This window comes from Brassica napus, chromosome A1, assembly GCF_020379485.1.
Source record: "Brassica napus cultivar Da-Ae chromosome A1, Da-Ae, whole genome shotgun sequence".
Classification (NCBI taxonomy): domain Eukaryota; kingdom Viridiplantae; phylum Streptophyta; class Magnoliopsida; order Brassicales; family Brassicaceae; genus Brassica; species Brassica napus.
The window spans coordinates 21,476,769-21,619,814 of NC_063434.1; the positions used below are offsets into that span (position 1 = coordinate 21,476,769).

Here is a 143,046-nt window from a genome sequence, read left to right on the forward strand (position 1 = left end):
CTCGAGAACCTCGAAGGTCGCCTCCTCCGAGAACCGGGTAGAGGTAAGTCTTTGGGCCTAAAGCTGAAACCTGTGGCAAGGATAAAGCTTGAACAACCACAATCAGAAGTGAAACCATCAAGGAGCTAGTCGACACGCTCCAATGGTCGGCATCGACTAGACGGGAAGAGGGAGGAAGATTGAAAGGAAGGCCGCTTCATCGCCTTGGAGTCGCCATAGACGACGCCCCCAACATCGCTCCGGAGCAGCACTTCACGCAAGACCACCGCGAGCTTCGACACACACCGACAACTCGAGCTACAAACGCCTTCGAGTAAACGAACCTCCAAAGCTTTCAAATCGTGAGAAAAACAGAGCCTGCCTAACCCAGACGCCTAGGAGAGACCAGAAACCGACCTCGCACGACCATCGCCAACCGAGACCACTACAGAGAGGAGTCCGACGACGAGACTTCCATTCCGCCTCCTCGCGCCACAGACCCTCCAAGGGGTTAAAGGAGCCCCTTGTACAGCCCTAAAAGCCGACTCCTCAGCCTGAGAACACGCTTAACCCGCGCCGCCGCTCCAACCCTAGCAATTTCCACCAGAGGCGGAGCTTCTCACGTGCGAAGACGAGTCCGACGAAACCCTAGGAACAGAGACGGCAACAAAGCGGGGCGAGTGAAGAACACAGGAGAGGAGCAAAGAGAAAAAGAGAGGTTGAGAGAGAAGCGGTTGGCTCCCGGCGTCAGAATGGACGCTCACGCGCCACCACGAGCCGGAGCCGCACAGATCTGTTTTTTCTTTTGTTTTGCGAGAGGATAAGGAGGAGAGAGAGAGGATTCTAAATATTTTGAATTTTATTATCTGTGGCTACTTCATGCCATCACATTGAGAACATTTGAGAACTAGATAGATTTGTGTCTATAAAAGACCTTACTGAAACATAAACTTGAAATAGCTCAAGAGAGATTTATTATGCAAGCAACTTAAAAGGAAAGAAGAAGCTTTTAAGATGTCACCAAGATAAAGATAATGTTTTGACTGATACTCATAAATGGGAAAGAGAGGCTGCTCACTACGCAGCCAAAGTCACAGACATTAACCATATAGAGACATATATATAATCCTTAGAAACCCTAGTTACATGAGCTTAAGGAGATGATTGGCTGTGGTTGTAGATACTCCGGACAGCCAAAATTTAGTCTAGAGCTATATATGTCAACCAATCGAGTTTTTCTTTCCTTAAAAAACTCACAGCAAAAAAAAATCTCTGCAAAATCAAAATATGGTTGTAGAAAGCTTTATTTTCAGAGCATAAAATTAGTGCTTTAGAAAGCTACATCAATGAAAACTACAACAAATAAATCTACAGATTAAATTCCACAGCAAAAATTATAAAGCTACAGTTTTTACCAATCATCTTCTAAGTAACGGGCTTGCGGTCTTTAAATGGGCCTCGCTAATACACATAATAAATTATGTTTTGTTTTTTGTTTTGTTTTTTCTTAAAAAGAAGCAAAAGAGTTATAAACGTGAAGAAAACAACATCAAAATAATATGCACCGAAACTTGACATTTTGTGTTATTATTTATTATGTGGAGCCCACAGTCACTATGCACGCACATTATTTTTTTCTTTTTCACTTCTATATAAGCGATCGTTTCGATCAATTGTAACACACCATCCCTTCTTCTTTTTATAACACATTTTATCTCGTTGTCATCTTGTATCAGTGTTATTTCCTTCTTGAGGGTATAAAATTTTGCTCTTATTTAAATTTCTCGATACTATAAAATTGTAAGTTATTTCATAACAAAAATAGAATTTATTATGTGATGGTATGATAGAGCCAGTAGGAGAATATTATGTGGATGTCATGAAGGATAACTTGGTTTTTTATGCTACACACAGGGCCGACTTAGATAGAAGGCGAACGATGCGACCGTCCCTGGGCCCAATCCGTTGCCCTCTATTTTATTAATAGATAAAGCCTGATTTTTTTAAAAAAATTATATGTATTTTTATTTCAAAATAAGAAAAAGGGCCCAAATTTTTTTATATGAAAGTATTTTTTTTATTTCTATAGATTTATTTTTAAAAATGCTTCTGGTATTTTTAAAAAAAACATATATCTATCAGATTTAAAAAAAAAAATATAATAGGTTGGAAATTAATTTTTTTTTTTACCCTAGGATCTATGACACCATTGAACCGATCCTTGGCTACGCATGGTGAAGTGACCAAATGACCGTGGCACATGTTAAGTGGTTTCTAAAAGTATTTAGACAGACCAAAAAGTTTTATAGCCTTTAGACGTTTTTGTCCCCGTATTAAGAAAAGGATCAGATGTCTATTTAGACATTTAAACATCTCAATCTTTTAGCTGGCTTGCAATTCCTTTTGTCCTAACCACAGCCCTCTCTACCAAATAAGCATATGGCAAAATAGTCGTATAAAATGTTTTGCAACGCACGTCACATAGAACGTTCACTGCCACAAGCTGCAACGAGAAATGCTTATGCAACGTGTGAATAAGGCGCAAGAAATTTTTCAGATATTGGCAGCTCGTTTTATTTTTTACATGAAAATCACTTTTATATATGAATGGAAGAAGTAAAAGTCAATTATGAAGAACTTTTTAACACGTCGTGAACCCTAGAACTTTTATAAATAACATAGAACTCTAGCTTTTTCTAGCATTTTATACCAAAAAAAAAACATAAATCCACCTTTTATGCCTTTTAAAAATATGAAAATAACGGGAACATAGTAACATGCTTCTTTGGTTCTTTACTTTTTTTCTTTCTTTTTTAATTACGTTGGATCTGACTTTTAACATTCTTTAGCATCACCCATATGCATATGCTTGATGCTTCAGCTAAAGTTGTAGACTTGTAGCTGTTGTTTCCATATCAATTTCCAGCCCAGTCTATGCTCTCCTTTCTCCATCTTTATTTTTTTATAATACTTCCCTAACCATAAATATTCCCTAAAAGATCGGACTCGTTTTATACCATCTTTAGTAATTTATAAACTTTATAGTAAGTGCTTATAATATTAACCTTAATTAATGTCATAAATTCTATTTACATTTTGTTGGCGAATTTCTTAACTGTCACTTGAAATAAGACATTCTCCTCATATATTAATTGTTCTAGTATATCAAAACCAAAAGGAAAAAACAAATAGATAAAATTCACAAAACCAAACAAAAATGTATGATTGGAGTTTATCAATAGAATAACCGCCCTATTATTATCCAAAATTTGAGCCATGATAGGTGGCAAATGGCAAATAAGTCTTTGGCTTCTATAGCTTTACAATGAAACACAGCCTGTTAAACTTAACAAATGATTGAGACGTTTACCTTTTTAAAGTCATATCCGTTTAACGCGGCAGAACTTGTTTTCTTTCAAAACAACAAGAATTTTGTCAACATCTATGCCAAAATTCTAAGTCATGGCTTATGTAATATAACACTTCAAAGTAGGTATACTAGTTTCTCTTTTCTTCCAGAAAACCAAGCTACGTAAAATACAATTTCCCTTAAAAAGAATGAACAAACGCAAAAGCTCAAGTGGTCAAACGCAAATACAACATATATGTGCTTACAATATATATAAATAATCATCATTTCATATAAAGACAAAAAAATCCCAAAAGGAAGAGCTTAAGTAACATCGATTTGATACACATACAGAGTTTGGTGTCACCGACCATCAGCAGAATCAAACGTGTTAGGGAAACCAGAAGGCTTTGGAGGAATACTAGACTGTGTCTGAGAGTAAGAGAAGTCTCCATGGAACATTGACGTCGATGTTCCTTCGTTTTGCTGCCATCTCTGTAGAGCTTGAGGTAAACTCATGTTGTTCACATCGATCCCGAAACTCTCTTCTTCTTCTTGGCACGACGGTTTCCACTTCTCTACCAGTGGACCTAGCACGTTAACCGCGTGGCCCATGTCTGGTCTTTGTTGAGGCTCACGGGCTGTGCAGTGTCCTGCTAGCTCAGCAACCCTGTGAATGCTCTCCAATGTTTCCTCGTCTGCCTCTAATGTTTGGTCGATCGCCTTTGGGATGTTTTCTTTGTTGATTAGGATTCTTCTGAACCATGTGACTAAGTGAGATCTCTCGTCCGGTAATGAATCATCTAATGCTTTTCTTCCTGTTATCATTTCCATAAGAACCACTCCAAATGCATACACATCCACTTTCGTCGTTACTCTTCCAGTAGCTGCAACCATATTATAACACACATCTCAGATAAACAGATTAAAAAATCAACAATCCAATGGCAGAATGTATAAGCCCTTTGCATAGATAGTACCATAACAAACTAGGCAGAATCAACTTACCGGCGTATTCAGGTGCTAGATAACCGAATGTGCCGGCTAATCTCGTCTCAACGGAGTATTTCCCATCAGGTGCGTTCTTAACCAATCCAAAATCAGCAACCTTTGCCCTCATATCATCACCAAGAAGGATGTTAGAGGGCTTTAAATCTCTGTGGATGAAGCTCTGCTGAGCCAAGCTATGGAGATATTCAACACCCCGTGCCACGTCTAGAGCGATACTCACTCTTTGTTTCCATGTCAGAGGAGAGTAACCGAGTTCACCGTACTCAAACAAATGCTGTCCAAGATTACCCTGCGGCATGTACTCATAGACAAGCAATCTCTCGTTCCCGTTCACACAGTAACCCAACAGCGCAACCAAATGTCTATGCCTGACCTTAGTGAGCACAGCTATCTCGGCCTGAAACTCGTTCATTCCTTTATTACCCATTGCTGAACATTCCATCCTCTTGACCGCAGTCTTGGTCCCATCGTGTAACTCTCCAGCGTACACAACACCAAAACCGCCTCTTCCCAATATGTTAGCCTCGCTGAAGTTATTAGTAACTTGACGAAGAACCTCCATTGGAATGGTAACGCTTCCCCCTTCAAGAAGGAAACGCTCGCTATTGTCACCACTACTAGGACTGTTCAAAGCATTGAAGTTATTAGCTCCTCCATGTCCATTCCCATTCCCATTACCATTAGACGCGGCATCACTAACCAAAACCTTCCCTGCATTCTCAGGATCCGTCGTCCTTCTGAACTTCCCATACTTCTTCTTCATCACAAACTTGTAAACCACAAATCCTAAAATAGCAAGAAAAACAAGAACCGCCACGATCACACCAATGATCACAGGAGCCTTACTACCACCACCACCACCACCGCCACCACCAGAAGACCCACCACTACCACCACCGCCTTTACCACCAGCCCCCGGACTAGAAGAATCTCCAGCATCAGTTCCCAACAAAACATTACCCGGTTTGTAAGTAAACTTAACCGGATCCGGAAACCTCAAAATCTCACCAGTGAGGTTGTTGTTCGAGACATCAATTAGATTCAAGCTAGGCATAGAGGTCAACACTTTAGGTATATCACCGGTTAAATTGTTGTCGTTAAGGTAAAGGCTCTTGAGGGAAGTGAGATTCGCAATGGCCGGAGATATAAACCCTTGGAATCCATGTTTCGCAAGATTCAAGGTGACAACTTTCCCAGCTGAACATGTCACATAAGCCCAACTGTTACAAGCATCGTTCCCTTGCCACGACTCAGCCAACATCGACGGATACCCCAAACCTCCGGCCACCGCTAAAAGCGTCGTCACCTGAGCATCACACGCCACTCCGGGTTTGGTAGTGCAGAAGTAGTTGTGATCATCAGTTACTTTCTCAACCGCCGGCGGGAACGAAGGAAGAGGACCTTGGAACTTGTTGTTGTCTAACGAAATGTTCTTGAGGCTCCCGAGTGGTAACAGCGTCGTGGATACGACTCCGGTTAACTGATTATCTCTGAGCTGGAGATCGAATAGGTTCTCGCTCTTCGAGAGATCTGGAATCGGACCGGTGAATTGATTCTTCTGAAGCCACGCTTGCGATAACGAAGTCATACCGGAGAGTACTTCGATTGAACCGGATAAACCGGATAACTGGTTATTGATCCAGAGATTCTGAATCGAAGATTTGGCCAGGGAAGGAGGTAACGGCCCCGTGATGTTGTTGTATGATAAGCGGAGGTTTTGGAGAGAAGCGAAGTTCTCGAAGATGTCAGGCAATGCGCCGGAGATGGTGGTGTTGTCGAGGTAGATGGTGGTGAGGGAAGTCGATTCCGCGAGCTCCGAAGGGAAGCTCCAAGGGGAGAGGTTAGGGTTATCGCTCATACTCAAGATCTGGAGGCTGGTGAGTCCGGCGAAAGCTCCGGGCTCAACTCCGTCGAAGAGATTCGAGTCGATGTAGATCTCTTGAAGAGAGGCGAGCTTCGCGAAGGAAGGGATCTTACCGGTGAGCTTGTTGCGCTGCAGAGTGATCGTCTTGAGCTCGGAGAGAGTCGAGATCTCGGGAGCTAAGCCGCCGGAGAGAGACTTATCCTCGAGGTTGATTGAGCTGACGCGGTCGGAGCTGCACCTCACGCCGGACCACTTGCAGTAGCCGGTGGAGGAGGTGGTTGACCAATCTGACGGCGGAGGACTGAGTGATTTCGCTAGAGCAAGCATTGCTGCTCCGTCGTCTGCGGTGGTTGCGGTGAGGAGGGAGACGGCGAAGAGGAGGAGGAGGAGGAGAGGCGTGGGAGCCTCCATGGGTTAGAGAACACGCGCGGCGCGTGGAGTGGAGGAAGGAGGAAGAAGGTAGGGTTTCGTAGAGAGTTTTGGAGAGAGAGAGAGAGATGAGGAATGGAAGCAAGCGCAGAGTGAGGTGTCATAAGCTGTTCAACAGATCATTGCTATTATAAACGTAACCATTTCCATTCTCTTCCGTCCCGTTCCGTTACCCTCTCCTTCTTTTAATACTATTATTGTTTTTATATTATATGGTAGATTGGTAGTTCTCTTTTTTCTTTCAACTGATTGGTAGTTCTCTCCATATGGAAAAAAAAACTGAAAATACGCGTTTGTAGTGTCTATTTCCATAAACAAAAATTGTATGGACTTTATATAGATTATTTAAAGCTCTAATAATTAAATAACGATATTCCGTTTGAATATAAATAAAAACAAAACAAAACTGATTGAGATAATTATTGCGGCGGGTGGTTGTAATAATGGAGATAACATAATTGTGTTGTTGGCCGGTAATTAACAAATTTGGAATACAATGTAAGGCGGCAATGGTTAAGTTTATTTCTGTGTGCAAGGATTCTTAACCAGGTCCAACCTATTAGTGGTGAGGACCGCGAATCCACGAACCTATGGGTTCTATACAAGGTGATTGTCAATTTTGATTCATTCCAAAATATCATATTCCCTCGTTTCCAAAAGTAAGATGTTTTAAATTTTTTACTTGTTTGACAAAGATAGATTTTTTATATATTTAAGGTATTTTTTATACTTTTAAAAAATATTAAATGAAAATATTTGAATTTGATTAAATTTCATTGGTGAAAAATTATTGAAAATGTATAACAAAGTAAAAGAAAAATTAAATTATAAATATTTATTGAATTTTTAATAAGCGTGAACATTTTAGAAAATCTTACTTTCAGGAACAGACGGAGTATATTTATAGTTTTATGCATCAAAGTAAATACTAATATAGAATATTAATTGAAAACGGAAGATTAATTGTATATTTCAGTAAGAGGTTGTCACGTAATCATAAACCTCAGTTTATTTACAATATAATCTGTAGACCGACAAATGCTCTTACCAGTTACCACATCGCAAGGTCGCCGGGAACCCACTAACCTATCCTTAATAATTAAGTGATGACACAAATCAAACAATAAACTATATATATATAAAAACATTATTTTTTTCTTTATAATTAATTTTACAAAAATGAAAACGGTTTACGAGAATTCACGAACATACATGAGAGACAGACAGACCCATACAGATAGAATTTGCTCACAGTGTAATTAATTGTGGTGCGGGGTTATACAACACAATATAAATTAAGTAAAAAAATTATTGTGCATCATGTGGTTACAATAAAGTATATCAAATGTGAACAAATACTAGCAAGGGTGAGCTGTGTGTTTATATGGCTTATTTAAAACATCAGTGAGCTGTGACTAAAATCATTCCTAAGAATCTTAGCGGCGTTGCTGGATTTTGGGAGAAAATTATTGTCCTAAATTCATGTCTATCTATAATCCTGTGGCGTACTGCATTGTCATGTGTATAATGATTTACGCACACAACAGTTTACGCAGTAGCTTTGTATATACATGAATGTATAAAATAATTAAAATGCATTATCAGCTTTTATATGTGGACGTGAGAAAATTAGTAAGTATAGTCAGCATTGCATGTGGCAGCCTATTCATGTGTCTGGCCAGTAAGAACTTTTCTCTTTTCTGAGTGCCCTGACCCAGATTTGTTATTGTTTCGTAGGCAGTGTTAGTGTTTCGTTATTGATGACCATATGGTCTACTTGACACTACATTTTATAAAAATACAACTTTTTAATCTATCCACAAGGGCTGGCTCATGAGCTTCCCTTAATGGGCCGTGCTCTCGATTTCAGACCAGCAACCAGAAATGATCTCTCCGGTTCCTTGGCCATTCAGGATCTGGCTTATCTTATTTGCATGGTTGGTCACACTATCTAAAGTGAATATTAATTTTTTTTTTTTTGGTAAAATGTTAAGATTTATACCATTTTTTAGAGTTTCACAATGTTATGTAAACACAACTTATTCAAGAAGACAGAGGAGATGGAACAAAAGAGAAGAGAGGGAACTAGCAAAAGGAAAGGAAACAGAAAATAGGAAAAAGGAGAGAAGCAAAAAACCTTAACTAAAAGGTGAAAGGAACCAAAAGTACAACTCAAGAAAAGAAGGAACAGAAACAGCAGCTGGAGGTCTCGAAAGGGAAAGCAAACGATCACGCATTGCACAGTCCACCACACGGAAGAAAGCTTCTGGAGTTGCTGATACGCTTGTGAAGATACGAGCATTCCACTCACGCCAGAGAGAGTAAATGATGACTTGATTCAGTAGCTTGAGCACCACCGTCGCCCGGGAAGCATGAGGGCCTTGAAGATGCTGGCACAACTCGATCATAGACGATAAAGAGGATGGGGGAGACGCCATGTACCTGCCACAAGAACGAGACCAAGTAGCAACTGCAAAGGAACATTGAAAGAAAATATGACTTATAGTCTCATCAGCCGTGGAACAGAGAGCACAACCTGGCGGGACAGAGAGACCCCATGAGATCAACCGGTCTCTTGTCGGTAACCTTCCTAGAAAAGCAGTCCAAGCTATAAACGAACAACGAGGGATTTCCTCTTTGAACCATACAATCGAATGCCAATTTACCAAGGGGCTGCGAGTTCGACTCCTTTCCCATGTTACACGGGTCGAAAACGACGAACCAAAACCCCCAGAGTGATTTCTCCATAAGTAAGTATCTCCACCACTATCAGCAGACGGAATCGGCAGTCGAAAGAATGATCTGCAAGGTCACAGCATTTTCAGAGCGCGCTGGTGGGAGATTCCAATTTCCATCTCTAACTGCTTGAGAGACAGTCGCTGCTATAGGAATTCTCAAAGACCCTGGTCCACCGGGACCAAACATTAGATGAAGAGGACCCAAATCTGTCCAATAGTCATACCAAAATGAGGCTGTGTTCCCATCTCCTATATTACATCTAAGGAAGAGCAGAAGATCCTGCTTCAGCTGAAGCATGCTTCTCACAGTCCAAGAAAATCTAGGCGAATCATTTGTTAGCCAAAAGCTTGTTCCTCCAAAACGATTATTGCACAGCCAAGGAACCCATAAGGAACCTGATCCGTAGAAGAACAACCAGACCCGCTTTAACCTGAATACCATCTCAAAATCTTCAAGACGCCTTATTCCAAGCCCACCCTCAGCCTTAGGTTTGCAAATGTTTTCCCAAGAAACCCTAGCCCCTGCTGCAGATGTCGTGCTATTCTTCCAAAGAAAGCCAGAGCACAAAGAGTCTACTTTGGCATAAAACCATTTAGGCAACACAAACACTGAGCTCCAGAAGTTAACCATTCCATAAATCACTGAGGAAACCATAGTTACTTTTCCAGCAAAAGATAAATATTTAACAGTCCAGGAATGGAGCTTCGACGTTATACGATCAATAAAGGGCTGGAGGGATGCTGCGGAAATCCTTTTAGGACTAAGAGGCAATCCAAGATACCTTGTAGGGAACTCACCTCTGCGAAAACCTGATAAATTACTCAGCACCGAAATCTGAGTGTCTGAATATCCTCCATAGAAAATCTCTGATTTTGACTGATTAGTGTCCAAACCTGACCACTCTCTGAAGTAATTCATGACACCTTTGATCCCATCTGTGGAATCCTGAGACCCATCCGAAAAAACTAGAAGATCATCCGCAAAAAGTAAATGGGTGAGCTTCGGAGATAAGCACAGCGGGTGCAAGCCAAAAGAACCATCAGTTTCGGCCTTGTCTAAGAGGCGAGATAAAACTTCCATGAGCATGATGAAAAGATAAGGAGAGATAGAGTCCCCCTGTCTTAAACCCTTCTTCCCCTCAAAAAATCCTGCAAGCTCACCATTAATAGCCACTGAAAATCTTGGAGAGGAGATGCATTCAGTGATCCAAGTGATGAACATAGGCGGGAATTGCTGAGCTTCTAAGACCTTGATTACAAAATCCCAACAAACCGTGTCAAATGCCTTGCGTATATCAATTTTGATCATGGCACTTTTCAGACAAGAAGACTTGTTGTAATCTTTGATGAGCTCCGTTGCCAACAATACATTCTCGCCAAGACTCCTACCCTTCAGAAACGCAGCTTGGTTTGGGCTAACACAAACAGTCAAGATGGGTTTGATTCGGTTGGCAATAATCTTTGAAATGAGTTTATACACAATATTGCAGCAACTGATGGGTCTATAATCCGTAAGGCAGCAAGCTTCAGGTTTCTTAGGTATGAGAGCAATTGCCGTAGCGTTCATATCCTTTAGAAGCTTACCATTCCTGAAGAACTCCTTAACAGCAGAGATGATATCAGCCCCAACAGTGTCCCAAGAAGCTCTTATAAACTCCACTGAATAACCATCTGGCCCCGGACTCTTATTTAACGGCATTGAAAAAAGAGTGGCTTGAATCTCTGCAGCAGTAACTTCCCGCTTTAAATAGTTTTGTTGAAGCTCAGAACAGCGAAAAGGAAGCAAAGACCTGAGTTCTTCGGAAGAAGCCGGCGAGAAGGGAAGATCCGTTGATCCTAAGATACCCTGAAAGTAGTCTGCTGCGTGTGACTTAATCTCATCGATAGAATAGTACAAGCGGTCGTCACTATCTTTAAGGTAGTGTATGTGATTCCTCGAAGCGTGACTTGATACTGTCCTGTGATAGAAGGGGGTGTTTCGGTCTCCAACTCCAGCCCAGCGAACCCTTGACCTTTGTTTATAAAATTTTTCCTCAGCCTTGAGTAGAACATTTAGCTTGTCCCTCTGTATGTGTTCCTCACGAGCAGTCGGTATATCCGGCGTTGTTAGCAAAGACCGCTGAAGTACATCAACTCTCTCCTTCTGTGCCTTTACTCTCTGAGAAATACCACTGAAGTGTCTTTTATTGAGTAAACGCAACGGTCTCTTCAACAGCTTAAGAGAACGAACCAGTTTAAACTGGTCTGTACCCGTAATCTGAGCATAATTCCACGCCTGACGCACTGTATCTGCATACTCCGGGGGATCAATCACGTGATGAAAAAATTTAAACGATTTTACAACCTGACGTCTGATCGATGGCATCCGGAAAAGGCAGGGGGCATGATCTGATTGAGATGGGTCTAAGAAGTCCGCGTAGGAATCAGGAAAAGAGGTAAGCCAGGCTTGGTTAATGAAAGCATGGTCGATCCTGGTTGAGATTGGATTGTTGTCCTGACTATTCCTCCAAGTGAAAGGAAGCCCTTTGGCTTGAGCCTCAAAGAGCTGAGCATCCTGAAGCCCAATATTTGCATCCTCCATACCTGTTTCATCAACGCGAGAAGTAAGGTGGTTCGAATGGTGAGAGATCCGCAGCATCTGATTAAAGTCTCCCACAACCGACCATGGAGAGTAAGAAACCGGAGAAGTAGTCTGCAAGTTTACAAGGTTGTGCCACAAACATCGCCGATCTTCCACTTGATTGAAACCGTAGACAAAAGTAACTGTAAGAGAAATATTCTCCGAGAGAACAGAAACACCACAAGTAACTGATTGAGCTGTCGCTTCATAGATAACCAAAATAACCCTCGGGTCCCTAACAAGAACAATACGGCCGGAGTCATCGTCTTCATAGTTTCCAAAAAAGTTCCAACCCCTTGGAATAGCTCCTAGTACTCTCTCCTTATTATTCTCTAATATATGAGTTTCCAAAAAAGCTCCAAAAAGTGGCCTATGGATATTAATCCAATCTTTGGTAATAGTGTGGCGTCTTTCACTATTCAGTCCACGAACATTCCACGCAAAAAACATATTCATAAAATTAATGACGTTTTGCAGCCTTGCAGCCACTTCTCCTGTTTTTAACCAGGATATAAGGTTCCTCCTGCTCCTGCTCAGGGGCATATTCTGTAACTTCGATGTCGGGAGCTTTCTTGCCACCATTTGCATTTGGAATGTCCTCAGTGTCATTCACAGAAACTTCCAGTGCAGAACCCAAACCGGCAATCACTTCCCCTGTATCATGAACCTCCACAGCCGCATCCTGTGAATGTAGAAGCAGGTTGAGACTGGCAGGTACAGAATTCTCAGTCGATGAATCCAAACTAACAACAGCAGCAGTAGAAGAAACCAAAACAACTCCGACAGCCCCTGAATCCAAACCGACAGCCCCTGTATCCAAACTATCTTCACTAGAACCAGAAGAATTAGTGGTATCTCTGACCAAAACCTTACTAACTTCCGAGCCAACAATCAAGTCATCTGAGGCCGGGTTCTTTTGTTCAGCCAACGTTCCATCAGTAGATTGCTGAGAAACTGTAAAAACCTCTAAAACCTGTTGATAGATTTCGCCTTCCTCCGACTCAGTATCGTACTCCTCAGACGGGGACTTCTCCTGATCGCCGTATGTGGAGTTTACCAAAGCTTCCATAGAATCAGAGTTTTTAGGCACCTCGTGGGAGTTCTTAACAACTGGGACATATTGAAGAGTCCCTTGCTTCACTTTTTTAACAGTAGAGCGGCTTGGTCGAGATCTTGAACGTCTTCTTGACGTCTCAGTAGTCGATTGTCTCACACTTCTTGACGCAAATGCTCCTTCAGCAACCCCCATAGAGCATTTAATCGCTGTATGCCCAAACTTGTTGCAGCGATCACACTTAACCGGAAGCCAGGGATAGGAGACATCAATCATAACTTCTTTACCATTTGAGAACCCTGAGACAATCTTAGTAGGCAGAGGAGACGTTAAATCGACTCGCACATAAAGTTTAGCAACCTCGAAGTTCAGCTTTCGCTCTGTTTCTGGCGCGAGAGAGTCAGGTTTACCAATAGCAGTTGCGAGACGACTTAAACTCTCTTTGTTGAAGAGCAAGTATGGGACATTTCGCATCTCTACAGGTACAATAGCAGAGGTGAGAGGCGGTTCATCTGGAGAGTAGTCCGGAGACCATGGAGCTACGAACATAGGAAGTCCAGCAATGTTCCAGCAGGTACGAGATAACAGGACCTCGCGAGTTCTTTGATTTGTCACTCTGAGGAGATAAATACCCTGGCCAATGTTATGGATGAAGATCTTGGGACCTGTCTTCGCCCAAATCGCATTCACAACCCCAATAATCTTACCCATTGTAGGATAATCACCATGAAATCTTGCGTATATGAAATCTTTGATTTCAAGTTTGGCAGCCTCAATGTTCTCATCCGGAATCAGTACAAACGGAGCACCTGAGACGTGTTCAATAGGAGATCCGAGTTCTTGAAGCTGAGCAGAGCTTTTCAGAAGATCTGCATAGTTCTTTGCTGGAGTGTCGCCATTCCCTGAGTTGGAACCCGGTTGAGCGCTTGCAGCCCCTACACTTTGCGGGCAAACCTCCAGAGGTGGAGGAGAAGAAGAAAACTGAGTAACTGGTGGTTTAGTCTCCACCGGGTTAGGCCCATATCCTAGAGAAGACCCAAGATCAGAGAATTGATCAGAACGGACAGGAAACAGAGACCTCGAAGCAAGGATCTCGGAATTTTCGGCGAGAGAAGCTAGAGAAGCGAGAACAGTCCCCTGGATCGAAGACCCAGATGCAGCTACATCAATCTCAGGGAGATCAGCGAGAGAGATGACCTTGCTCTTCTTCTTAACCATCGCTGATTTCTTTATTGCACGAATCAGACGGAACTTGAAGGCAGAGGCAAATGGCGGTCGATACTTCTTCTTGAAAAGGAGCATCGCGACATGGAGGCGACGATGAAAGAGAGCAGAAGAGGGTCACCGGCGAGACGGAAGCTCACCGACGGCGGAGAAAGGACTGTAACGGTCTTCTTGAGTTTCTATCGCTCACCGACGACAGATCTACTGTTCACGTAATATGTTTCATATATTATTAAATTTTATTCATCCAAAGAATTGATTTACATTTTTTGTTTTACGTTTTATGCATCCTTCGATTTATTTTTTTATCGTCAATTTGTTTTATTTTTTAGATTTTGGTCCTTCCCCCTTTTATTTACTTTTCTCCAAATAAATATAAAATAGATTTATTCTGCTTCATTTGAATCTCTTATTTATGTATTGCAATGACCGTAGAAGATTATGATATATAACTAAGACGCTGTATTTGATCCTCACACAAGTTTGGTGAAGGATTATAGGGGATAGCAACTGTGCTCCAAAATTATGGGGCTCCGATTGCTTAGGAGAGATTTTTTCGAGTATGGAAGCAGAGGTTAAAGATGCTTACATCAATACAACACAATTGGCAAAATACACATAAATGAACAAAAAAAAATCAAAAAATTATTTTAAATATGGAGAAAATGTAAATTTATTAATCTAACAAGGAACCTGTTGTCAAAAAAAAAAAAAAAAAACAAGGAACCTTTTTAGGAGTAGATTTCTCAGGTTTAAAACATGAAGAAATAAAAATTAGTTTAAAACATGAAGAAATAAAAATATTGTTGATCTCATCATCACAAAATATCGTTATAAAATTAATTTAGAAGGACCATGCACGATTGACATACACATAATAAACAGAAAAATAATTAAAAATCATTTTGGATTTAGATAAAATGAAAATCTACTAAAATTAACAGAGAAAGACTTGCAAAGAATTATTCTTGTGGAGACTTCTCAACAAGTATCATTTTTAGGTTATTTTTGCAATTAAAATTAACGAAGGAATACTTCTCAACAAGTTTGCTCAATGAATAGATTTTTTGAGAAATTTTCTTTCATAAATTATCAGGTTAATTTTGTATTTTAAAATTTATTTTTGAGTTTCTTAGAGCACACTTCTATAAAAATATTCTTTGATATTCATGTTTATTTTGTAATTGCCAAAATTATGCAGACTATCTTCTCAGAAAGTCTTTTTACTGGCAAATGTCATAAGAAGTCTATTCAAGTTAGTTTTGATATTAACCATGTTTGATTTTATACGAATAGACATCGGAAAAATCTCAGTGTGAAAATTTATTCAACATTCTACGCTCAATTTTAACGGTTTGTTAAAATCTCAGAATAAACATCGAATAGACTTTTGGAGAAATCTATACTATACTAAAAGGGGGATATAAGCCATGGAGAGGGTGTCCACATAGGATAGAAAAATCAACCAATCAGAGAATCCAAAATTGCCATGTCATCTCATTTATTTTTCGTAAAAAATAAAAAAACAATGCAAAGGTGAGAATCAAACCCGGGTTAGTATGATATATATATAGGACATTTACCACTAAGCCATTGAAACTTTCTTGGACACATATACAAGAACCACTAAGTATATAATCACAAACTCTTATGTACATTTACAATAATATGAATTCAACTTTCAAAACTCCGATACTTTGTTTTGTAAAAAAAAAATAAGTAAGTGACTAAGCTAATATATTCTTAGAAAGTGTGAGAACGTTGACAAATATGAAAAAACATAGATTTTTGTTTTCGTGACAAAGTTAAGAATTTTGTAAAAGTAAGTTTAACATATAAATTTTCGTGACAAATATGAAAAAGCATAGATTTTTGTAAAATTTTGACAAAACAACTCATAACATACTTCTTTAATGTCTTAATAAAATATTATTTAATGGTGCAATAATTAAATATATTAATTCAATAAATTTTGTAATTTATAGACAAAACAATAACACAACAAATTTTGAAACATTTGTTTAACCTATCGATTTTTTTCATGAGAATCCAACTAAACAAGATAAAAAAATAATTAGATTTACAAATATTTAATTACCATTTTATTCAATTTTGATTAATTTCAAATTGTCATAATGTATCTTTTTGAAGTTACAAATATGAAAAAGCATAGATTTTTGTACAATTTGACAAAACAACTCAAAACATATTTTTCTAATGTCTTAATAAAATATTATTTAAGGATGCAATAATTAAATATATTAATTTAATAAATTTTATAATTTATAGACAAAACATTACCACAACAAATTTTCAAACATTTGTTTAACCAATCGATTTTTTTTTCATGAGAATCCAACTAAACAATTAGATTTACAAATATTTAATTACCATTTTATTCAATTTTGATTCATTTTAAATTGTAATAATGTATCTTTTTGAAGTTACAAAAAAATAATGTTCTTTCTTTATTACACTAGCATTATATATAGATTCTATATACACAAAATAAATATAATATAACAACATAAGCTTGCTTTCCCCGATTCATATGAAAACTTTTTAAGTTATCCACCAAAGCAAATTAATTAAATCAATAAAATTGTTAAAATACAGCAAATTAATATATAATTTTATTTTAAATTAAATTATTTAAAAAATGTATTTTCGTTAAAACAAAAAAATAAATAAGTAAAACTGATTTGATGGTAATTTTTATGATATATATATATATATATATATATCAATTCTGTGAAAGAAATAGAAGCTTAATATGAAAAAAAATATTAAATACAAAAACCTCTAAAAATTAACAAAAAAACTAATAAATTAAACTATGATATCACTTAAAAGCTTCTTAGACCATATTAATAAAATATTTAAGCGATAATTAGACAAATTTGATTTTTTTTCCAGCAAAAAGTTTATTATTAATTAGCATCAGTTATTTCAAGATGTTTAAGAAATGGTGGACAAAAAAATAGTATAGACATTAATGCTAACTATGAATAGTACTTTGTGATGCAGACTTAGATAACATATCTGCACATCCATTTTCAGTCATTTTTGATGCCTAAATTCAATTTCTTCAGAGTAGTTATTCCACAAGTAGATCGTATGAGATATTGTTTTGATATGTAGATTTGTTTTTTCAATGTTAAGAAGATTGATAACTGTAAAAATGTCTCCTTCGTTTATGATATGTCTATAACCGAGTCTCCAATATGAGACAAGTTTGTTTAAAAAGTAAATAATTTTATTTTTCTTATTTTATATAATCAATATATATTATTTACTGATAATAAAAATATAGTTATTCATCTATCACAAATATCTATGCAAATATGTGAACCAAGTACAACAATCAAACAACATAATGATTTTCACAAAGAAAATTTAAAAAATATATTTATGTTATGTAGTCATATTTTATATTTTTTAAATAATGTAATACAATATTATACATTATTTTTTTAGAATTGAGAAATACATATATCAGTTAGACAAATTAAGCGATAATTAGACAAATTTGATTTTTATTTTGTGAGCAAAAAGTTTATTATTAATTAGCATTACTTATTTCAAGATATTTAAGAAATGATGGACAAAAAAATAGGATGGACATAAATGATATATGAACTATAAATAGTTTTTTGTAAAGCTGACTTAGATAACACATATGCACATCCATTTCCAGTCTTTTTTGATACATAAATTCAATTTCTTCAGAGCAGTTATTCCACAAAGAGATCGTATGAATTTTGATATTCAGATTTGTTTCTTGATTGTTAAGAAGATTGATAAGTGTAAAAATGTTTCATTCGAATATGATATGTCTATAACCGAGTCCCCAACATGAGACAAGTTTGTTAAAAAGTAAATAATTCTATTTTTCTTATATTATATAATAAATATATATTATTTACTGATAATAAAAATATAGTTATTCATCTATCACAAATATCTATGCAAATATGTGAATTAAGTACAACAATCAAACAACATAATGATTTCCACAAAGAAAATATAAAAAATATATTTATGTTATGTAGTCTTATTTTTTATTCTTTAAATAATATAATACAATATTATACATTATTTTTTAGAATTAAGAAATACATATAATATCTTATCCGCGCGTAGCGCGGTTAAAAAATCTAGTCTTTTCAATTTCACCTAGAGCCTTCTCTCGAAATCTGCAAATTAATTAATTTTTATTAAATATTTTATTTTGTGGTAAAACTGATCTTAAAAAACGTTTTATGATACTTTAGAGATCTTTTTTTGATATGTCAGAAGTTGTCACAATTGACTTTTCCGAAAGGCTCGTCATAACAATCTTCTCTAATCTCTAGAAGTGTTGTCACAATAGGTTTCACTAGAAGTTTGCTATGAAAATTTAAATTCTTATATAATTTCAGTCAAATGCTAAAATAATCTTTATTTTATAGAGACTTTCCGAAATAAACTCCATTTTTTTGCTTATGAAGCAAAATTAGTAGACTTTTAAAAAAGTTCTTTAAGAAAAATTTACATAATGGTCAATTGCAAAACTAACTTATGTATTAACGAATTCTCCAGAAATTTTTTTCGGTGGAGCAGATATATGTAAAAAATTTATACGTTAAACAAATTTGAAAATTTTGAATATTATATCTGATCTAAGTAGAGTTTGTGCTTAATTTCTCTAACCATCCAAAATTTCCTTCAAAAAATCTATTTATTATTAAAAAAAACTTATCTAATTATTGACCAAGAATCATCAAACTTGAATAATTTTAATAAAAATGTAATCTTGAAATAAGAGTGAATATGCAAGATAATGATCTATGTAAGTAAGAATTGAGATAAAAAGATGTAAAATTTGATTTCAATTGCATTTAGAATTTAGTTTTACTTGTTGACGGTGGTTGGTGATACATATGACAATGATAAATTTATAAATAAGTAATGAAAATGAGAATATTTGAGTAAATGTTAAAAGCTATATATTTCGAAAATAATAATGATATTTTGTAATTTATTTAACTTTTTATAGTGAATAGGGAAAAACAAATTTTAACATAAAATTTAGGTCAATTTTGGAAGAGATCCACAAATATATAGGTTAATATGCTTTAAATAGCACTCCTTCCGTTTCTAAAAGATCAATATTCAAGAGAAAACTTTTGTTTCAAAAAGATACATATTTTATATTTCTAATGTAACTTTTGTTAACCAATAATGAGAAATTGTGAAGTTCAAGAACATTAATTACATTTCTTAAAATCTTATTGGTTTAAAAATATAGAAAATATAAAATTACAAAAGACTATGCATTTATAGCTAAGTTTTAATACTATGTTTTATTAAAAAGTGTGAAAATTCGAAAACATGGATCTTTTAGGATCGGAGGGAGTAATAAATATACGTACCCCAATACCCCCATCATATAGTTCTAATTTTTTTTAATGTTGATTTATTATGATACTACAATTAAGAGAAATATTATATAGACGATCCGACAGACAACCGACAATACTACATGTCTTATAAAGATCTACGCCTAATTGTATCACCTGAGCTGTCCTACAAAGATCATACATGATCGAGTTTATTTGTACCATATTGAAGATTCCTTGTAAACTTTTTCTCGGTAGCCTCAGTATAGTTCTAATTTACATAAAAAGAAAACTTATTAGTGACATATTTTTCTCACGCTGAATCAAAATAACTTAATATACTGGAACCCCCTTACCTACTCACAAAATCTTCACCAACCAAAACATTTCAACTCACAGTCGCGATCGAAGAGAACGTTTCACTTCACAAGACGCCGAAACCAAACGATAAGAGAGAGAGAGAGATATGATGTGCGTTAGAGCTCGGCCGCTATTTTCTTCACCGTTATCTCTCGCGTTCTCTCCAACCAAACACTCCCCACCTAACCATCTCCGCCTCCCTCTCTCCTCCTCCTCCTCCTCACGACGCTCCCTCTCCGCCGCCGCAATGTCTTCCTCCTCCACTCCCCAGATCATCGAGCACATCGTCCTCTTCAAAGTCAAACCCGAAACGGACTCCTCCAAGATCGCCTCCATGATGAACGGCCTCAACGGCCTCGTCTCCCTCAGCCAAGTCATCCACATCTCCGCCGCGCCTCTCCACCGCGTCAGATCCTCCCCCTCCGCCTTCACCCACGTCCTCCACAGCCGGTACGGGTCCAAGGAGGATCTCAACGCGTACGCCGCGCATCCCGATCACGTCCGCGTCGTCAAGGAGTCCGTGCTGCCGATCTGCGAAGACGTCATGGCCGTTGATTGGGTCGCGGATCGAGTCCCCGGAACCCTAGCTCCGCCTCCTGGCTCCGCCGCGAAGCTCACTTTCCTCAAGCTGAAGGAGAATCTCGCGGGGGATGCGAAGTCGGAGATTGTGGATGTGATCAAGGGGCTTAGCGAGAAGCTTCCGGGGATTGATCAGATCACGGTGGGAGAGAACTTCTCACCGGCGAGAGCGAAAGGCTTCTCGATTGCGTCGATTGCGTTTTTTAAGGATCTGGGTGAGTTGGAGACGGTGGATGTGCAGACGGAGTTGGTGAATGTGGAGAAAGAGAAGGTTCGTGAGTATGTTGATTCCACCATTGTCGTTGAGTTCGTGGTTCCTTCTGGTTTGGTTTCTGGGTTGTAGAATGTTACAGGGCTTGTGTTTTTGTAACCCTGAACCAATAAGAGCTATGAAGAGTTTCTGATGAATTTGAAGTTCTCACAGTTGAATTGTCGTCTTTTGTCTTAATGTTGTCTGCATTTGTGTGTTGATGCAAAGTTCAATGCTGATCTTAGCAACTGTTCGGATCTTATTAGTTAGATGTTACAATTGCTGTCTATGTAGTTTGCGATCAGTTCTTTGACTGAAGCATAGTAAGTCGGGTTGTTTATAAAAGCTGGACTACATGATTAAAGGAGGCAATAATCTTGTTTCTTTCGTTTTGCAATTTCCAGGGATCCAGTCAGAAAAAAATGCAGTTTTGATTGAATTAGAACTCAATACCATATAAGATCATATTTAGTTTCAAGAAAGATATATTTAATATAATATTGAAAATTTATTTTGATGCAAGTTGCTACTTTTGTTTCCTCGATTACATGAAATTTTTGAGGATGTTTTCAGCACCAACTTAAACAGACTTATTCATTCATCGAGGATGCTATGTATTCTAAAGAAGATAGTGATGAACTTAATAGCAAAATGTCAAAGAAACATTCATTAGAAGTCTAAAAGGTTTCATAGCTCAACCGTCGACATATACAAAATCATAGAACATGCGTACACAAAAGCTGGTTTAGTGGGTTTACGATGCTCCAAGGATATCTATCATTCCACCTAATCCTTGGTTTCCTCAGTTGAAACCTCGAAACCAGGCGGTATAAACACAATGTCGTCCCAGTTTGATGTTGCGTTTTCCTGCAATATCAAATCCCAAGCTAGCTTAGATTCAGCAAAACTAGTTATTCTCAACAGTCTTGTTGTGATGTTTATATATCTATTAGTATTGTTTACCTTCATCCCCTTGACAATCTCTTCAAAAACTGCAACCTTTTTGGAAACATAAAAAGCATGCGTTTTTCAGTATGATGTAAGAATTAATGGATTGACAAAGAATAACAACAACAAAAACCTGAATGTCTCCGGGTTTCAGAGCAGGGTTAAGCCGGTTCTGTTGGCGGGAAGCTCGTGTCAGAGATTTTTCCAAGTCCTCCTGTACCGAAATAGAACACCACCAGCTTTTAAATTTTTTGGATCATGTATGGACAAAAAGTGATGATTAGATTAGACAAGAAAAGGTAGTCCTCGTGTTAAACTAACCTTTCTGAAGAAAACAGGGCGATAACTCTTGTTATCACTACGTAGAATCAAGCTCTTTGACTGAACCAAAACACGAAGAGAGATATTAAGCTACTAGAATACACCAAGTCACAGGTTTAAGAGCAATTAACCCATTACCTGGAAAACTGGAACACCATTAAAGTCGTCATCAGTGAAACCAGCTGTTTTCCTTTCCTGTTTTACGCATATAGAAGAGAGATAGATATCATTTACTTACAAACATTCACATCCATAAGACACCTATATGCTGCAAGTACATCCTACCCACCTCTGTTTAAAATAAACCAAATCAGCTGAGGCGATTAAAGAAAAAAAATGCTCCTTTTCTTAATTGTTTTGTTAAGAACCCTCAGCACAGTATCTAAATCCAAATACATTATGTGTATCAAAATTAGCTGCAACATGGAATTCCAAGAGTCAGCTGACGTCAGAAGTCTAAGGCCTACGCTTAAGGTTTTAGTTTTACCATACAGTATGTGACTTGATAAACGAGATTTAGAGGAAGAGACCCGATAAGAGCCAAATACAATTTTCTCCTTACTTATTCATTCTCTGAACCTATCTACAGAAGACAAATGAGGAAAAAACGGAACCAAAGATAGAACCACAGGGTGAAGTCCAGAGAACCTTAAACTCTCCTAGTCCTAAGCTAAACCCAGACCAAACATAAAACATCCTCTTTTCTACCTCATCTCCCTAGTAATCTTTTAACTCTAGCTAAAAGACTCAACAGCTGTCAACAGAGCTACAATCAACTAAAACCATGTTAAACTAACACAAAGGGCTCCTCAGTGATGAACGATCACAATCATGTTCAGCACAAGGTAACATGTTCTTGAGTATCTAATTGCAAATAAACATTACCTTGAGAGCATTTTGAACTTGAGTAGACTCAGGAATCAACCTAAACGCCACACCATTAACTTTCAACTGGAACACCTGCAGCAACAACAACAAACCAAAAAAAATCAGAAGAGCCAAGAAACCACCACACTACTTTATAAGTAACAAACTCCCTTCACCTTACTAAGAGCAAGAGCTACAACTTTGGAACCTTCTTTCCTCATACGAGGGTCCATAGCCTTCATCTGGTTAAGCAACGCCTCCGCATCTTCCTCCTTACAGAACAACAGCCCCAGAGACTTCCCTGTGGCAGTCCCCGAGACCAACACGAACTCCTCATTCGAATTGCTCAGCGCGTAAACAGGAACCCCCGCCAACCTCTCCTCCATATCGTCAGCGGATAGCCCCGGCCCACTGCTTCTTCGTACCGGAGCCACATGAGTCTTCCCGCCGTCGTCAGAGATTCTCGCCCAGAGGGGTGGTGCGTTGCCGGAAGCGAAGCGAGAGAATCCGGAATCGAGAGCTTGCTTGGCTTGGGCTCGAAAGGAGTCGAGAGCAGAGAAGATGTTGTTCGAGTTGGGGTTGAAGAGAGGGTTTAGGGTTTTGGAAACGTTGTTGAGTAAATCGGAGCATTGGGTTTGGATGTTGGAGAAGGATTGTTGCAAAGTTAGGTGCTTTTGCTGTTTAGATGATGAGGAAACGTTTGAATCCATCTTTTCTTTCTTTCTCGGGGAAATGCTTTGCGACTGTGACAAGAGAAAACAGAGAGTGGTGTTGAGGGAGGGTTTTGCTTAAAAGGATTGATCCTTTTTTTCTTTTGGGACAGAGGATGACGAAGCGATTGTGATCCTCTGTGGCTAGATATATCTTCTGTTAATAACACTAGCCATTTGGACTCGGCCACGTATATCTACTTTGGGGCTCTTTGTTTTTCACCATTTCTCATTTCCATCCATTTATTTATACAATACTAGTGGTTTGTCCGCGTTACGCGCAGATTGTTTGACATCTGGATTATATAAATTCATAAATTTTTTTGTTTGTTTGTTGTATAATTTACTAAATAACTTTTTTTTTGTTTCTGAGAAAATTTTCATGTAGGACATAACAAAATTAAAATTTTGGAAACCGTTAAATAGACGAATTGTTTTCATAAAATAACAATGAAATTTTCTTACTAAAAGGAGATGTAAAAAATTGTCCAAAAAAAAAAAGGAGATGTAAATCATGTATTAAATTTTATTTGTGAAGTACATAATAGATGTTCTGTTGTGAATTATATTCTTAACGTATGAAAGTGAAACTGGCTTAAAATGAAATAGACAAACTTAGTGCTTATAATAATAGCAGTGGTCACATCTCTTGGTAATCTTGTTTGGTGGCATAACATTGTATACTTAGTTGTTTGTAGAGTGGTGAGGTAACAATTGAGTTCTTAAACTCAAACTCCATGTAAAGTTTTTTAATGCGGTTCCATATATTGATCCATTATGAATGTGTGATTATCCAGTGTGTTAAGTGTATCATTAGAGAAAAATTGAAGGGTCATGGTGCCGAAGTGACGACAACCTCAGTCCATGAAGCATCACCTTTAGAGGCTTATAAGTTGTTGTTAGTGTCATGTTCTACGATCACAACCTGACCTTCTGGTCTGGTTTGGTTCTTGAGAAGAGAGGAGAGAGAGAGAGAAAGAGACAAAAAACGTTTATAGATTTTGTAAGTTTATCGTTTTACTATAGTTTTTTTTTTTGCTTAAATTGTTTTACTATCATTTTTTGAAAGCTAATTGTATTACCATCATTGCTATATCAAAGTTTTTTGGTTTTGATTTTCTATCAAACATTCTTATCATACTTTCCATTTTAATTAGTGAAAATGAACTGACCGACCATAATATTTTTACCACCAGTTACAACAGTAGAGGCAAATGAGTTGATAGTTAGAAAACAACGGTTATGGAGAACATTAATTTGTAATAAAGCCCAAAAATATATTTGAACACATTATACTTGTCCATTTGTGCTGAAAGTGAAAAATTAGAAGAAAAAAAAAAGAAAAATGATATGCTGCGCTTAGTACCAAGCTGGCGTGATAAAAAGAAAAGTGAATAGAATTCTCATTTATTACTATAAATTAGTAATTTAATTTTTTTCTGGATATGTTTACACACACACATATATATATATATATATATATATATATATATATATATTCAAATATGGGTTTTTCATCTGTTATTTCTTTGTGTTTTTGAACACTAAAGATTAGTGTTTTTTTTGTTTATATTTATATTATTTTGTATTTTAGTTATTTTTAAAAAACTTTCTTTAATTTTATTTGTTTCAAATTGTAGCTACATATTTTTATTTAAAATGTGATAGTTACAATATATTTTAACTAAGGCTAATAGTTTCAATGTTTTGTTTTGTTTTGTTTTAGAAGGTACATAAATACTTACTATTGTATAAAATGTAATATGTTTAAGAGTTTTGCAGAAAATCAAATATATTAGTATATATGTATTGTTGTCAGTTAATTTTATCTATACTATCATGAAGACATACTATCAGCCATTTCTTCAACTTCCTGAAGAGCTGTAGCGTAAGCTTCATCATCTGAATAAGCTTCAAAGAATACCATTCGCCTCCCATCGTGGATTTGAACACAAACATAGGAAAGTGTTTCGATAGAAGGGGGATTCAAAGTGAAAGGGGCGTTTGGAAGGAGATAAACCATATGATGGAGAGTCATAGAGTTTTATTCTTGGATATATATGCCATATTTAATGGGAGAGAGTGGGATGAGTGGTGGGAGCGGCGTTAATGGCTTGATTAATGTAGAAAACAGACGAAAACTGAAGCAATTACACTTGCATTGATCAGAGTTCATGAAATCCGAAGAGGCACCGTGAATGTTCTCTAGCAGGTTAGTTAAAGATAGAGTGACATGTGTCAAATTTTGGAATAGCAAGTGCTGAGGTGGCTGCTTGTGGAGAGTTTCTCTTCAACTTTATTATTATAGATAGATATCCAAATTTTATGGAACCGTTTGTATGTCAATCCATGTGACTCTTGTCGATGATTCATCTAAATAAACTTATGTTTATTTCTTTTCTATTAAGACTGACCCACCCTACGGACGAGATGAAAATTAACAAATAATTTAAATAGTTAGAGTAAATATTTAATATAAATTATTATTATTTAAAAATATACATATTAGTTAAATTGTGTACATGTTACTATATTTAAAGACTAAATAAACCATGTTATCTGAAAAATTAGTTATGATTTTTTAAAGTAAATATTACTTGTTATTTAAAAAAAATGATTTTATTTTGTTAAGTAATGTATGTATTTTTGTGGCATTACATCATTTTTTGTGATTTTCTCGAGTTGGATGACCATAAAAACCCTCAAGATTCTTCTTTTCTTTTTTTTTTATTCTTGTTAATAGAAAAGAAAAAAACTTGTAAATAAATTCACAGATTTTTTGTTAAATTTTATATACTTTAGTTGATTATCTTATGTTTATACTAAATTTAGTTGTTACAGTAGATCATTGTTGAAATTTTGTTTGATTTAAAATGTATAATTAATTATAAAATTATTTATGTAATATTAACTATTTAATTAATATATTTGACCAAGAAAATAAAAAATATACATGTTTGCTATAACTTTTTATATTTACTATATTTGAAAATCAAGTAAACCATGTTTCTTATATAAACGATTATAATTTTTGAAATAAATGTTACTGATTAGTTGACCAAAAATGTTTCTGGTTAATTTTCATAATATAAATTTTAATTTCTTAAAATTCATTGTTTTGATCATAAATTTACTACATTTTACCATAGATTACTGTTCAAATTTATTTGAATTAAAATGTATAATTAATTATAGTATTATTTATGTAATATTAGATATGGTACTTTGTTAATATTATTTGTGAGGTTGTGAGTTAGTTGTCTGTGCTGACTCCATGTTTGATTGAGACATGATCTTTGTATATATATGCTGCAGTTGTAGGATTTACGATGTAGAGTTCTCGTGTTTGTGGAACTAAATGAAGAATTTCAATGTATTATTTTGGTTCAAAAAAATTTCCTTGACTACTATTTACGTTTTGTTAGTTAGTTTGAAAACCCGACTTCATAATTGCCGTAGAAGAGGAATTAATTGAATTTTATTAATTATGCTACTTGAAATAGAATATGGAGACCATTACAATACACCTTGGATAATCTGAGATTTAATTATTTGATGATAGCCATTGCTTCAAGATTAGTCTTTCCACATCATACAGACTGATCATAGACGAAAATAGACACATAGACATAGTCATTCCATCTCTCATAACATACTACATCTTTCTCCTCCCTTCTCTGGATCCAGGAAGAATCGAAATTTGAAGATCATAGCCCAAATTCAGTGCTCCATGACACTGCATTGGTCTCCTCATTATTATCAGTCACCCATATTTCAGTTTTTGAAGTAGTATACTGATGCAGTAACACTGAAAGCTTCTCTTAACACTGAAAGATCCCCAAGTTGTGTTCCTCCTCTTTCATTTGTAGCAAACATGTGAATTGCACGGATTAGGAAAACCATCAAAGTAATCCAGGGACTAACCTTGACCGATATGACCATCAGAATCTCTTCATGAACCAGAGCTAAACTCGTAGATGTCATCTTTTGGACACCACAATAAAACTGTGCATAATGTAACATATATAGTAGCCAACCAGAAATAAAATAAGAAACAAAGATGTAAGAAAGTTGCAGAGAACTGCATTATTGATTAAAAATAGTTGGAGATTACAATTAGCTCTGGTAACAAAAACTTCACTCGTCTCTTTTACAAAAAACAAAGAGAAGAATATTAAGAAACATAAGTAAAAAAAGCTTCATTCACTAAAATTTGGCATGTTGCTATATTTGTTCTTTCTTTTTACAACTGAAAAGATTCAAAAGTAGAACATAAAATTGATAGAACATGAATTTTGTGGACTCTAAACTGAAGGAACCAAAGAATCACACCTTGATCATGTTTCCGCAGCCTCAGGGACGTCATAACTCATAAGAGCATGTTGTTACTTCCAGCAACCAAGAATGAAAATGCTAAGAAAAAAAAAGCTGAGAACTTACATTCATTCGATTTTGAAGAATTCTTGGTCTCTTCTTTGGTCTTGGGGGAAGTTTTTCTCAACAAAGGCTGTGAAATACTTTTCGATTTCTTCCATCAACAAAGAAACAGAGAATTTCAGTTTCTGAGAATCTCCATCACCACACCCTTCGTTTCTACCTCTGTTAACGCCAATGATACTTGTCTGCTCATCTCCAAGTTCGTTACAAGCAGCTTGCCTCGTCCTCAGATTCCACGGCGGAGTTTCTGCAACGCCATCATCGCCTCCATTTCTTAAAGTTGATAACTTTGGTTTCCCATCACACAATATATCGAGCTGTAGCTTTCCGTTCCAGGACCATCAGTATGGTGGATCTGCATATCGACCGTCATGTATTAGTTTATTTCGTTGTTTGACTAGAATGATAAGATGGTTTTGAGAGGAGGAATGCTAACCTTTTATACTCTCAGTTCTACCGCCTTGCAAGAGTGAAGATCTCATTGAAGGGAGATCGAGGGTGATGGATTAAAGTAAGACATTAAGAGGATGAATCTGTAACTGGTAGCTTTGGATTGTTAGGAAGAAGATGAAACAATGCCATCGAAACCATATGCTGTCTTTAGATCTCATATGTCGGAGATGAATGTCGGGTTCAACCCTAAAATCAAAACGTCGCGTTTCAAGACACTTGATGTTGCTCTTTACCGGGATGGTTCTATTTAGCAAAACATAAAGCCCGTTTACACACAGAAGCTCACATGTATTTCACACAAAATAAATGATAATGACTTCACAGGACACATGTCATCTTCTAGAGAAGCGACTTTCCTACGTGAAATCACATGTGGCTCGATGAGGAATGAAAGAATGTCTTTTTATTATAATATATATAGATAGACTTTGATTTCCATCCAGATAAATTTAGTAAACAAATTACGAAAATTCCATTGTTTTGATTTGATCATATATTATTTTTATTAATTATCTAAAATATAATTAATTTTAAATATGATTTTAGCAGAAAATATAACTTGCGATTTTAGCGGAAAAATATATTTTTATGAGTTTTGTGGAAAAAACGTTTTTGGCAGGAAAATGCGTTTTTTGCGGGAAAATGCGTTTTTGCGGGAAAATACATTTTTTTTATTTTAGCAGAAAAAAGTGTTTTTGCGGTTTTGGCAAAAAAAATGCTATTATGCGGTTTTGGCGGAGAAATGCGTTTTTGCATTTTTGGCCGGAAAATACCTTTTTTTTTTGTGATTTTGGCAGGAACATGCATTTTGCGGTTTTTGCAGGAAGGTGCAGTTTTCGGTTTTGGCGGAATTTTTTTTTTTGCGGGAAAATGCGTTTTCGCGTTTTCGCAAGAAAATGTGTTTTTGTTTTTTTTGTGGGAAAATGGGTTTAGGCGGGAAAATGTGTGTTTCCGGGAAAATGCGTTTTTTTGTTTGCGTTTTTGGCAGGAATGTGCGTTATACGAATTTGACGGGAAAGTGAATTTTTGCGGTTTTGACAGAAAGTGGCGGGGAAATGTGTTTGGAAGGAAAGTGTGTGTTTTTCGGTTTTTGCGGAAATGCATTTTTGTTGGTCTAGCAGAAAATGTGTTTTTGCGATTTTGGCGGAAAAATGCGTTTTGTTGTTTTGACGACAAATGTGTTTTGAGATTTTGGTTGGAAAATGTGGTTTTGTTATTTTTTCGTGAATGACAAAATGATATTTGGTTTTAAATTTGTAATTTATGAATTATACATGGGGTATAATAGATATCATACCATTTTGACAGAACCATCTCCATCCAGATGGTCCAAATTGGTTCAGTTGGATGGATTTTAAAATAGATCTGCTCGTTTATTTCATAGGGTTTTTGGTTTTGTTTGTTATTGGATATCGATCTGCTTATCCATGCCATCTCAAGTCTAAATAATATAATAGTTTTTTTATGTCAAAAAATAATTAGCTTGAAAAATCTGTAAGTGAATATTATTGTTTTTTTAACGTTGGATAATTATGCTATTATAAACTATGAAAAATATTATAGAAGATTTTACTGCCGACAATTCTACTTACCTTATAAGGATTTACGTCTAACTTCATCATCTGAACCGCCTTAAAATATTAATGAAGTCGTTAATCTAACCACTTAAAAGGGCTTCCACAAATATTATATTATTTCTTTAATGAAAAGATTTAGTCAACTAATATTTTAAAATGTATAGTTTTCTAGAAAGGAAGTGTATATTTGTAAATTTTGAAAACATATTGTCTCAAATTAGTGACCATATCTTTTTTAAAAAAAATAATGATTAAATTCAATCTTATTCAAATTTTATACCAATTTCATTGATTTTTTTGTTTGTTAAATTATCGTCAAAAAAGGAAGTGTATTTGTAAAGTTTGAAAACATACTGTCTCAAATAAGTGACCATATTGTTTTTTAAAAAATGATTAAATTCAATCTTATTCAAATTGTATACCAAACATATTGTCAAATTTTATACCAATTTCAGTTTTCCTTCTGTGTCAAAAAAAATTATCAAGAAAAAATTTCTATCCAATTTTGATGAGGAACGAGTTGACCAAAAGTTCATACCTTTTATTCATTTTGTTTAAAAAGAAATACAGATATTAGTTATTTTTAACGGTATTATTGTTTTTTAAATTTATTAATCTATGTTATTTTATTAATCAACCACGACCAAACCTATGTCAAAGATATTATAAATATAAAAAGAATTAAAAGTATTTTTATTATATATCTATTTCATCAAATCATCATAAAAACAAAAATACTGTAATCTTTGATCATGATCATAATATTTTTATGATATAACTAACTTTAGTCTTAAAAAAATCCAAGGATTAAAATGTAGATTATGATTATCAATTAGTTTAAACTTGGCTAAATGAATACCCCTTCAATTTATTTTCGGATTGATTCAAAACAAAATATAGTAAATTACAAATGTTTAAAAAAATATATTTATCAAAACTAAGATAATAAACTGAACTCAATGCAATTAAGAAAAATGATTATCAATTTATCTATTTAAAATCAAAACAACTGTAGCTCAAATCAGAAGGAAAACTGTAATCCAAAATATATTAAAAAGTAAATAAGTGAACTAATATATATATATATATATATATATATATATATATATATATATATAAATTTATGTATAGCTAAGAAACAACATATTATTATTTACTTTCTAATATAATATTTTGGATTACAGTTTTCCTTCTGATTTGAGCTACACTTGTTTTGATTTTTAAATAGATAAATTGATATTCATTTTTCTTAATTGGATTGAGTTCAGTTTATTATCTTAATTTTGTTAAATATATTTACTTATTATAAATATGTACACTAACAAAGTTGCATTTCATCTCAAAACCAAAACTATTATTTGATCACCATGTCTCCTGCAATTAGAATGATGAGCATGGCACTCTTTATTCAAATCTTTACATTTTTTCTCTTTACCGCCACAGTCTCATCATTTCCTCCCGGTGGCTTCACAGTTGATTTATTCCAGCGTCGCTCTAATTCATTTTCTTCTCGAATCTCTAATACCCAGCCCGGATCATCTCCTTACGCCGATACCTTCTTTGATTCCTCCGAGTATTTTATGAAATTACAAATCGGTACTCCTCCTGTCCAGATCGAAGCTATCTTAGACACAGGAAGCAGCCGCATCTGGACAAATTGTTTGCCTTGTGGTAACTGCTTTAAACAAAGTGGTCCAGTATTCGACCCTTCAAAATCCTCGACCTACAAAGACAAAATATGCGATGGCAGTCCTTGTTCGTATGAGACAATCTACGAAGACCAAAGCTATACAAAAGGAACAATTGCAACCGAGACTGTCAGGATCCAATCAACTTCAGGTCAACCCTATGTAATGCCTGAAACCACCATTGGATGTTCCCACAACTCCTCAGTAGTGTTTAGAACAGCCGCTTCGGGCATTGTTGGTCTAAACTGGGGATCTTCATCACTTGTCTCTCAGATGGGTGAAGACATGCTAGGTCTCATGTCTTACTGCTTTTCTGGTGAGGGAACTAGTAAGCTCAACTTTGGAAGTAATGCTATTGTGTCAGGAGACGGGACTGTAGCAGCCAATATGTTTAGAAAGAAGGCGAATCCCAATATGTATTACCTAAACCTAGACGCTGTCAGCGTTGGGGAGACTCGCATTGAGACACTGGGGACACAGTTTCAGGCCTTAGACGGGAACATGATCATTGACTCTGGAACAACTTACACCTACTTGCCCGAGAGCTACTGCGACAAAGTGAGGACGGCAGTGGAAAAAGTTGTGAAAGCGGATCAAGGAGCTTCCACGGACAATATGCTTTGCTACAAAACGAATAACATGAATATCTTTCCAGTGATCACAATGCATTTCCAAGGTGGTGCGGACCTTGTTTTGGATAAATACAATACGTATATGATGTATGGAGAAGTCACTTGTCTGATGATTTTATGTGATCCGGGAACACCAATTTTGGGTAACAGAGCACAAAACAATTTTTTGGTTGGGTATGATCCTTCTTCACTATTGGTTTCTTTTAAACCCACCAATTGTTCTGCATTGTGGAGTTAGACAAGACAAACCAAGACTAGAGAGTCATTTTCATTAATAAGACCACAGAGAATGGATTTCTTTTTGTGAATGAGTTGTTGAGTCACAATCATAATAAATAATAAATAAGCTTTTAGACAGAGCTCTCTGCCATATCTTCAAGAACTCATGCATCACTTTACTCTCTTTCTCCATTGATAATGTAGAAAGATACTCAACCTGTTTTCAAATTCTGTTCGCTTTGAAGTTTGATTAACTATGATTGATTCACTTTTGGATATTCAGTTTGTTTTAGTTTTGGTTCCAGCGATAAAATGAAGGTTGTAGAAAGTATTGTTTCACAAGACTTGATTATCAAATATAGAAACACACACACAAATCAATAAGACGTCTTCTTATTCAATCATTCAAGCTCTCGAAATCACAATATAAAAGTCAATCACAAAACTCATAAGTATAACCACAAGTCGGTATCTACTTATATAGAATCATATATTCCTAATCCTATATGGATAACCACAATCAAATATATCCTAATCACTTTATCAAACCAAATCTCAATGTGATTAGGATAGCTTGCAGCTCAAGCTAGCTTCAAGTTTATCAAACCAACATTCTCCTTCTTAAACTTGAAGTCATCTTCTTCCACCATTTGAACACCAATCAGCTTCCTCATCTCTGCAAATTTTATTCTTCCAAGGGACTTTGACAATACATCAGCTCTCTGTTCACTACCCGGCAACATGCTCAACTTCCACTGGTTCATTCTCAATACATTCACGGATTAAATGAAATCTTCTATGCATGTGCTTACTCTGTCCATAAAATACTGGATCTTTGGACAGAGCAATTGCAGATTTGTTATCAACCTGTATGATCACTTTCCTGCTTGCTTGGCCGATAACTTCTCCTAGAAGATCTTGTAACCATATGGCTTGTTTAGCCGCTTCTGTTGCCGCCATGAACTCGGCTTCACAAGAGGATAATGAAACTATCTCTTGCTTACATGAGCACCATGATATTGGACTTGCATTGAGATAGAAAACATATCATGTAGTACTTCTTCCATCATCAACACCAACATTGTGAGAAGCGTCACTGAAACCTATCAATTTTATCTGTTCAGACCGTGTGTAGATAAGTCCGAGAGAGAGAGAGAGAGTTCCTCGCATGTAGCGCATCACCTGCTTCAATGCTGCTCCATGGGATTGCTTTGGATCATGCATGTATCTTCTTAAGACACCAACACTAAATGCTAGGTCTGGTCGGGTATGAAGTAGGTAACGCAGGCATCCTATGCTCCTCCTATAATCGTTTCATTGATACTCTTCTCTTCAGCTGATCTCGACAACTTCACATTGACATCCATAGGTGTAGAGACTGAATTACAAGCTGCCATCCCACACTCTTCCATTATTTTCCGAGCATACCTATCTTGTTTCAAAGTGATACCTCTATGATCCTGAGATACCTCAATCCCAAGGTCATAAGTTAGCTTGCCTAGATCACTCATCTCAAACTTTGTTGCCATCTCCTTTTTAAAACGAAGAATTTGCGCCAATGATGTTCCCGTTACAAGTAAATCGTCTACATATACCGCGACAATGAGTGTTCCGCCTTTCTCTTCTTTCTTATATACTGATGGCTCCTTAGAACAGCGCTGAAAGCTAAACTCCTTCAGGATTTTGTTTAACTTTTGGTTCCAAGCTCTAGGTGCTTGCTTTAAACCATAAAGAGCCTTTTTCAATTTATAAACTTTGTGCTCTTCGCCTGCAACTTCAAAACCTTCTGGTTCAGTAACAAACACTTCTTCTCTTAGATATCCATGGAGGAATGCGGTTTTAACATCAAGATGGTGTATCTCCCATCCTTTTGAGGCTGTTAGAGCAATGATCAAACGAATGGTCTCGATGCGAGCTACAAGTGGGAAGACTTCATCATAATCAATACCTTGTTTCTGAACATATTCTTTTGCAACTAACTGTGCCTTGTACTTGATTATGCTACCATCTGCATTCCTCTTAACCGTAAACACCCATTTCAAACCTATAGGTTTTACTCCCAAGGGAAAATCGACAAGAAACCATGTATCATTCTTTTCTATACTAAAAATCTCATCCTCACAAGCATCAATCCATACCTTTAACTTCTTAGCTTCAGTATAACCTAAGGTTCATCATTAATTATACACAAAAGTCGTTCACACTCTGCTTCTACCATAAGCACATAATCCTCAAGGTAAGACGGTTTGTTACTTGTTCTCGTCGACCTTCTTAGTTGGGGTTGTTCTTCTTGATCACCACCATCACTTTCATTATCGTCACTGTCAACTTCATGAACAGTCTCAGGGTATGTCTCTGCTTCATTCTCCACCTCGTTCTCATTACTTCTTGCATCCTTTCTCAAAGTGATCGAGAAAGATTCACCTCCATCGCCTTGGACTGGACCACCTTTTGTCCAGTTCCAACCTTTACTTTCATCAAAGACAACGCGCGGCTCACAACTATTTTTTTAGTCAACGGATCATACAAGCGATATGCCTTAGAACCCGGTTCTGTTCCCAAGTGAACTAGCATTCTAGACCTATCGTCCAACTTCTTTATTCCTACTGTATCTGTTTTAGCGAAAAAGATACATCCAAACACTTTCAGGTGCGCAACATTAGGTGTTTTCCCTCGCAAAACCTCATACGGCGTCTTGCCTTAAAGAGCTCTTGTACTAACACGGTTAATCAGATACGTGAAATGCCTAACAGCTTCTCCCCATAACACGTTAGGTACCTTCATATGTTTCAATATACTTCTGGTCATCTCCAAGAGTGTTCGGTTTCGTCTCTCGACTACCCCGTTCTGTTGAGGAGAGTATGGTGCCGTCAAGTGTCTTGTAACACCATTCTTATCACAATATGCCGAGAGGCGTCTTGAGACCTATCGTGGGGCGCAATGAGGACGTTGTGTTTCTTTAAGAGTGGGTGAATTGTAACATTCCGAGTTATGATATATGGAAAGACTTAAGTGAATTTATTTGGCTACCTATGTCACCAAAGTTAACTTACCTTTTCCATCACAGTGTCACACATTTGTTTAGAACTCCAGAGTTAAATGTGCTTGAACTGGAGTAGTGCAAGGATGGGTGACCTATCAGAAAGTGATTCGCGATACCGTGTGAAGTGAGGCCGGAGAAGGTCATGTGGTGATTGCATGGTCAATAAACAAGTCTTTCGGATCTTGGAAAAATAACGCACCGACCGTTGGAATATAATGAGAATCACGGGCCGAGTGAGCAGGCGTGGGTGGCCTATTAGCTGTGGACGGGCAGGGCGTTACACATTGTCTCATCTATAACCATCAAAGATGCAAGAAGGTTCTGGTTTCATTGTGTAAACTTCATCTTGGTCAAATATATAGCCATAATAATTTCTATGTTGCAGAAAGAAACCGCTAAAATCAATCGGCAAGGATTTGAGAAAAGAGTGTTTTCACAAAACCTATAACTTTGTCTCTCAATTGTGAGTTATGTTTTTCTTAGAGATTCCCATAAAGCATAAATATTTTTGCTAGTTGTGACAATTCCCATTCTAGACATCTTTACTTCTTTATATATACACCACCTTCTGAAGAGAAGTCTGTTCTTCTTACATGTGCTGAAAAACGAGTAAAATCTCGAAGCTAATTTTTCATGTATGTGTGACCATAGGCCCATAGACAGATAGTTGCTGATTCGATTTAAGTAAAAGATTGTTCATGTGCAAGAGACACTTGATAACGTCTCTAGATCAACTTAAGAAAGCCTTTCAGCAAGTGCTAGAATAGGTTCTTCGATCTGAGAATGAAAATTTGTTTTTCCGCCTTATATCAGTTTTAAACTCTAATATTCTATGCATTCCACAACATTTGGGCAGGACATGCATATTGTACTTCAAAAAATCTAAAAACGGAAATACAAATTTATTTGTATCTAACACACACAAGCAATGGCAGAGCCTAAAAGTCAAATTAATAGATCCATTCACTATGTATTTTCTTAGAATTCTCATTATTGGTGTCTGTTGGCAAAGGATATGTTTTGTAATTAGTGGTAGAATTTAGTGGTGTAAGAGACAAGATCATTCTAGGTAGTAGGATGTTCTTGTTTTCGTAGTGGTGAAAAATGTAACATCAGATTGATTCGGGTAGCATAAAATCCTTCTAAATGTTTCTTGGTGATACTAGATTCCAGTATTATATGTGGGGTGAAAATTTTGTAAAGTTGTAATCAATCCTGTTATCATTAGATTTGGATAATGAAAAGTTGAACCTGAGATGTTACAAGAAAAAAGAAAAAAAGTTGAACTTGAGCCAAAAAAAAATAAAAAACACACACACAAGCATACTCGTTCACATATACTCGATGCACATTATAAATCAACTCAGAAATATAAAACATCAAATACACATTTAAGATCGTTAACAACAAATGAAAGCCATCATCATACTCAAGATCTGCTAACCTTCAAGTCAATTATTGGAGAGTATATTTAATTTACAATATTCCTGATATTAAAATAGTCGGTTAACCAAGAATAACTAAGCATGATAATTAGAACTTTTGCTATCCTTTTGTTTGTATCTTCTCTTCCACAACTTTCCTTGTCTCTGCCATGCACATGCTATCTTCTCCTCTCACTCCAATGATTACAGAGGACAGCCTCAGCAGCCTAACAACTTTCACCACCATCTAATGTTCCCACATTAACAATTTAAACCCACCTAAGATTCTTCTCTTTTGAACTGTAAAACTCACTCTTTTTATAAATTTTCTTTAATTAAATCTCTCATCATTACTTTCCCTCTTTCTTCTTCTTCCATCTCAGTAACAAAAGTCACCGTCTTCTCTTTCCTCTCTCCCACTTTGATTGATCAATCATTCTTCTTCATTTCTACTTCTCTGCATTCTCATTTCCTTTTCCACGCAAACAGTACCCATAATTCGTTAACCTCTTTGCTTACATTTTCCTGGAAAATTCAAATCCTTTTCCCAAGTATAACTTCATAATCGCCATTTACTTGGATTCTGAAGAATAATCACATAGAAAATAAAAAAATCTCAACTTTCCCGGAAAATCTCTCAGTTTCCCGGAAAATCTATCAATGTCAAAGCAGCTTTCTTTCTGATTCAGAAGCTCATTAGTCATCTGGGTTATCTTCAGAAAATCTGAAACCTCAGTCAATTGCGTGGAGATGGAGAAGCAAACCTTAAAGTACTTACCTTTGGGTCAGAGCGATCCCTTTGGCAATGGCAACGGCAACGAAGGAACCATCGGCGATCTCCTCGGCAGATTCTGCAACCCTCAAGAGTCCTTCTCCCCTGGGATCCGGTTCCCTCCTTATCCGGGTCAATTCGGATCCGATCGCGAGAGCAACAAGAGCTCTCTCTTGGATCCAGATTCAGATCGAGTTCCGACAGCGAAACCGAACTCCAGGAAGAGAAAATCGATCCCTGTCGGAAACGGCAAGGACTCTCCAGCTTCGTCGTCTCTTACCGCTTCCCATTCAAAGGTTTTTTTGAAAATTCACCAATCTCTCTTGCTCTGACTCTAGGAAGTGATGTTCTTGACACGTGGATTTGCGGATTTGTGATCAGGTTTCAGGAGAGAAGGTTGTATCGAAAGATGGGAAGAGAAGCAAGCAGGATGAAGCTGGGAGCAGTAAGAACGTAATAGACAAGTGTGATGATAGTAAACGAGACAATAAGGACGATGCAAAGCCGACCAAAGACTACATTCATGTTAGAGCCAGAAGGGGTCAGGCAACCGATAGCCATAGTCTCGCTGAAAGAGTACTAAACATCTGTTTTTTTTTTTTTTTTTTTGTGTCGATGTTTCAGTTCAAATTTAATAATGTTGATGTTTGATTATTATCAGGCGAGGAGAGAAAAGATCAGCGAGAGGATGACAATGCTTCAGGATCTTGTTCCTGGTTGTAACCGGATCACAGGGAAAGCTGTCATGCTTGATGAGATTATCAACTATGTTCAGTCCTTGCAGAGACAAGTCGAGGTATGAGGAGGATCCGATCATCTATGTCAATGTTTCTTGAGAGTCTGAGTTTTTCTTTTTAAAAAATAATATATATTAATCTTGAGAATCAGGAATTCATCCAAAGTCAAACTATTACAAAAGTAGCTTCGTCCACCCGCACATTTCTCTAGTCCGTTTTTTTGGAATTAGAGTTTTTTTCTTTTTCTTAAAGTGCTGTGATTGGTCAAAATTTATGCAGAAATTAAAATACTTTTGGTCTGTTTTTCTTCAGTTCTTGTCCATGAAGCTGGCTACTGTAAATCCGAGGATGGAGTTTAATGCTAATGCTGCTGTATCCACAGAGGTACGCTGCGATGATACAATGTTGTTGCTTGCTCTTATCGGAATGTTAATGTATCAATAACGTGTTACATCTGTATTGTATAGATGATTCAACAGGGGGAGTCGTTAACGCAGTCTCTTTACGCAATGGCTTGCTCAGAGCAAAGACTTCCATCAGGAGGATACTATTCTCTTACCAAGAACATGCCTAGATTCTCAGACACTCACTTTCCCTCGAGCGACGGATTTGTCCAAGTTGAGGTAGTTGTTAGTAGTTAATGTCATATAGTAAACTCAGACTTGTTGAATCCTTATGTATGTGTTCTGATTAATGTTCAGACACAGGGATTCTGGGAAAATGATCTGCAAAGCATTGTTCAGATGGGTTTTGGAGATATCCAGCAACAACAGAGCAACAACAACTGTAAGAAAAATATTTAGAACGAGAATCTCTAATGAGAAACTTTAGGACCAGTCTTCTCATGCTAATATAATCTCTTTTATGTTATCAGGTTCTGAGCCAACACTACAGATGAAGCTTGAGCCATGATTAAGAAGGTGTTTGTTATTGTATCTCTCTGTACATACAGAAACCAAGTAGTGATGGGTACGGAGTAGAGACAATGTGGGAACTAATGTTTACTATCCTTTCTTTTTTGCTTTTGCATCTGTTGATTTCTTCTCAAACCCCAAAAACAACACAAAAAATTCTTCATATTATGTATAAAAATGACAAGAATCTTTTATGGACAATTTATGTATTATTTACAGTTGTAATGTATTGTTATTACTCAACTTGTAAGAAAAGGGAATAAGTTTTTCACCTATTACATATTTTTCTCACAATAGAGAAACAATATATTTGATGAATATCGGTTTGCGACATGGATGAGAACACACATATGTAACATTGTAAAATGAGTTTATAGGATATATTTGAAATACAATGACAAATTCCCACACTTGAAAATCAGATCAGACCCCAACAATATCTGATTTTTTTTTCCTATACACATTACAAGAAAACAATATGTTGTGGAAACGAAACTTATATGTTGCATCTGTCATACCCTGAGAACCAAGAAGGTTCGGCAAGCTTTGCCAATTCCGCGTCTTTCTTGTAAAATGGCTCGAACTCTTCTCTCCATTGCTCATCTCCTGAACTTGCTGATGGTTCTTCCACTGGCCCATCATATTTAGCCATATCATCGCCATGTAACGATTCTATATGATTGTGTGACTCTGCAATGCCTTGTTGTTGATTAAGAGTTCTGAATCCAGTTTCTTGTTTGCTCTTCAGTTTTTCAATCTGTTTATATGCTTCTGATGCTTGATACTCTGCGTCCGTTGCCCGTTTCTGCGAATACACAAGCCACAGAAACATTAAGTAGTCATATAACAGTGTTTGAGATATTAAATGTTTTAGCATTGTACCTGAGCGATTTTTAATCCTTCTTCAGCTTCTTTAAGTCGAGCAAGTAACTCTCCTGCTGCTTCAACAGCTTCAGCTGTATCTCTTAGCTGTGACTGGAGACTCTTGTTCTCATCTCTGAAGTATTGTGCCTCTTTCTCTCTTTGCACTTTCAACGCTGAGATCTCTGCCGCAAGTGCGTTTATGAACCTGGACTCTGCTCCCTTGACTCCTGCTCTGGCTGCAGCTTTTTTAACATCGTCTATTCCTTCTCGGATCCTCCTGTGCCTTGCAAGCAATTGTATATGTTTCTCTTCCAGGTCTGCGTATTGCTCAATCATCCGTGCATGACCTTTCATCGCCATCTGCATTGCTTCCGTCAACTCTTCTGTACATCTTTTCTCGGTATCCAGTTCACGTTTCTGCTTTTCCATTAGCTTCCTATTGGTATCAAGCTCATTTCTTAATTCCTCAGCTAGAGAGATCCAGTTGCTCTCTGCTTCAGTCCAACGAAGTCTTTCCTGTTCTAATGTCTTCTCAGGACTCTCCTCCACTGACTCAGGAATGGCATTAAGAGGTGGAGCCGGATTAGGGTCACAAGTGTATGTCAGCTTAAGCAGGGAACCTCTTTTCCGAGACGATGTAAGAGAAGTGTCGGTGTAACAGTGTACATGCGCCTTTAAATCTTGAATCTCTTCCAGTAACACTTCCCTTTCTCCCATTTCACCATAGAAGTTCTTGAAACTTTCGAGCTCTTCTTGTGCTCGTTTCAACTCAATCCTTGTCTGCAGTACTTCAGGGTGGTTCTCGTACATGTCCTTCAGAAGCTGCAGCCATTATATGATTTAAGGAAACATGTCTGCATCGAGTCAATAAGCTTCTGAATAATGGAAACTACCTTATGCTCATGCATGAGAGATGCAAATTCTTCATCCAGGAAATCATCTTTAGACAACACGCCATCCATGAGGCTTTCAAGACGAACAATTTTGTCCTCCCTTGTTTGTCCTATGATGGCATTGCACTCTCGCTCATGTTTGTACTGTTGAACCTGTTCAATTTTCCAGAGGCAATTAGAAAAAGGTTCCCTTGATATGTTTCTAAACAAAACACAGAGCATTAAGTTAGAATCATACCAGCCGATTAAGCTGTGATATTTCAGAAGCTTGCTTAGTGCAGTACTCTTCCAGAGCCATTTCCCTTCTGATAGACCCTGCTAGAACTTTTTCCACTGCCTGGCAGAAAACTCCCATCAGACCTTTAGGCTATACATATGCAAAACGACCAAGACTAGTGTAGATGAAATCTTTACCTTCGGAACTTGGAAACTGGACTTTTCTGAGTTGTCAACAGTGACCAACTGAAGATTTGAAATGTCACTTGTTTCTTGGACATCACATTCTGCTATGCTTTTGCATTTACTGCAAACTACTTCTTTTGGGTTCTCTTCTGCTATTATATCAGCTTCGGGATAAGTTTGTACACCTACATCAGCCTTGCTTAAAACCGTTGAAGGCTTGCATTCTAGAGCTTTGTAGGAGAACCCGAATGTAGACCGTCTTTGAGCAGTACTCTGGCGATAGGAGTCGAGTATTTTCATTCCTCTGTGGAGGCTAGCCGCCAATTGGTTAGTTGGCACAGGAAAAGCTCCACTTTTCTCTGTAGACGCAGCACTAGGTAGTTTTAACATCTTTGTAGACACAGCGGAAGAAGGTTCCATAATTTCAGTAGTTACTTGGTTTGCTCTCTCCATATCTTTTTGTGATGCGGTGGACATTGATGATGTCCTCAAGCTTTTCCTGCTCTTCCTAATCCTAGGAGAGACACTCTCAGTGGGAGTTATTAGTACAGGAGAAACACTTGCTGGATCTAAGCTGAGGCAAGGTGACACAGGAATTATTGAGAAGTGTTCTGTATCATCTAAAGCGTCAGCTACTGATACAATCGAGGAAACAAGAGCTCCAGGAACCAAGTCTTGGCATGATGGAATGTTTTCCGCCTTGCCAAGTGAATTGTCGTGGTCTGTGTCACTAATAGGAGAACCAAGAGAATTGGTTATCAAATGAGGCAGCACACTTGAACCATGATCCATAGTTTGCACGGCTGCTGTGATGCCAATTTCTTCCACAGTTGGCTCATTATTAATAGTAACTGCCTCGTGATTCTCAGTTTGGCAACTTGCATCCTCCATGTTAACATCTGTATCCTCAGGAAACTGCTTTCCTGTAGATTGGCCATCAGATGACTGAAGGTGGGAGTTCTCGTAATTTTCATCCTCCAGGGCCAAAGTTTGTAAGGATGGATTTATTTTCTCTACTCTGCTCGTGTCCGGATTGCTCTCCTCGGCAGGTGGAGATGACTGCAAGCCTATTTGAGCACAAAGCCTTTCAACAGCCTCTTCATCTATTTCCATCTCAGTATCTCCATCATCATCTCCATTGGCTAATGACTTTGGATGACTCAGGCCAAAACTTCTTAACAAACTCATACTTCTACGTGCATTCCAGGACGTGGCATAAGCTGCATTTGGATTAGCTGGGTTGTTTCCATTATTCTTCACCCTTTGCAGTTCCTCCTGCGAAGTTGGCATTATAATTTGCATTAACATATGTATTTATGTTTCATAAGATAATCAAAAGAATGCATACCCTCAGCTGGCGTATGACTTCCCGCAAGAAATTTACATCATCCTGCATCACTTCATTGACAATGGCCTTGTTCTGAATCGCCTTTGCACGCTGAGCAAATCTCAAGGTGCTGAAGGTTTCGCTTCTACAACTACAATTTATGATGCAACTTTATTTAAGTGGAGAATGATATAATTTCAAATAGAGCAATTCGAGTTCTGGATTTTACCTTTGCGAGGGAGATACCGCACAAACCATCGCTAACTTTGCATTCCCACCAAGAGACTCCTGCAATAGGAACGTCAGCCTGGAATCTCTGTATGGTATATGCCTTTGCTTCCCTGTTTGTGAAACTTCTGCGAGAATGTTAATCAAATTCCTGCAATTAAAACTCTTATGGTTAGCATTTATCTAAGCTTCTCACTCTCAGTTTAAGACTCAGGCATCACATCTGTAAAATGTAATTAAAACCCAGATTCAAACATGCTACACCATCAAACATAGTCCCTATATAAACATAATGCAATATAAACTGAGACAGAACAATCAACAAGCAGCCAGATCAACAACTGAACTTACCCAAGTTGAGAAAGTGATCGATTGATATTCCCAGCTTCCTTCAACCGTTCTCCTGCTGCACCAGTTGATTTTTGTCTTTCGGAACCAGCCAGATCAACAAGATTTATTCTACTTGTTTTGAAGCTGCTTAGACCATCTGCCGCATTCTGCTATACATTAAAATGCTGTTAGGAATGGTTTCCCATCATAAACAATGAACTAAGTAACTACAATACTAGTAAACATCTCATCCCCATTCTTAAAAAACAGTAAATATGAACAATTTGATAAAAGGAGAACACACCTTGCAATGTGACTCAACAACACAAGTAAATACACAATGCGACCTTGAACTCTCTGCATTTACACTTGTTGCACCTGTCCTTCTGTTTGCCAAACCCTACAGTTAAAAAGCATATTATTAAAATACTCGTTTCAGCGCAACAAAAAAGTTCAGACTACCTACACTGTAAGACTTTGACATGCTTTGCTGTTTGAAGTTATGTTTTATTGTAAATCGATTTACATAGCATCACTGACAAAGCTGAAACATTAAAGTCCAATAAACATTCTTCCAAATTCCTCTAGTGCGGCGCATTTTCTTTTTAACAATGCAAAGTTCCGCGCCCCATATGTTAAAAGTTAAGAATGGTATCACACCAAGTGCATGTATACGTTTTGAGCAATTACTCCAGAAATATTTCAGATTATAAAGGGTCTAGTTTCCCAAGAGGAACATGAAATGAAAGGGTGCAACAAACCTTGATCAGGAGCCGTGACAAATCCTTCAAATTTTTCACGTTTTCCTCAGTCAGATATTCAACATAAACACCGGACTTGACATCTTCTCTAATCTGGTACAAGATAAATTAAGAAAAATGAACACAAGTTCTTTGTTCTTAAAATGTAACTCGAGTTAAGTTGCAAGTTCGTTTTACCATCAGGTTTTTCTGGCTCGGATCCAAAAGATCTGTTATTTGCTCGTTGTATATCTGCAATGAAAGACAGGAAATAGAACCATAAGTATCCTGAAAAGAACAAAATAAATCAACAAACTATCCACTCATTGAACCTCGAGAAAAGAACAACGGCACTGGTAACTGAGCTGCCTTTCAGCGTGCTTCACTTGCTCCTGCAGATAAAAAAAAAAAAAGCAACCCTTGAATGTGCTGCCTCTTTAACTAGATGAAAAAGGACTGAAAGTAAACAACAGCAAGCATCACCTCACTGATACGGGCGAAGAGCAGCTCAAAGACACGTGGAGTCAAACCTCTTTGGTCACCACTCAGGTGCTCTTCCAGCAATCCGTTTGCAGGACCCCACATGGTATACGTTTTCCCACTACCAGTCTGTTCAATTCAGAAGTTAAAATCACAACCATCAGGTTAAGAAACTGCAATCCAAGCCTAAAGAAACACATTGAAAAATGATAATCACCTGTCCATAAGCAAAAACAGAACTGTTAAATCCAGCAAGACAGTTTTCCACAAGAGGGGCTCCCACAAGTTGAAAGATTTCATCCTGCAAAGAATACAAGAAAGATAAGTAGTTAAACCATGGGATAAGAGTAAATAGGACAAGCAAATAGTTACCTGTGTTGAGTCAGGGTCAGCGATTGAGTCGAAAGTGAAAGTATGGTCATTTATAGTGAGGGCATCGGCAGAGATCTTCTTAACAATCATCTCCTCTTCCTCACCTTTGCTTGGAGGCTTCACTCTGACTATAACCTACAAAACGAAGATAATGGCTTATGAGGTTAGCTTGTACAGTCCATAGTTCTATCTATCAGCAGCAGCAAAGACTAAATGAAACTTTAAACCTTCTAAAAGTAGAAGCTTAGGTTTCTCCAATTAGAAATTTGATCGATTCGTCTAAGATTAAGGATCTCACTACGCGATTCAAATTACCTTAACGCCAGAATCTGAAACCCCAGCTACACCGTTATCCGACGCAGCTTCCGCGATGAGCTTCCGTTTAAGAGGATTGGCAGACGGCGGACGCGGAGGCAGCGGACTCTTCAGTTTCGCCGGAGAAGACTTGTAATCAGGGGGCAGCGAGTTCGGATCGGGAGGCGGGGCGTTCTCTTTGGCGGATCTTGACTTCCTTTGGGACTTGGATTTAGTCAAGCTAGGGTTCGGCGATTGCGGCTCTCCGGTGTCTCGCACGACGGCGTTTCTTGGCATCATGAAGTGCTTCATTCTCTAATTAGAATGAAGAAGAAGAGGAGGAAGAAGAAGAAGAAGAGGTTGTTAAGCCACTGTGAGCAAGCAAAGAATCAAGGAATAAGGGAAAGAGAGAGAGAGCCGTTAATGGTGAGAATTTGAATTTCTAGATTTGTTTCACATCTCTCTCTCTCTCTGTATTCATCAATCTCTGTGATCACGAGATGTAATCCAACGGTTGAGACTTACTTAGGGTCCATGTTTTTGTTTAAATTATTTTCTAGGATCTTTCAGTTCCGTGCCACGTATTGGGTTTAGGGTTTACTAAAAACCAACTAAATGACTGTAACACCAAAGCCCAATAAACATTATCATGTATACAAAAACTTTGCTCTTTTCCACAAAAAAATACGTTTTAATATATTCTACTATGAACACACCATAAAATTAACATTTACTTTACATTTGATCTACACATATACCATACCACTATGTTTCAATCTATCCTTAAGATTTTCATTAAGAGTTTTTTTCCTTCTTACACTAACCTAACCAACTAATAGAATGGCTTATATAATTAAATTCTAATTTTACAACAAATTTGCTATTTTTCAAATTTACTTTCATGGGATTACCATTTTCATAAATGCTTTAAGTTTGTGATGAAAAAAAAACTAAACTAACTTTCAGTAATTATTTAAAATTATTTATAGAAATTTATAAATGTTAATTTAAGAGTTATTTATAGAAATTTCTAAATCCAGCTTCACTCCCTAAAATATTAAACCCTAAACAATAATCAATATTTTTATATGAATGTATTTTCAAAAGTGATATTTAAGTTATGATAATTCAAACAAATGTTGGTTTACCTGAAATTGGCTGAAATATTGTAAAAGATAGAAACATCAGTTTAGCACTCCTTGTTCAAGTAAGTTATGTTTCAATCATTTAAGTTTTATCTAGCCAACCACTTAGATAATAAGATGAGACAGTAAAAAACATATTTCATACTTATTATATTGCAAATCAAATATAAATTCTATATACTTACTTTCAAGTCTTCAAAATAAAAATGTGACATTGCAGATAAAAAATATATCCACTCATCATGAATTCATGTTTGATTTTTATGTATATACAATTTTATATATATCCAGTAAATTGTTACAAGTTTTCAGTAAATTAGTTTATAAAAGAATTATAAAAATAATAAATTATTGTAATTTAATATACATGAATAAGTAATTTTAAAAGTAGTCAAAAATATTTACTATATTAATTTGAAATTCATGCAACACAAGGACACTATCTAGTATTCATGAGGACAGTTTCACTGTGGAGGAACTCATGCGACAGTCTCACTTCAAGTATAAATCTCTACAAACAAAACTCTCAAACAACAATGACTCTGTTCCACATTTCAACCAAACGAGTTTCCCAAACATCAGTAGAGTTTGTGGGATAGTAAGGTTTATATGGACTAATCCATTGGGTTTTGATGAGATGATGGATAGTCCTGGTGGTGATGAACAAGATGATGTTGATAAGGATTATATATAAGACTAAGAAGTTGATACATAATCATTCTGGACAGGACCAAAAATCCGGAGAAGCAAAAAAAACAACATAACTGGCTATAGATAGAGTCATCACCTTGGGCACCATAATGTGATGTTTGACAATGGGTGCTGTGGACCAATCATGCTGTAAGCTATACAAATGGGTGTGATGAGCAGAAAGATGAATCAGGTCTAAGAGAGTAGCAGCGCTTCAGTAAATAGACTTTGTTTCTCGATAAAAAAAGTTTTCATAACTAATATCACAACTGCCTTTGAGACATCGAGCCAAGACCACACCATATGACAAGACAGTCTTTGAGCTCTCTCTCTCTTTGCTTACTATTGCCATCCTCCATATCGTTGGTTTCTAGCACCACCCATTGGATTCTGTCCTCTTCCAGAGCCACCATACTGACCACCACTTTGTGAGTAGTTAGGCGGTCTAACACCATAGCCACCGCTAGGACCGGCGCCATATGGTGCACCTCGACCTTGTGAAGGAAATGAACCGCTGCTGTAACCTCCACGGCTCCGGTTATTATACCCTCCAGTCTGGTTTCCGCTAGTATGGTACCCGTTTGAACCAGGTGCAGGACCACGGGGATTTTGATAGTAGTGATGACCACTAGGTCCACCAGCAGGTATCTGAGGTGGTGGTCCGTTGTTAATAGGGTGGTTAGGTCCGGCAGGCCAGTGTGGAGCGGCATGAGTCTGACCAACACCATGTTGCTGTGCAGGCCAACGAGAGTGCTGCTGTGGATGCTGCATTTTCTGCTTTTTGGCTGCTTCCTCGTTATGACGCATCTCTTGCCGCCTTTTCTTTGTCTGGAACTCATGTGATGATTCATATTTGGGTAGACTGTATGAAGGACAGGGAACATTGTGTCTGATCATATACACCAAATGAATTTTCATAAACAATAACAAAAATTCGATACCTCTTTGGATCACACGGCAACGGATCAGTCCAAAAGTAGTCTGCATCAAGAGCATCCTTTGCAGATATTCTCTGCATCAAGAAAATGAACTAAATCTCAAAAAAGAAGGCTCTTAATTTCTGCAATTTGCTAATATATTTCAGATTTAGTTTTGGTACCTGAGACGGGTCAAGCACCAACATTCTTTCCAGTAGTTCAAGGGCATGGCGATCAAAACTATAGTAGAAGAGAAAAAGCCAAAATGAAATCTCTCCTGTATCAGAAGTGATACTGTCGCAACTGACATAATGGCACAAACTTACTTTCGGTAGATCTCCCTTAAACGTCTTCTCAAGGGCCTAGGTGATTTCAGCTGCTCAAACCAAGGCATCTTCGAAACACCAGGCCAGTTGTTTTCATCAGGTGATCCACAAAGTTCATAAATCTTAGTCAATTGTTCAGTCTGGAGAAAGATAACATTTGAGTGAATAATCATCTAACGCATTGCCCGAGATGTTAAAAGAAAGATGAAAAAACCGACCTCGGTTTTGCCAGGCAAGATCGGTTTCCCATTCAAAAGCTCAGCAAATATGCAACCAACTGACCACATGTCAATAGCTGGTCCATATTTTGTAGCACCGAGTAGCAATTCAGGGGGCCTACAGCAATAACCGATACATTAAAGATGCAAATCAAAGCTAAGGAAAGACTTATTATCTCTCTTTAATGTGTATAGCTTTCAAGTATGCATACCTATACCACAAAGTGATGACACGGTTTGTAAGATTTCCATCATGATCATGAGAATAGGAGCGTGCAAGCCCAAAATCCGCAAGCTTTAAGTTTCCCTCGTTGTCAATAAGGAGGTTGGAACCTGCATCAAAATATCATCTAGGTCAAGTAGAGCAAGTAAAGGCGAGAGAACAAATGTATATAGGGATAGTTAAAATCACCTTTAATATCACGATGAAGAACTTTTTTAATATGACAGTAGTGAAGCCCGGTGAGCAGTTGCTTCATGTAACACTATACATGTCGAAATGTCAGACGCAGTTAAAACAAAAAGGTTTTGCAAAAGCTACAGCAAGGTATCTAGCCATGGGATACCTTGATTTGAGGAACAGTAAATCCCTGTGTAGAACGATCAGAGAGTCCAGTCAAGTCATGATCCATGTACTCAAAGACCATGTAGATTCCGCCCTTGTATTTGTTATTATCTAAAAATGAGATCAAAGAAAGAAGCTTTAACTAGGTGACGGTAATGTACAAAAAAATAATAAGATATTGGATAAGTTTCACTAACCTGGCTTTCCTTGATCGTCTCTATCTCGACCTTTAGTAAAGCAAACAAAAAGAAGACATAAGAATCAAATATCAAACTTAATTTGAGGATGAGAGAGGTTGGGTTGCTTGTTACCAGGCGAAGTAACAATCTCTTTCAAATGAATGACGTTGGGATGATCAAGCTTATTCAGAATTTTGATCTCCCGGATGGCTGTGATGGGAAACTTGAAGCAAAAAAAAAAAGGTGATTGATATAAGTCATTAGCATTCACAAAAGGTTGCAACTTTTATAAGCTAGTAGTGAGGTTGTAGAGCTTACCCCTTCTCTTTCATTGTCCATACGGATCTTCTTAAGAGCCACGATCTCGCCAGTTTTAATTTCTCTAGCCATGTAAACTTGACTGCCAAATCAAAAAGCCAATAGCTTGAGATTGATGGTTACTCACAAGATCAAAAAGCTTTTAACTTTAGTGTAAGCGAGTGAAGATAAAACAACAGAGAAATCAATCTAACGATGCAAAGCTATTAGCAGCCCCAATAATACGATTTCTACAATATAAACCCTAAAGAATCAAATCAATTAGCAATTCACAATCGGTTCAGACGGAATCAAAGAAGAAAACCCAGAAGGAGGAGAAGAATACCCGTAAGTGCCTTCGCCGACCTGTTCAAGCTTCTCGAAGCAATCGACGCCACGAGATCCCCAGAACGGAGGTGGCTCCTCCATATTCAACTGCCCAAAATCCGCAATCGCCATTCTTTCTCCTCCACCGATGAATCGTATTTGGCTCCGCCCTCGTCGCCGCTCCCCCTTCGCTGAGAAACCCTAAGCTTCTTAGCGTTTTTCGGTTTATGGATCGGTTTAGCTTTTATTTATTTTACGTGTTACTTTCCTTGCAAGTAACCCACGTTGACTGATACTCATAAAAAAGGAAACTTAACTATAGTATTATATAGGTAAATGAGTAATTACTAGTTGACCAAAAGAGTGATTCATATTTGTCTTAATTCTTTTTCTTTTTCTTTTTACTTGTTTTTATTGATTTCTACTTTTCATTTTCTTCACATTTGACCAGTTTTTAAGATGGTAAATGAGTAACTAATAGTTATTACCCTTGTATTATTCAAAGGGACTACTATGTTTCTTTTGTATTTTGGTATGGCTTTGTATCCCTTTTTCTTTCATAATTGCAATATTTGACTTCCATAAAATTGTATATATATGAAAGCACTTTTGTAAGAGTCTTAAGACATAGAAGAAATAAAGAAATCAACAAGAGAAACGATGGTGAAAACCTATACTCTAAAAATCATTTATTTGTTCATGTTTGCATTACTGATTGTGAGATTAATTCCATCAAAAGCTCAACCTCCATATTGTACTATGGAAAGACGTGATACTGAGTATTTTAATTGCGTTGATTCTCTCAAGTTGGGTACACCATGGGTTCCTCCTTCCAAAGATTGCTGCGAATATATACAAATCGATAATATGGCTTGCTTCTGCAAAGGCGCCAATAGGTTATTTTCAGCACTTTTTGACCAAAATAAGCTTTTCAAAATCTCTCATGCATGCGGAGATCTCTTAGTTCCGGGATCATATTGCGGAAGTAAGTATCACTAAAACTGCACTTTCAAATCTAATCATCTTCGTACTTAATGATTTTTTTTTTTTTTGGTTTTGTATATCAGTTTTCAAGGTTCCAGGTGGTGTGTGAGAAAAGATGGATGTGCATGTCATATTTTGTTTCTTTTCTTTATATATCTCAAATTTTATATTATATATATGACTATATCATATGGTTAAAACTTAAAACTTAAATAAGATGGCTTTATGTCGATAATTGATACACCAATCCCCTATACATTATTTACCAAGTGATTTTGACACATGCTATCACCACATTAATTTTATATTTTATAAGCAAAATGATGACATACTAATAAAGATGACATGGCTTGGATTAATTGTGACATGGACATTTACATTTACTTTTGTTTTATAATTTTGTTAAGTTTTTAGAATAAGGTAATAACTTATAATTCATCATTAATATAACAATAAATAGTAAAGTTAGAAATATAGTAATATATAATAATTTTCGAAAATATTATTTAATATTATTTTATAATTTTATTACTAAAACAAATTTTAAAAATTTATGCATTTCAAAAAATAATAATTTCTAGTCATATTATTATTATTTCTTTTTAATACTTACAAATTTTAGAAATATTATTTAATTTTATGTTTTGTTAATTATACATAACTAAACTTTCCCTTAATTTTATAGAATTTTATTTAATATATATTAACCAAAATAAATAAATAATAATATTTCAAATATATATATATATATATTATTAAATATAAATGTAAATAAAATATTAATTTTATATTAATTTTTATATAGAATTAAATTATTGTATGCAAATAATAAAACTAAAAAATTAACAGAAATTTATTAATAAATATAATTTTAAAATTTTATTTCTGCACATGTTGCAGGAAAATCACCTAGTGAAACTTTATATGCTCAAGCGAAATGATTGCAATATGGTTAAAAACTTAAATGAATGAAAGCTTTTTTTGGTTTAAAAAATGAATGAAAGTTTTGTATGTGATATATACTATTTATATTACAGGAAATGTTTGCAATATGGTAAAAGCGAGAAAAACACTCCACAGAAGTTGAGAAATGCACACCCTTATTTCTCAATGATTTAACATGAAACACCGAATGTATTTTGGCATGCTTTCCGGGTCCACGCAATAAGAGTTTAAACTGTCCGTTCGTGAAATTAACATCCTGCCAAGAACATTTCAGAAAAAACAGCTTGCAAAGAAAATGGTATATAAATATTACTCCCTCTGTTTCAAAATACATAAAGTTTTAAGATTATGCACAACTATTAAAAAACTTGTTTTTTATTTTAAAAATATCATTAAATTATAAATTAAAAGTTATTCAACCAATCACAAAACAGACTACAAAATATTATTGGCTACACAGTTTTTGATAAAGTGAAAAAGTGCATTGATATATAAAAACATTATCTATTTTGAAACATCAAAAACTTCCTAAAACATCATCTATTTTGAAACGAAGGGAGTAATACTTTGAATCAAAACATTAGAATGACTTTTTTGTTAAATTTTAGATATAATAAGAAACTTTTCATTTTTTTTTGTTTTTAATATTAGAAAAAGCTCATATAAGAAAATAAAATAAAATATTAATAATAACTAGCGAAAGTAATTTTAATAAATTCAGAAAAATCTATAATTAAATATAGTAGTATTAAATATTTAAATTTCTCAGTTTTTGTTGAAAATCAATATTAAACGCCAGCAATCACTCGATAAAAACAGAAAACTAGGAGGTTGATTGTTTGTGGTTTTTGCTTTAGTTTTTGGTTTTTGTTTTTGCAAAAACCATTTTTCATCCAATCAAGTTTTAGTTTTTAGTTTTTGTTTTTGTAGAAACCATTTGATTTGCCAATCAAGATTTCTAATAAATAGATTCCCTAAAATTTAGGGAAACTAGTTTTTGAAAAGTTTAACCAATTTGTGAAGAAAAACTAAAAACCAACTTTTGTGAGCTTTTAAAAGGAAAAACGAATTTTGATTTTTTTTGGATAGAAACTACAACATTTAATTAATTAATAATTAATAAATAACATTTTCATAAAGATAAATAATCATACAATTTTTGGTACATTAGCTATAATTTAAACAATAATGTGATATAACTTATTTGTGTTTAATATCTGTAAAATAAATTTATATAGTTTATAAATAATTTTAATTAATTTTAAAACTTAGTTATTAATTTCTCTATATAAAATAATAGAATAATTTTAATAATTACTAGTCACATAATATGTTTTAGTAATACAATATATTGTATTAGTCATGAAAAATAAAAATAGCCATTCAATTTTAAGAAAATATAAATAATTTATATGAGAAATTTTATAATTAGTTTCAAAATTTTAAGTATTTTTATTTTTATATAATTTATAATATTTAAAAAATATTGCTATATAATTTTATAAAATTAAAAATAATTTATATAAGAAAAATTTCTAAGTAGTTTCAAACTTTTAAATATTTTTATTTTTTTGCAATATATAAATTTTATGATAAATATTTTATTATAATATAATTTTTAATAAAACTATAATAATTAAAATATGTTATTATATTTTAATTTAAAATAATTATCACAATATTTTGATAATTTTAATTGTAAATATAAATATTTATTTCTATTTTGTTGTATTATTTCAAAGTAACTCATTAATTAATTTTTGCAAAAATAAAAAAAATACTGCAAAACCAAAAACCAAAATCTAAATCTAAAAACCATAAACTAAAAACCAAAAGCTGAAAACCAAAAACCAAAATCTAAAAACCAAAAAATAAAATCTAAAAACTAAAAACTAAAACTAAAAACTACTGAAACAATCATCACCTAGTACACATCAAATAAGCTCAACCGAGATTGACCAAAACCGGACTAAACCACTAATCCTTTAAAAGATCGTCTTAAGTTTTTTTCCCTAGGGTCCACATATACTTAGACCGGCCCTGGTACCAAGCTCACATATAAATTGTATTGGGTTATTTGGGTAGCAAAGTAATCCAATACAACACAGTGACAGTATAAATCTAAACGTAGGAGCACTGCTCAATCACTTATTTATACACAATGAACAACCCCAAGTAGTCAAGTAGAACATGGGAATGAGTTGATATCGTAAGATAGATAGATCCAACACAGTTATGGGAAACTTGCGACTTCATATTCATGCTCTATTTTCAGAGGTGACTCCTTGGAGACAGGTCTGTCTTCAGACCATAACTCCAAGTTAACGGTTCCACAGTCCCAGTGAACAACACATTTGAATACCTGACTAACGTCGAACCTGTTTACCAGCCCTAGATTGAGGCTCTTATCCACCAGCATCCATTCACCTGCAAAATAAATAAAAAAAAGAAAACAGAAGACGATGTTTATTTATTAAAACATGAGAAAACAAGATGGAGAGCGTTGATGTACTTACCATGTGGGAGGTTGTTCCCTTCATATAATTGCTCTCCAGAGTCTGGCCAAACTTCATGCTTTGTACCATCAATCGATGTGAAGGAGACAAACGATTCCGTCGGATGCATAAGACAGAAAGTTGGATGGACTCTTAAGCATACCAGCCTGCACCATCATTTTGCAGACCACATGAACATATAAAGACACAGAATCTGAATCATACTCTCGACTTGAGCTATTCATAATTAGAATAAAACCTTCTAGTGACACCCAGCAACCTTTACTTATATTACACAACAAGATTACTATAGATTGTTTTTTTTTTCTTTTGCCCTCTGTTCTTCTACGGTTATATATTCTTGCAAGAGTGGTCTGAGAGTCATATCTTAGATCCTAGAGAGATGTAGATAAATTTTACAAAAACATTAAACATAGGCATGTTGGTAAAACAAAAAAAAATGTAAAGAAAGCAGACAGACCTTGAAAATCCACCAGAACCAGCACCAACACTACGGGCTTCAATGCTAGAGGCAATCTGAACAACTCGGGGATTGTCTTTAGGTATTGCAATTTTACGCCGAAGAACCAGTCCACCACCTACATCACCTTCTAGGATAAGAGATTCGTCTTCTCCTGCCTGTTCCAAATCCCTCCTATACAAGATGAAACAATCAGTTCAGTAACAGAAGTAAACATAATGTAGTGAGTGCTACCTGCCAAAGTATAAGCCTTTGTCACACTGTATGTTTCATATCAAAAACCATCGCATACATGTGTGAGATAGATTGTGAAAGTAAACTCACTCAATAACATTATATTCCTCAGTACATCCAGCTGACCGGTACTCAGTACCACTGTACTCTTCGTAACCATTCATCTCTATCCTGCTGTGAAGCCATTGAACTCCTGTAAAGTGCAATCAACCAAAACTGTTATTTTTCAACCTTCAAAGAAGTCAAAAAAGGACATAACCCGGTTGGCAATTAAACGAATCAGCTTAATATCAATCCTAAACAATTCAGCAAGTTTGCATTTACTACTGTAACAAAAATTCTAAGTGCTTGTCACCAAGGCTGGTATTATTTATTCAAAAACAGAATTTATGTATGATATTGAGCCTCCTCCACAAAAATGTTGAAAGTATCTCATTCACAAGTGATCTAAAACTTTTTCAAGGTCAGTAATAGACAAGCAAAAATGCTTATCGACGATATATCTTACCTGATGGAACATGTGTCATAGATAGTATCCTTCCACCAATCCAAGGAACTATGTTCAGTTTCCAATCGCCACTGTTTAGCTCAACTGGTTCCCTTGAAAGTTCCATTCCCTTTTGTCCATGTAGCACTTCCTTCTCAGGTATCAGTTTTGTATTTTCTACATTCAGTGATACACATGAAAGACACTAAGAAAGTAAATAACTATGAAAATTAGAATTTGGGTGTAGCTACGAACATATTAAAAATATGAGATTTACCCATATGAAGTGCAAAGCGCTCACTGCTTGTAGATATTAACGCTGAAACTTCACTTTCTGAAGGCATCTTTATCTGGATGGTCTCTCCATCCATTCCCCAAGCATCAAGCTGTTCAACATTACTAATATTTAAATCTTTTGAACTTATACACTCCCCTAGATATTTTTTTAACCGGTGAAAGAACAATACCATTGCACCACCACCAAGCAATAACTGGACATGAATACGACGCTTTGGCCTCTCCCACTCTCCTTCCGTTTTTAAAATCTTCACGGTAACAACGGAAGACTGTCGCTCAGCAATATAGTGTGTAATTAGATATCTGCCTTCTGTGTAGCCATATCCATCTCCATCATCTTCAAATAGGAGTCCTACAGCTTTCCCTGACAAATGAATACTTATTGTCATGAAACTCATAATTCGAAAACAAAAGCTCAAAAGATAAGTGTATTTTTCCTATGCATGATCCTGACCTTGGGAATACACAAAATTAATAATTGCTGAGAAAGACCATAACAAACACTACAATGCACAACAATCAGAAGCAATCCTCTGCTAACTAAGTTACAACAAGACCAATAGACGCAGAATGGAAAGTTACAATATTATCACATCTTAAACTAAAAAGCATGTTCCCCTGTACAGAATCAGAAGCTCAACTTACCATTTTCATCTAATGAAACAAGTAGGGTTAAGTCATCTGACAGACTAGATTCCCCAACATGGAGATGTGGAGGACCAAGTGCTATGATGGATCCCCCTTGTAAATATAATGTCGGCAAATCCTGACATCATGAGCGGAATAAATAAAAAGTGGAAAACTTAAAACTTAATTGATTTTTTTACCAACAGAAAAAGGAAGACGAAACTGAAAGTGTAAGTAACCATATATACCGGATGTGAATCTTCAAAATCAAACCTCAACCAAGTTCCTCTGGGCATTATAGGCTGCAACTCGTGAGATCCCTGATTAGACAAAGTGCTAGCCAATGATAGAAACAAACCAAAGAAAACTTGATTAGCTGGATGTTTGGCGGTTTATGAACTACAGACAAACTCACATGGATGAATAAAAAACATTTCTCCTGAAAGCTTCTACAATAACTGACTCAACAAGAGGCAAAACTGCGAGAGAGACAGATTACTAGGTTGAGATTTATGATAGCAGCAATGCTATTCAGTTGTAATAATAAAAAGAAAGTGTTATATTTTAGACAACTTGAAACAGCTTAATAAATAATCCTCGTTACTTGTCAATCAGTAATGCCCAACTACTGGTTCTAGTTCAACATTCCTAAACTCTCAAGTCTGATCACTTATACCGAAATCAAGTGAAGACAAATCACATAAAAAGGGAAGTAATGATTCTGTAAATCAACATGAAAAAAGTAAGGTCCATCGTTCCATGTCAAAATAAGAAGAAGAAAACCTTGCTTGGATTAGAAGTGAGCCCAATAGAAAGGCATTTTCAATGGTCCTTAGGCGGGAATCTTTAGGATCTGCATATACGAAGCCAAGAAAGAAAAAGAGAGCATAAGATATCATTGCATAAGTTCAAAAAATGGAGTACAGTATTTTAATCAAGCCTACCAGCGAAAAATATTGGAGTTGCAACTGGAGCACCAGTTGTATGGGCAATGTAAAATAGGGTGTAAAAATGTGGTAACAGTTGGTAGCGCCTCTTCAATGCAGCACGACAGACTTCCTCACACTAATCGAAAGACCATAGTTCATAAGTGACATAATTAAAAAAATCCTTACAACAAGAATGGTTGATATTTTTCTAGAGATTGCAAATTTACAAGAAGTTGCAAGTCCTTTAGGGGAAGCAAAACTATTTTTCCATGTATATCATAAAAGATTGATGCTGAAATATCTCTTATAAGATTTGCTAGAAAAACACTACCTCTTCTCCAAAAGACCAAGGCTCATGATCATCCGTGCCAGCCTCAGAATGACCACGGCAGAACGGAAACATAGCTCCAACGCCCATCCAACGCCCAAATAGCCGCGGAGTTGCGTTGCCAGCAAAGCCACCAATATCTGGTCCTGATAAAGGCTGACCACTAAGCCCCTGATCAAAGGTATTGCAGAATGTTAATTTATGGCTTGAACAAGAGATGCTATATTATATCGCATAGTTCTTTGCTAAAATCAAGATATACAGAAAAAACAAACGAAAAAATATTCATTTATGCTGTTAGCTCTACTAAAGTGGAAAACACCTATAGGTTATAAGCACACTAGAATTCAAAAGATGTAAAGAAATCAACCAATTAAGCAAATGCTCATGAGTAGAAATTCTTGGGTTCATAAAGCATGACAAGATAAATTAGAAGTATGGGAAAAAGAAATAGATTAACAACAGTCATCATAAATGATAATCACATACTAATTGTTTTAGTTTTGCGATAAGGAGGCAGTGGGCTTGAAATTCTTACCAGCTGAAGTACCATGGATATAGACATATGTAGATGCTCCCAGGTTGAAAGGTTATCTCCTGTCCAGGTTGCAGCATATCTCTGGCTACCTATGAATCCAGCCCTTGTCAATACAAAAGGTCGCTTATTCTTATCAGCTAGCTCCATCCCTTCATAAGTTGATCTTGCCATCAGCATCCCGTAGACCTAGACAACGGTAAATCTTGACAAAATTAACTTGAAGTTCTTACCATCTTATCTTAATATGGTACAAAAGGTATATTATTTAGGCAAAACATATCTATATTCAGCAACCAACTACTTTCACTCTAGATGCACTGCAAAAATTTCTTCTTTGTCTCAGCAATAGCAACCAACTACTTTCCCTCTAGACCCACTGCATTTTTATATAACTTGGATAACTTCAAACATGAGATAATTTGAAACTCGATAGAAGAAGAGAAATACATTGTGGTAGTGCGAGTGGTATTGAACACCTCCAAGCTCATCATCTCCTCTGTGAATATTGTTCTCAGGCATCGTCTTTGTCACGACCTGGAAATTGACAAATAAGACCACATGGAAAATCATAAAGTATTCTATCTAGAAAATTCAAGTATGACGGCAGAGTAAACGAGAATTACTTTGAAAACTGCTGGCTCATTCATATCATTCCATATACCATCAACACCATTTGAAATAAAATCCTTAACCAAATTAGCCCACCAAGAGCGAGCTTTGGAATTCGTATAGTCAGGAAAAACGCAAGGCCCAGGCCACACTTCACCTAATGACACCAAACGTAAACTTCAGAAATGTTTGAATAAATATTAGATTAACATGACAAGAGAGCATCAAAATCATAACAAGAGAGTGAATACCAATAAAGGGCTCCCCATCTGCTCCTTTAACCCAAACATTATTCTTACTTCCACTATCGTAGACATCAAAACCTTCCTCCTGTTTTATTCCAGGGTCAAGCATCCAGATCGCTTTGAAACCATTATTATGAAGATGTTTTGCCAAAGCACTAGGATCCGGGAAACGTTCCTGAAATAGTGTTCTATATAATGTCATTATGTCAATACCTAGAACTTATAAATTTAGCCTATGTAAACCAATGAGAAGCACTAATAAAAATCTACTTGTGGCTTAATAAAATACACACCTTGTCGAATGTGAAACAACGAAATCCATCCATGTAATCAATGTCCATCCATATCACATCAGATGGAATTTTCTTGTCCCGAAACGTTTGAGCTATCTGCAATCATCACCACAATGATGAAAAGCATGACAGGGAGGCCCAAAAATTATATACAATAAATAAGAACTGACCATATTCTATAATTCAAAAATACATAGAATATGAACAAATACTGACCTCGGCTACTCGCTTGCCAGACATATAACTCCAACGGCATTGATGGTAGCCTAATGCCCACTTTGGAGGCATAAAAACAGTTCCTGATAAGTAGAAAGCATAACTTATTTAGAGCAGAATGATATGTACTAAGGAAAGAAAAAAAAGAGCAAAGGTAAAGACGAAAGAAAATTAAGAAGTAGTTTGTCTCATCCCAAACAATAACAATTTGCATAAACAACAATATTTTCTGCAATTCCTAAGAGTAACAAAGTCAGTTATAGTACATCAGTTAACAGTTGAAATATGAAATGTCTCAATGCATAAAAAAGCACAACTAATAAGACGTTAAAGAAAGAAGAAGAACATAATCAATAAATTACCAACGGCATGGGAGAGGGACTGCAAGACAGCAGTGGGTGTGGAGAAAGGACCAAATGTGATTATCGGATATGATGGTGGGGAGATTATTCTTATGACTCCTTCTTTCCTTAGATCAATCTTAGGGACAAGAAAAAATATGTCAACACAATAAAAAAAGAAAGATTACATTGCAAAGTGAGTCCACAAAAGAGGGGCGTATGTCCATATACCTCACACTTTCGAGTGGTATCAGCAAGAACACCAAGTGTTTCTCCAGTTGGAAGGATAACTAGTACCCAAGGATGTGACTGGTAAAGTGAAGTGGTTCCAGGGCCATAACCCCATGCATCAGTGTTCCATGTAAACACCTGAACATTTTATATTCCCCCAATTAGTTAGGTACTAAGGTTAACAAAAGAACATATGATGTATGTAAAAGAGAATGACTGACCCGTTTCCCTGTCCTCTCCAACTGGCCACCAACTTCTCCCGTCCCATAAAACGACGTGCCAGGAGAAAACTGCAGCATAATTGAGCATGTCAAGATTGAAATTTTCAGATGCGTTTCAGAAAAAAAGAAAAGAAACGGTAACCTGAAAAGTGACAACTTGTTGCTCCTCAAGAAGGGAATAAGTAGGAGTAAATGCTGGAACAATATGACTTTGAATGGGTACTTCCCGTTCTTTGCTGTTCTTAAACGAAACACTTGGAAACGCAGCTTTCCTATGCTCCACAGAACAGTCAAACCGCAAAACTCCATCCTCCAAAATAGGCCCAAAAATCATATCAGATGGAGCAGTTTCCGAGCTATCTCCTCCACTTACACTCATCCTCCTGATTAAACACCGTCTTCCTTTGCTTCTGCATGCAAGGTGGTTGTTCTAGTAAGTACTCCTTGTATAACCCTTTATTTAGTTCTGTTTGACATTTCTTCAAGAAAATACACTATTAGTCTTCATCTATAACACTCAAAAGCTACAATACACAGCAAGGTTCTACATTCTCTAACTTGCTTCCTCTGCATAATTATGGGTAAAGATTAAAACTTTTCAACAGCAGCAATCGAAAGTTATCAACTTTTTTATCAAAGTCACCAAGAAAGACCCACAAGTGAAGCTCTTTATTGAATAATCAAGGATGAATATCAAAGGCAAGAAGCGAAAGAATGATCGGGAAAATATAATGGAGAAAGAGACGACCTGCTGGTGACGGCGAGAGCAGAGGATCTGATAGCGGGAAGGGCGAGCGATGGAGCGATCGGATTCAGCGAGGGAAGAGAGCGATCGTTAGAGAAGAAGGAAGGTGAAGAAGCTATAGTGAGTGATGACGATGACGATACCATTGGTGTCTACTTCGGTGGTTATGAATGGGCTACATTTATTTCACTGCAGTTTTCGATTCTTTATTGCAAAAATCGTCACCAATCGCATTCTTGCTTATTTCTTCCGGCAATTTTCTCACGTAACTCCTTTTGTCAAACAAATAGATTTCAAGAAAGAAAATAGGGCAATTGTCAATAATAGCACCTTTTGAAGTTTATGTCTCAAAAATAGCACTAGAAGGAGAAAGTCACAAAAATGACATTCATTAAAGGGTAAAATATCCCTAATCCCCTTGGTTTAAAATTAAATAAACAAACAAAAATAAATAAAAATAAATAAAATTAAAATTAAAAAAATGAAAAAAAGATTTTTTTTTTTTTATAGTTTCAGATTATATGTTTTCAGATTCGAAATTTTTATAATTTTTTTTTTTCGAATTTTTTTTTTTATTTTTTTTTCAAATTTTCTTTTTATAATTTAAAAATACTTTTTAAAACTGTTTTTAAAATTTTTATTTTTTATTTTATATTTTTTTTATAAAATTTTAAACCCTAATTCCAAAACCCCACCCCTTAACTCTAAACCCTAAGGTTTGGATTAATTAACCCAAGGGGTATAAGTGTATATTTACCTCTTTAATGAAACATATTTTTGTGACTTTGAATCTTGAGTGCTACTTTGGGAACATAAACTTGGTTTGGTGCTATCCTAGTCTTTTTCTCAAGAAAATATTCAAAATAGTCTTTTTTTAATTTTTAATTTTTTTAATTAAAAACTATATCTTCAAAACTACACCACTTAACTATAAACTTTAATTCTAAATTAGTTAACCATATAGTATAAACATATTTTTATTTTTTAATAAAATTTATTTTAATTATTTTCTTTTTTAATAGCTATTTTTGTGACAAAAATTTAAAAAACATTATCCTAAAGAATTTCTCTATTTTTTTCTGTGGTTTTTCCAAAAACAAAATCACAAAACCTACACAGCTTTCGATGTATATCACAAATAAAAGGTGATAATATGAAATCCGTGAAAGCAATTAAAAAAACTGTGTTTTCTCAAAAATATTTTAAGGCGATTTGCCAAATATGACTCAAAACTTGATTTTAAATATAAAAATATATTCATATTTGAATCAAATGCAAAACTAACCTAAAAAACTTGTGAAACTATAATCAGCCCCTTGTGACCAAACAAAAAAATCTAATTTAGTTTTACGAATATAGCTCTTGAAAGTCGTCTGAGTCTTCTGAGATATTGTAAGTCGTCGTGACCAAACAAAAAAATAGAATTCTTTTTTACGAATATAGCCCCGGAAAGTTGTCTGAGTCTTCTAGGGTAGTTGATCTTAAAAATAATTTATAAAAAATTTAAAAAATATTTTAACAAGTGAAAAATTAAAATCATGTAATTATAAACAGTTTTAAGTAATATAAATTAAGATATAATAAAATTGAATAGTTTTCAACATAGATGAGTGAAAGTAGTTAATCATGATATTCTTTGCCTTAGGGTTTGACAATATATGTTGTAGTATTGTATGTATTCTTAGGGTTAGATTTTGGAAAGCTTAAATATTTTTCTGAAAAATTAAAATTTTACGTATATGTATTTATTTCTGTGTATAGTAAAAACTTTTTAAGTTTAATTTGATTTTATGAAGTGTTTCGTTAGTTAATTTAGTTTAGGGTTATGTTTAGAGTCTAGACGATTAGAATACTTCTTTGAAAGTCTTCTAACTCCCACTAAAATTATTTTAGTTTCTCGCTAAAAATATTTTAGTTTCCTGCTAAAAATATTAAAGTCTTCCAGGTGACTTACAAGTAAATCGTCTAGTAAGTCTTCTGAATCGAAAATATTTAACCTTATTGGAATTTTTGTCTCTATATATGAAGAAAAATTTACACATTCTTTATCCTCCTCTTAAATGGCTGCAACAAAAATAGTATGTTCCTCATTCTAAGACTCTCCAACCTCTCTTTAATCTCTTTGAACTTATAAACACCAAACTTTATATCAATTTATTGTTTTTGTATTATGTCTTTCTCACTAATTTATCTTGTTTTGCATGTTTTTCATCACATGGTTCTCATCTTCCATTCATGTAAAGGTAGATCTATTAGTTTTAGTTATGTATTTTTTTTTGTTCTATAAAGGTAAATATATCTAATCTTCCACTCATTTTCTCTGTTTTTAAGCCATTTGAACGTTTTTGGATATGCAGGTTTTTCAGATTTGGATTTGGATATGCAGGTTTTTCAGATCTGGAAGACTTCTGGGTAAGTCGTCTAAAATATAATGCGTTAGGAGACTTCCAGGACGACTTACCTGGAAGTCTTCTGACGGAGTCTTCTCACATGTCTCCCTTTCATAACAGATTTGAACGTTTCGGTAAGTTTTTATGTCTGATTTTTCTTCATTTGGTAACTTCATGTTGCATAAAGTTCTTACCTTTTTTCCAAACTAAAACTCTCCATACCCATTCTAATCTCTTTTACTTGAAAACACCAAACTTTATATGAATTTTTCATTTTTGTCTCATATCTTTCTCATTAATCTATCTTTTAGTTGCATGTTTTAACCAGATGGTTCTCATCTTCCCCTTAGATATGTACTTTGTGTGTTCTATAAACGTAGATCTATATAATCTTCCACTCATTTTCTCTGTTTTTAAGTCATTTAAACATTTTTTTGATATGCAGGTTTTGAGATTTGGAGCAGATATTGGAAGATTTATGGGAAGTCTTCTCAGAAGTCTTCTAAAATATAATGCGCTAGAAGACTTCTCGAAAATATTCTGGAAGACTTCTCGGAAGTCTTATGGAAGACTTCTTGGAAGTCTTATGGAAGACTTTTCAGAAGTCTTCTAGCGCATTATATTTTAGAAGACTTCCGAGAAGAATTTCCATAAGTCTTCCAAAGTCTTCTAAAATATAATGTGCAAAAAGACTTCTAGGAAGTCTTCTGACGGAGTCTTCTTTCATATCAAGTGGAGTCCAAGCTTGTTTTTGTAGAGGAACGATCTATAATAGTTTTGTTTCTGGTCTGGTTTGTGATTTGCATGTGTACTCCTTTAGTTGTGATATTTTTTGTAAATTTGAAGAGATATTAATAAAAAAATTGGTAAGTCTTCCAAAGTCTTCTAAAATATAATGTGCAAAAAGACTTTTAGGAAGTCTTCTAACGGAGTTTTCTTTCATATCAAGTGGAGTCCAAGCTTGTCTTTGTAGATGAACGATCTATAATAGTTTTGTTTCTGGTCTGGTTTGTGATTTGCATGTGTACTCCCTTAGTTGTGATATTTTTTTGTAAATTTGAAGAGATATTAATAAAACAAATTGGTAAGTATGTTCATATTCCACAATATTATCTTTCCAAAATTATTTGACATAATTGAAGTTATTGATACAACTTCAATAGCAAACACACAATAACAGAAAAAAATTGATCAAATTTATTACAACTAAAAGAGAAGAATTCTCAAAAAAACTTAGTCAAATTCACAAAAGATAAACCATTACATAAGTTCAAAGATATAACACTTTCATTAGAAGTCTTCTAGCAAAAACATCATTGATGCATATAACAATAATGATACTTAAGTCATTGATACAATATATTAAGAATCATTTTAACCATTCTACTCACTCATAGCAAAAAAAATCATTGATGCATATAACAATAATGGTACTTAAGTCATTGATATAAAATTTTACCCACTCATAGCAATAATCATCATTGGTGCATACTTAAGATGGAAACAAGCAATAGTAACTAGTCAAAACATATCACAACTTTTACAATTTTGTGTTGAAAAACTTAGTCAAATTTAGTAAAACTAAGGCATAATACATATTTTGAAAATATGAGTTTTACATATTTTGAAGTTACTTAATACTCTTAAAAATACAAGTTATTCAAAAACTAGCGTAGAAGAGTTCCACAGAAATCTTCTCGGATCAGCTAAAAACTTTAATAAACATGAATGTTGGTAACCTCATAAATATCACAAATTAAGTTATAAATTTAATTCAGTAGCTAAAATATTGATTAGTAGACATGAATTAACAAGAAAATGTTAAAAAATTCTTTATAATTTTAGAAAAAATGAAAGTATTAAACATTGACGCAGACGACTTCCACGGAGGTCGTCTGGCAAACTTCTAGGAAGACGTCCATTTATGTTAGTTTTGCAATTGATTTTCAACCTAGACGACTTACATGGAAGTCGTCCATCTTTGCTTGTTAAAAAAAAAACTCGAGAGAAAACGGGTTAGTTTTGCATTTGACCGGATTGTGTCAGAAATTTGACATTTTCTGGACGACTTACACGTAAGTCGTTCAATAAAAAACTAAAAGATCAATATTTTGTTAAACCTAGACGACTTTCATGTAAGTCGTCTCAGGTTAGTTTTGCAATTGAAAAATAAAACAAAAAAATATTATTTTTTTCTAGACGACTTACATGGAAGTCGTCCGTCCGACGACTTACATGGAAGTCGTCCAAGATAAGCAAGGTTTGACCAGAATCTCGGAGTAAAATCATGGACGACTTCAATGTAAGTCGTCGGACGGACGACTTTCGTGTAAGTCATCCACAAAAAATAATTTTTTTTGTTTTATTTTTCAATTGCAAAACTAACCTGAGACGACTTCCATGTAAGTCGTCTAGGTAAAACAAAATATTGATTCATTAATTTTCTACTGGACGACTTACAGGTAATTCGTCTCAAATTTTTTTTTAACAAACAAAGATGGACAACTTCCATGTAAGTCGTCTATAAAAACACATTTAAAAGTCAATTGCAAAACTAACCTCTGCATTGACCAGCCAGACGACGACGAACAGATCTGGGAAAACAACTGATTTCATAGTTTCAACCAGTGAGATAAATTGTTTAGCACACGTAAGTCTTCTCCAAGCACCCAGAATCTCAAACAAAAGTGACCCACCAAGAATCGTAAGCTTCAATGGCTCTATGAACCATAAAAATTTTAAAATCAAAATCTTGTGTTTTTTGGATGAATATGGAGAGAAAGTAAAAGAGATGGTGTTTTTAGTTCATAATAATTGAGAAATAGTGTAAATCGATTTTTAGGTGCATTAAGAGCTTCAAATTGGTTGTTCATGGTGGTTGGTGTATTGATGGCAATGACAATATTGTGAATACTAGAGGATGATAGAGTAAAATATGCATTTTCAAAAAAAAAAGAAAAAAAAAGTGATGGTATTTTCGTGAATAATCTGAACTTTGGAGGTGAAAGAGGCAATCAAAGTTCCAAAAAATTATAGGTTAGTTTTGTGTTTGATTTCAAGTTTTGACTCATATTTGCAAAACCCCCAATATTTTAACAGAAAATATAATATATTGTATACTGTATAATTATATATATATATATATATATATTAGAATTTTATTTCAATTTTATTTATATATTTAAAATTATAAAAATAAAAATAATAATATTATGACATTATCACTAAGAGAACAATTTAATTTCTGATTGTATTAATTAATTTATTTTACATTATTTTTCCAATCAAAACCACACTTTTTTTTTAGCAAATTCGCATTTATTCTCTAAACTGCATAAACCTCAATTACACTGTACCATACTTAAATTTCTTATCGTTTATATTTTCAAAACTGTAGTTACCATTTGACCCTTCATCTCACTTCCGTTTTTATTAGGGAAAATTGGAAAAATGGGACACTTTGAACTTTTATTTGTCACAATAGGATTTCTGATATTTTGGACAATTCTGGACATATTTTACCCTTTTTTAATAGAAAAAATAGTAAACTGAATTTTAAAAATGTTAAAAAATATCAAAACTATTGGAAACATAAGTATGACAATATATATGTTTAAATTGTTTTTTTTTTTAAAATGAATCATATTTTATTTCATCTTCTAGCTACAGTTATAATACTCATTCTGGTCATCTACTTAGTCTAGAATTCGGCTACTAATGTTTATACATAGATATATCTTTGGTATACAACGTAACCTATCTTTTCTTATATATTCTAACCAAAGCTAGGTTACGTTACGTTATAATCAAGAAAGATGTCTTTCTTATACCTTTAGCTTGGTTACGACATGTAGCCACAATGCGTTGATATACCCTATCTATATTTGGAGCCATGATGTGGTCTGCCTTTTACCTTATGTGGCGCCTAGGGAAGAATATGTTTCACATCTACTCTACTGTGTTCTGACTTACATAGGTTATACATTCTACAGGAAATCCGAAAAATATGGAAACTTCCATAATCGGTTAAAGATGTTTCCTAAATCTAAACTAAATCTTCCCTAAATATCTCCAAGAATATTTTCTCCCACGTTTTTCTCCTTCTCCCACGATCTTTTGTCGTCGTTCTTTGTGTTTCTCTCTTCTTCATCGACATAATCATCTCTCTTTTCTCTATCAATACAACATGGTTCTAATCTATGTCAAATCGGGTGAATGGATGTGTAGTCGCGGTGATGACTGGAGTTTCGTGGTAGACAAAGAAAGGCGTGGTCGAATGGTAACATTAGCAACTACTACTACGTTGAAGCAGCTCAAGATAATGGTGTGTGAGGATTATGGGGTGGACCATAATGCCATTAATGCCGAGTTCAGTTATTCGTTGTTGAATCAAAAAGGGAATCCTCCTATTATTATCACCAATGATCGGCAAGCATCTAATTTTGTGGGCTATGCAAAGAGGGAATCGTCTACTACCTTGTGTGTGATGTTCTCTGTTTCCGGTGTAAATCAAAAGGAACGAGTCAATATCGATTTGAATAAGGAGCCTTGCGATTCAAGTAATGTTGAGGATGAAGAAGTTCCTGAGATAAATCGAGCAGAGTTTGTCAAGCCGTCAAAGGAGTCTTTTGTTAAAAGAACGAATCATGTCGCTGCAGATGGTTGCGGTCCTTTAAGGAGTGAAAACATTGAACTTTTTCAAAACAATGGAGACAGTGATAAGGATGGTCGAGCTTGGAGAGGAGACTTCGTGAAGAAGGATCAAATTTTCACAAGTAAAGGGGTTCTGAAGGCAACAATGGAAATTTTAGCGATGAAGAATAATTTCGATTACACTGTTATCAAATCCACGAGAAAATGGTGGTATATTCGATGTAAAGATGCATTGTGCAACTGGACTGTGCGTGCAGAAGGAATAGATGGGTCTACATATTTCATGATCAACCAATGTGATGGAAGACATTCATGTGCTCCTTCAAAGAAAAGGAAATTCGGAAAAACAGCATCAGCAAGAACAATTGGGACTCTGATACAACATCGATTTGATGATGCAAACGATGGCCCAAAACCGAATGACATCATTCAATTTATGAGAATGGAGCATAGTTGTGAGATTACTTATTGGCACGCTTGGGAAGCTCGTGAGTTTGCTATTGCAGCTGCTAGAGGTATACCAGATCGCAGTTACTCTAAAATACCAGCATATCTGCATATGATTAAAGAAGCAAATCCTGGTACGCATACTCACTATGAAACTAATGAGAAGGGAAGATTCATGTATCTATTTATGTCATTTGGGCAATCAGTTAGAGGATTCTACAATGCAATGCGAAGGGTGATTGTTGTTGACGGAACTTTTCTGAAAAATAAATACAAAGGGACACTTCTTGTTGCTACTGCTGTAGATGGTAACTCTAATTTGTATCCGATTGCATTTGGGGTTGTTGATTCAGAGAATGACGATTCTTGGGGGTGGTTCTTCAGACAGTTGAAAGTGGTTATTGCTGATTGTCAAGACCTAGCTTTTGTCTCAGATAGAAATGCGTCTATTTCTAAAGCTATTGGGACTGTCTACCCTCGATCAGCACATGGAATTTGCATTCATCACTTATTGACCAATGTGGTCTCATTTTTCAAGACAAAAGGATTGACTGCGTTGGTAGAAAAGGCTTCACGGGCATATAGATACACTGAATTTCAAGAACGTATCACCGAAATTTTTGATATGAGTCCTGAGCTTGGAAGATATCTACGGGAGGCTGATGTGCGCAAATGGGCTCGTTCTCTCTTCCCTGGTTCCAGGTATGACATTAGGACCACGAACCCTGCAGAGTCTATAAATTCAGTTCTTAGAATACCTAGAGAATATCCGGTTATTCCTTTGCTTGATAGTATAAGAGAACTGTTGACTCGATGGTTCTATGAGCGTCGCTTGTTAAGCTCAAAGCATCTAGATCCTTTAACCGCTAAGGTGGAGAGAAAGATTGATAGGAGAATTGTGAAGGCAAAAGGATTCCAGGTTTACAAGGTTGACAACTTCAGATCGGTTGTAAAAGGAGACATATATGATTGTCATGTTGATTTGGAAAGAAGAACATGCACATGTGGTAAGTATGATATAGGAAAAATTCCTTGCCGACACGCCATTCCTGCAATTTATTCACGAGGTATGGAAGTATAAACACATGAATACTTGAGAATTATTTATTTTCGGGATTTTCATCATATAGACTTCATATTGATCAAGTTTTTTTTGAGATTGACAGGTATGGAAGTGCACAGATTCACTGACGCCTTATACAGCACTGCAGCGTGGAGAACCGCCTATGCAGATTCCATTAATCCAATAGCAGTTGTAGAGTCAGAATGGAATGTCCCTGCTGAGGTTAAACTTGCAAAGGTTTTACCACCAAAGACAAGAAAGAGTGCTGGTCGACCAGTAAAGAGAAGGTATGAATCAGTAGAAGACAAGATCGCATCTTCTCAAGGATCAAAGAAGAATAAAAAGCATAAGTGTAGCCGTTGTGGAACTGAAGGACACAAGAGAGGAACATGCGATTTACCCATCTAGTTTGTTATGTGTCTGCATCTGTCTCTGTTTTTTTCTTTATTGCTTTTGAAACAATTTGATCTTCTGTTTAAGAACCTATTTGACAATTTGGTATTTGCTAAACTATAGAGACAAATCGATTTATTCTAGTAACAATCAAAGTAATTGCAAAATAATTCGTTTCAGTAGATGATGATCACCTCGAAATAACAAGAAACATGGTCTTAACTTCTTTGAAAATAAGAAACAACAAGTTGAGGAAGCACATAAAAGTAGTTGAACATCATGCATAGATATGGTACAAGAAGACCATCACCAAACAACACACAAACAAAGCTTTTATGCCCCTAAGTTCCCTAATGCATTCCAAGGTCTTCTCTTCGCAATGGCACATTGCATCTTCCATCTCTTGAATTCTACTCTCATGGCGTGTCATCATGGCCTCACCAGCTCTCACTGATTTCTGAAACTCGGAATTGTCAACGAGTAACACGTCAAACAGGTCTTGGAAGTCTTCAATCTCCTCAACAACTGACTTGTCAGTCCATTTGAACAAGTGGGTTTTGTCCTTCATCAGTAACATCCAATACACAATTAGATTGACTAATTCTACTCTCATCGGACAACAACGAGACAGTTATATGATAACATGACTAACCTTTTGAGATCCCAAAGGACAACAATGAAATAATCTTCCCGGATTTTGAATTGTTTTTGAAGTGAAACGATTCACTGCCTCACCGCAATTGCATCTTGTGGGAATTCCCCGTTGTTTCGCGAGGCGATCTCTTGTAGTGGATGAAGAATTTACTGAAGACATGAGGGAGTCGATCTCCAAATTTTCGCCGCTGCAATCTCTCTGTCGAGGAAGAATGAGGAAGAAAAGAGATTAGGTCAAAAAAATAACCAAAACTACGTCGTTTCATACTCCCAGAACGCGTATTCTAGCTAAGGCAGAGCAGAAAAAAATCATTTTGAATTTATCGATAACACCACAAGAACTTTGTCTTTGAACCCTCTAAATTAGTGTTTAAACATCTATCAAACATAGTGGACGGACGTACTTAGATAGTGACCAATGTACAAAAATAATCAATAAATAGGTGTGTGTTTGAGGCGTTGGATTAATTTGTATTTGGTTTTAGTTAAGGGTTTGGTTAGAGTATGTCTACGGTTATGGTTTTAGAGTTTATTTAGGGTTAAGGGTTTGACTATGAATTACAGATTTAGGGTTTGTTTAGGGTATGATTAAGAATCATGATTGTATTATGGTTTTAGGGTTTGGTTAGGGTATGTCTATGGTTATGGTTTAAGTTAAGGGTTTGGTTAGGGTATGTCTATGGTTATGGTTTTAGTTAAGGGTTTGTTTAGGGTTTGGGTCCTCAGTTTTTATGATTTTGTTCTTTATAGGGTTGTTTCATAATTTATACAAAATCAAAGCTAGAGTTGTTTCTTAATTCAAATCAAATACCAAAGCCAAAGTTGTTTTCTAATTCTAACAAACCAAACTACTAAAATCACAGTTAATCAATCATCCTCCAGGTCAAAGACCTCAGACCTCTCCCATGGTGAAGGCACATATCGTGTCATAACCTCAGCAAAGATGGGGTCGTGTGCAGCCTCCCATAAGTCCACTCCAATCTTCTGTCTACAACCCATAATGATTTCATCATCCACTAAACTGACGTCAAGACCAAGCAGCGAGCATTCCAAGTGCTTCAAAGCGTATGCACCGCAATCACAACAACTTTTATTCAATCTCAACTTCATAGGCACATCCACGATAGAATATGATGAGAGGAGTAGCTGCTTCTGTCTTTCTTGTGGTGCAACGGACTTCACAATCCTAGGAATGATAGCAGCAAACTTCTCAACGTACTGTCTGTTCTTTCCCCGACCGCAATCAAAGACTTCTACTTTTCTTTCAATGATGTTTACACAGACACCAACCCAGTGATTACCTGCGTTCGTGTCCACAAAAATTTGTAAACGAAGAAATGTATACTAGGATGTAAAAAGAACTGAATGGTTACCATTTACAAACAGAGGAAAGTAGAGTCGATCAACATCAACACCCCAAACTAGATCAGTCCGCCCATGAGATGGAAGCTCTCCTCTGCCGTACCCAAGAAGGAAATCAGGCAATTGATAGGCTTTTTTGTTTGGTAAAAACTTCTTGTATGCAGCGTCTACTTGGAGGCAAAACATAGCACTCATGAAAGCAACACGCCGAGGGGCCCAACGATTCAATGTAGTGTTCACACGCCATATAAACATAACCGCATCCATCTCCTAAAAATTTACAATGAAAGTTAAGTAATATAGCATATAAGAAGTGTTAGGAAGATAAATTCACTAAAGGTTAGTACAAGATTCATTACCTCGTTTCCAAGCCATTTTCCAGCACTTACTACTCTTGTAGCTACAGACAAATTAAAGCATGTAGGACCAATTGTTAAAGGTATAGGCTTTAATGCCCATTCCGTGAATCCTTTCCATGACTCTTCGGAGATATAATAAAGTGACGCCTGCGGAGAAGCATCTTCTGGCAATGGTGAATCGCTAAGCTGAAGTCCATGACCTTTTCTTTTGCACCATTTCTCCCACTGTGACGGCGGTGGAGCTGTATTCATCTCTGTCTTTTCTTTCTTTACTGGATTATCCACTGAACCTCGGACCGAAGTCATTGGAGTCCACCAGTCTTCTTCTTTTTTGTCCTGAGATGGATCAAAGCCTGGCACATACGACGTCTGAGAAAGCCCTTCAACCCCTTGTGTACCTATCCCGCGACCCAAATCATCTGCTTCACTATAATTCACATCGAATGTAGTCTCGGAACCATCCTGTTATTTCATGACAAATAAGCAATAATTGAGATACCAAAATACATTATCATTAATAATTATTTTACATAAAAGTTCCAGACCATTACATAAGTTCAAACAAGACACTTACAAACCAAGAACACTTACACACCAAGCACACATACAAACCGAGACCTTATAAAGTACAACAAAATTCAGGCCGATAACTTAGATGCCAATAAAACAAACAGACACGCAAACCACGAACTTAAACAAGACAAAATAACATTGAAGAGGATGGTGAAGACTAGTGTTTGTTTACCCCGCGTGTGGACCTCCTCAACGGTGCCTGGCTCGTCGATGGCTTTGTCGGTGAAGGCTCTCCAAGCTCAACTTCAACGCTGGCTTCCTTACGTGATTGTTTAAGCTCTGTCCGCATCTGCTCAAATGTCTCGGCCATCTGTTTCTGTATCCTTTGTTCCATTCCAGAGAAGTTGTGCTCAAACAACTGTGTCATAAAAGCCTTCATGTCTTCATTAAAAGGAGCTTGCTTTGCGCCACTTGCGAGAACCTTATGCTTTCTCTTCTCCATACCACGATCGGGAAGCCTCTTTTTACCCCTCTTTGATCTAGAACCAACGTTTTTTGATCCTTTCGGAGTCTGAAAGTCGTCATCACTCTCGGCTGCTTCAACATTCACGCTTGCTTCATCATTCACAGCTGATTCGTCATCGAGAGATAAAGAAATCACTTCATTTTCTTCAGTTTCCCAAACATGCTCACTAAAATCATGCCCCTTCTTTATCATCTCCATCAGAACCTTGATTCTGTCATCCTCCACATCATCATCTCTGCGAAACGCCTGAGCTTTGACAACATCATAATTTCCTGTCCATGAGATGTATGGGTAGATGTCATCCTACACAAGACAGGGAAATACAGTTAGATACTAACTACTCATTTCAAACCGGAAAGAGTCGTCATAAATAGATAAAATTACCTTGGGTGTAATAATCTCCTCCAAGCGAATGATCTCCTCATATGACACCTTCGCAGCTCCCATCCAGTTTATGCATCTAGGACCGTCCTTGAAACCCTTATCCAGCTTTTTTCCACAAAGCTTCCCGATTTTTGGCACCGCTTCCATTGCCCAAATCTGCAAGGCGTATGAGAAGCCATCCAAGACATAGCTAGTGGTCTTTTCCTTCAGTTGGGAACGATTTTTGGCTATGGATTTGCAGAGAAGGTCATAAGCAGCAACTCCCCAAGGATACCTTCGAACTCTGTCAAGATCCATGACCACCGCGATGTACTTCAGGGGGATATTAGCCTTCTCATCTCTCGCCAATACCACACAAAGAATGATCGCCAAGTAGATAAGACGTATGCGATCTGCATTCTTCCATTTCTTTACAGCTTCCTTGTCCTTAGTCCACAGGTTGAAGAGTGTAATTGTTCCATCTTTTCTCCTCAAAACCTTGCTCCAGAAACCACCATCATATTTCCACTCTTCAAACTCCTCAATCGAAATGTGAGTATCGCATTCAAACCCGGTTACGGCGTGGAACTCTTGCAATGAGAATCGAAGCGGTCTCCTCGCAAAGACAAACCATAGCTCGTGCTGTAAGAAAGTCACCAGCTCCCTACACAAGAAGCTGTGTATCACCCTCGCAGAGTATCCAAGACCATTCTCATGGAGCTTAAAAATCTGATGAAAAACTGGGTCTTTCTTCACGACATCCAACTCCTTTGGCAGCCACGCTTGGAACTTTCGGATTATGTAGTCGATCCTGCAGTTGTTGTTGATCTGAGTAACTCGGGGCTCCTCGCCCTCCTTAAAAAGCCTCTTCGGTAGCTCCTCAGACATAGCTACAAACCGTGACAAAATTATTAGTTCAACATGTAAAGGTTTCAATATCATCACACATGTAAAGGTTTCAATAATATCAACCAATCCGTGAAACAAAATTATTTTAAGAAACACGGCAAATCATTTTAAAAAAAAATCAAGCTTTAATGGAAGAACACTTCGATTTCGTTTAATATGAGAATCTATAGATGAAATCCAATACCTTCTGTGAAGAATTGTGAGATTGAGAGGCGAAATTGATGGAAGAACACTTCGAAAATCGATTTGACCCGACGAAGAGGAAGAACGATTCGCAGCCGTTGTGTCTTCAGTGAGATCGAAAAGGATGGTGACGGAGACGAGAGTAGAGACCACGGGCTGATGAAACACCGACGAAGAACAGAGCTTCTCACCGTTGAACCCTAAATCGCCGTGGGAGAGCGACGAGTCTACGACGGAGAAGACAAAGAGAAAGGGGAATTAGGTTTGCGGCATCCCGCGTCTCCTTTTTTCCCATTTAGTGTTTTTTTTATTTTTTAATTTTTATAGATTTTAATTTTAACATTAAAATCTATTACGAAAATTATTATAATTTATAATTTAAATTCAACATAATTGGTAAATTAAGGGTACTTTGGTATTTTACAAGATCTAAAATCCTATTTTCCTAAAATATCTTCTAGAAATCCTAATGTGACAAATCCAAGTTCAAAGTGTCCTATTTATCCAATTTTTCCTTTTTATTACTCACGATTATTTCCACTATCATTTTCTTTTTCATATTATTATCATCTTAAATATCTCTTTTATATTATTTGAGGAACATTATAGATAACTAACCTTAAGTTGATGTGTTATTATCAAAATTGCCATTTCCTATGTGGCATCACCACAAGCTCTCTCATACCCTATATTTAAAAATCCTTTGTTAACTAGACTAATTACAATAATTGCCATTACTTGCCATTGATCATTAGATTATAACTTTACTAATATAATATATGTTTTTTTTTTCATTACAATGACGAACAAAACATTGACGTTCATGTTTAATGCGTTGTTATTATTATTATTATTATTATTATTTCCTATACTTACAAAGTTACTTATATATGAGATAACAATTTTTTGGTAATATACGTGTTATAAATTATACTTCTTAAAGTTAAATAGTTAAATAAAAGAGATATATATATATATATATATGCACATGACCAATTTATAATCATGATGTTTCGGATTATACCATTATGTGTATATATATCGGATTTCATGTAACAAAATATTACCGTTAAAATTATAATATCTATGATCAAGTTAAATAGATTGAGACAAAAATATTGTATACCATTTTATATATAGTTATACAATTATATATATTGTATAGCATTTTATAGATAGTTAGACACAATCTAAGTATAATGTCTACATATAGTCTAATTCAAGAAAAATGGCTAATTATAGTGTCTACAAATTAATTAAATGTCTAACTATAACAAAATCACGATGACCTGTATAATTCTGTTTAAGGACTTATCACATTTAATGATTGTTACGAAATCACGTTGTCTAATAGCATGAATTAAAAAAAATACAAATTCAAATCTGGGTGATATTAAAGAAACATGATTTACGAGCACAACCGTGATTAATGATTGTTAAAAGGAAACTTCTAATAACTTTGATATATTTTTAAATTACAAATGGTAACAAGGCGTGGACCATTATTTTTGATCATTTTTTGTAATAATATAACGTCGATTATGGTTACAAAATTGGAAACAACAACTTAACTTTTGTATATAAGGAAGTTAGATTATGCATTCAAATTATTGTAATTAATTAATAATCATGAGTTTTATTATTATTATTAATTGTGTCATATAAAGGAAGTTTGATTTAACTATTTACAAAATTAAGGTAAGTTGCGATTACGATTGGAGCGCAAGTTACGTGAAATCAAATATGTAATATTTTCTTTAATTACGGTGATTATTTTATGTTTCATTAACCACATGGGCAATGATTTCTTAATATAAATATACTCCTTCTACAATTCATTGACTCACTATACCCCTTTTTATTTGTTTCTTTAAAGTTTGTTTCTATCATATTTTATTTTTCTATTATATATGTTTCTTTGAATGTTATATCATATTTTTTTTATTATGAAATCAATAATTCTATTTCCTATGTTTTGTTTTGTCTTAAATTCATAATAAATTAATAAAAGTTATTGCATACTATTAAACCTATTTTTTAAATAACATCAATCTAATTTACACATAACCAATTACACACAATTTTTTTTTCAAAAAAACACTTAAGCTTACATTATATATACATTCACACTTTTGTTCCATATATAAATTTTTTAATATATATAAATTAAAAAAAAAAATTCTTTTGGTCACTCGTTCTGCGCAGAGCGCGGTTTATCACCTAGTAATAAAAAGATTTCTCATATTTATTCATGCCAGCAAAGTACGGTTCAAAGTATCCCACTACTTCTAATCCCCTATATATTAAAAGAGAAGCATTACAACATATTTTTGTAGCCACATGTCATCACCACAATCATTCTAAGAATCCTTAGGAAAATATGTTGGTCCATATAAATATATAATAAGCTTTTTATTAAACTAACCATAAATTAATCATAAATGTTATTCATTGTTTTCTTAAATAAAAATCATGGAATTACCTAATGTGGCTAAAGTATATATGACAATTAATGATTTTGAATAATAAATATTTGATAAAAATTAGCCTATTCTCTATCATTTTTTTTACAATTTTAACTTATTAAAATAAATTAAACAACCACATTAACTATATAATAAAAATTTAGATTTTTTTCATATATGTTATATTTTGAATTTTTAAAAATGAATATAAATGAATAAAGTTGTTAAAAATTTCACATTGAAATTTTTGTGATCCATGGTTTAAAATTTATGTTATAACAAGATACAATGATTGCAAAATTACATAAGTATGAAATCTTATTTAATAAATATTTTATATATGCATATTAATATTTTTTATAATAAATTATATACCATATAAAATACATATGTATTTTAATTTCGAATTTGCTTTGAATATTTTTGATAGAAAATTTGAACAATTATTGACAAATTAATATTTAGATTTTAAACTTTGCATTGAATGTTTTTAAAATTAGAAATTACTAAAACTATTAAACATCCCACAAATTTTTTATTGTTATCATTGATTTAAAATTTTTGTTATACGGAAATAAAACAATCAAAAATAATATGAGTATAAAATATTTTTTAACAGATGTAAATATTAAAAATGTACTATATATCTATGTTAATATCATTTAAACTTAATTTTATAACATATAAAATAGAAAAAGTGTTTGTCTGGATTAATAAAATTTATTTAAGTATTTGTACCAATTTAATTATATATGTAATAGTTACTAAAATTTTTAATTATTCAATATATATTTATTATTTCATAATATGTAAAAAATATATATTATACTTAAAAATAATTTATATATAATATTCATTCCGTGCAAGGCGCGGGTCTTAACCTAGTAGTACTTATATATGTTAATATGTTTTATATGCTTAAACAAACACTGCTGATTCGCTTATTAGTGCATAGAAAACTGAACGACCCAAGTACAACTAGCGAAGTAGATTCTTGCGAATTGAGGAAATGAGTTAAACACATTTGCAGTACAATTATGGGAAACTTGTGACTTCATATTCATGCTCTATTTCCAGAGGAGATTCCTTGGAAACTGGTCGGTCCTCAGACCATAGCTCCAAGTTAACCGTTCCACTGTCCCAGTTGACAATACATTTGACAACCTGACTAACGTCGAACATGTTTACCAGCTGTAGATTGAGGCTCTTGTCCACCAGCATCCATTTACCTAGAAAACAGAAACATAGGAGTATGAGTTTAAACATATGTTACATGCTCGATATGTTTGGAAAGTTATTCATTTGCCAAACAACTACTGTTGATCAATAAAGAAAGGTTTTCCACCAGTTTTAAACCAACCCTTTTGCTAGTGTTTTTTTTTTTTATGTTATTCATCAAAGCGCAAGTGTTTCTACTGCAGCTATTGACTAAAACATGAGAACAATATGAAGAGCGTACAGGTACTACTTACCATGTGGGATGTTGTTTCCTTCATATATTTGCTCTCCAGAATCTGGCCAAACCTCATGCTTTAATCCATCAATCGATGTGAAGGACACAAATGATTCGGTTGGATGAAAAAGAGTGAAAGTTGGATGGACTCTTAAGCATGCCAGCCTGCAGCGTTTAGTAACCATCATCAAATGAACCTTCCAATGAATTGCAAGCAACCTATTGTCTGAAAACTCTACTTAAATTACACAACAAAGATTACTAAACGGTTTCACTGCTACGGTTATGTAACCTTGCAATAATGTTAGGAAAGCTTGAAGCAAGTAGACAAACCTTGAATATCCACCAGAACCAGCACCGACACTTCGAGCTTCAATGGTAGAGGCAATACGAAGAATGTTGGGGTTGTCACTAGGTATGTTAATTTTACGCTGAAGAACCAGTCCACCGCCTACATCACCTTCTAAGATAAGAGATTCTTCTTCACTTGCATGTTCTAAATCCGTCCTACATGAGATGAAACAATCAGTTCAGATTAACATAAATAAAATTAATGCAGAGAGCGTTGCCTTCCATAACATGAGAAACTGATGCAGAAGGGAACTCTTTGCACTATTGTATTTCATATCAAGATTCAGCCTCGTAAAAGAATAAGTATGTGTGAAAGAGATTGTCAAAGTAAACTTACTCAATGATATTATATTCCTCAGTGCATCCAGATGACCGGTACTCAGTACTGCTGTACTCTTCATAGCCATTGATATCTATCCTGCTATGAAGCCATTGAACTCCTGAAAATTGTAATCAACAAAAATTGTAAGTAATCATGGACACAACCTTTCTCATAAGCTTTACTTGTAAAAAGAAAACTAATTATTACCTGATGGAACATGTGACATGGATAATATCCTTCCACCAATCCAAGGAATTATATTTAGTTTCCAATTGCCATTGTTCAGCTCAATTGGGATTCTTGAAAGTTCCATTCCCTTTTGTCCAGGTAGCATTTCCTTCTCAGGTATCAATTTTGTATTTTCTACATTTTAATAATACAAATTGAAGACATTATTTATAAGTTCACAAATAACTATGTAAATTTGAATTTGGGTCTAGCTATTTCTTATGAATATGTTCGCAAATTCATGCAGATGGCTAAATATCAAAAGGCTACAATGATGAGCCACACATACTAAGATAGAGGCTAGCAGCTATATTTTCTGAAAGAAGTGTACATCAGTATGTAACAAGGTACCAAAAAGCAATACATCTCACTAGTTACAAAACTGATTACACACGCAGCTGCATGCATATTTAGAAGATGAGATTTAAACTTACCCATATGAAGTTTGAAGCTCTCATTGCTCTTGGTTATTAATTCTGAAACTTCATGTTCTGAAGGCACATTAATCTTGATAGTCTCTCCATCCATTCCCCAAGCATCAAGCTGTTCAACATTATTTTATATTCACTTTTTTTGAACTTATAGTTTTACACACAAGATTTTCTTAACAAGAGAAAGAGCGGTACCATTGCACCGCCTCCTAGTAATAGCCGGACATGAACACGGCGCTTTGGCCTCTGCCAATCTCCTTCAGTTTTTGAAACCTTAACAGTAACAATGGACGAATGCTTCTCAGCAATGTAGTTTGTGATTAGAAATTTTCCTTTAGTGTAGCCATATCCATCTCCATCATCCTCAAACAAGAGGCCTTCAGCTTTGCCTGACATAGAAGAGATTGACAACAGTAATAAGTTGCAAGATGAACAAATCTATACTATTATTTACAATTGAGTTTTCGGAATATAGTTCTCTCATTTACTTATCAGATTTGAAAAATATAAATTACCATTAACGAAATAGCTTATTTACTAATAAATTCAAAGCAAAATTAAAACAAAAATTCAAATGGTGTTCTTTTATTTCCTATAACTCAACCTATATAATTTGATACCAAGAAGTCAAAAACAAAACTAAATTGTAATCCCAAATATTTATCTCTAAAAAACTATTTTATCAATTTCTTTAAAAAACTAATTTATTTCCGCTCAAGGCGTGAGAGAATCAGCAGTTTAATATACTATTTTTGCATAGCCTAGGCCAAAAGCAGATCTCCTCTATCTGGATCATAAGCTAAACTTACCATTTTCATCTAATGACACAAGTAGGGTCAAGTCATCTGACAGAGTAAACTCCCCAACATGTAGATGTGGAGGAGCCACTGATATAATGGATCCACCTCGTAAATATAATGTCGGTAAATCCTGACACAAAAAACGAGTAAACAACATTTGGAAATCATAAAACAAAAATCTAAGTTATTTACCAATGAAAGAAGAGGAGAGAGAGTCAGAACTATCAGCAATCATACCGGATGTGAATCTTCAAAATCAAACCTTAGCCAAGTTCCTTTGGGAATTATGTGATGCAATTCATGGGATCCCTGATTATTTAAAGTGCTAGACAATGATAGAACAAACCAAAGACAACTTGATGAGTATATGCTTTGCAGATTAAACTACTGAACAACTCAAAATAATGAATAAACATTTTTCCGGAAAGCTTCTACAGTTACAATGACTAAAAGAAAAACAAATAAGGTGAAAATTTCTGATGACAGTGTTGTTATTCAATTGTGCAACACCTCATAAGTTGTTATTCATTATGCTCAACATATCTGATCACTTGTTTCAATAATTCACTCTAATAGCATTAAACACTTCAATCGAGTGGCCAAAATCAGAACATATATCACATAACATAGTGAAGTCATGACAAGCTTTTGGAAAGGAAAGCAATGACTCTGAATAGGGAGAAGAAAACCTTGCATATATGAGAAGTGGACCCAAGAGAAAGGCGTTTTCAACAGTCCTTAGTCTAAAATCTTTCGGATCTGCATATAGAGAAGAGTAATATATAACTGCGAAAGTTCAGGAGATGGAACACAATATTTTACAAAAAAAAAAAGCTACCAGCGAAAAAGATTGGAGCTGCAACTGGAGCACCAGTTGTATGGGCAATGTAAAATAGGGTGTAAAAATGTGGTAACAGTTGGTAGCGCCTCTTCAATGCGGCACGACAGACTTCCTCACACTAATCAAAAGACAGTAGCTCATAAGTGACAATAAAAATCTCAAAACAAGAAGTTGACTTTCTTTATAAGATGGCATGCATATCTTGTAAAAGTTATACTTTCAGGTGTATATCTTTCTTATAGTAGGAGCAATACCTCTCCTCCGAAAGACCATGGCTCATGGTCATCAGTGGCAACCTCAGAATGGCCACGACAGAATGGAAACATAGCTCCAACGCCCATCCAACGTCCAAATAGCCGCGGAGTTGCATTGCCACCAAAGCCACCTATATCTGGCCCTGATAAGGGCTGACCGCTAAGCCCCTGAATGCAATTTAACATATCATAGTTAAAAATAATGTAGCAATCGTATATGAGAAACCTTCCAGCAAAATCATATTTTACTCATTTATGCGGCTAGCTCTACTAAAGTGAGAAAAAGGTATGATGTTATAAGCAGCATTGGAGCTTAAGGAACACAAGACGGTTATCTAATCTATTAAAAGGGAAATACAAAATTATATTACTTTATCATGCCATTAAGATATTTATTGAATCTATTTAAGTATGTTTGTTTTTTCCTAATTTAAATTATAGATTTCTCTAATCGAATCTTAACCAAAATAGATTTACAAACGTTTGAAAATACGGTTAATGTTAAGAATATTTACCATACGATGTAGAAAAACTTTTTTACGTATATAAAAATGAAACCGAACACCCGCGCAAAGTTATAGTTAATGTTTATGTTTATAAATTTTTAAGTTGTCAAGATTATTTAGGCGTAATAGTCACACAAAATAGATCAATACTAATTATTGTGAATGATAATTCCAGTCAATGGTTTTATGTTGTGATAAAGATGAAGCAAACTCTTGAAATTCTTACCAGCTGAAGCACCATGGATATAGACATATGTAGATGCTCCCAGGTTGAAAGGTTATCTCCTGTCCAAGTAGCAGCATATCTCTGGCTCCCTATGAATCCAGCCCTTGTCAATACAAAAGGTCGCTTATTCTTATCAGCTAGCTCAATCCCTTCATAAGTTGACCTTGCCATCAAAGTCCCATAGACCTAGACAGTGACACAATCTTCAATGTGTTAACTTCAAATGCCTAGAATTGTACCTAAAACATGCAAAAAGACAGCTACCGCAAGAAGAAAATGTTTATATTTTGGCTAAAATATACATTAAGAGACCAACACAGACATTCATAATTGTCGTAGCAATAATAGATATTTGTACTAGCTGTATGTCTGTCTATCACTCTATATATTACACACACAAAACCACTATGTAATGTGATAATCTAGAACGGCAAGGACTCATTGCAAATGTGATAATGTGATACATGCAGTAATGCATAGGAAAATTTAAAATTGAGTAGAACAAGAAAAATACGTTGTGGTAGTGTGAGTGGTTTTGAACACCTCCAAGCTCATCTTCTCCACAGTGAATATTGTTCTCAGGCATTGTCTTTGTCACTGTCTGCGCATAGACAAAATAAGGACACATGAAAAATGGAAAAAGATTCAGACTATAAAATAACAAAAGATGAAAGTAAGTTAGACAAAGTTTACGTTGAAAACTGCAGGCTCATTCATATCGTTCCAGATACCATCAACACCATTTGATATAAAGTCTTTAACTAAACTAGCCCACCAAGACCGAGTTTTGGAATTTGTATAGTCAGGGAAAACGCAAGGTCCAGGCCATACTTCACCTAATGAAACCAAACATAAAATTTCCGGAATTTGCTGCATATACATCAAGATAACAAGACAAGATAGCATGAAAATCATAACACCAAAGTGAAATACCAATGAAGGGCTTCCCATCTGCTTGTTTAACCCAAACATCGTCTTTGCTTCCACTATCGTAGACAGAATATCCTTCCTCTTTCTTTATTCCAGGGTCAAGCATCCATACCGCTTTGAAACCATTATTATGAAGATAGTTTGCCAAAGCACTAGGATCCGGGAAACGTTCCTGAACGTTATATTCCATAAATTATTAATTTTATTTCATACCATGGTAACTACTGGTAAAAATATACTTGAAATATCCAGAACAAAAAAAAATGCCTTGTCGAATGTGAAACAACGAAAACCGTCCATGTAGTCAATATCCATCCATATCACGTCTGCAGGAATCTTCTTGTCACGAAATGTTTGAGCTATCTGCAATCACTTATAACCTTTCATCATTTCATCAGATTCACCAAACAACCAGAATATAAACAAAAACACTGACCTCAGCCACTCGCTTCTCTGACATATAACTAAAACGGCATTGGTGGTAGCCTAAGGCCCACTTTGGAGGCATGAAAACAGTTCCTGATAAATAGAAAGTATATAACTTTGATCCAAAAAGAAGAAAGTACATAACTTTTCTTTTGCAAGAAGTATAAAGTATTATAGCAGAATAATACTTGTTAAGGAACAAAAGTCAAGACGAAAAAATAGTCTCAAACCATATAAATTGCTTAAACATTTATCATAACTAGTGATCTTTTCTATAGTCATTGAACCAAGTTAACAGATGATATACGATTAAGAGTTCGAAAAATGATTAAGGAGAACCATTAAAAAACTTACCTATGGCGTGCGACAGGGACTCCAAGACAGCAGTGGGTGAAGAGAATGGACCAAATGTGATAATTGGATATGATGTTGGAGCGATTATTCTTATGATACCCTCTTTCCTCAGATCAATCTAGACAACAACAAAAATATGTTCTAATTGAAGAAGACATATTACATAGCAACGAGGGGCCCGGTCAGTAGTAAAAGAGGTGGCACCAACAAATTAAGCTATTCATATACCTCACACTTTTGTGTTGTATCAGCAAGAACACCTAGAGTTTCTCCAGTTGGAAGAACAACTAGCACCCATGGATGTGACTGGTACAGTGGGGTGGTTCCAGGGCCATATCCCCATGCATCAGTGTTCCATGTAAACACCTGAACATTTATATTTTCCAAATTAGTTAGGTGAAATAAATAGATGATGTATGCAAAAGAGAATGACTGACCCGTTTTCCTGTTCTCTCCAACTCGCCACCAACTTCTCCCGTTCCATAAAACGACGTGCCAGGAGGAAACTGCATCACAAGTTACAATTAAGTACCGAAATACTGGTATGTTCTTGGATCATGTCAAAATTAACATTGTAAAATAAGTTTTAGAAGACGCTTATAACCTCAAAAGTAACAACTTGCTTCTCCTCAAGAGAAACACAAGTAGGAGTATATGCTGGAACATTGTGACTTATAACCGGAACTTCCCTGTCTTTGATGTTTTTAAATGAAACACTTGGAAATGCAGCTTTCCTATGCTCCACGGAACAGTCAAACCGGAAAACTCCATCCTCCAAAATCGGCTCAAAAATCATTTCGGTTGGAGCAATACCTATAGTTTCCGAGTTATCTCCACTAACTGTCATCTTGACTATGTTTTTTCCCTCTTCCTTCTGCATGCAAAGTGGTTGTACAAGTAAGTTCGCATATAACCTTTTTAGTTATAAGTTCTTCAAGCAAACAAGAGAAAGAAAAAACAAATTAGCCTCTATCTGAAATATGAATGCTATTACACAAGTTATTGATAATCAATCAAACCAAAGCTCTGTATCCAGAAGTCAACTCAACGTCGACTAATCCTTTTAATAACTATACGGTTGATAGTCACCAAAACTCGTTAACGTCAAACTAAAAATCAAGTTAATCCTCCAAATGAGAGATATCAAAGGATGAACGTAAGTTAAAGGCGAAATAAATTATCAGAAATGTCAAAGAGGACCATGTAATCTAGCAAGAAACAACCTGACTGTGATCTAACTGCATGAAAGAACAGCAACGGAGCGATCTGATTCAGCAAAGGAAGACAACGATCGTTAATGAAGAAGGAAGAAGATCGATTTCCTCTAGTCAATGCTGACGATGATTGTGCTGCTTATGTCAGTATATGAGCTCTCCATTGGTGGACACTGGACACTAAGTTTAGTTTTATATTCGCCTCGAGTTCCACCATCTTAATATAATAAGAAGATTTATCGTTAAGAAAAGTTTTATAATAATGAAAAGATTTACTGCAAACTACTAATTATAAAACGTACGAGTTCTTTTTGTGGTTTAAATTAATATTTTTCATCAAGTACTAAATGACTAACTAATTTTGCTTTTGTGTGAGATTATATAAGTTGCCAAAAATAATGTATTTCCTAACATTCCCAAAAATAATTAATTTTTTTTTGTGTGAATTTTTTTATGGTATTTCTTTCTTTTCTTGGGTTTATACTTCAATGTAAAATTTAAAATGATTTTAATCTTTTCATTATGGAAAATGAGTTATTACTATTGCCTAGTTTGGCAACTTATTCCTTTATTTTTATTAGTTGTGAAATTTAATATTAGGATCTATCTTATATATTAAAACAGAAGTCATGACTTCTTTTCATGTGTGATTTTTTTAGTTTGGACCATTCCTAGAAAATATCATATTTAACATAAGTTCATTATTATATTTTTTAATATCTTTATCTTTTTATTTGAAATACAAATGAATATATTTAAAATATTCTAACAAAATCTTTTTAAAATCTTCTTAGAATCTTTTTAAATTTACTTTCAAAATTAGTTAGTTTTAATTTAAATTATCATAAAATATAATTAGAAATTAAAATTGAATATAGTTTTCGTTTATAAACGAAAATTTAAATAAAATGAAATTAATTAATTTCACAAATACATTTACTAATAATTTTTAAAGATTTTGTTAGAAATAAATATTTATTTTAATTTTACTTTTTTCAAATTTGTTTTCTAATAAAATAAAAATCATGATTTTTTTATGAATGATATTTTTATTTGGACCATCATTTAAATTTTATATTAAATGTATATCACTAATGCTAATATACATAATATTTTTAACTACTTTAATCATAATATCTTTTATATCTTTTAATTTTTTTAAAAAAAAAATTCTAACAAATCTCTTGAAATAGATTATAATAAGATCTTAATTGTCATAAATTGAATATAAATATTTTCAACTAATTTTGCAATTAGTAATGAAATGTTACTAAAAGAATAAGATTATATCCTATTTTATCAATTTTATAATAATATCTATCATTTTAAAATAAAAATGTTATATTGAACAAAATATGATAAAATTATTTTAAATTGATAAGTTAACATATTTTATTTTCATTAATATAAAATGTTTATGCTAAAAATATAATATGCTGGTAGAACAGGTTAATATTAGTAAACAATATAATACATGTATAAAAATTTAACTTATCTTAAACTTTTTAATATACAGTAATTTATTATATAAAATTAATAAACATTACTTAAAATATTACGATTTGAATTATGGATCATGATTATAATAAATTAAATACAAAATTATTTTCATATATGTTGTTTCGTGTATTAAAAAATTTAGTTTAGTAATCAAACGCAAATTCAATAAGACAAATATATAATAAGCAACATATATATGTGATGATTTTAATTTACAGCATGAAACTATAAAATTATTATATTTGGCATAATTATACAAACATTTAAATATGTGAGTAACATTAAAAATATATAATAATTATGTAAAATAAATATCTATATATATAAATGTGAAAATATATACTCGCACGGTTGTGCGGGTGGAAATTTAGTTAGTATGCTTAAATACAAGCATAGTCAGAGCATCATTAGTGAAGGTGTATTATATTAGTGAAGGTGTATATAGAAACGTTTCTTATGATTATTATATTGACACTCTTAAAATAATTTATTATATGTTTTAATTTTATTGTCAAAAAACAAACTGAACTAATAAAAAAGAGACAAATGGCATGTTGATCTCTCAACACTGAGAAAACGTTTCTTTATCAGTAATAGATTCTCTTCTTTTGTGTCTTCTCTTTCATACTTTTTCTGTTTTTTAATATTATTTTGAGGCAAGAAATTTACATTCTTTCATCACTGGCGGGTGCCCTCAGAAGTTTTTTCTCTTTTTTTTTTGGTATCCGTGGGGATCCGGCGATCGAAATCAACCGACTAATCCCACGAAGCCCGCAGCAGCCACATAATTCCACCCAGGAATTAGCAGGGAGGGCCCGGGTGGCCACAGCGAGTTTCGAAGCCGGGTCCGTATTGACGGAAAAACTGCCTCAAGACCACTAGTCCACCACCCTGTAGCTTACCCTCAGAATTTTAAATAGATAAACATCTATGAGATAACAAAACCCGGAGATAATGATGAGTATATGTATATGTTAGCATTGTTGGTGACACTCGTATATATGTTCATGTTAGCAATTTTTTTTGTCTAAAACCATGGTTAAACCCAGACATTGTGAATAGTTTATTCCAACAGAATTGATTGTTAACATTGTTGGTGACACTATCATCTATGCGCTGCGTAGCCAGTCAGAAATTTACGAGGATTTAGCTACTTATTGTGGTCGTTCTCACCTTAATATTCCATGGGCTTCTCCATTAAAAAATTGTTACGAAGTATACAAAAAAAAAATGGAATGGATCAAAGTGTCACAAACAAATTCTTGCAAGACTATAACGTAAATAAACTTCTCAAAGTATTATTATCTCAAGCATGCGGCAACTTTTTACTTGTCTCATGTTATAAATTAGGGGCATTGCCCTCGCGCAAACGCATAATTGTGGACAAAGTTCTTGTTTCAAATCAATGAGTTTGTCTTATACATTTCAGTAAAATGGAGATAGAGAAGGTAGAAGACTCAGCAGCATTGGGTGACTCCGGAGGAGACTTCGACTGCAACATATGTTTGGATCAAGTACGTGACCCGGTCGTGACATTATGTGGCCACTTGTTTTTTTGTTATTCTGTAAAACGTATGTTGTTTTTCAAGTTTTTTTTATTGTTATAGGGTTAGAATTGTGATGATGAACTGTGTATGCATTGTTCTCCACTTATGAAGGACTAAATTGTGTTAATAATGTGATTGATATAGTTCGTGTTGTTGTTTGTTGTGTCACTCAGACTTATTGTTTGTTTGTCTTTTTAATTTGTTTCTTGTACTTTTGAGAGTATATAAATTACATTAAAGTAGTTGAGAGTACCTTTTGTTTCTGGATATTTTTCTCCAGTTTAGTTGTGTAAGTTGTGTGTATTAAGTAATAATTTTTATTATCATTATTATGTTTGTTATATATTTTTATTTTATTTTTAAACTTGTTGCTCTTACCGGACCTTTAAAACAAATACATGAAGACTTGTAGAAATACAGTCCTGAGTATTTGGGTTTTAATGTGTTTTTAACGAATTTATGTATTTTTCATAAGAAAACAATAGCATTGGCCTGTTAACATTGGACATGTAAGCTATTTTTATAAGACAAGAGGAGTGAGCAGGTGGAGCTGTTGTTGATGCCTTTGTGTCTGTCGGGATTGTCTCTTGTATCTCCTGTTGTGGCTGTGTTTGTTTATTTTTTATTTGATGGGTAATATGTAAACAAAAATCATTGTTAGTTGTATTTATCAGAGTTCATAACTTACTATGTTTTTTTTGTTTAGGTAATTTCATTGATTTTGGTTGTCGTCTTCGTCTTATTCGCTGCGAAACTAAGTTTGTAAATTGTTAAATAGCTGGCTGTGTAGTTTGTATTTGTTTAGCTGACTTGATGTATGTGTCGTTGAGCTTTAGTAGAGGTGGTTGGTTTGGTATATTTGTTTTGAAGTTTATTTCTAAGATTTAACAAAAAAGAGAGGTGATCATTAATGATTCGTCTTTTTTTTTTAATTCTAGTTTTTGGTGTTTTGATTGTTTGGGTTGTTGTGGTTTCTTTAAGCTGTAAAATAAAAGTTTGTGTAAAATTAGTTTGATAAGTAAGGGAGATAAATAGACGACCACAAAATTTGGATAGGAAATATTTTTGATTATTGATGTTAGCACAATATGGATAATAATATAAAGGGAATTGTGTGTTGATAGTTTCTTACGGATCAATGAGGAGACGGATAACGACTCGAGTTGTTTCTTTGCTAAGGTCAGAGTCTTGGACATAACAGATTTGCCCAACCACATCTGCGAGTTTAAATATCAGTTATGATAACGAAACATATTATAAACCCAAATGCAATATGATAATATACGAGAGAGTTCTAGGTTTGTGTTCGCAATCATTTGGAAATTGTCAAACAGTCTAATTATGATTGGAGATTGATCTCAGCAGCATCCGTGATGACTTCATCAATAATAGTTGGTGAGATGAAACGAATGAAGAATGAATGATCAATTATCTTGTACATGCTTGAGCACCTAGCAACCTCAAAACGATCGACTTTCATAATGGAACCGACTTTCAAAGATGGCATGTAATGATTAGTACGTCCGGTGGGAATAAATCCATGAATCACGGAATCTGCAAATAATATTATTTAACAAAGAATCAGGAAATCAATTAAAAAGAATTATATTAAATAAGTGTGATAAATCAAAAATAAACTTACCTTTTCATCAATGAAGAAAACCGTGATTCCCATAAACTCATTGTCTTTCTTGAAGTTCAGGAAATCCCATAAGCGAGGAGGTTAGAGTCTATGCTCTGACTACTACGACCAACACAGAGAGACTCGAAGGTTGAGTGACGGATGCCGGGAATGCCGGTTTGAGGAATTGGAGAGGCAGAGAGACATTTTCTAGAAGATCGTTAAAGCTAAGAGGAATCAATGAGTTTTGTGGAGATGCAGATTGGGTTCATCAAAGATGAGAATCATATATATATGGTTTACAGAAAGGCTACAAATCAGGAACATTTAAGATCAATCGATTTAATATGGAGAGATGAAGAGTTCACAGGTGAAAAAATAGATTACAAACAGACACACAGCGCAACTCTGTAACTCAGACTTGTATAAGACAATGATGAAAAGAATCCTAACTCATGTTAAACGAAGACAGTTTGCAATATGGAAAAACTATAATTTTTTTTATATAACGTGATGAACCTCATTTAAAAATGAAACTCATAATACACTTGTAGGCCCAACCCACAGAAAAAACTGAAGAAGCAAAGGTTTCCAATCTTCATAAATATATATTAGTTTCGGCCATCAATATACAAATTAGTCTTTAGTTTGGTGGTATAAATGTTGGTGTTCATATCTCAATAACCTGGGTTCGAGCCATAGGCTTGGAACTTTTTTCACATTTTTTAAAAGTGGAACCCACCAAAATGTTGAGGTGTCGCTTCAGGAAAGACTCAACTGTACTATTATATTACAGATTAAGTTCATAGTGTCATATGGGATCAGAAGGGTGCATTAATATACTTCATTTCTCTTTTCCATATCTATCTATTAATTATACTCCTTCCATTCTTAAAAGATCTATATTCTAGTGAAAATTTTTGTTTCAAAAAGATATTTATTTTATATTTTCAGTGCAATTTTTGTCAACTAATAATGAAAAGTTGTAAAGTTTAAGAATATTAATTGCATTTTTAAAATCTTACTAGTTTACAAATATAAGAAATATAAAATTACAAAATAACTATTCACTTATAGCTAAATTTTAATATATTTTATTAAAAAGTCTGAACATTCTAGAACATCGATCTTTTAGGTGATCTTTTAGGTACGGAGGGAGTAACTTATAGGGAAATTAGGTGAGATGACGCTACAAAAAAGCATAATTGATTGAGTAGCCAATTACCCTAACTTTTTACTGTTTCACATGTCTTTTATATAATATTGCTGTATTACCCCTGCTTGAAACCGGAGAAACCTGCTAGAAAAAAATAAAATTAAAAATTACTATTTTGCAAAAATATGTCGTGTCTCTTCCAGATTCACACCCCTTTGAATAGTTTCACTCCAGATTCTCTCCACCGCGTATTCTCTGATTACAATCCCTTCCTGATTCGCATTCCAATTTGTGTTGATCCTTGCCGAAAAGACCTGTGTAGTGGCGATCACCTCCATCTATGCAAATGGCACCATTTTCCGTCACCACCGTATGTTCTTCTCTTCTATTTACTGTATCAACAACAAAATCTGTCTCTCTGATACGGTTATATGTATTATCTCCACTGATGTTGCGAGATACAGTTACATTTTTTCGCCGTGGATGAAGTTGATCGGAGAAGATAAACAGTGTTTGTTTTGTTCTATTATATTCGCATATAGAATAGAAATGTAAAACAATATGTGTTATGTTTGTTCTATTCTATTCGCATATGGAATAGAAATGTAAAACAATATGTGTTATGTTTGTTCTATTCCTGTTATGAAATGCGATATATTCTGCTACTCTTCTATTTTATCATGTTCCATTCCATTTGATGATTACTAAAGAGTGTTTTATTTTGTTAAGAAATATAGTTTTTGAACAAGTAAATATCGTGCTATGATCTAGATTGTGTAGTTTAATATTACATAATATAATTTAATTTTACATAATATATGTAATTTTTTAGACTTTGATATTTGGGTTTAGGATTTATATTTGGGTTTAGGGTTTATATTTTGGTTTAGGGTTTAGTGAATATAATTTAGGGTTTAGTATTTAGAAGGTGAGGGGATATGGTTGGGGTTTCAGCATTAACTTCTTCCATGAAATCATAGATATTTCATCATTTTGTTCTATTCGGGTTTAGTTTATGAAAGATTGGGGTTGACATTGGATTAGGCTTTATATTTCCGTGTAGGGTTTATATTTAGGGTTTAGGGATTAAAGTTTAGGGTATAGTTGGGTACAGTTGGGTCACATTAACCTTTTCCATGAAATCATAGATATTTCATAATTTCACCAATATATACCATACTATTTATTTTGTTACATTCTATTTGGGTTTATGGTTTATATTTGAGTTTAGGGATTAGTGAATATAGTTTAGGGTTTAGTATTTAGAAGATGAGGAGGTATAGTTGGGATCAACATCAACTTCTTCTACGAAATTATAGACATATCATAATTTTACCAATATATACCATATTATTTATTTTGTTTCATTCTATTTGGGTTTAGAATTTATATTTGGGTTTAGAATTTATATTTGGGTTTAGAGTTATGTATTTGAGTTTAGGGTTTATTGATTAAGGTTTAGGGTTTAGTATTAAGGGGTTGGGGTGGGATTTGGATAATGTTTAGTATATATGGGTTAGATTTGGGATAATGTTTAGTATTAGAGTATGTGAGTGAGGTTAGAAATCTGTTTTATTTCGGTGATGTGGAATAGAACACTGAAACATATGTTTGTGGTCATAAATATGTGACGTGGTTCCTTATATTCACTCAGATGTGATTTAAATATTAGCCATACCTCAATTTGTTTACGTCATCTAACTTTCTATCTTTCACCGGTTACTTGCACCAACCAAGGGTATTACCGGATCAAATGGGCCTTAAATGTTAGTTACCCAATTACGTCAAAATCAATGCCATTCTCTTAATTTCACTTCAAATTTTGGCTATTTGGCTAATTGACCCTAACTTATATGTTCATTTCTGGAAAAGCGATCATTATAAATATGTTCTTCGTTGCCTGGCTTAACATCACTGAAGTGACATCATCAGGGCCGGACCTAACAAATGTTATGACATGTGGCACACTATATTAGATAACAGAGTTCTTAACCAAATGTGCATTAAGAGATTTAAATCAGTTGCGCTCCTCAAATCGTCAATAAAACTAATGATTTTTTTTTTTGTATGTGGCACTTGCCCCACCTATTTTTAAACTGGGTCAGCCCCTAGATATGTCTTTGAATTAGGTCCGCCCCTGGACATGTCATTATATAATTTGGATTGAAAATGCTAGTTTTAGGGTCGGAACGAAAAAATTAGATTAAGCATTGTGGATCTAGTTTATAACGGTTTGAGTGAAACAAAAGTGGATCAAATTAAACAAAAACTGATCGAGCAGTCTAGATACCATTTTATTATATTTAATATTAATATATATTATTATCATAATTAAAAATTTTATTTTTGTGTAGTAAAATTTAGAGAATTTTTCTAAGAAAATTTAAAGAAAATTTTCTAAATATTTTTTGTCTCCTTATATAAAGAAAATTTTACACATTATGTCTCTTTCTCTCAAACGGCTCTAACAAAAATATAATGTTTCTCACTCTAAAATTCTTTAAACTTGAAAACATCAAATTTTATATCAATTTATCATTTTTGCTCATGTCTTTCTCACTAATTTATCTTTTTTTTGCATGTTTTTCGTTACATGGTTCTCATCTTCCAGTCTTTTAAAGGTAGACCTATAAATTTTGGATATATATTTTGTGTGTTTTAATATGTTAGATTCTAAAAAGTTATAGATTGAACCTAATGTGACTGTTTTATTTATTATTTAAGCATAAAAAATTATTTTTAAAGCTTTTCTTTGTTTTGAAGTCATTTAAAAGTTTTTTGATATGCATGTTTTTCAGATCTGAGTCACACTTTGCAAGAATTTTGGGAAGTCATCTAACATATAATGCACCAGAAGACTTTCCATATCTCCTCTTTCATAACAAATCTGAGCATTTTGGTAAGTTTTCATGTCTGATTTTCTTCATCTAGTAACCTTTTGTTGTTCAAAGCTCTTATTTTTTTTCGAAACTATGTTGCTGCCGGAGGTTGTCAAAGTGGAAGAGCTGTTCGAGTTGGAGGATGAGGCCTCTGAGGTTGCTGCCGGAGGTGTCAAAGTGGAGGAGGAAGTTTTGTAGATTGAAGATGAGGGTGGAGTCAAAACATAATTTGAGCGTTTTTGGTAAGTTTGCATGTCTGAATTTATTTCATCTGGTAAACATATCTGAGTGGGTTGAATCTGATGGAAGTTTCAGGTTTTTGAAGACTTCTGGGAAGACTTCCTGGAGGTCTTCATGCATGCGAAGTCCGAAGTATTCCAGAAAGTCTTCAAAAACATGAAACCTTAACATGGAGGACTATCAAAGGGATGATGTCAAGTGGAGTCCAAGCTTATATATGTAGATGAAGGACTTCTAACTTCATGTGTAATAGTTTTGTTTATGGTATGTTTTGTGATTTGTAAGTGTACTCTTTTAGTTGTGGATTCTTTTGTAAATTTGAAGAGATGTTAATGAAAAGAATTTGGTAAATATGTTCATGTCTACAGTATTATCTTGCCAAAAATACTTGACATTATTAAAGTTATTGATACAACTTCAATAGCAAAACACAACAACACAAAAATTTAGTCAAATATACTAAAACTAAGGGAGAAGACTTCTCAATAAAACTTAGTCAAATTCACAAGATCAAAAATTACATAAGTTCAAACATATAACACTTTCACTAGAAGTATTTTGGGAAGACTTCTCGGAAGACTTAAATTTAAGCGGAACATTTTAATCGAGAAATTAAATATAAACAGAAAATTAAATATAAGCAAGAAATTTAAATGGGAAATTAATATTTAAGCGAGAAGCTTAAATTTTATGTGAAAATTAAAAAATTTAAACTCATGAAAGCTAAAAAAATATATCTTATGATCTAAGAAGACAAATTAAACAATATGACTTGATAGTCTTGAAGTTACTTAAACATTTTGAAAGTTAAAAAGCATATCTTAAAGTTACATATTACTCTTAAATTACTAGTTTTACAAAAATTAACGTAGAAGACATCTTAATAAATCTTCTCAGATTAGCTAGAAACATTAATAAACATGAATATTTGTAACCTAAAAATTATAACCAGTTAAGTTATGAATTTCTTTCATAAGCTTCAATATTGACTAATATACATGAATTAACAAGAAAATATTAATAATTCCTTTTAATTTTAGAGAAAATAAAAGTTTATTAAGTATTCTTGAAGTAGACTTATGTGGAAGTCTTCCATTTAAGTCGTTTTTGCAATTGTAAATTTACAAAGGAAGTCTTCTAGAGAAGTCTACTCAACATTAGACTTCTACGGAAGTCTTTCTTTGTAAATATTCATTTACTTTTGTATTTCACAAAATCTCAAAAATAACAGAGAAAAGTTTCTTGAAAGTCTTCTCGGATAAACATGTTAGTTTTGAAAATTGTATTAGAATTTTGATTTTTTTACAGAAGAAAGAAGTCTTCTCAATTGTTACATGATGTCTGCTCACTGTCAGTGAGAGTCTGCGTAGGTTACTTTTGCAATTGACGATAATTGACATTTTCGAAGAATACTTATGTGGAAGTCTTTTGGCAGAAGACTTCCGTAAAAGTCTTCTTCAACAACCAAAGGTTTGACTAGAATCCAATAAAAAAATCGAGAAGTCTTCTATAGAAGTCAAAATTTTGACAAAATTCGGTCAATTGCAAAACTAACTTGTTTATCCGAGAATATTTCCTAGGAAGTCTTCTCTTTTTTTTTTGTTAACAAAGAAAAGTTAGAAGACTTCCAGAAAAGTCTTCTCTAAGAGCACACAAAAGTCTTCTCTAAGACCACACAAAAACTCAATTGTAAAACTAACTCAATTGTATGCATTGACCAAAGGACTTCTGTAGAAGTCTTAGAAGTCTTCCCTGACGAGAAGACTTATGTGAATAAATCTGAAAAAATGTAAAGATCATTTTTAGATTCAGTGAGATTCATGTTTATCTTCTTCAAGCGCACATAACTTTTTAATGAAAGTTACTCACTCGCTCTTGACCAATAATCATGAACTTGAGTAACTCTAATAAGTTATAAATTTTGAAATTAAAAAAAGTTAGAATTTCTGGATGAAATAAGAGAGGAAGTGAAAGGGAAATGGTTTGTGTGTAAGAAATAAGAATATGAAGATGTAGATGTTGATTTTATGTGCATTTAGAGCTTTAAATTGTTTGTTCCTTGTGGTTAGCGTATTGATGACAATAGCAATGTCAATGTTGTAAATAAAAGATGAATATGAGGATGATTGAATAAAATAAACTTTTATGAGAAAAATAAATAATGACATTTTCATAATAATCCAAACCTTTGGGATGAATATGACAAATTAAATTCCAAAACAAAATTATGGGTTAGCTTTACATTTGACTTTTTGTTTTGATTCATTTTTGCAAAACTTTCAAATTTATTAGATATATTCTTAATAGTACTATTTAGTGTTTTTTGTTTAAATATTAACATATATAATATATATATGTATATATATATAATATTACATTTATTTTTATTTCAAGTATATGTAAATTAATAAGATTTTAAACTAATAAAGAGATAAGTGAATGAAAAGGAAATATGTTCAATAACTAAAACTAGAAATCAAATTAAATGTATAATATTACTTCAATTCAAAGTAAAACAAAAACAATACAAAAAGAACACACTTGCGGACGAATCAAACACGAGTGTTTGAGCAGTCCACAAATTTTGTTAAGAAAATTGAACCACATGTGCAGCATTGTATTTTTTATTCATTATTATTTAATTTTTTATTATTCTATATAACTGTTGTTGAAGTCTTCTCCCTTAGTTCAGTGGTTTGACTAAGAGTTCATCAATGCTTATACACCAGAAAGTTTGGGTTTCTATCCTCGGAGAAGGCTTACAAGAGATATGCAGCATGGCGCAACGGATAATTATGCGAATTAATGGAGAAAAGGCTTACAAGAGATCTGCAGCATGGCGCAATGAGTACCGTCAAGCGTGGATCCCATAGAGCGCATCAGGTGATGCAGTCAGACGTGAATCATCATAAGACATATAGAATTGTCGACTGTAGAATCGTCTATAATATTTCTCATAATTTGTTATAGCATAATTATCCAGCATTAAAATTTTTTTCTGTTGAATGGAGAATATAGGATGTATTAGTGGGAGCTAGATTTAGATAGAGTTTATTGATTTTAAAAGTTGACAGTTTTGTTAAATTTTGAAAGAGTTGAAGTTTTGCGTACTGTGAAAATAATTTGATCTAATGATTCTTAGAATCTAAAGTATATATATGTAGTATTCTTAAAATCTTGTGTTATGAGTTATATAGTGAAGAATACAATTCCCATTAACACAAATGTTAAAATCTACGGTATATATGTAGTATTCTCAAAATCATGAGTTATAAGTTGTTATTATTTATATTTTGTAAAATAATATATACATATATGTATGATGGGTAAAATATTTATTAAAAATAAAATTTTTACAATGTAAAGAAAAATATTTTGTCTATACATATTATTTTAAATTAAATTTTTTCTAAAATCTAATCATAAATAAATATTTATTAATTAAATCTTGTATGAACAATTATTTTTTTTGAATTTTTTTGAACCGTCTTTGATCTGCTACCACCATTCATACATATATTTTCGACCACACTAGATCTGATTGATCCACTCTTCTACCGCTATAAAACTCTAGATATGCACTTGTTTCACTTAGTCCACTTGATCCGCAATGCTCAAATCGCTATTTTCATTCGAGACCTTAATCGAGACACCAAATTAAAAGCAAGAAAAGACTCATGACTTCACACAATATAAATATATATGTGAATGCATCTATATTATTAAAACTGAAGTACATTTTGTTATTGTTTATAAACATAGATTGAAATATAAATGAGAATAGTATGGAAACATGGATAGCAGTATAAAAAAAGAAATATAGTGTCCTTTAGTAATTTCATTAATATAAGTACATTAATTGTCGTTCCATATTTCACTCAGTTTAACAATTTCATTAACCATATTTACTTTAACAATACATCACATCGTTAATTATATTACCATAAAAATAATAGTGCAAATTTTTATTTATTAGCTAATCAACATTAACTTTATACCAATTATAAAATAAAAATATCAAATAACTGGGTTTTACATGTGGTTAAACGTTTAGTTTAGTGTGTTTTACTAAAACAAATTATAGTTTCAATCGGTGAAAAGTTACGTAGCCAAAAACATAATTTAAAGACATGTTTTTGTGAATAAAATAATAACCTAAATCAAAATAAGAAAAATGTATTATATTAATTGTCACTTAATTTTTCTCTCCATATAATTATTTTACTAAATAAAAAACTCTTTATATTTTAGTTAATTTAGCCAAACACATAGAATGAGTCATCCTTATTAGTTTATAAAATTAGTTAGACTTGAAAATTGGCTATCCATTTAGGTACGGGTTGTTCTTTCCGAGTATCGTTTTTTTATAAATTAGACCCTGCTTGAATATTATAAATTTATGTGTGGGTTTTGATTTGGGTCCTCATGGGTCTGGATAAGTTCGATTATGATGTATATGAACCTAAAAATATCAAAATAACAAATGTATCTGAAACAGATTCAGATATTTGTACAAAAAATAACCATATACCTGATTCGGTCCATGTCGTTTGAACACAGTTAGTTATATTACGACACATCAAAAATATATAACACTAATTCTGAAATACAAATATCAATGTATAAAACTGTAAGAACAATACATGCGGAGATGCACGGATCATTCTCTAGTTTCCATTAAACCATAAGAATCGTGCGAAGCAATATGAAGGATTAATAACTCTTGATGTCACATAAATCATGGTGCCTAATGTGGAGCATTGCGTGTGCTCTTGGATTCTGAAACTCAATCACCAAGGGAGATTTTTAGACCATGGTTAACCTCAGTCTCTTAGCTGGGGTTCTTAGCTTCGGTTAAGAGACAGTTCTTAGTTTTTCTTAGATTTTAACTAAGAAAAGTTAAGAACCGTCTCTTAAATAAGATATTTAAGAGCCGTTTCTTAGCTGAAAACTGTAAAAAAAAATGTCAAATCATGAGTTAAGAACCCCGGATAAGAGACCGGATTAATCATGCTCTTAGTTGACATGTATAAAATACTTAGATTGTATATACATATGTTGGTGTAGAAGAGTGATACTTGTATATGTAGCTGAAATTGTACTCATTTACAATTAATAAAGAATATTTTCTCTTATCCTAATATGATATGCTCTTAGAGCTGCTGTTGAGCTCATCGCAATGGTATTTTTTTTTTCATTCGATCTTCATCTTTTCCATCAATCATCGCAGATCTCAACTTTATCATTAATCATCAATGTTCTCATATTTATCTGGTGTTGATACTTATCTCAATCCTCCGGAACTTCTTCATGCTCCGCTCTTAAAACTGATAAATATCATGAAGTGGGGGGAAAACTTCAAATTTACTCTTTATACGGGGGAAACGAAAGTGTAATTCAAAATACTGAACTATAAATTTAGATAATCAAACTCCGACGCATCACAATAAGCCTCCTAGCTCAAAATATCTTCACGATGCTTCAGGATCTTCAGACTAAATCATTTCGCATCAGAATCTGCCTTAATCAGGTCCGATTCGAGCTCCAAATCCTTTGAGGTATCAATTTTTCTGGAAAATGTTCATAGTCCATGTCATCTTCATATTTTGGATCATCCTGGTTTTGTTTTTACTTATGAACTCTTAGATGGAACGAACTATGGTCTTTGGATTATTTCGATGACAGCTAGCTTAGAGGCGAAGAATAAGCTTTGATCGGTTGTTATGCCTGCTGAAATTGATCTGTATTATCGCTTCTGAATCATTATAACAATATGGTCAAATCTTGGTTTCTTAATCGCATTTCAAAGAAGATCTTTACCAGTGCTCTCTATTTCAAAGCTGCTTATGATATCTGGAATGATAAACACACAAGATTTTACAAATCAAGTTTGCCAAGACTATACAAACTTTGTCACCAGCTTTACTCTCTTCGTCAAGGCAATTTTGATTTCTCCTCTTATCATACTCAGACTCAGTCGCCTTGGGAAAATTGAACAGATCTACATGCGCCAGCTCAAACTATTGAAGATTTATTGGCTAAAAATAAAATTAACAGTCACTTATTTTCTCATGGAGCTCAAAGACAGCTATGATCACATTTGCAGTCAGATACTCATGAAGAAAATTTTGCTTTCTCTATTAAAAGTGTACAACATTCTTGATCAAGAGGATAGTCACCGTACAACAAGGACAAGTGGTGATAGTGGAATGGATCCATCCACCTTTCAAGTTTCTCATGGAAATATGATATGTTATGATTTTAATGGTATTCAGTATCTCATTTAGTTCATTTTAATCATTTAAATTTAATATTGCATTTGCATACAAACCTCGTCCTGTTTGCACTCACTGTGGTGTGGTGGTAACTGTCACACTATTAATCATTGCTACAAGGTTCACGGATAACCTCTTGGACTGAAGAATAAAGAAAAAATTTACCCTCCTAAGAAGCCTTTTTCTTCTGCCTCAGAAAACTTGGCTTGTACTGAAGAGACTTTAGCAAGTTTAGATGTAACTTTTGATGACAAGTCTGTTATTCCATCAGTTTCTTACGTCTCTAGTTCTCTCACTCCGGAAAAATGCAATAGTTCATTTGTTACTTCAGTTCTCATCTACACAACCAGAGCAATACATGGAATTTTTCCTTCACCTTCAGTTGTACCATTGGCGTCTGGTATTTTCTTGCCTTTTATATTTTTTCCATGCTCGACATGCCTATCACTTTCTTCTGGAAATGCTGTGCTTTCTACTGATTAATTATTGGGTTATTGATGATCCAGAAGCCACACACCATGTCTGTCATAATGATATTTTTTACCACTCTCAACTTCTTCTTACACCTTTATTACTTTACCAACTGGTAACTCAGTGAGCATTTCTGGCACAGGTTCAATCATTCTTAGTGATAAACTACACTGGAAAATGCTTTTTTTTTATTAATTAATATATAAACCGCCCATCAAACGGGAATTTAAAGTCTCGAATACAAATTTGATTTTGAACAAAATTTTCTAAATCATTAATCACAACACTAGCTTCGTTCGCCCACCATACCAACATGTTCCGCTAGAGCGCTCCACAATCTTTAGAATATCATTGACCGTTCTCGACCGACGATGATGACCACAAAAGGGTGAGGTTTACCTCGTTGCCTCGGATGCCGGTTCTTTTCGTGTCATCGCCGATGTAGCTTGTCTCTGAAGATCTCCTCAAACCCATATTCTTGACTGACTTTAAGCTCTAGAGTCGAATGGATCAAAAATGCAGGCTGCAATGTCAACATAACCAAACAATCAAGGCTTCAGTTCCTGCATAGAAGAAAAAGATTAGTCTACTCTAGAGGCCAAGGAGCTTCCAAAGCACTGGGATGACGACACTTCCACCAAGTCCCCTCGCCAATCGACGCCGAACTGACTCATATGAGCTTAAAACTGACGCCCTGGCCCGAGTTGGAGAACCCAACACCAGTCTCCTACACGCTTATAAACTCCAATCGTTGGGGAACAATAAAGAGAAATAACCAGTGAAACCGAAACAACACAGAGCCACACGTGAATGACTCGAGCAATTTGACAATGATTCGAGATAGGGTGAGACAGACAAAGAGAAGCCTCGGAAGACAGACTGCCATAGACGACAGCTTCTCCCGGACCACACGAGCTTCACACGCATAAACCCTAGGGAAACCACGACCACACAGCCGAAAGAAACACTAGGCACGTGCCTCCAAACCATTGGAGCCTTTGCCTAGACGACAGCGAACCAGAATCCGAGACGAGACACCAAGCCTAGGAAACAAAGAACGCCGTCCAAAACCACTCCACACACGACCTGCGCCGCTTAGCCTGTACTCTGGAAAGGCTATCATACCAGATGAAGCAGAAGGAGATAGTCTCAACCGAACCATCACGCGCCGACATCACCACGAACACAATCGAGATCTACAAATTGAAAATGAGATTCGACGATGCTCGAACCTTAAAAGCCGACTCCTTTCACACCACGGACCACACCGCTTCGTTGGTTCTCCAAAAGACCACACGACCAACGAACCTAGGATTCCGAAGCCTAGAAACGCCCACAGGACCAGACATGTCCATGGCAAGGACGGTGAGGATGAAAGAAGCAAAAGGAAAAAAGGAGACGAAGGGGAAGGAGGTGCCTCCGGCGTCGGAGCTAACGCACACCGGCTCGGCCGCCGATGTCTCCGGATGCCGGAGCAGAAACCAGATCTGAGAAAGTTTGTCTTCAGAGAGAGGCGAGAGAGAATACTGAAGGAGAGAGAAACCAGATCTTTTTTTTAATCACCACTGGAAAATGTTTTGTATATGCCTAAATATAGATTTAACTTGTTAAGTGTAAGTTATCTGCTTAAGAACACATACTCAATGGTTGGTTTTACATCTACTGCTCTATTATACATGTAAGTTTAATTATGCTGATGTATATTTGACTTTTATATAGCACAAAAATGTATATGATACCATGCATTTATATAGCACAGGCCTCTCATTATATTTCTAACAAAATATCAGAACTAAAAGTAAAGCTAGGTGGCGATTAATTACTTAGAGAGATGTACTTCTGTTATGAAACTGATTTTGGAGGACAAGAACATTATATGTTTTATATTGTGTACAAGATATGAAACGGACAGCTTGTAGGGCTAATACAACCAACTGGAACTGATTATTAAAGATAAAAGTTGTAAACAGAGAAGGTTGTCATTGCTATCACTATGTGATTTAGTCCTCGTTTTTCTTTTGTATGTTTGTTATCATTGTCATGGTTTTTTATTTCTTAGTATTTATTAATTTTCTTGACATATTTACATATACTTGGTTCAATCTATATAATTGCTCGTGTTTGCAAACACAATCGATAAATATGAGTGTAAATACATACACAAATTGAAGTAGTCTTTTAACACACTGATTTGGAAGGTGTTATAAGAATCAACTAGATTTTGACCCGCACTTTCAAAGCGCGGAATCGATTCTTTTTAAAATTTCATTTAAATTAATAAATATTTGTCTAATCTATATTTTAATAGATTTTTTATTTGTTTATAGTCAAATTTTATAATATTATCTTCTTTATTTTTTTAATTATTATTAAAATAAAAATGTTTGTTTGTGTAATAATTAATTAGTTAAAAGATTTTAAAATGGTAAACTCCTACTCAATATATTTAATCATATTGTGATGATATATTTGGTAAGGCTATTTATTTATAATTTTAACTTATTAAATAAATATTATATGAAAAATGTAATAGACATTCTATTTTTCATTCTACATATTTTTAATTAATGCATAAATTTTAAATTATAATAACATAAATATTTAATAATAGGAAACCGGTGCTGCCTATTTATAATATTGATCGGATTCAAAGTGAGGTGTTAGGTTTTAGGAGAAACTTGGGGAGAAAGTTGGAAGATCTTTTCTTTAAAATCGAATCTCTCTATATTTTAAGATTAGTTTTGGAAAATTATGTTACCATGTCAAACAGTTAAAATATTTTTCTGCGTGTTCCTCAAGTTGAGGGATTTTTTTTTTATTTGATTTGATTCCGTAAATCTCAGAGTAAATGGGATTTAAAATGACTTAATGGGCTTAAAAACGAAAATGTAAGTAGCAAATTTGTTGGGCTTTTCATTTTCAAAAAACATTTAAAACAGTTGAAAAAACAATTGAAAAAATAAATGGAATGTTTTGTAATTAATAGGAAAATTCATGGGCAGATTCATAAGAAGTATTTTGCTTTAATAGTATAGATAATTAATAAGCAGTATCATGGGTTGGTCCGGGACTGGTGTTCATGAAAATGGTTTTAGGCATATAATTTTTACATATGTTTTAGAGTAATTCTCCTAAGAATCCTAAAAAAAATTTAATCACGAAAATAGTTCATAAAAATGACCATAATAGTTTTCACTAAATAGCAAAAAGACTAATCTACATTTAGTGAATAACACACCTAATATAAATATATAGTTTTAAAATATTATTTTAATTTTTATGTTTTAAATCTCAAATTCTAAACCCGAAATCCTAAGCCACAAACCCTAAAATTCACTCCCAATTAATTCTAGAGATATATATGTGTCTTTAAATATAATAAAAGCTATTTTAGTTATTTTTCATTTTTACTATTTTGTGATTAAAACAGTTAACTATATATAAATATGTTCGCTTCTCTCATGTGATGGCACGTCATCAAGTCGTGCGTTATGGAGTGACACGTGTCCCATTTTATATTTGGGGCCAAAATAAAACAAAATGTTAAAAATAAATGAATGCAGTCAGAGGTAATTGAACCCAACACCTCTAGCACTGGTAATTTCTCTTAGAACCACTAGGTTAAAGTCACTTCTTATAAATATGTGGCCGCGAAAATATTTATTATCGTGTCGGCTGGAAGCCCATGCTTCTTCTGCTTGTGGCTAGGGCCGGCACTGAACTGACGTCAAGATGAAGATCGTGAAGTTAAAAACTTTGCTCCAGACAGTTTTGCAATGTTTCAACATTTATAACTCGATGCATATAATATATATCAAAATATATTTGTTGTACACGCTTTTATTAGTTTTGCTTTTAAAAAAAGGTATTTGCAGTTATAAATGTTTTGTACCAGTGAAGTAATGGTTGAAAAACCTCTATACATATGTCATTTTAAAATAACACCCAACTTCTATATATAGTCAATACATATGTCAATGTTACTTCTAGACTAAATATTTTCTCTTTTAAAAATATTGAAAACAGTTTTTTTAGTCTACAATCAAATGTTGTAGAGCAAGTATGCATTATACAAAATAATATATATTTAAAATCCATACGTAAAACAAAAAAATTGTTATATGCCTCTTTCTGACACATGCACACTCTACTATGAATAAGAATTAAAAAAAACAGTATTGTCATCAAATTTTATCACAAATCCACATTTGTATATTTATAATTATGAGTTGGACAATTAGTTAATTTGATACAATACCAAAGTAAGAATAATCGAAAAACAACTATACCACCGCATACTAATAAGTAACACATAACAGATAACCAAATTCTTGAATCTTAAAACAAATTTTAACTCGAACATTTAGTGAATATCAAATTAACTAATATCCCGCCCGTAGGGCGGGCCAACCCTAGTTTATCCAAAACAATATTGTTTACTGCTATTCTAGAGTATTTCACTACATTTTATATCAATTTTAGTTAAGTTTCATAGGTTTAATCAATACTATTAAAAGAGAAAGAGTTTTAATAAATCTATTTAAAAACGTTGTTTGGACCTTTTCATTAACTAATAATATTTGTCTTACTTTGATTTGGACAAATAATATGTTACCTTAAATTTTTCTAACAATCATTTAGTCAAAACTTTTATTTATTAGACCCATATCTTTGTGTAAACGAAAATATTATACCATATATATACTACCACATAAATTTGGTTTACGAAAATACCATATATATACTACCACATAAATTTGGTTTACGAAAATACAATATCACATACACTTTATTATACTCTTCTCTAAATATGTCTCATTAACTTCATAATTAAGATAAGTTTAAAAATTATATATTATGTTAATTTTATTTTATTGATAAATAACAATTTAGTATTTAAGATAAGTTTAAAATTATCAAAAACCAAACAAATCTTTTTCTTACAGCTCAACAAAAAACCTACAAATCTATACTATTAAATTAGCCTAAAACATCTCAAATAAATCTTAAGTTTCACTAACTGAACAAATATAACTTTTATAAAATGCAAAAAAATATAATGAAATGTTAGATTTGGGCATTCGGGTCTTCGGGTCAAATATAAATCGGTTTCTTTCAGATCCAAGTTCTTTGGGTCTTGGGCATTTATATCCAACTAGGTATTTGAATGTTTTTTTTGTTCAGATCGGTTCCTTTTCGTTCCAGGTCAGTTTGAGTCAATAATTCAAGTATCTGTAAAATTTACTATGTAATTTGGCTACGTAATGAGTCTAGTTCGGTTTGATTATTTCAGACAAAAATATCTAAAGAATCCGAAAAGCCAAAAAATCAAAACACGAAAAATACCCAAAATAAAAAAAAATACCATAAATAACTAAATATCTAAAATACCAAAATCTTACCCACGAACCAAAAATATCCAATATTTTAAATATATTTTTAAATTTTGAAATTTTACCTAAAACCTGAAATTATAACAGAAAATGTGAATCCAAATTTTATAATAATAATTTTATACTGAGTACATATATGAATTACTCAAATATACATAATATAAACAAAATATTATGGGTACTTTGGTTATCCGTATCCAACAGAGATCCGCAGATCCAAAAAAATCTAATAGGTAATTTTTTCCCAATCCCGAACCTCAACATGTATTTTGTATTGGTTTGGTTCGTTTATCAAATTTGGGTAAAATGTTCATACTTAAGAAAGAGTTACATAAGAGTGTATATAAGAAATCCCAAATAAACTTATACATAAGTTATATAATTTTAAACAAATTTATGTATTCGATATAATACGACTTTATAACATAATAATACACAATATACTCAAAATACTATCTTATATCCAACTTCGTAAATAACCCATAAAACTCGTGCTTTCGAAGCGCGGGCAGGGGCAAAGCCAGAAGATTTATGGTATGGGTGCATTATTAATAAGAAAAACATAGGAGAAAATCGAACTTGAGTAAGTGTGGGTGCACAACTTGACTTTAACCATTTTATCTAACAAATTCTAATGGTTTTAAGCCTAAAAGTTAGAATTTTATTATTTTTATGGTTGCACATGCACACACAACCCATAACCTGTCTTCGTCCTTGAGCGCGGATCAAAATCTAGTTACCGTTAAGAATCAATGTTTTTAAGTGCTTTAAGCATTATATGACTTCAGACAAGCATTGAACCATATGTATGCGTAAACATGACGTCATGCGTTATTGTTATGATGCATGTGTGGCTCTTTAGTCCTTGAAAGAACAAGAAAATCGAATATATTTTTTTTTGATAAAAGAAAATCGAATATTTGAATTACAGTAAATAATTTATCGTCTTGCATTCACATATCTTAATCGATACAAAAATATATATATCACAAATTTTAGTTAGATTATAAATATGTGGTCTGAAGTTGACCTGGTTATCACAATCTTAAAGTTTAACAAGCAAAGATAATCTATCAGTCCAAAAAACGACATTTGTCTAATAAAAATGAAATAATAACTTAAATAGATAATGTTGAGTAATTGAGACAACTGAACGACATTGGAAAGTTAATAAACTGACCAAGTTAGTGGAGGAGGACAAAAGACGAGTCAGAATTAAATGAGGGATGAGCTTAAGAACGTGTATTTATGCAAATATTCAAAGAGTTGCATGAGGCTCGGCACGTGAACATGCTCCACTCTTTAACGTACAAGTGGACCCTCTCCATCCATGCGCCAATCCATTAACACTAAGTCACTAACAATACAAAAAATCTTAGTATCGGTTTTTGTATGTCTAATTGTACATATATACGCCCACAAACAAAATACTGTATGGTGTAAACCATTTATAAACCGTATTCCTTTATATTATACTAGTAATAAGTATCTTCTGCACGTAGGTTTCCGACAGAGATTGATGGTGTTAGGGCACTTTGTATATTTGTTGGAGGTTGGTCTTAAATGTATAGGTGTGGGATTGTCGTTTCTTATGTTCTTACGTGCATGTCAGCATGTGTTTGCATGTATATAAATGTATGCGCGTGTATGTATATATATGTGGGGTTTCCAACATATCTGGAACTGATGAGGCAGTTAATGGAAAAGATGAAGGAGAGGTTGGAGAAGATGAAGAGGACAATGAGACAACAGAGAGCAAAGCTTCATATAATCAGAATTTGCATCACTTTGCTTCTCTCTTCTGATGACAACTCTTGATCTTTCTTTTCTTGTTAATTTTGATCTTTAACTTCTTTTCTCAGCCTTTTACCAGCCATCAGCATTTTTTTGCGCTTACATAGTGTTGTAATATGTAATCGTTGGGCTTGTACAAATATTTTAATTAAGCTTGATGAATAATTACAGAAGAAATGTATTTATTTGTTTTCAGTTTTCAGCGACATAATATCATCCTTCTCATAGACAAAACCTCCCTGCCAAAATATATAGTACCCGCTAAAGTCTAAACATACTATTATATGTAGTACTTGTATATATATGCATGTAGCACTTGTGTGATTGATATCCCCTATATATTATTTGAGAAACATTGCAACATATTTTTGTAGCCACATGTCATCACTAGAATGATTCTTAAAATCATTAGAAAAATAGGTTGGTCCATCTAAATATATAATAAACTTTTTATTAAACCACAATAAATACATTATTAATGTGCTTAATTATTTCCTTAAATAAGATTACGGAATTGCCTAATGTGGCTAAAGTATATATATGACAATTAATGATTTTGAATAATAAAGATTTGATAAAAATAAGTGTGTATTATAATTATATTTGTTTAATTTTAAGCTATTAAAATAAATTAAACAATCATAGTAAACATATAATAAAAATTAAAAAAATTATTTATATATTATATTTTGAATTTTTAAAAACGAGTATAAATTACTAAAATTGTTAAAAGTTTCACATTCAAATTTTGTGATCTATGATTTAAAACGTTTGTTATGACATGATACAAATAATAAAAAATAATATAAGTTGAAAGTCTCATTTAATAAGTATCAAAAATAAAAGATATATAAATATATGTATCATTTTAAATTAAACTATATGACATATAAAAATACATAAATATCTTAATTTTGAAATTTACTTTGAACATTTTTTTGATAAAAAATTTGAAAAAATATTGACAACTTAATTTTTAAATTTTATAAATTACTTAAAACATTAATCCACAGTGAAAATTTTGTTATCACTAATTTAAATTTTTTTTTATAACAGATACAAATACAAATGATAAAAATATGAGCAAAAAGCATCATCTAATAAATATTGATATTAAAATATACCGTATATATGTTACTCTCATTTAAATTTAATTATATTGCATATCAAATAGAAAAAATATTTGTTTGATTTAAAAAATGTATTTATATGTTTGCACCAATTTAAATATATAAATAGTAGATAATGACTTTTTAATTATTGAATATATATTTATTATTTCATAATATGTTATAAACATATAATATATAAAATAATTTATATATATAATGTTCATCCCGCGCAAGGCGCGGGTCTTAACCTAGTTATATATTATAAGTGCGTTATAATTATTGGATACACGTATATATCTTTGTTTTGAATGAGTAAACATCATCAAATGAGTAGTGCATTTATTTTTCACCAATATAGTTCAGTTAAAAGACACTTAAATTACATACATGTTATGATAACACCAAATAATAATAATGGCACTCGATAACCCGACCAGTACCAGCACCAATGGGTAACAGCTGCCTGAGGCATCACCACCCGACCAGTATATTATTATACTATTAGCTTATGCGTCGTATTATGAAACATATACGTGTACAGCCAAATGAAAATATAAGGACGAAACACACAACTGCTTAATGTAAGTTCTTTTATGTCCCACACATCTACACCTAGTGAAATGGATTATATAAATCCATGATCCAAGACCCGACAATTACTTGAGGTGTGTTCATTCTTGATTTATATCTAGGGGTGTTAATCAAGACAATCTAACCCGATTCAGTCCCGGTTTTGAAATATTATTTAAATTATCTTGTGAGTCTGATCCAGATAAAGATTCATTTCCAATGCATCCACTGAAAAGAGCTAAACTTTCGCTGTGAATGCACTTTTCCAATGACCATAAATTCATCGGAATTTTCACTGGAATTTACTCCTAAATCATAAACCAACAACAATTACAGAATAAAAAAACAAAAAAAAAAAAACAACAACTACAGAATGTTTAAAAAGAACTCTAACGTGATAGCTTTGGTCCAAACAAAGCTTATCCAACTTTATTTATTATCAGAACTTTAAAGCTTTGGAGCTAGGGCTTCGTTTTTATTTGACATCCCTATTAACATCGTCACGTGGAGTAGTTACATTGAAAAAACGGCTAGTTTCTCTCTCCTAAAAAGGCGATTGTTTTGCGACTCTCGCAGCCACCGTGACTTGTCTGTCCGCCTCTCACCGGCGTCTGATTAGGCGTCGGCTCCTCTCACAACTCGCCTCTCCGTCTCCGTCAAAGGAGATGAAGAAGAAAAAACCCAAAGTACCTTCGCTGTTGGAGATTTCGAGGTCGTCGGGGCCTCCTCCGTCGACCAATTCCTCTCCTCCGACCAGCCCCCCTCCGTCTCTGGTCGATTTCAATGCGATTGATGTCCCCTCTCCGGTCATCGAGAAAGTTTCAGATGCCCACCTTCGCTCCCCAGCCGAAGTGGATGCTCAACCTACTCGTGATTCCGCAGATCTGACCCCCCAATTTACTGATTCCCTCTCTGAGAAGACTGTGATCGTTGAGCAATCGACAGATCCATCTTCTGTGAGAACCGAAGTCTTGAACCCCCAGAAGGAGTCGAGCTTTGTAGCGCCGCCTATGAGCTCCTCTGCGTCCGTACCAGCTGTAACAGAGGTCAATAAGATCACAGTTGTAGCTGGTCCATCTGAGCAACTAGCGAATGCTGATGCCAAAGCTATGCTTTTGAGCTCGCAGCTTGCTGAAGATATGAGTGACCCATCCGACACAACTGGTGTGAAGGAGATTAGGAACATCTCAGTAGCAAGTCCTACACAATCTAGCCCGCCAGCAGAGGTTCAAACCGCAGCCAAGGACACTTGGTGTGATCGGGCTAAAGGTGTTAAGCAACTATCCAAGAAAGGCGATTCTTTCACACTTCCTTCGGGTGAAGCGTGCATCAAGATCCCAAACTCGGTAATAGAGAAGAATCGCAAAGCTTGGGAACCGTTTGTTCTCGGTCAGTTCTATTCGGACCCTCCATCGCAAGGAACTCTTCATAACATTGTCAATGGAATCTGGAGCAAACAATACAGAGATATTGCGGTGTCAAAAATGGAGGGCTTCTCCTTTCTGTTTAGGATTCCGAATGCAGCTACTAGAAGTAGAGTGATAAAGCAGAAGCTCTGGCAGATTGAAGGGCAAACTATGTTTGTAGACAACTGGGAACCGGGTATCGTTCCAACCAAACCAGAGCTTACTTCCGCTCCCATCTGGCTAGAACTGCGAAATGTTCCGTTCCAGTTCTTCAATGAAGACGGCCTTGAGCGCATAGCGGGTCTGGTAGGTCATCCCAAATTCCTGCACCCAGCGACAGCTAATAAAACAAATCTGGAGGTTGCTAAGGTGTTCACTGTCATTGACCCGAGGAAGCCACTTCCTGAGGCTGTTAATGTTCAGTTCGATTCAGGAGTTATAAGTAGAGTGCTTGTGTCTAGTCCATGGATGCCTCCGGTGTGTGGTTTCTGCAAAGAAATTGGCCATTCTACTAGACGTTGCCCAAAAGCCCCCAAGCCTTGCTCTGTCTGCAGCTCCACTGATCATCTGGCAGCGAACTGTCCTCAAGCTCCTAAAAAGGATGCTCGTGGTAGGAAAACCAGGAGAAGCAGATCGAGGTCTAAGAAAAAATGGGTTCCAGTGGATAACTCAATTCCGTCTGAGCAGACTCCAAATCCCCAGCATAGCATCTTACCTGCAGCGAACCCCCCTCCCTCGGCAGGTCTTTTTGAGTTGTGCTTGGTGGTTAGTAATCATCAGTCAAAATTGGGCACTGATAAAGACAAGACTATAGGTGAATCCAGCGCTACTCCTTCCTACCTCCAGTCAGCGATTCGTAGAAGCGTTTCAGGTACTTCCCGTTCTTCTCATTCAACAATGCAGCCGGACTCTTCTGATATTGAGTCCTCTGATCCGGAGCTAGAAGAGGGGGAGTTTAGTAAACATGAGCTTGATTTTGAAGTGGTTCGCAACAGGAAAAGGTTCTCAGGTCAAAAAGGAAAACGGGGCAAGGGCCCCAAAACCAACTAAATTTTATGTTGACGGACATTTTTTGCTGGAACATACGCGGTTTAAATAAGCTAAGCCACCGCAGCGGATTACGTAAATGGTATAGGAAGCACTCCCCTCTTTTTGGAGCACTACTTGAGACTCATGTCAAAGAGCTCAAGATGAATAAATTTACCTCGTATCTCTTCCCGGGGTGGTCTTCCGAGGCCAACTATGGATACTCTCCCCTGGGTAAAATATGGATCGTTTGGCATCCTTCTCTGTTAGTTACTATCATCTCCAAGTCCCTGCAAATGATTACTCTTGAAGTGGCTTGGCCAACTGTTCAGTCTGTAATCACGATTTCCGTCATCTATGCCTCGAATGATGTTGACGAGCGTGTGAGCCTTTGGTCGGAGATTGATGCGCTTGCAACAACTCACGGTCTGGTGAACAAGCCTTGGTTGATCCTAGGTGACTTCAATCAGATAAGAGATCCAAAGGAACACTCTAAGCCATCCTCTCTCAACATGGACAAAAGGATCCGGGACTTTAACCAGTGCTTACTCTCTGCTCAGATTGACGATCTCAACTATAGAGGAAACACGTTCACCTGGTGGAACAAACGCAAAAGCGACCCCATCGCAAAGATGCTGGATCGGGCATTGGTGAATGATAATTGGTATTATGAGTTCCCTGCTTCTGTTGTGAACTTTGGTAGCCCCGAATTTTCTGATCACGCTGTTATCTCCATCGCTCTTGACCCGCTCACCCTGAAGACCAAAAAGCCTTTCAGATTCTACAACTTCATCTTACAGAACCCGGACTTTCTTGGCATGATTTGCTGCTCTTGGTTCTCCATAAATGTGATTGGTTCGGCTATGTTCAGGGTCTCTCGCAAGTTGAAGTTACTAAAGAAGTGTATCAAGGAATTTAGCAAGATGAACTACTATGGCATTGAAAAAAGAACAGCACTTGCTCTTGATAACTTGGTTAATGCTCAGAATCTTGTGCTTGCCAGCCCCACATCCTCCCATGCTGCGTTAGAAATCCAAGCGAGGCAAGAATGGGAAGAGTTATCAAACGCTGAGACGGCCTTTTTCTTCCAACGTTCGAGGATCAACTGGCTGGCCTATGGAGATGGTAACTCCAGGCTGTTTCATAGATATGCGGCGTCTAGACAAGCAATCAATCACATTCATTTCCTTGTTAATGACAATGGCGACCGTATTGATGCGCTACCTGACATTCAAGCGGAATGCATTCATTACTTCTCTGAAATCTTGGGAAGTCCTACTTCGCCTCCGTTATTTGAGCAGAGCGACCTGGACCTTCTCTTTGACTTCAAGTGCTCCGAGGAACAATCAGCCAAGTTTGAGAAGGCTTTCTCACAGGAAGACATCAGAGAAGCTTTCTTCTCCCTGCCCAAGAACAAAACAGGGGGTCCGGATGGCTACTCTTCTGAGTTTTTCACAGCGACATGGTCTATTATTGGTCCGGAAGTAACTGAGGCAATTCTAGAATTTTTCGATCCGGCTCTCTTCTCAAGCAATGGAACGCGGCAAACCTGGTGTTAATTCCTAAAATCCCGAACACGTCGCATCCCTCCCAGTTCAGACCGATCTCTTGTCTTAATACTGTCTATAAAGTGATTGCTAAGCTCTTAGCATCTAGACTCAAAGACATCCTTCCGTTGGTAATCTCCAAGGCACAATCTGCCTTTCTCCCTGGTCGTCTTCTGGCTGAGAACGTTCTACTTGCAACTGATCTTGTGAATGGCTACAACACTCAGTCTGTTACTCCCAGAGGTATGCTTAAAGTGGACTTACGGAAAGCATTTGACACTGTGAGATGGGACTTTATTTTGGCTTCGTTGAGGGCTCTGGCTGTCCCTGAGAGGTTTGTTAATCTTATTTATCAATGCCTCTCTACAGCATCCTTCTCTGTTTCAATCAATGGAGCAACTGGTGGGTTCTTTCAGAGCACTAGAGGTATTAGACAAGGTGATCCCTTGTCCCCCTATCTATTTGTTATGGCCATGGAGTGTTTGTCCAGACTGCTGCTCTCTAGATACGAGGACGGAACCATTGGCTACCATCCAAGAACGGAGAACCTTAAAATTTCTCACTTAATGTTTGCTGATGATGTAATGATCTTCTTCGATGGAAGCAGCAACAGTTTGCATGGAATATCAGAATGCTTGGATGATTTTGCCTCCTGGTCTGGCCTCCAAATGAACGCAGCAAAAACAGAGATATTCTCGGCGGGACTTAACCAGAATGAAACCATTGCTATTGCTAGATATGGTTTCTCTTCTGGTAATCTCCCCATCAGATATCTAGGACTGCCTCTCATGAGTCGGAAGTTGAAAATTTCAGAATATGCCCTTCTTGTGACCAAAATCACCGGGTGTTTCCAAGCTTGGTCTGTTAAGCTACTCTCCTTCGCGGGCCGACTCCAGCTTCTCAAGACAGTAATCTTTGGCTTAATTAACTTCTGGGTCTCGGCCTTTATGTTACCAAACGGTTGTATATCGAGCATTGAAGCTCTGTGTACTCGCTTCCTGTGGTCTGGCAATACTGAGAAGAAGGGCATTGCAAAAATTGCTTGGTCGACTGTGTGCTTACCTAAGGAAGAAGGTGGGCTGGGAGTCAGAAGCATCCGCGTCTGGAATCAGGTCCTCGGTCTCAAGCTTATCTGGCGTCTACTGTCTAACTCCCCTTCACTCTGGGCTGACTGGCACATGAGCATCCACTTAACTGAAAACTCTTTCTGGACTATAGAACCGTCTCAGTCTGACTCTTGGACCTGGAAAAGAATCTTAAAGCTCAGGCCTCTGGCTCTGCGTTTCTGCAAGGGGGTTCTGGGGAACGGCTTAACCTTGCGTTTTTGGTATGATTGTTGGACTCCTTTCGGCCAACTGATCAAGCACATTGGTGAAAATGGTCCTCGAGCGCTGAGAGTAAGGAAAAACGCATTGGTGGCAGATGCAATCTCCAATTCAAACTGGTCTTTACCCAACCCAAGATCCCAACAGGAAGTGGATTTACATATTTACTTAACCACCATCTCTCTCCCCCTAGCTCATCATGTCTCTGATCTATATGAATGGAGGGTTGCTGATTGCACTTTGAATGTGTTTAATTCTCAGGTTACTTGGGAGGCTTTGAGACCGCGACAAGAGACGCAACCTTGGCATGATATTGTTTGGTTTAAAGGGGCCATTCCGAAGCATGCCTTCACTATGTGGGTTGCCAATTACGATAGGTTGCCGACAAGAGCGAGACTGGCTTCCTGGGGGCTTGCGATACCAGTTACATGCCCCTTCTGTTCCTCTTATCCTGAATCGAGAGACCATCTGTTTCTCTCCTGCCAGTTCACCAATGACATATGGTCGCTAGTCTTCCCTAGATGCAGCTCTCCCGCAAGGAGTTTTGCTAACTGGGCGGAGCTCTTAGCTTGGATCCGAGAACCGCGCTCTAGGAGAAAGCTACTCCTCAGGAAGTTGGCCTCTCAAGCGCTCATTTTTCACCTTTGGAAGCAGAGGAACAACCTGGTTCATAACAATATCTCTCAGCCTTACTCTGTTGTCTTCAGGGCCTTAGACAGGGAGATGAGGAATATCATTTCCTCTAGGAGGTCGAACAAGCACTTCAGATCACTTATGGTGTTGTGGATACGATAAGTGTTAAAGTTATCCATAGGTTGGATGTTGTTGTTTCATCTTGTTTTTTCTTTCTTTTTGCCAAGATGTTTCAAAACTAAGATCTTGCTTCTGTAAAATCTTTTTTCATTTATATGATATTTACAATTTAGCAAAAAAAAAAACATCGTCACGTGTATTCATAATTTTTTATACACTAAACGTTATATATAATATATATATATATATCAGACCAAAGAAAACAGAAAATTTCTTGTGATATCACTACAAGAAAACATCGGCATACTGAGGGAAAAAATCGTCGATATGTCGTCGGAATAACGCTATTCCGAGGACATACCGACGAAAAAAGTCCTTGGAAATATCTCCTCGGAAATTCATATTTCCTCGGAATTCCGTCGGAAATTTCCAACGGAATTCCGAGGAAACAAAATTCCGAGGAAACTCCGAGGACACAAAGTTCGTCGGAATGTTCCTCGGAATATACCGAGGGACGCCTTCCTCGGAATATTTCGATGGAATTCCGATGGTCCAATCCTCGGAAGTTTCGACGAAATATTCCTCGGAATGTTTATCGGGAAATTCTGAGGAACTTCTGTCCCTCGGAAAATTCCGAGGAACTTTCTTCCCTCGGAAAATTCCGAGGAATTTCAGTCCCTCGGAAAATTCCGAGGAACCTTCTTCCCTCGGAAAATTCCGAGGGAAATAAGTTCCTCGGAAATTTCCGAGGAAATGCTTTCCCTCGGAATTTCGAAAAAATTAATTTTTAAAAAAAATTAATTTTTTTTTAAAAAAATTAAAATTTTTAAAATTTAAATTCGAAAATTTAAAATTAAAATTAAAATTGAATAAAACATAAAACATTAAAACATAGTAGATAATATTCAAAGTTAAATAAAAGATTCCGAGTTTTTGGTAAAAAAAAAACTACGGGTCTGGAATGTTCGGGAACACCTCGTTCGGGTACATCCTCTTCATCATCTCCATCATCTGCTCGTTCAGCCTCTTATGGGTCTCATAGCCCGCCTATTGAGCTGCCATCTGGGTCTCCAACGCAGATATCCGATCATCCTTGTCCTTCAGCTGAGCCGTAAGAACTTCTGGATCAACATATGCCGGTGGTGCAGAAGAAGGAGCAGCCGACCGGGAGCGACGACCCAAACCGACCAAACGTCCCTTTTTCTTTGGAACCGACTGAAATATAAATAACCAAATTTAGATAATATAAATTGATGATAAAATAAAAATCAAGAAATAATTAAATTGAACTTTAAAAAAAAAAAACTTACCAATTCAACGATTTCGTTGATTCGAACCCGGGACAAGTTGGTCGAAGCCGTCGAATCGTCATCATCGGTTTGAAGCTGAGACACTTCGTCATACACCTGAGTTTGGACCAGGTCGACCACGTCCCTCACAAGACCATCATCAATCTGGCCGGTCTTCTTGTTGGTATACGCCCTTTTCATTAGGGCGAGATCATCAACCGGGTCGCCCTCATTTTCTTCCGCCTTGAAAAAAAATAAATTAAACAAACATTAGAAATTTGAAAAAAATGCACAAAAAATAAAATTCTGAAACTTAAATAATTGAAGAAAAAGCGGTTGAACTTACCATGCGATCCGCGAGAGTGGCAATAGATTGAGCACCCAAGTTATGCTTGTAGATGCCCTTCCCTTTACGGTCGCTCCTGCGGTTGTTGGAGTTGGTGGAAGAAGTTTCTTTCGTCTCTTCCTTATCCCAATGCGCACACAACTCCTTCCAGACCGTGTCGTTCATCGACTTTGGGACCTTTTAATTCAAAAAAAAAAAAGTTTAATAATTTAAAAAATAGTTTAATAAATTAAAAATTGTTAATAAATTAAAAACTACCTTGTTTACTTCCCACTTCTTCTTCCACTCGTACATCTGCTTCCCATAGTTGTCCATAACTTTATGGACAAAATGGTGATAGATAGAGAGCGTATCATCGGAATTCCAGTTGAATTCTTGCTGAAATAGTTTAAAAATAGTTTTTAAGCACAAAAATATAAATAGTTTAATAATTACAAAAAAAGTTTTAATAAATAAAAAATAGTTTAATAAATATAGAAAATAGTTTAATAATTACAAAAAAAAGTTTTAATAAATAAAAAATAGTTTAATAATTAAAAATAGTTTTAATAATATTTAAAATGTTTAATTAATATGGAAAATAGTTTAATAATTACAAAAAATAGTTTTAATAAATAAAAAATATAAGTAAAAAATTTGAATACTTACCGCAAACTGACGAAACCACAGATGCTGCTTCTCGGGAGGGAAGTCAGTGAAAGTCGGATGTCCCTTGTCGAGGGCCGAGTACATCATACGGTTGATCCATGCGCTGATCCCGTTCCCGGATCGGTTGAACCTAATAAAAAGAACAAATTATTAATAAAAAAAACAGTTTAAATAAAAAATAGTTAAAAAAATAAAAGTTTAATTACCATGTTTGACCATGTCCATGTGGATACTCAGTGAGATAGGGAAGATGGTCACGACCGGGCTGTCGAACCAACTCCGCAACACTCATCACTCCCAGAGGACCCGGAGGAGCAGGAGCGGGTGCAGCAGCGGGAGCGGGAGCAGCAGGAACGGGTAATGGAGAGGGAGATGTATGGTACGAGCTATGGGGCGAAACGGAATCCTGAACATGGCTGGACGAACCCCGAGACTGGCTCCACATACCACCCCGGCTACGACGCTGGCGAGGCCGGATCTGATCATCATTAGACCTGTAAATTAAAAAAAACATATTTAAAAATTAGTTCTAATAATTTTAATAACAAAACAGTTTAAATAAAAAATAGTTAAAAAAAATAGTTTTTAATCACAAAAATATAAATAGTTTAATAATTAACAAAAAAAGTTTTAATAAATTAAAAATAGTTTAAAAATTAAAAAAATAGTTTTAATAAATCCCAAAAACAGTTTAATAATTACAAAAAATAGTTTTAATAATATTAAAAATGTTTAATAAATATAGAAATTTATATTTTATATATAAAATACATAAAACGTTTTATTACCACAAAAAAATGATTTTAAATATTATATATATGATTTTTAATCACAAAAAAAGTTTTATAGATTTTAAAAATCATTAATAAATATATAAATGATTTTAAAATGCAAAAAATAGATTTTATATACAAAAAACGTATTGAATATATATATATAATTACAAATTCGATTTTTATAACCACAAAATCAATAAAAACCAAAAAAAAAAATCCAAATCAAGTGAAATACATAATCAAACTCGATTTTACAGAATCCTACCATTCAACCTAACAAAAATCTATAAATCTCATTCCAAAATCATCAAATCTACTTAAAAACCATACAAATCTACCCTAAGAGAGTGGGATAGGGTTCATACATGATTATGGGGGAGGATTAGGGCAGATTCGCCGGAAATCGCGAGAGAGAACGGTGGAGTCGCCGGAAATCGCGAGAGGAAGAGCCTGTGCGGCGCGGAGAGGAAGAGAGAAATGGGGAAGAAGATCGGGCTCGCCCTAATATTATGAGGCGTCCGACGGAAACTATCCGTCGTAATTTCCTCGGAAATATTTTATATTTCCGTCGGAATTTCCTCGGAAATCTTTAATTCAATTTTCGCAAAATATTTGGCGGCTTGGTTTGCCCGGTTAAATGAAAATATTCCGAGGAACCAGGATTCCTCGGAATACCCTCGGTAATTACCGAGGAAATTCTGAGGAACCAGGGTTTGGGGTTTTAAAACATCGATTATTTTCGCCGTATTTCATTTCTTATACAATTATAATGCATACCATTGAGGATTCTTTGTATAGATGATCATAAACCATGAAATAACAAAATTTCAAAAATAATTGTAAGTATTCCCTTTACCGTTTATTAAAGTGTATAAGTGTTTCTCTTATGTTGTGTAGTTTTCGTTCATGCAATCGTAAAAGTGTTTGTTATTGGGTAAAACACCAAAGTTCCTAGTTCCAAACATCATAATCTCGTTAAGACACTTAATGAAGGTTATATACGTGTTATTCAATCCGTAAAAAGTTATTTTCGGTTTAAAACCCCAAGTTCCTCGGAATTTCCTCGGAATTTTCCGAGGAAATTCCGAGGAAAACCTTATCTTCGTCGGAATTTCCTCGGAAAATTCCGAGGAGATTCCGAGGAAAGGGAATGTATAATCAAATCCCTAAATCGACAAGATCTATTCCGAGGAAATTCCGAGGAAAACCTATCTGCCCTCGGAATTTCCTCGGTATTTATATTTAAAAAAAAAAAAAGGTCGACGCTAGTCTGTTTCCGAGTCGTCATCACCAGATGAATCTGAATCAGGATCTTGGTGAAACTCTCCAATCACTGGTTCATCCTCTACGTGAACGGCGGCTTCCTCTCCGAAGTCGGTTAAATCGACTACAAGGCCAACTCCACTTAAATCTTCTGCTGCACTTAAGTTGCCGGATGTGCTTGGTTGTAGTGGGTCTTCCAGCTCAGAACTTCCCTGAACTCGGCCTCTCGGGTTGAGTCTTGTAACAGTAACCCATGGATCATCTCTGTTCCTTACCCGGGGGTACTTGATATAACAAACCTGATCGGCCTGAGAAGCAAGAATGAAAGGATCATAATATTGCAGCTTCCGTCTCGAATTTACTGATGTAACACCAAATGCATCTGTTCTCACACCTCGATCTGGAGTGTTGTCGTGCCAATCACAATAGAAAACAGTACAGCGCAATCCAACCATGCCCAAATACTTGATTTCCAAAATCTCATTTATGTGTCCGTAGTATACATCATCTCCTGATGCAGAACAAACACCAGCATCATAAGTCGTACTCGAACGTCTCCTCTTCTGAGTTGTGAATGCATATCCTCGAGTACAAAATCTCGGATATGACTTCACAACAAAGTTTGGTCCAACGACCATCTCGCGTATCCAATCGTCAAATGTTTCACCTCTGGCCAAACCATCACTCACATAAGTAAACATCCATCCACCAAATTCTCTCTGCTTCATTTCTTCTAGTTCGTCCTCTGTGGCGTATCTATATTCGAACCGCTTTTCTGCCATGAAAATCCTCTCATATTGAAGAACATCTTCGCAGTTGGTGAGTAAATATGTTTGCAAATGACTGCGCTCCTGATCAGTAAGTCGACGGTCCTTTGGTTTTCTGCTAAGTCGTCCAACGTCTGTGAAAATGTCTGGAACCTTCCAATGATATGTTGCCCGTTCGCCTCTATCATCATGCCGAGCAGGTCTTCTGTTTTTGGTCTGAACTTCTGCTGGAAAGTAGTACTCGGCAAAGTTTGAAGTTTCTTCATTGATCATCTGTGCGACTATAGAACCTTCCACCCTACTTAAATTTTTCACCATCTTCTTCAAATGGAACATATACCGCTCATACAGATACATCCATCTATACTGCACAGGACCACCAAGTTCCAATTCTCTTACCAGGTGAATAACAAGATGCTCCATAACATCAAAAAATGATGGAGGAAATATCTTCTCAAGGTTGCACTGAATCACGGCTATGTTAGTCTTCAAATTTTCAATACCTTCAAGAGTCACTGATCTCGTGCATAAATCGCGGAAGAAACCACTTATCCCTGCAATTGCTTCATGAACATTTCGTGGTAATAGTTCCTTGAAGGCAAACGGAAAGAGGCGCTGCATCATTACATGGCAATCGTGGCTTTTCAAGCCAGTAAACTTTCCTTCCTTTCTGTCGATACAGTTACGCAAATTAGATGCGTAACCGTCTGGAAATTCCACATCGTTTGAAATCCAATCAAAGAACGCATCCGTTCCCGCTGCATCAAGTCGGTATATGGGAAAAGGAGCCCTACCATTCTCATCAACATGAAGTTCTGAACGAGCACATATATCGACTAAATCCAGTCTTGACTTCAAATTATCCTTTGTTTTACCTTGAACATTAAGGATCGTGTTCATGAGATTGTCAAAAAAGTTCTTCTCAATATGCATGACATCTAAATTATGCCTTAGTAGATGATCCTCCCAGTATGGCAGATCCCAGAAAATATTTTTTTTGTGCCAGTTATGTAGGTCTCCAACACCATCTACCGGAAAACGCTCATGTCCACCGACGTCTGGCGTCCTTTCTGCACCAAAATCTCTAAGTTGTGTCTTCAAATTTTTCCCACAAATTTCCGGAGGTGGACTGTCAAACACCCTCTTGTTCTTCGTAAACAAATTCCTACTTCTACGATATGGATGATCTGGTGGTAGAAATCTCCTGTGACAGTCAAACCAACATGTTTTCCTTCCGTGTTTTAGTTGGAAAGCATCAGTGTTATCTTGACAATATGGACATGATAGCCTTCCATGCGTTGTCCATCCAGATAACATACCATATGCTGGAAAATCACTTATTGTCCACATTAGTACTGCCCGCATTTGAAAGTTTTCTTTATACGAAACATCGTATGTTTCAGCACCTTGAGCCCATAGTTGTTGCAACTCATATATTAGTGGCTGAAGAAACACATCAAGTGATCTCTTAGGATGCTCTGGTCCGGGAACAAGAATCGAGAGAAACAAAAACTCTCGTCGCAAGCACAAGTTTGGGGGTAGGTTGTATGGTGTAAGAATGACTGGCCATAGAGAATACTGTCTTCCACTCTTGCCAAACGGGCTGAAACCATCAGTACATAATCCAAGGTAGACATTTCTTCTCTCATACGCAAAGTCGGGATACTTTGATTGGAAATGCTTCCACGCTTTTGCATCTGAAGGATGTCTGATCTCACCATCTGTTGAGTGCTCCGCATGCCATCTCATTGGTTGCGCTGTGCGTTCAGACATATACAACCTCTGCAACCTTTTCGTCAAAGGCAAATACCACATTCTTTTATATGGCACTGGAACTCTTCCACTCGTATCTTTATAACGAGGCTTCCCACAAAATTTGCATGAAACCCGCTGTTCATCCGCCCTCCAATAAAGCATGCAGTTGTCTCTGCATACATCTATTACCTGATACGATAAACCAAGACCAGCTACGAGTTTCTGAACCTCGTAGTATGAGCCAGGAGCTACATTATCTTCGGGTAGAATACCTTTTACATAATCAGCAATCGCATATACACAGTCTTCCGCCAAATTATAATCCGTCTTAATGCCCATCAATCTTGTAGCAGATGATAAAGCTGAATGACCATCTCTGCAACCTTCGTACAATGGTTGCTTTCCAGCATCCAACATATCATAAAATCTCCTAGCTTCGGCATTGGATAAATCTCCCCCTCTAAAATGATCATTTACCATCTGCTCAGTACCTACACCATAATCTACATCTGTTCTAATTGGTTCTTCTAATCTAACCGCTGGCTGAGGTTTGCTAGTACTACCATGTTCATAATCAGTTTTCCCATGATGATACCAAATTTTGTAACTTCGTGCAAACCCACTCAAATATAGATGAGTCCAAACATCCCACTCTTTAATAACCTTTTTATTTTTACAATTAGAGCAAGGACATCTTAACATACCTGTTTTTGCTTCCGGTTGTCGGTGAACTAACCCCATGAATTCGGTTATACCTCGTTGGTATTCTTCCGTAAGCAATCTCGTGTTCGGATCCAAATGAGGTCGATCGATCCAAGAACGAAAATAATTTGAAGAAGACATGTTTTTTATGAATCAAATTCGTGTGTAAAGAGAGTGAGAGGGAGGATGAAGATATGGAGCGAATGAAGAGGAAGAGGGGTGCTTGTATTTATAGTTGAAATCCTTCCGACAGACCGAGGAAATTCCGACGGAATTCCGATGCCAACGGCTAGTTCGTCGGAATTTCCTCGGAATTTTTAAAATCCCCCAACGGCTCTCTAACGTCTATAATATTTCCTCGGAATTCATCGGTTTTTTCCGAGGAATACAATTTTCCTCGGTATTCCATAAGAATATTCCGACGAAATGATATTTCCTCGGAATTCCATCGGTATATTCCGAGGAAATTCCGAGGAAACCAAATTTTGTGTTTCCTCGGAATTTCCTCGGAATTTTCCGAGGATTTCATTTTCCGTCGGAACGTCCGTCAGAATTTTGCTGTTTTCTTGTAGTGTATACAAGCTAAGATTGATCATGTCTAATATTTGGAGTATTGTTTGAGTTTATAAGTGATTTTTGTTTCATAATCTACTAAATTTAAATTTTATGCCCACAAACTTATTATCTCCAATTTGTCGTTTTGACAGGGACGAAAAAGGGAAAATACAGAAAAAGTCACAAACTTAGAAATGTCAGATCGGGAAAAATCGTACAAAAATATACATGACATGCTCTCTATATTTGAGCACTACGAATAGCTAGGAATTATGTATTACAAACACGTAACTGTTCAACTCTTTTTATCATAATTTTCTTTTGTTTTTCCCGCTTTTTGGATATAAAATACGATAAGTGAGTGATGGGTGAAGGCAAAGCGAGTGAAATAAGAACAGAAGTAAACTAGCCACCTCTCTCTCTCTCTCTCTCTCTCTCTCTCTCTCTCTCTCTCTCTCTCTCTCTCTCTCTCTCTCTCTCTCTCTCTCTCTCTCTCTCTCTCTCTCTCTCTCTCTCTCTCTCTCTAAACTTAATTACTACATTTAGCCTCTCTATATATTCCATAGCTCTCCTTACTTCTCATTACTCCAAAACTACCTCAAAAACACATGGTCTTACCACTAAAACAAAACAGAAAACTACCACGTAGAGGTTGTGAAAGAAAATGAAGATTTCGAAGCTCCGTTGCTGGGACTGGTGTAAGGAGCAAAGAACGCGTGCTTATATCATCTGGAGGTGTTTGCTCTTCTTGTTAAAGTGGGAAGACTAAAGATCGAACAAGAATAGTGATTAATCTAAACGGTTTATTAACACGCTCTGTAGTCTGTACAAAGAAAATCCAATGGAGATATGTTTTCTTTTTAGAGTCTTTAGATATGTTTTCTTTTTAGGCCATGCAGTGGTCGATTTTTGTAAGAATTTCTGATGGTAAAAAATAATATAAAAATCAAAAGTAGGAGAAAGACGATAGAAAAGTGGAGAATGTAAGTAAATCTGGAAAATGTAAATAAATCTGTCAATAAGCTAATGTTTTAAATAGAGTTCAAAAAAAAAAGAAGCTAATGTTTTAAATTAAAGTAAACACCAGTTGTACCAGTGTTTTTTTCGTAAATACGTAGCAGTGTTTTACCCAGTTTATAGGATTTCTTGTAATATATTTACATCGGAATTGCTCGTTTAATTTTGATTAGGGACAAAGTTTCTCTAGGGATATAGTACTATTTATGCAAAGACTAGGGCCTGGCCGAGACAGATTATTCGATACATTATTAAATGGCGTTGAATTTTCAACCTCTATTGACATGGAAAGATTGATTAGACGTCTGAGGATACAAAATTTTTCGAAAATTATTTGAGCACCGCCAAGTCTCCAACCTCGAAGATCTTAATGTGAGTCTCTTAGACCAGCTCCATCGCTGGCTTTTAAGAAGTTCATAGCCCAGCCTCTTACGCGGTTTTGATTAGAATATTAATATAATGTTGTGTTTTCAGTAGAAGCACCTCTTAATTAAAGATTTTTAGAGGTTAATCCTAAACGACGTGGCAATCTGTAACTGGTTCTCTCTTTGCTCTAGTTTCGTTTGGGGAAAAAAATCCTATCATTTTACGCGAGAGAAAGAAAAAAAAACTTCAAAGGGAGATTTTCTGCGATTCGGCGATCGTCATTGCTCTAAGGTAAATCGATTTCCGCATGCTTAATCCGAGTTGTTTAGGGTTCGATTTATGGATTTCTACTTGTTCCATGCTGTTTTTCTCTCACTTTTGTGGTCGATTTTGGGTTTAAAATCGATTTGGGGATCGATTTGAAATTAGGGTTTTCGTTAGGGTTCGAAGACGAATTGGGATACGATTTTTGTTTCCGATTTGGGGGTTTTAGAGATCGATTTCGGGTTTAAAATCAAGTTAGGGATCGATTGTTGTTTCTGATTGTCGTTGTGTTCTTGTTTGCTTATGTCAACTTGTTTGCTTATGTTATTCATTCAAGCAACTAAAAATGAGTTTCCTCCTAGTTGTTCGCTTATGAGACTAATTTAATTACATTTTGAAGATCATGGATCCTAATGAAGAGAGGAGATCTATGAAGGCGCAAAAGGCCATCTTCGATAGCCTACATTTTGTAACTGATTCGATGCAAGGAATTCAAGAACGGTGTGTATGTGGGAGACGCTTAGTGCGCGAGAGAGCTCCAGCAGAAGTCTTTGACTACCTACCCGGAAAGAGGTTCTTCACATGCAAGGAGTACAAAGTAAGTGAACTACCTGTTCTATTTCTGTCTCTCTAGGTTTCTTACAAAATTTAATCATACTTGTTATATTTCTGTAGGATGATGGCATGCATTACAGGCAGCCCTGGGTCTGTGCAGTGGAGGAAGATCTACAGATCATGAAAACGAGGCTGGAAAAATGTGAAGAGCATAAATCCCTGGTGGTAAAGCTGGAAGTCGAGAATCAGGAGCTAAAGGTGAGTTGCCTTGTATCTTTGGTTTAAGATTTAGGTTATGTGTCTGGCATACTTCAAAATGTTGACAAATGTTTTATAATTTTTCAGGCAGAGGTGGAGAAGCTCATAGCCCGAGTGTCCGAGCTTGAGTATGCCGCATAAGGTGAGTTCATAAATCTTTTTAGAGTTTTTGAACGTTCTCTATTTCTAAAGTTCTTGCATCAGTAACTTCAAAGTTTCAGAACTCTCTCTATTTCGACTTCATTTCAAACATTCAAGTTTCTAAACATTAACTTTTTATTTCATTTCAAACTTTCTAGCTTGAACTAGTTTAAATCCAGTGGTAGAGGAAGACGAACGAGATGGATACAGTCAATTTGATACATCTATATTCGTAGAAGGAGAAACAAGCAGAAGTTCAGAGGTGGATTTCTCGTTCTCTACAAACATGCCTACGAATCTCGGTAATATGCTTGCCATTCGGAGTGAACTTCGCGACCAAAGGATACATGAATGATTGAAGACCGATTTAATTGAGAATATATTTGCAAAATTTGGTCATCAACAATCATAATTATTGTATGTTTAATATTTATTTTTCAATAAATAAAATTTTATTTTCCATAAATTTAACAATATTATTTTATTTCTAAGAACCTCACTTTGGAGTTCACCAATGGACACCCAAAAAAGTGAAAGTCCTTAACTTTTCAAAATTAATTAAAATAATTAAAACAAAATGCTAAGAACCGTACTTAGAGGTTTACCAATGGAGTTGCTCTTAGGCTTCGATTGTTACGAACCACCCCGCCCCGCCCCACACCGCAGTTAACAGTAACAAAAATCTCTACATATACCATATATATATATATCTTTTTTTTTAATTATACAAAAGTATCCTGGCCCCACAGAAGTGATTCAGACTAGTCACGTGTTGCCACGTGTCGGTCTTCTGTCCCTGGCGATGCCGAAATGTTAATTCACCAGTGGCCGGGATTCGAACCCAGGTGGCGGTAGTCACAGTTGTAAGCCCTTTACCACTAGAGCTAGAAGCCCCGGTTCATATACCATATATCTATTCGTATTTATAACTGTTATATATACTATTCGTATTTATAACTGTTAAAACCGCACAGCAATTAAACCGCTTGTCCCGCACCGCTCAAACCGCAGTTACAATTCGGAGCCTTAGTAACAAAATATTAACATTTGTAATTTAGTTTAGTTTAGTTATATATTTAATTTTAAATTTTAAAAGAGCAATGGGGCATCTATCTATCTATACTATTATTTGCGAAGTAAATTTTCGGAATCGAGCTCTCACGTTAAAAGTTAGACTGGTTAATGTCGTTGTTACCCTTAATAAATTTTTATATATAATAATTTAATTAAAAAAAATTTATATTAATAATATTAAATTTTTTAAAAGATAATTCTCATATATTTTGTTGTTATCTTGAAATAATATTTTATATTTCTAAAAATAAGATAATACTTATATATTGTGTTGTTATCTTTAAATAATATTTTTATTATAAAAATTAAGATATAAAACAATATATAATTAAATATTAATGAAGAAAAAACATTTGTATAAAAATATAGTCTAAAACATTTCTAATATATGAGTGTTTTGAAAACTTCAACACAATAATTAGTATATATATTTTAATAAAATTTTCTGTCATATATAAATTATTTTATGTATGGTATAAACTTGTTAAGAATATAAATAATAACTTAACATATTGTTTTTGAAGTAACAAAATATAAAATAATAAATATCTATAAGAAGATTATGCCCGCATGTGCGGGCAAGACACCTAGTTGATTGAAAACATAAAAAATCAATAATAAATAATTAAATTTTAATGTATACTAATTATTTCAAAATAAGATAAACTTAATGTAACAAAAATGGAAAACATGTCTCAACGAATGCAATCGTTTCAAGGGGGATTTGCCAAATATAACCTAAACATTGATTTGAAATGCAAAACTAGATCCAATATCCAATGAAATGTAAACTAACTTAAAGAGATAGTAAAATTACTATTTACCCTTTCCGACCAAACAAAAAAAACATGAAATTATTTTATGATTCTATCTTTTGGAAATCTACATTTCATAGAAAGAAGTCTACAATGTGTAGATTTCCTAAGAAGTCTACATACTCTGAAGTCTATGTTGTAATTTTATCAAGTAATTTTAGTTTAAACATGTATAAAAAGTAATGTGTGAAATTTATTATAAATCATCAATTTAAAATTAATATGAGCTATATAAATTAAAATTGGGGAATTTTCATGTTTACCACTTTCATGTACCATTATTCATTTTTACCACCAGTAAATAGACATTTTCAAAAATACATTTTTCATTAAGTGGTAAAAGACTCTTATACACTTGTTCTCTACATATATATAATAAATTTTTTTTTTTTTTTTTTGAGTTATACTTTTTCAAATACGAACTTCTTTATAAAAAAAAATTTCGAATTTTTTTTTGGAAAATTTCTTTTGGAAAATAAATAATTATGTTTGAAACTATTTTAAAATGTTTTTTAAACGTTGACAACTCTTTCTTAGGTTAGTAATCGGTGACTTGCTTCGCTTAAATTTTTTTAAGTATTTATTTATATATTTATAAAAATCCTAAAATTTCATATTCCAAAAACCCTATACCACCCCTCAACTCTAAATCATAAGTCTAGATTAATTAACCCTAGGGTTATAAAAGTCTTTTACCCTTCATGAAAAATGAAAGTAAAAATGGTTAGTGTAAACATGAAAAGTGGTACTATGAATGTGGTATTTTTGACAATTTCCATTAAAATTGAATACAATTGAACAATCTAAAAACTATATACAACCATGTGTTGGACAATGCTTATGGTTTGGCAACAAAAGGTTTAAAGATGTAACTACTTTTGGTGTTAGATTTTTGCTTTATTAACTTATATTTACGTATAAATGTTTACTAATTTATATTAAAATATTTTCATATTTGATACATGATTAATTAAGATTTTTGGTTATCAAATGGATATTTAGGGTTTGGGTTTGGGATTTAAGGTTTAGTAGATTTCAAATGAGTATACTTAATTTTAGGGTATAGTAGACCTCTTTTTAAATAAGTAAAATAATTTGAAATTATATTATTTTTTGCTTGAATAAAAATTCTGAAATAATATATTAAAACTATCAAAATAATAATAATAAAAATTGCTAAGTCATATATCAAAATTATAAACAAATAAAAAATAACATATTGAAATTATCTTCGTAGACTTCCAAAAAAATCTACTAGGTAAATTTTCAAAAAAGTCTACTAGGTAGAGTTCCAAGGAATTCTAGTCCATAATTTTAAGTTTAGTAGATTAAAAAAAGTCTAGTATGCCGTTAATTTTAATCTAATTATAGTTTTTGTCTCTTTATATAATAAATAAATTTTACACATCTTCTCTCTAAAATGGCTCAATAAATTTTTATAATTCTTTCACTTCTTTCTAAAACTCTCTCGTCTCTCTAAAACTTTCTAATTTGTGAGATAACAAACCAAGTCCCACATTGGAGAATTAGACAAAGAGTGTATAATATATAAAGAGATGTCCAACTCTAATAGTACGGGGCCTTTTGGGAAGAAAACCAAAAGTAAATCCATGCGGGCTTGCCAATTAGGCCCAAAGTGGACAATATCGTACTAATCGGATGATATAGAGTTGGACAAGGACTTTAACAACCCAACAATTGATATCAGAACGGTTGACGAAAAATCTGCAAAAGACCAATATACCTTTCGAGAGATGAATGGTATCCTATGAGTTAGGATAGGAATGAGAGGTGTGTGGCAGAGATCAAATCAAAAGATTCTGGAAGTCAGTTGTGGAATACGAGATGAATGTGATCCTTAGGTTGAGGGTGAGAATGTGAGATAACAAACTAAGTTTTACATTGGAGAATTAGACAAAGAGTGACTAATATATAAAGAGATATCCAACTCTAATAGCACGAGACCTTTTGGAAAGAAAACCAAAAATAAATTCATGCGGACTTGCCAATTAGGCCCAAAGTGGACAGTATCGTACTAATCGGATAATATAGAGTTGGACATGGACTTTAACAATCCCAACATAATTTATGTCTAACCTCTCAATGCTTTTGGTCGACCGGAATCGTATTTACACATCAATTTTGTGGGTGGTGTGAAGAGCAGGACGTGCTTCTTAAAAGTTACATGAATTACCCCGGCCTGGACCGCATGGGAGTCGGAATAAAATTTTAAGGATTGGCAAGTGAAAATTTGTTACAACTTACAAGAGAAAATTTGCATTAGTGAGGAAAGCCCATAATTATGCCCAGTCGTAGGAAGTGGAAATGCCGTAGTTTAGTCGACAATGAATAGAATCGGATTGCTTAGAGCTAGAAAGTTGCACAATCTTTTATTAAAGTTTTAGATTTGCGACCTGAAAACAAAGATCATGTTTTTGACAATCATTCCAACTTGACGAGAATACGAACCCGGAGGCTTTTGCCTTTGGCGGTGAAATCTCTCGTTGCTTGTCCTACAAGTCTTGAACCTCTTTCTTTTTAATTCTTCATTTCTTATTTTAATAGAAAACAATATTTGAAAGTTACACAAAAGAGCTTCTTGTGATTGGCCAAGAAGGCAAGAAGTAATACAAAAAAAAAAATTAACAAAAGCTTAACTAAAAGAACTAGATTTTAACCCGCACACCCGTGCGGATAACATTTCATTTATAAATATAAAATTTTATATTATTTTGTATATAATAATTTATGATAATATATTGCTGTCATTTTAAAAATAACTAAATAGTATACAGTTCTAAATATTAAAATTTAACATATGTTAACAATTTTATTTTCTGTAAACATTATTACATAATTTATAAATATTAATTATTTTAAAATGTGAATGATATTTTAGTCACTTTAAACGGTGAATGATATTTTATTTATTTATCTTAATAAAAGTATTTTTTCAAAATATATTGGTTTACCAATTCAGCATAATTTTAATATGTTTGCACAAAAAACATAATTTTAATATGTAACTCATTAATTACTTCTATTTTAATAAAATGTAGAATATACTTATAAAATTTATAAAATTAGCAAATAATTTCATTATAAAATTTATAAAATTAGCAAATAACTTCATTATTTTATTTATAATAAAAATGTAATCAAAATTAATTTATAATAACATGATACTACTAATTGCGAAATTACAATGCATTAATTAAAAGAATATTTAAAATTTTAAAAAAAAATTGTTAGATTTTTTCTCAACAGATTTTGTTATTCATAAGACTAAAATTTAAATTTATAGTTGTTATTAATATCCTTATAATTATTTAGAAATGTTATACATTAAATAAACCAACGTAAACAATAAAAATATTATTTAAATATATGGATCTAGAGTATTTAAATATATGACTATTTTGTAATAGATAAAAGGGGTTTTTGCCAAAACTAACCCACAACTTGATTTTAATCCCAAACCTATACCCAAACTTGAATCAAATGCAAAACTAACCTAAAAGCCTAGTGAAATTACAGCTCAGCCCCTTGTGACCAAACAAAAAAATAGAAGCCATTTTTACGAATATAGCCCCAGTAAATCGTCTGAGTCGTCTGAGATGTTGGAAGTCGTCTGGACGACTGAAGTGTAAGTCGTCTGGTACGAGTTTATTTTAAAAATAATTTATAAATCTTGTAAAAAAATATTTTGTTGCGTGAAAAATAAAAATCAAGTAATTATAAACAGTTTTAAGTGATATAATTAAGAGATGTTAAAATTGATTTGTTTTGAAGATAGATGAGTGGAAGTAGTGAATCATGAAATACTTTGGTTTAGGAGTTTGGCAAACATATGTTGTAGTATTGTATGTATTGTTAGGGTTAGATTTTGGAAAACTAAAATGTTTTTTTCAAAAATTAGTTTTCACCTATATGTGTTTATTTCTGTGTATAGTAAACACTTTTCAAGTTTGATTTGGCTTTATGAAGTGTTTAATTAGATAATTAAGTTTAGGGGTTATGTTTAGGGTGTGGACGACTTATATTTCAGTCGTCTGTTGAATAATTTACTCGGACGACGTATATTTCAGTCGTCCACATCGTACCGAACCTTTAATTTTACCAATGTATGTTTTAACCTAACCAGATCATTTTACTCGGACGACTTACATTTCAGTCGTCTGGTGAAGAAATTAAAACAGGCGACTTACATGTAAGTCTTCCAAATATTCCCGCCTAAAATTTTTTTAAAAAATTATTTTCCCGCTTAAATAATTTAAACCAGACGACTTACTTGTAAGTCGTCTGGAAAGTCTTCTATTTTAGTTTCCCGCTAACAATATTTAGTTTCCCGCTAAAAATATTTAGTTTCCCGCTAAAAATATTAAACTCTTCTGGACGACTTACATGTAAGTCGTCTGTTTTAATTTCTTCACCAGACGACTGAAATGTAAGTCGTCCAGGAAATCGTCTGAGTCAAAAATATTTAGCTTATTGGATTTTTTGTCTCCCTATATAAAGAAAAATTTACACATTCTCTCTCCTCCTCTCAAATGGCTGCAACAAAAATGTAATGTTCATCATTCTAAAACTCTCCAACCTCTCTCTAATCTCTTTGACTTGAAAACGCCAAACTTTATATGAATTTTTCAGTTTGTCTCATGTATTTCTTACTAATCTATCTCTTTTGCAGGTTTTTAATCAAATGGTACTCATCTTCCACTAATTTAAAGGTAGGTCTATTAATTTTAGATATGTATTTTTGTGTGTTTTATAAATGTAGATTTATCTAATCTTCCATTCATTTTCTCTATTTTTAAGTCATTTGAACGTTTTTGGATATGCAGGTTTTTCAGATCTGAATTTGATATGCAGGTTTTTCAGATCTGGAAGACTTCTGGGACGACTTACCTGTTAGTCGTCTGGACTTCTTGGAAGTCTTCTGACAAAGTCGTCTGGACTTCCAGGAAGTCGTCTGGATTTTTCTGAGCGTTTTGGTAAGTTCTTATGTCTGATTTTTCTTCATTTGGTAACTTCTTGTTGTATAAAGTTCTTACTTTTTTCCCAAACTAAAACTCTCCAAACCCACTCTAATCTCTTTGACTTGAAAACACCAAACTTTATATGAATTTTTCAGTTTTGTCTCATGTCTTTCTTACTAATCTATCTTTTTGCAGGTTTTTAATTAGATGGTACTCATCTTCCACTAATTTAAAGGTACATCTATTATTTTTAGATATGTATTTTTGTGTGTTCTGTAAAGGTAGATTTATCTAATCTCCACTCATTTTTTCTGTTTTTAAGCCATTTGAACGTTTTTGAATATGCAGGTTTTTCAGATCTGGATTTAATATGCAGGTTTTTCAGATCTGGAAGACTTCTGGGACGACTTACCTGTTAGTTGTCTGGAAGTCGTCTGGAAGTCGTCTGGAAGTCGTCTGGAAGTCGTCTGGACTTCCTAAAAGTCGTCTGGACTTCCTGTAAAGTCGTCTGGAAGTCGTCTGAACTTCCTAAAAGTCTTCTGACAAAGTCGTCTGAACTTCCTGGAAGTCGTCTGGACTTCTTAGAAGTTGTCTGGACTTCTTAAAAGTCGTCTGGTCTTATCTACTCAAGTGGAATCCAAGCTTGTCTTTGTAGAGGAATGATCTATAATAGTTTTGTTTGTGGTCTGTTTTGTGAATTGCATGTCTACTCTTTTAGTTGTGAATTTTTTGTAAAATCAGTAATAATGTTTTCCAAGATGTATTAAATGTGCTAACAATGTGTTTACACATTTACAAATCAATGAAATAGTAGACTTCAGTAGTTTTTTTCTTATCTTTGGATCTCTCATATGCAATAATAAACTCCAATGGCTTTTTTTTCATCTTAATAAACAAGAATGTTGGTAGTTTCATATTGATACAACATTTTAAGAAGCATTTAACCCTTCTTCCAACTCATAACAATAGTCATCATTATTGTCTATAACAATAATACTTAAGAGATGGAAACAAACAATAGTAACTAGTCAAAGTATATCATATTTTTTTATAAGTTTGTGTTGAAAAACTTAGTCAAATTTAGTAAAACTAAGGGAGAGAACATATTTTGTAAATATGAGTTTTACATATCTTGAAGTTACTTATCACTCTTAAAAATACAAGTTATTCAAAAACTAACGTAGAAGACTTAAAAACTAGCGGAGAAGACGCGGACGACTTCAATCTAAGTTGTCTAGACGACTAAACTATCCGTCGTCTGGTCAACGCATAGGTTATTTTTGCACTTGACTTTGAAATCTGTTATTTCGGACGACTGAAAGTTAAGTCGTCTACTATTTTTTGGTTAAAAAAAAACTCCAAAAAAGCTAGACGACTTACATTTCAGTCGTCAGAGGTTAGTTTTGCATTTGACTGGATTATTTCAGAAGTTTGACTTTTTGGACGACTTACATTTCAGTCGTCTAGTGAAAATTAAAATAATAATATTTTTTAAAAAATAGACGACTTACAGTTAAGTCGTCATAGGTTAGTTTTGCAATTGAAAAAAAAACTTCAAGATTTAATTATATACAGACGACTTATAATTCAGTCGTCCACGAGACAACTGAAATGTAAGTCGTCCAGGATTTAACAGGTTTGACCAGAATCTCGGAAAAAAATCCTGGACGACTTACAATTAAGTCGTCTGGTGGACGACTGAATTATAAGTCGTCTGTGTATAATTAAATCTTGAAGTTTTTTTTTTCAATTGCAAAACTGACCTATGACTACTTAATTGTAAGTCGTTTACTTTTAAAAAAATATTATTATTTTAATTTTCGCCAGACGACTGAAATGTAAGTCGTCTGGGGAAGTCAAACTTCTGAAATTATCCAGTCAAATGCAAAACTAACCTATGACGACTGAAATGTAAGTCGTCTAGGTTCTTTGGAATTTTTTTTGAAACCAAACAATAGTAGACGACTTAACTTTCAGTCGTCTCAGGTTACAGATTTCAAAGTCAATTGCAAAAATAACCTCTGCGTTGACCAGACGACTTCCAGGTAAGTCGTCTACAGCCAGACGACTTCCAGGTAAGTCGTCTACAGCCAGACGACTTCCCAAGTAAGTCGTCTGACGAACAGATCTGGAAAAAAACTCGATGTCATACCTTAAATTGGTGAGATAAGTTTCTTAGCATACATAAGGCTTCTCCAAGCACACATAATCACAAACGAAAGTCACCCACCCAGAATCGTTAGCTTCTATGACTCTATGAACCATAAAAATTTTAGAATCAAAATCTTGGGTTTTTTTAGCTCATTGTGGAGAGAAAGTGAGAGATATGTTGTGTTTAGTTCACAAGAATGGAAAAAGAAGAAGGGTAAATCGATTTTGAGAGCATTAAGAGCTTCAAATTGGTTGTTCATGGTGGTTGTGGTATTGATGACAATGGCAATCTTGTAATTACTTGAAGATGATGAGGGTGAGAGAGTAAAGATCTCATTTTCGAAAAAAAAAAAATTGATAGTATTTTCGTAAATTATATGAACTTGTGGGGTGAATAGGGCAAAACTAATTTTCAAAAAAAGAGAGGTTAATTTTGTGTTTGACTTTAAGTTGTAGGTCAATTTTACAAAAAATCTTAGATAAAAATGGCAATTCTCTTTTAATAGAGAAGCTTTCCAGTACGAGAATTATTAAAAATAGCAAAAGACTGGCGAGGATATTTCTGTAGCCATAACTGTTAACGATTGCGACATATAGCGACAAAACATAAAAATGTTAAATTTATAGCTAATCTATAGCGATCTATAGCTATAAATATGATCCGCAGACACTCTTTTGCTAAATAGCTACTAATTAGAGAGGAATAAATTATCGCCAAAAGTTTTATAGTTAGCAACATATGGCTATAAATATTTATGTATCCAGTTGATATGTATATATTTGAAATTTACATTTGTGATATATGTTTGAAAAAAGTAATGTTTGATTTAAGATAATGTATATTTGTGTTATGTGTATAAAAGACTTAATTTAATGCTTGTTGTGTTTGGTTGATACTTGAGTTAGAGATTATGGTATAGGGGTTTAAATTTTAGGGATTGTGGATTGGGGTTAAGGGTTAAAAGATTTTATAGTTAAGAAATTGTTAAGAACATAATAAATTATAATTTGTTAGAAATTTATATTAGATTTTAGAAGTGTAATTTGTGTTGTTAAAATGAAAATATTTGGCTGTTTTTTTTATCAGGGTTTATGGTATAGGATTTAAATTTTAGGGATTGTGGTTTAGGGTTAAGAGTTTATAGTTAAGAAGTTGTTAAACATATAAAAATTTGGTTAGTTAATTATAATTGGTTAAAAATTTATATTAAACTATTAAAAATGGATAAATATGGTTATTATAAAAAATATTATTTGTAACATCACAAAATTTTATTTTCCTCTATTAAGTATTTTTCCCCACACATTTCCCTTCCTATTATTTTTGGCTCTACTTATTGCCTCCATTTTCTCATTTCCCTCCCAAGTATTTTTGGGTTTAACTCCAAAATATTTTGGCCCAAAATTTGGTTATCAGTTAAGTTTTTCATGACGTACGGCACTTAGAAAAAAAAAGACCAAGCTCTTAAACTCTCTCTCAAAAGTCCAAACTTACCGAGTCTTCTTCTCCTCTCTCTCGCCTCGCCTCGGTCATGTTATCCGGTACTTTTTTTTGTGGCTAACACCGGACAAACCTCTAGTCGGATATTTATTCTATAAGTTCGGATAAGGGTTTTGATTTGGGGGTTTTTGGATTAGGGTTTCAATCTGTCCTCACTATCTGTTTCTGTTATATGGTTTTAATTTTGTAGACTACCTGTTTCCCTAACAACAGGTCTCGATTAGGGTTTTAGTTTGATTTGGGGTTTCTCTGAGCCTCCGCAGACTAGTTTTGAAAACTCAATTCTTTAAGCTCACTGTTTTTTGTTTGTTTGTTGGTTTCATTATTTTTGGATCCTTGTTTTAGGGTCCCATGCGAGAGACTGAGGGAAGAAATACGACTTCTCAAAAATACTTCACATCCAAGCATTGTTGTGAGTACGCGAATCCATTCTCTTATTTTCTTAGATGTATATATTATTGTATGTTCTGCATTTGTATTCCCCTTAGTACCAATTTCTTAAAATTTATTTCAGAGATACTTAGGTACTATAGGGAAGAATGAGTAACCAAAAATCTTGATAGATTTTTGCCCAGTGGTTCGGTATCATCTATGTTGGAAAAGTTTGGATCTTTTCCTGAACCAGTATGTCCTTCCTAAACCTGAAATCTGTTAAACTTTGTGTTTGAGCTTCCCACGGCATAAATATGAGCTATCTTAATTATAGTCTTTCTTTTGTGAATATTATTACTCTTGCTGCTGTAAGTTTTATTATGAGGGGACATTTATTTTAATTGTTTCCAACACAAGATTGTTTGCTTGATCTCCGATTCTCAGTGCAGTACACATGTGACTATTATTCAGCAGACTTGAATCATCTACATGTTTCTCAGTCTCATTGAAGAACTTAGTGATACTGAGTTATTCTGGGGCCAACGTCCAATTCAGGCACGGTTTCTTCCCTATTGTATTTATAAGCAGTGGCGGAGCCAATGTACAATCAAGGGGGTCAATTGACCCATGTCAATTTTTGAAAAAAAATATTTTACTTGTATTTCCAAAGAAAAATCTGATGAATTTAGCTTATTGACCCTTGCAAAATACATTTGTTATCACATTGACTCTTCTAAAATAAAATTCTGCCTCCGCCACTGTTTATAAGCTACATAAGTTTTTGCTCCATCCTTACTCATCTTGACATTTTTCTGCATATTTTGTTACTGCTTATGGTATTCCTCGATGTTTCATGATTTTTCCTATTGAACATTACTTTCAAAAACTCCTATTAAATAGGAATCTTTAGTAAATCTCTTTACTTCAAGTGTTGGAACTCTCTCTTACCTTTCTTAGCGATGACTGTGGATTCCCTTGTGATTTTGTATTCAGTGGGGCTTTTATGGTAGTGAAGACACTTTGCAAGAGTTACTGAAGCACTGCTTAAGAGAATACATATGATAAATTCATGGATTCAGTTAAGATTCAACCTTTCAAAGATGGTGATTTTGAACCTTTTTTATTTTATTTTTACGTTCAACTTCTTGTTTGTACTTATATAACACAATGATTTCTATTATATTGATAATTAATGATTTTTCGTTATAATACATTTATTTTAAGAACTTTATTTATTTGCTTTATCTATTTTTATTGAAAACTAAATATAGCTGTCACTACATCCACATATATATTTAGCTACATATAATTTGTAACTACATTTTCCACAAACTTGCTAGAGAGAAGCTGTTGTTAAAGTATATGCCATTTAGCCACACAAAATCTGTTGCTAAAAGGGTCACTAAAGAGCAATAGAATGATTTGTAGCTATATTGTTGCTGTTGGCTACGGTCATTGCCGTTGCTATTCCGTAGCAAAGTGGCTACAGATTCGCAACAGATCAAATTTAGCGTGGGAGATGAGGCAAAATAAATTATCTGTCGCCATCCGTTGCCAATGTGATTTTAGCTGCGGATCATGTATGTTAGCTACAAAGAAATCCTTAGCCATTTCACTATATTTAGTGTTCTTTTGCCTTTCTTTTGTTTTGTTTGTTAACCAATACAAAACAAAAATTAACTAAAAGCTTACAAGCTAATTCAGAAGCAATAGTTAAACAGTTAAACGTGTGTTTAGTGAAAATTTTAATATCGTTATTCAATCAACATGGTGATGACTTAGTGCTAATTGAAGTTTCATGTTCCTCTCAGAAGTTAAACTTCGTTATTTATAAGTTTTAATATTTCGGTTCATATAATTTTACCGAGTTTAAGATTATATCTAGCTAATCTTTATATGTTAGACAAATACTTAATTTTTCAAGTCCATAAAATTAATTTAAAATTTTCAAGACCATAAGATTAATTTAAATTTCACTGAAAAATATATTATCATCGAAATCCGGCGCGTAGCGCCGGGCTCCCCTAGTAAAGTAATAAAGGTAAGGAACTTTACACCAAAAAAAAAGTTAACTATTGATGATCATTTAGCTTGATGCCAAGTTTCTCTCGAGGCTTTTACAAAAAAAAAAGTTTATCTTGAGGCTGTTTAACTTTAACTCTGAAAGTTTTTTTGAACATGAAATTCGGAATACACAGGACTGCTACATGCATGATCAAATAAAAACATGTATTTATTGTTGGTAAAAGTATAATTTTTAGCAAAAAAAAAAGGATGATGAGAATTAGATATGCCCACGGATTACACGCATGTATAAGGATGTAACAGTGTCTCCAAGGCTCCCACAAAAGGAGAAAGATAAACAACTTTACGTGGAATAATTCACTTTGGAATAAATTGTTCTAGTTTTAGTCAAAAAAATTGTTTTAGAAATATTTTTTCTTCTTTTTGTATTTATGTTCTTAGAACTGAACTGAACGTCACATGGAACTTACGCTCCATTTGCAAAAGTTGATGTTGACCTTTTATATTTGTCTTGTACGTATGAGAAGACTGATAAGAATACAAAAGCTGATAAGAATCATAAGAGCATATGATCTTCTTAGCGGAATATAAAAAATCGTGTCTGAATTTTTTTAGTTGTTTTTTTAGAAAATTGTCTTAGAAAATTGTTTTTTATATTCCGCTAAGAGCATCCGCAACAGAAGATGATGACGAGTCCTTAACAGTTAATCCTAAGTTAAGATGAATAGAATAATATTATAAAAGCTAAGTAATCTAAGGATTGATCCCTAAATAAAGATTTTAAGGACTTGATCCTTAGGAACGTGGCACTGTCTAATCGTCGCTTTACTCATCCAAAACAGAGTATCCGAAGCTTTAGCCGTCGATTTTCATCCGGGAGCAAAGATTGGGAGAGGGGTTTTGTTTTGGATGGTGATGGAATGCAGGATCAAAGCATCCGTGAAAGCGATAACCGAGCGTATTGGATGGTTAATCATTGTATCTTTATTTTTAATCAATGTATCTTTATATTTTATTTTTTAATAAATAAAAATTTAATTTCACTTTAAAATAAAAATATTTTTTTTATTCCTAAAGACTCCTACTCGGAGATCACCATTGGACACACTATTTTTACTAGAGTCCTTAACTATTAAAAAAAAATATATATACTAAAATAATGGTAAGGACTCCAAGAAAAAGTCCACCATTGCATATGCTCTAAGAACCTACCCTAAGAACCTCTCATTAATCATGCTCTAAAAACTAGATTCATAAAACAAAATGGGCTTTAGAAAGAAAAAGCATAAATAAAAGAGACGAAGAGATACCAAATCGAAGGCCTAAAATTTGCAATTGCTAGATTCCAGTTAGCTACGAGCATTGTTCTATTCATATTCCCATAATTTCATTTTTTTCCTTCTAAAAGGCTTTCATATTCCCATAATTTCATATTATTATTTCTTAACTTTATTATGTTGATATATAAATTTCTACCCAGTGGAATAGATTCATCAAAAAACAAAAACAAAAAGTGAAAATGAAGAAAATAAAGCAGTAAGTTCAAATTAATTCGAAGTAGACACTAAGTTACACAGTAAAAATCAAATTCATTTGTATATCCAGAAAAATGGTCTATCTGTGGGCTGCACTTGTGTTTAGAGATTAATCTGTGCCCTTCCATAATTTTCAGAATATCCAGTTAATAAAAAAAAAATCAAACTCAAAATCATTTAAACTAATTATAATACAAATCAAACTCAAAATCATTTAAACTAACACTATTATAATTTAATATGTTACATAATCAAATCAACAAAAAAAATATAATAACGGTGATAATAAAATACCGTAAGTGTGAACGTAATCATATGTTCCATGATTTGAAACAAGAGGAACAATACAAAAAATAACGACTAGTTTTCTATTGTTCTATTGTTTTGTTCTTATGAAACTTTTTCTAGCAAAAATGCAAACATTATTTACTATTCTCTTCAACTCTTACTTGGATTCAAGAGTCTTCCATTTTTAATTTAGTTTTTACCTTTTAGTTTCTTGTTTATTTCTACCTACTCGCCATTTGATTTTCTCGTTTTAAAAAATAAACTCAATCTTCTCATTATTACTATTTACAAATATTTTATAAAACATAATATTCGTTATATATATTAATATCTAGTAACATTCAATTAAATAAAATACCAATATTAATTAAAAATTTCATCTAAACATCTCATATAACATATACCCGTTTAAATTGTTATATTTAAATTGGTTGTTTTAAATAATACGAGAAAACTGTTATTATTTTATAAATCTCACTTTAGATTTTTGTTGAAAATGGTATAAAAGGTAGCTCTTTACTCTCTCTCTCTCTCTCTCTCTCTCTCTCTCTCTCTCTCTCTCTCTCTCTCTCTCTCTCTCTCTCTCTCTCTCTCTCTCTCTCTCTCTCTCTCTCTCTCTCTCTCTCTCTCTTTTTTTGCTAAATGCAGTTAATCTTTTTTTTTTTTTGACAACAAATGCAGTTAATCTTTACCCTTGTAATAAAATAAACGATGTAAAAGGGGGAAAAAACGAAAATAGTGTACTGGAGATAATTAGATAAACATGGTTGGATAAGGGATATGTAGACTGCAATACGATCGATAAAAAAAGTTATAAAGCAAAAATAAAAGAGTAGCTCATTCAAGTTAGACCAAAAAAATCTGTAAATTGTTACATAGCGCACCACAAAAAGATTGTTTATTTTTTATATAATTTTTTTAGATAAACATGGTTGGATAAGGGATATGTAGAC

General features: G+C 34.5%; 12 protein-coding genes, 2 long non-coding RNA genes and 1 other non-coding gene across 19 annotated transcripts; 7 read left to right on the forward strand and 8 right to left on the reverse strand.

The window, feature by feature from the left end:
• Positions 1–3,508: 3,508 nt before the first annotated feature.
• Positions 3,509–6,827, reverse strand: LOC106357522 (receptor-like kinase TMK4). Its single transcript, XM_013797185.3, has 2 exons — positions 4,337–6,827; positions 3,509–4,215 (listed from the first exon to the last, which is right to left on the reverse strand). The coding sequence occupies exons 1-2, from the start codon at positions 6,612–6,614 to the stop codon at positions 3,692–3,694; spliced, it is 2,802 nt and encodes a 933-aa protein (XP_013652639.2). The 5' UTR covers positions 6,615–6,827; the 3' UTR covers positions 3,509–3,691.
• A 13,171-nt stretch (positions 6,828–19,998) lies between these two features.
• LOC111215926 (stress-response A/B barrel domain-containing protein UP3-like) lies at positions 19,999–21,088 on the forward strand. The gene has a single exon (XM_022720154.2). It carries the CDS (start codon positions 20,116–20,118, stop codon positions 20,929–20,931), a length of 816 nt encoding a protein of 271 aa, XP_022575875.2. The 5' UTR covers positions 19,999–20,115; the 3' UTR covers positions 20,932–21,088.
• Positions 21,089–21,453: 365 nt separating this feature from the next.
• Positions 21,454–23,800, reverse strand: LOC111215924 (protein TIC 22-like, chloroplastic). Its single transcript, XM_022720151.2, has 7 exons — positions 23,151–23,800; positions 22,993–23,067; positions 22,246–22,302; positions 22,108–22,167; positions 21,920–22,000; positions 21,802–21,837; positions 21,454–21,705 (listed from the first exon to the last, which is right to left on the reverse strand). The coding sequence occupies exons 1-7, from the start codon at positions 23,682–23,684 to the stop codon at positions 21,625–21,627; spliced, it is 924 nt and encodes a 307-aa protein (XP_022575872.1). The 5' UTR covers positions 23,685–23,800; the 3' UTR covers positions 21,454–21,624.
• Positions 23,801–26,398: 2,598 nt separating this feature from the next.
• On the reverse strand, positions 26,399–29,029 carry LOC111200522. Its single transcript, XR_002654177.2, has 3 exons — positions 28,558–29,029; positions 27,609–28,476; positions 26,399–27,540 (listed from the first exon to the last, which is right to left on the reverse strand). It is a non-coding gene; the product is annotated as an uncharacterized LOC111200522 (long non-coding RNA).
• Positions 29,030–31,364: 2,335 nt separating this feature from the next.
• On the forward strand, positions 31,365–32,828 carry LOC111200523 (aspartic proteinase CDR1-like). The gene has a single exon (XM_022691734.2). It carries the CDS (start codon positions 31,519–31,521, stop codon positions 32,707–32,709), a length of 1,191 nt encoding a protein of 396 aa, XP_022547455.1. The 5' UTR covers positions 31,365–31,518; the 3' UTR covers positions 32,710–32,828.
• Positions 32,829–37,357: 4,529 nt separating this feature from the next.
• On the forward strand, positions 37,358–39,823 carry LOC111215930 (transcription factor bHLH77). The gene is made up of 7 exons (XM_022720160.2): positions 37,358–38,225; positions 38,311–38,505; positions 38,591–38,725; positions 38,979–39,050; positions 39,134–39,289; positions 39,368–39,452; positions 39,541–39,823. Exons 1-7 carry the CDS (start codon positions 37,908–37,910, stop codon positions 39,576–39,578), a joined length of 999 nt encoding a protein of 332 aa, XP_022575881.1. The 5' UTR covers positions 37,358–37,907; the 3' UTR covers positions 39,579–39,823.
• Positions 39,824–39,933: 110 nt separating this feature from the next.
• Positions 39,934–45,996, reverse strand: LOC125576514 (kinesin-like protein KIN-12B). Of its 2 annotated transcripts, none has more exons than XM_048736759.1 (16): positions 45,532–45,996; positions 45,217–45,351; positions 45,062–45,145; positions 44,848–44,973; positions 44,697–44,756; positions 44,563–44,616; positions 44,386–44,478; positions 43,929–44,024; positions 43,646–43,794; positions 43,296–43,445; positions 43,088–43,217; positions 41,752–43,014; positions 41,576–41,674; positions 41,338–41,490; positions 40,463–41,266; positions 39,934–40,385 (listed from the first exon to the last, which is right to left on the reverse strand). In XM_048736759.1, the coding sequence occupies exons 1-16, from the start codon at positions 45,820–45,822 to the stop codon at positions 40,077–40,079; spliced, it is 3,996 nt and encodes a 1,331-aa protein (XP_048592716.1). In that variant the 5' UTR covers positions 45,823–45,996; the 3' UTR covers positions 39,934–40,076. The 2 variants fall into 2 exon arrangements, with proteins under 2 accessions (XP_048592716.1, XP_048592718.1); XM_048736761.1 differs by having other exon boundaries at positions 43,646–43,791; positions 45,532–45,995.
• Positions 45,997–47,327: 1,331 nt separating this feature from the next.
• On the reverse strand, positions 47,328–50,449 carry LOC111215932 (cyclin-dependent kinase C-2). The gene is made up of 12 exons (XM_022720164.2): positions 50,194–50,449; positions 49,869–49,950; positions 49,683–49,773; positions 49,569–49,598; positions 49,373–49,482; positions 49,219–49,291; positions 49,019–49,139; positions 48,807–48,924; positions 48,589–48,728; positions 48,445–48,502; positions 48,287–48,357; positions 47,328–48,207 (listed from the first exon to the last, which is right to left on the reverse strand). The coding sequence occupies exons 1-12, from the start codon at positions 50,304–50,306 to the stop codon at positions 47,688–47,690; spliced, it is 1,527 nt and encodes a 508-aa protein (XP_022575885.1). The 5' UTR covers positions 50,307–50,449; the 3' UTR covers positions 47,328–47,687.
• A 6-nt stretch (positions 50,450–50,455) lies between these two features.
• On the forward strand, positions 50,456–51,405 carry LOC111200528. Its single transcript, XR_007314918.1, has 2 exons — positions 50,456–51,159; positions 51,242–51,405. It is a non-coding gene; the product is annotated as an uncharacterized LOC111200528 (transcript).
• Positions 51,406–54,144: 2,739 nt separating this feature from the next.
• LOC111215936 (alpha-glucosidase 2) lies at positions 54,145–61,683 on the reverse strand. Of its 3 annotated transcripts, none has more exons than XM_022720171.2 (23): positions 61,424–61,683; positions 60,818–61,085; positions 60,676–60,744; positions 60,455–60,592; positions 60,245–60,362; positions 59,883–59,965; positions 59,667–59,762; positions 59,380–59,548; positions 59,143–59,285; positions 58,967–59,053; positions 58,520–58,705; positions 57,985–58,152; positions 57,669–57,789; positions 57,508–57,577; positions 56,973–57,060; positions 56,743–56,863; positions 56,268–56,461; positions 56,078–56,186; positions 55,822–55,977; positions 55,404–55,506; positions 55,080–55,253; positions 54,620–54,765; positions 54,145–54,530 (listed from the first exon to the last, which is right to left on the reverse strand). In XM_022720171.2, the coding sequence occupies exons 1-23, from the start codon at positions 61,564–61,566 to the stop codon at positions 54,337–54,339; spliced, it is 3,144 nt and encodes a 1,047-aa protein (XP_022575892.1). In that variant the 5' UTR covers positions 61,567–61,683; the 3' UTR covers positions 54,145–54,336. The 3 variants fall into 3 exon arrangements, with proteins under 3 accessions (XP_022575892.1, XP_022575895.1, XP_022575897.1); XM_022720174.2 differs by having other exon boundaries at positions 60,818–61,141; positions 61,424–61,679; XM_022720176.2 differs by having other exon boundaries at positions 60,818–61,154; positions 61,424–61,647.
• Positions 61,684–67,136: 5,453 nt separating this feature from the next.
• On the forward strand, positions 67,137–70,509 carry LOC106356749. The gene is made up of 2 exons (XM_048736780.1): positions 67,137–69,977; positions 70,077–70,509. Exons 1-2 carry the CDS (start codon positions 67,997–67,999, stop codon positions 70,379–70,381), a joined length of 2,286 nt encoding a protein of 761 aa, XP_048592737.1. The 5' UTR covers positions 67,137–67,996; the 3' UTR covers positions 70,382–70,509.
• A 1,429-nt stretch (positions 70,510–71,938) lies between these two features.
• LOC106352949 lies at positions 71,939–75,782 on the reverse strand. Of its 2 annotated transcripts, XM_022689218.2 has the most exons (4): positions 75,237–75,781; positions 74,165–75,033; positions 73,487–74,083; positions 71,939–73,203 (listed from the first exon to the last, which is right to left on the reverse strand). In XM_022689218.2, exons 2-4 carry the CDS (start codon positions 75,029–75,031, stop codon positions 72,673–72,675), a joined length of 1,995 nt encoding a protein of 664 aa, XP_022544939.1. In that variant the 5' UTR covers positions 75,032–75,033; positions 75,237–75,781; the 3' UTR covers positions 71,939–72,672. The 2 variants fall into 2 exon arrangements, with proteins under 2 accessions (XP_022544939.1, XP_022544938.1); XM_022689217.2 differs by having other exon boundaries at positions 74,165–75,782.
• A 2,833-nt stretch (positions 75,783–78,615) lies between these two features.
• Positions 78,616–86,224, reverse strand: LOC106352948 (alpha-glucosidase 2). The gene is made up of 23 exons (XM_013792598.3): positions 86,046–86,224; positions 85,427–85,696; positions 85,260–85,328; positions 85,051–85,188; positions 84,823–84,940; positions 84,479–84,561; positions 84,310–84,405; positions 84,046–84,214; positions 83,806–83,948; positions 83,627–83,713; positions 83,113–83,298; positions 82,381–82,548; positions 82,124–82,244; positions 81,975–82,044; positions 81,523–81,610; positions 81,295–81,415; positions 80,681–80,874; positions 80,489–80,597; positions 80,034–80,189; positions 79,842–79,944; positions 79,487–79,660; positions 79,173–79,318; positions 78,616–78,929 (listed from the first exon to the last, which is right to left on the reverse strand). The coding sequence occupies exons 1-23, from the start codon at positions 86,064–86,066 to the stop codon at positions 78,736–78,738; spliced, it is 3,024 nt and encodes a 1,007-aa protein (XP_013648052.1). The 5' UTR covers positions 86,067–86,224; the 3' UTR covers positions 78,616–78,735.
• Positions 86,225–126,235: 40,011 nt separating this feature from the next.
• LOC106434075 lies at positions 126,236–128,320 on the forward strand. Its single transcript, XM_048736795.1, has 2 exons — positions 126,236–126,997; positions 127,075–128,320. The coding sequence occupies exons 1-2, from the start codon at positions 126,803–126,805 to the stop codon at positions 127,237–127,239; spliced, it is 360 nt and encodes a 119-aa protein (XP_048592752.1). The 5' UTR covers positions 126,236–126,802; the 3' UTR covers positions 127,240–128,320.
• An 8,946-nt stretch (positions 128,321–137,266) lies between these two features.
• Positions 137,267–138,999, forward strand: LOC125576526. The gene is made up of 4 exons (XR_007314937.1): positions 137,267–137,914; positions 138,219–138,285; positions 138,388–138,497; positions 138,690–138,999. It is a non-coding gene; the product is annotated as an uncharacterized LOC125576526 (long non-coding RNA).
• Positions 139,000–143,046: the final 4,047 nt, after the last annotated feature.

Bases quoted from the DNA above. Each gene is read 5' to 3' on its own strand.
- LOC111200523 (XM_022691734.2), top strand. From the start codon at position 31,519: ATGTCTCCTGCAATTAGAATGATGAGCATGGCACTCTTTATTCAAATC.
- LOC106434075 (XM_048736795.1), top strand. From the start codon at position 126,803: ATGGATCCTAATGAAGAGAGGAGATCTATGAAGGCGCAAAAGGCCATC. The intron at 126,998-127,074 runs GTAAGTGAACTA...ATATTTCTGTAG, and splicing joins TCACATGCAAGGAGTACAAA to GATGATGGCATGCATTACAG.
- LOC111215932 (XM_022720164.2), bottom strand. From the start codon at position 50,306: ATGGCGATTGCGGATTTTGGGCAGTTGAATATGGAGGAGCCACCTCCG. The intron at 49,774-49,868 runs GTAAGCTCTACA...TTTTGCTTCAAG, and splicing joins TGGACAATGAAAGAGAAGGG to TTTCCCATCACAGCCATCCG. The intron at 48,925-49,018 runs GTATGCATACTT...TTATTGCTGTAG, and splicing joins GTCATCACTTTGTGGTATAG to GCCCCCTGAATTGCTACTCG.
- LOC125576514 (XM_048736759.1), bottom strand. From the start codon at position 45,822: ATGAAGCACTTCATGATGCCAAGAAACGCCGTCGTGCGAGACACCGGA. The intron at 41,675-41,751 runs GTAAAGATTTCA...GTTTTCTGCCAG, and splicing joins CCAGTTTCCAAGTTCCGAAG to GCAGTGGAAAAAGTTCTAGC. The intron at 41,491-41,575 runs GTATGATTCTAA...AAAATTGAACAG, and splicing joins TATCACAGCTTAATCGGCTG to GTTCAACAGTACAAACATGA.
- LOC111215924 (XM_022720151.2), bottom strand. From the start codon at position 23,684: ATGGATTCAAACGTTTCCTCATCATCTAAACAGCAAAAGCACCTAACT. The intron at 23,068-23,150 runs GTGAAGGGAGTT...TTGTTGCTGCAG, and splicing joins TAGCTCTTGCTCTTAGTAAG to GTGTTCCAGTTGAAAGTTAA. The intron at 22,001-22,107 runs GTTAGTTTAACA...ATTTCGGTACAG, and splicing joins GCCCTGTTTTCTTCAGAAAG to GAGGACTTGGAAAAATCTCT.
- LOC111215936 (XM_022720171.2), bottom strand. From the start codon at position 61,566: ATGGTATCGTCATCGTCATCACTCACTATAGCTTCTTCACCTTCCTTC. The intron at 60,593-60,675 runs GTCAGTCATTCT...TAAAATGTTCAG, and splicing joins TGGAGAGGACAGGGAAACGG to GTGTTTACATGGAACACTGA. The intron at 59,286-59,379 runs GTATTCACTCTC...TGGTGTCATTAG, and splicing joins AGATGGGGAGCCCTTTATTG to GTGAAGTGTGGCCTGGGCCT.
- LOC106357522 (XM_013797185.3), bottom strand. From the start codon at position 6,614: ATGGAGGCTCCCACGCCTCTCCTCCTCCTCCTCCTCTTCGCCGTCTCC. The intron at 4,216-4,336 runs GTAAGTTGATTC...ATATGGTTGCAG, and splicing joins TCTAGCACCTGAATACGCCG to CTACTGGAAGAGTAACGACG.
- LOC111215926 (XM_022720154.2), top strand. From the start codon at position 20,116: ATGATGTGCGTTAGAGCTCGGCCGCTATTTTCTTCACCGTTATCTCTC.
- LOC106356749 (XM_048736780.1), top strand. From the start codon at position 67,997: ATGGTTCTAATCTATGTCAAATCGGGTGAATGGATGTGTAGTCGCGGT. The intron at 69,978-70,076 runs GTATGGAAGTAT...TGAGATTGACAG, and splicing joins TCCTGCAATTTATTCACGAG to GTATGGAAGTGCACAGATTC.
- LOC106352949 (XM_022689217.2), bottom strand. From the start codon at position 75,085: ATGATATTGAAACCTTTACATGTTGAACTAATAATTTTGTCACGGTTT. The intron at 74,084-74,164 runs GTAATTTTATCT...TGTCTTGTGTAG, and splicing joins AGGAGATTATTACACCCAAG to GATGACATCTACCCATACAT. The intron at 73,204-73,486 runs GTAAACAAACAC...ATGAAATAACAG, and splicing joins TGAGGAGGTCCACACGCGGG to GATGGTTCCGAGACTACATT.
- LOC111215930 (XM_022720160.2), top strand. From the start codon at position 37,908: ATGGAGAAGCAAACCTTAAAGTACTTACCTTTGGGTCAGAGCGATCCC. The intron at 39,051-39,133 runs GTACGCTGCGAT...TGTATTGTATAG, and splicing joins ATGCTGCTGTATCCACAGAG to ATGATTCAACAGGGGGAGTC. The intron at 39,290-39,367 runs GTAGTTGTTAGT...ATTAATGTTCAG, and splicing joins ACGGATTTGTCCAAGTTGAG to ACACAGGGATTCTGGGAAAA.
- LOC106352948 (XM_013792598.3), bottom strand. From the start codon at position 86,066: ATGCAGTTAGATCACAGTCAG. The intron at 81,611-81,974 runs GTTTTCTTCTCC...ATCATTGTCTAG, and splicing joins CCACTTCTCATATATGCAAG to CACTTTAAATAATCAGGGAT. The intron at 80,875-81,294 runs GTAAGTTTAGCT...CTTCTATGTCAG, and splicing joins TGTGTCATTAGATGAAAATG to GCAAAGCTGAAGGCCTCTTG.